The sequence below is a fragment of the Stenella coeruleoalba genome (genome assembly GCF_951394435.1).
Source record: "Stenella coeruleoalba genome assembly, chromosome: X".
NCBI classification, from domain to species: Eukaryota; Metazoa; Chordata; class Mammalia; order Artiodactyla; family Delphinidae; genus Stenella; species Stenella coeruleoalba.
This window is the reverse complement of record NC_137152.1, coordinates 42644419-42788597: the sequence shown is the minus strand read 5'-3', so window position 1 is coordinate 42788597 and position 144179 is coordinate 42644419. Positions and strand designations below refer to the sequence as shown.

The 144179-nt window shown below is 42.0% G+C and overlaps 2 protein-coding genes across 4 annotated transcripts; one reads left to right on the top strand and one right to left on the bottom strand.

The window, feature by feature from the left end:
- Window positions 1-30851: 30851 nt before the first annotated feature.
- On the bottom strand, window positions 30852-39114 carry MAGED2 (MAGE family member D2). Of its 3 annotated transcripts, none has more exons than XM_079910918.1 (13): window positions 39004-39114; window positions 37426-37499; window positions 36549-37040; window positions 35668-35976; window positions 35484-35547; window positions 35145-35224; window positions 34481-34575; window positions 33700-33779; window positions 33564-33606; window positions 33157-33219; window positions 31950-32064; window positions 31171-31577; window positions 30852-30984 (listed from the first exon to the last, which is right to left on the bottom strand). In XM_079910918.1, exons 2-12 carry the CDS (start codon window positions 37468-37470, stop codon window positions 31179-31181), a joined length of 1785 nt encoding a protein of 594 aa, XP_079767044.1. In that variant the 5' UTR covers window positions 37471-37499; window positions 39004-39114; the 3' UTR covers window positions 30852-30984; window positions 31171-31178. The 3 variants fall into 3 exon arrangements, with proteins under 3 accessions (XP_079767044.1, XP_079767045.1, XP_079767046.1); XM_079910919.1 differs by lacking the exon at window positions 39004-39114 and adding an exon at window positions 38373-38456; XM_079910920.1 differs by lacking the exon at window positions 39004-39114 and adding an exon at window positions 37684-37718.
- Window positions 38268-86321, top strand: ITIH6 (inter-alpha-trypsin inhibitor heavy chain family member 6; the record flags this gene model as incomplete). The annotated part of the gene is given in 24 exon segments (XM_079910955.1): window positions 38268-38276; window positions 46143-46205; window positions 47563-47685; window positions 48946-49100; window positions 52101-52191; window positions 52193-52212; window positions 53056-53059; window positions 53063-53117; window positions 53120-53299; window positions 55462-55631; window positions 60362-60478; window positions 66181-66352; window positions 67080-67273; window positions 67275-67799; window positions 67803-68026; window positions 68028-68074; window positions 68077-68139; window positions 68142-69128; window positions 71359-71451; window positions 72779-72814; window positions 83398-83511; window positions 84493-84544; window positions 84546-84864; window positions 86112-86321. Coding segments are annotated over 24 exon segments (4023 nt in total).
- Between the last annotated feature and the right edge of the window lie 57858 nt (window positions 86322-144179).

The window sequence follows — 144179 nt, the reverse complement described above, 5'->3', positions numbered from 1 at the left end:
AGCTTACATTAGATCTGTAGATTTCTTTGGGTAATATGGCCATTTTAACATTAATTAATTCTTCCAATCCAAGAGCATGAGATATCATTCCATTTCTTTGAGTTATATTCAATTTCGTTTATCAATGCTTTATAGTTTTCAGAGTATAGTTCTTTCACTTCATGCTTAAGTTTATGCCCAGATATTTTATTTTTTGACATGATTTTAACAAGATTTTTTAAACTTTCTCTGTCTGATATTTCATTGTTAGTATAAAGAAATCCAACAGATCTCTGTATATTAATCTTGTATCCTGCTACCTTGCTTAATTCATTTGTTAGTTCTAATAGTTTTTGTGTGGAGACATTAGGGTTCTCTATATAGAGTATCTTGTGATCTGCAGATAGTGACAGTTATACATCTTTCCTTCCAATTTGGATATTTTTTTTCTTTTGCTGGTCTGACAGCTGGGGCTAGAACTTAAATACTATGTTGAATAGAAATTGTGAGAGTGGATATCCTTGACTTGTTCCTGAATTTAGTGGGAACGCTTTCACCTTTTCACCATTGAGGATTATGTTGACTGTGGGTTTGTCATAAATGGCTTTTATTATGTTGAGATATGTTCCCTCTATACCCACTTTGGTGAGAGTTTTTATCATGAATGGATATTGAATTCTGTCAAATGCTTTTTTGCATTTATTGAGATGATCATGTGGTTTTTGTCTTTCCTTCTGTTAATATGGTGTATCACATTAATTGGTTTGCATATGTTGAACCATCTTTGTGACCCTGGAATAAACCCAACTTGATCATGGTGTATGGTCCTTTTTATTATTGCTGGATTCATTTTCCTAATATTTTGTTGAGGATTTTTGTTTTGTTTTGTTTTTGTTTTTGCGATACGTGGGCCTCCCACTGCTGTGACCTCTCCCGTTGTGGAGCACAGGCTCCAGACCCGCAGGCTCAATGGCCATGGCTCACAGACCCAGCTGCTCCATGGCATGTGGGATCTTCCCGGACCGGGGCATGAACCTGTGTCCCCTGTATTGGCAGGCAGACTCTCAACCACTGCACCACCAGGGAAGCCCTGTTGAGGATTTTTGCATCTATATTCATCAAAGATATTGGCCTGTAATTTTTTATTTAATTTTATCAGAATATAATTGATTTACTATGTTGTGTTAGTTTCAGGTGTACAGCACAGTGAATCAGTTATACATATACTTATATCCACTCTTTTTTTTTTAGATTCTTTTCCTATATAGGCCATTACAGAGTATTAAGTAGAGTTCCCTGTGCTATACAGCAGGTTTTTATTAGTTCTCTATTTTATATATAGTAGTGTGTATATGTTAATCCCAATCTCCCAATTTATCCCTCCCCCTCCCCATCCCCTGGTAACAATAAGTTTGTTTGCTACATCCGTGACTCTACTTATGTTTTGTACATAAGTTCATTTGTACCCATTGTTTTAGATTCCACATATAAGTGATATCATTTGATATTTGTCTTTCTCTGTCTGACCTACTTCACGTAGTATGACAATCTCTAGGTCCATCCATATTGCTGCAAATGGCATTATTTTGTTCTATTTTATGGCTGAGTAATATTCCATTGTATATGTAATTTTTTTTTTGTAGTTTCTTTGTCTGGCTTTGGTATAAGGGTGATGGTGGTTTCATAGAATTTAGGAGTGTTCCCTCCCTTTCAATGCATTGGAATATTTTGAGAAGGATAGATATAAGTTCTTCCTTGTATGTTTGGTAGAATTCCCCAGTGAAGCCATCCAGTCCTGGATTTTTATTTGCAATAAGTTATTTTATTAGAGATTTTATTTTGCTTTGAGTGATCAGTCTGTTCCAATTATCCGTTTCTTCTTGAATCAGTTTTGGGAGCCTGCCTGTTCCTAGAAACTTGTCCATTTCTTCTAGGTTGTGCAGTTTGTTGGCATATAACTATTCATAGTATTCTTTCTTTTTCTTTTTTTTTTTTTTTTGTATTTCTGTGGTATCAGATGTTATTTCTCCTTTTTCATTTCTTATTTTGTTTATTTGGATCCTCTTTTCTTCTTGGTGATCCAAGCTAGAGGTTTGTCAATTTTGTTTATCCTTTAAAAAATAACATCTCTTGGTTTTATTGATCTTTCTATTGTTTTTATATCTATTTTTATTTATTTCCTCTCTGATCTTTATTGTTTCCTTCCTCCTGCTGACTTTGGATTTTGTGTGTTGTTTTTTCTAAGTCTTTTAGGTGGTAGGTTAGATTGTTTATTTGAAATTTTTCTTTATTCTTGAGGAAGGCCTGTATCACTATGAACTTTCCCCTTAGAACTGCTTTTACCCCATAAATTTTGTAAGGTTGTGTTTTCATTGTCATTTGTCTCAAGGTATTTTCTGATTTCTTCTTTGATTTTATAATTGACCCATTTTTAGTAGCATGTTGTTTAGTCTCCCTGCATTAGTTCTTTTTCCTGTTTTTCTTTCTATTGTTGATTTCTAGTTTCATACTGTTGTGGTCAGAAAAGATGCTTGAAATAATGACAATCCTCTTAAATTTAAAATGGCTGTTCTGTGATCTAGTATGTGGTCTACCTTAGAGAATGTTGTATCAGCACTTGAAAAGACTGTGTTTTCTGTATTGCTGCTGTATCGGGTGCATGTGTGTGTGTATATATATATATATATATATATATATATATATATATATATATATATATATATATATATGCTTCTATCTCCTGTTCCGCTTAATTTCCATTATTCTATCTTCCAGACCACTGAATTGTTCTTCTGTATTATTTAGTTTTTCATTTGTTGCCTTTTGCTCGTTTTTCATCTTGGCAGTAGAGTTGTCTAATTTTGATTGGCTCCTCTTTATAATTTCTAGTTCCTTGTCACAGTGATCTGCATTTCTATCAATAGTCTTTCTTAATTCCTTCAGCATTTTTATTACAGCCTTTTTGAACTCGGGTCTGGTAGACTGGAGAGGTCTATTTCATTGTTCTTTCAGGGGCTTTCTCTTGTTCTTTTAATTGGGAGTGGTTCCTCTGCCTTTTCCTTTTACTTATATTCCTCTGACTCTATGAATTTAGGAGATATATTTACCTACTGTGGTCTTGAAGGGCTGTTTTTATGTAGGAACATCCTTGTGTTGGCTGTAAGTTCAATATTTTGGTGCAAGGGCTGTATTTGATATGGATGCCTGCCATGTCCTTTCTCAGAATGTGTTGTTCATTACTCCCTTGCTAGTGGTGTGATTGGCGTTGTGGTGACCAAAGCCTGCAGTGGATGTTCGGTGGGACCCCCTCTTTGCTCTGTCAGGAGCATGGTTTGCTCCCCAGTTGTTGGAATAGAGGTCCCCAGATCCAGTTCTACACTATGGTGTGAGATAAGTGGGACTGGAGCACTCCCACTGGAAAAGGAGCTGCTGTGTTTTCCTCCCCAGGAGCTGCCCCTCAGGACATAAAATTCTATGACATCACCTGTCACCCAGTGTGTTTGCTCACAAAGTACACTGTTGTTGGCACTGCCCTTGGCCCCTCCTCCACTGTGGGGATGCTGGTAATCAGCTCAGATTTCAGCCTCGCTTCTGCATGTGTGCCTGCAAAGCCTGCTGCTGCTAGCACCCAACACAACTCAGCCATGAGAGCACAGTAATCAGCTCACATTTTCCCAGGTGCTGCACTCACAAAGCCACCAGCATGAATCTGCTGAAGTCACACACCCACCAGAAATCTGCTTAGATTTCAGCCCTGCTTCCACATGTGGACAACCCTCTGGTGCTTGTACAATCCCAGAGCTCTGCTGTATTCCCTGTGAACACACTAAGAATGAGGCTGCTATGGCAGGGCCACACCCCACACATCACAGGCATATTAACGGTGGGACTCCAACAGTGGACCTAGGCTCCATAAAGTGAAACTCATAGAAACAGGGGGTAAAATGGTGATTAATGGGGGCTGGGAGATTAGTAAAATGGGGATACACTGGTCAATGGATACAAGTTTTCAGTTATAAGATTAATAAACTCTGGGTGTCTAATGTACAGCAAGATGACTATAGTTAATAACATTTAATGTATACTGGAAATTTGCTAAGAGAGTAGATCTTTTTTTTAAACTTCTTTATTGGAGTATAATTGCTTTACAATGGTGTGTTAGTTTCTGCTGTATAACAAAGTGAATCTGTTATACATAGACATATGTTCCCATATCTCTTCCCTCTTGCATCTCCCTCCCTCCCACCCTCCCTTTCCCACCCCTCTAGGTGGTCACAAATCACCGAGCTGATCTCCCTGTGCTATGAGGCTGCTTCCCACTAGCTATTTATTTTCCATTTAAACATTCTCACCACACACAAAAAAATATGTGAAGTGATGGATGTGTTAAATAATGATTGTGTTAATCATTTCACAATGTTTGTGTTTATCAACTCATCAAGTTGTGCACTTTACATATATATGATTTTCTTTGTCAATTATACCTCAATAAAGTGGTGGTCAGGGGAATAAAGTCCATTTAAACATGAAAAAGAAAGGATTCTCAGTTGACAGTTCTTTCAGCATCTTAAATATGTTATTCCACTGTCTTCTGGTCTCTGAGGTTTCTGCTGATAAATTGGCTGATGATCTTATTGAAGACTCATAAGTTATGTGTTGCTTCTCACTTGCTACATTCAAAATTCTCTCTTTGTCTTTAGCTTTCAACAGTTGAATTATATTTCTTGGTACGTATTTTTTTATGTTTATCTTCCTTGACATTTTTTGAGTTCTTGGACTTGTAGAGTCATATCTTTCCTTTCATTTGGCAGATTTCTAGCCATTATTTCTTCAAAAAATCTCTTTGTCACCTTCTCGTGTCTCTTTCTGGGACTCCCATAATTCGTATATTGGCCTGCTTTATTGTGTCCCATAAGTCCCTTAGGCTCTCTTCATTGTTTTTCATTCTTTTTTTAATTTCTGCTCCTCAGACCCACTAATTTCAAATGTCCTATCTTCAAGCTCACTGATTTTTCCTTTTGTTTGCTCAAGTCTATTGAACTTCCCTAGTGAATGCTTCTATTCTGTTGTTATAGTTTTCAACTCCAGAATTTTTGTTTCCTTCTTATAATTTCTCTTTGTTGATATTCTTATTTTGATCATATATCATTGTCCTGATTTCCTTTAGTTCTTCTCTTTGTTGTTGTTGTTGTTTTAGCTTTTTGAGCGTATTTAATTCAGTTGTTTTAAAGTCTTTGTCTAATAATTATGAAGCCTTCATGTCTTCGGGGATGGTTTCTGGTGCCATCTTTACTTTTCTCCCTTAGAATGAGCCATGTTTTCCTGTTTCTTTGTGTGCCTTGGAATTTTGTCGTTGTTGTTGAAAATTAGGCATTTGAAAAAGAAACTGCCAACTCTCTCAATCTTTGAAGACTGGCTCTGTGCTGGGGAAGTTCTTCACTAATCAGCTGGGCCCTGGTTCTGAGGCTTCTGATAAGCATGAGGAAAAAGCTTAATATCTCCTTGGGCCTTTTTTGAGCATGTGTCTTGAATCAGCTTCTGTGTAGCTTTTTTAAATTTCTCCACACACTTGGTTGCTTTTAAATATCGTAACTTCTGAAGGAGTCTTTTCTTGAAGACTTTGATGGTCTGGTGTATGTTTCACTTGTCAATGTTCCTGCAGCCTTCCCAAGGTGTCCCCACTGCTTCTCCTGCCTGAGAACAAAGTTGAGCAAAATAGAGAACAGTCCATTAGACAGCCCTCAGCCTAGCTAAATTGTGGCAAATAAAGTCTGCTCTGCTCCTTCTAATTTAAAAGAGGATATTAGGAAGTGGGCTGCTGCTTCCTCCAGACCAGGATATGCCATGCCTGGGAGGGTGTGGCATAAAAGCAAACAAATATATCATGGAACTTTCTATCATTTTGAATGTGGCATTTTCTTGATTGGGCAATCACTTGGGTATTGTAGATCTTTTATTGTTTTCCAGAACTCCTATAAAGACATTTTTTGTTGTTATCTAGGTTTTATTTTTAATGTTTCTATGGAGAACCAGGGCCTGGAGTTTCCCAATCCATCATTTTGTTGATGTTACTCAGGCTTATCTCTATTAAGGAAATTGGATGAATAACTAATAACCTTCCAAATCAGAAAGCATCAGACCCAGAGGAGTTCACTGGTGTATTCTACAAAACATATAAGAAGAAAGTATATTAATTCTCTAAAATATGTCCCAGAAAATAGAAGTATAGGAAATACTTCCTAATTTATTCTATGAAGGCAGCATCACCCTAATACCAAACAAGTCAAAGACATTATAAGAAAGAAAGCTACAGACCAATATATATCATGAACATAGATTAAAAAATCCTCAACAAAATACTAGCAAATAGAATCCAACAATGTATAAAAAGAATTACACACCAAGTGGAATTTATTCTAGGTATGCAAGGCTGCTTCAACTAATGAAATCAATTGATGTGATCCATCATATCAGCTGGCTAAAGAAGTCCTAGCTAATACAATAAGACAAGAAAAGTAAATAAAGGCATACAGAGTTGGATGGAAGATCTAAAATTGGTTTTGTTTGTTTTTGTAGATAGCATTATTGTCTATGTAAAAAAATCCAAATAATGATTATTGCAAGACTGTAGACAAGGTTAATATACAAAACTCAATTGCTTTCCTATGCACCTGCAATGAACAACTGGAATTGAAATTAGAGCAGAATGCCATTTACATTAGCACCAAAAGAATTAAACACTTAGGTGTAAACCTAACAAACTATGTGCAAGATCTATATGTGGAAAACTATATGTGGAAAACTAAAATACTCTGATGAAAGAAATAATAGTGTGAAATTAAGATAAAAATGCAAAATAAGATACAAATTATAATGTGAATGCCTTTTATCAGGTTGAAATCGAGTTTGCCAAGAATTTAAATCCTGAACAGGTATTGACTTTATCAATTCTCTTTGTACATCTACTGAGATGGCCATTTTTTGCTTTATTATGGTAATGCAAAGAATAACAATCATTTCATTTTTAAGATCAAATTTATTGAGGCATCATTTGTATACAAGATAATGCAGCCATTTTACATTTACAGTTTAATGAGTTTGACAATGTATACACCCATGAAACAGCATCTACAATCTAGATATTTCCATCATCCAAAAAAAGTTCCCTCATACTCCAAGGCCTAGGCAACAACTTATCTTCTTTCTGTCAAAAAAAAGATTATTTTGTCATATAAATAGAATTTATAAAAGAATTTACAAAAGGAATTTATAAAAGGATATAATATAAATAGAATTATATATTATATACTCTTTTGAGAGTGGCTTTTTAAACTCATCATAATGTATATGAGATTTCTCCATGATTTTGCATACATAAGTTTATTCTGTTTATTGCTGAGTAGTTTTACATTATATAAAGATACCATTATGTTTATCCATTTGCCCATCAAAAAGTGTTAGGCTCTTTTCCAGATTGGAGGCTATTATGAGTAAAGCTTCTATGAAGATTTCTGTGCAAGTCATTTATGGACATGAGTTTATTTCTCTTGAGTGAATACTTAAGAATGAGATTGTTGAGTCATATGGTAAGTGTATATTTAAACTTATGATTTTTTCCAAATTGTTTGCCAATGTAGCCACAACATTTTGCACTCCCACCAGCAATGCATGAGAGTTTCACTTGTTCTACATCCTCATAAGCACTTGGAATTTTCAGTCTTTTAATTTTATTCATCCAGTGGTTGTGTAGTGGTCTGTTAGTGTGGTTTTAATTCTCATTTACCTGAGAGGTGGTGATATTAAACATCTTTCACATGCTTGTTGCACATTTGTACATCTTCTTTTGTGAAGCATTTGTTCAAATATTTAGCCCAATTTTTAATTTGTTTTTAATTTACATGTGGCAAATTTTATATTTTGGTGTATGTTCTATGGCTTTTAACAAATGCATAGATGCATATTATTACCCTTATGATAAAAAGAAACAAAACAGTTCCATCACCCCCAAAATTCCACCATATTAAACCTTTGTAGTCAAACCCTCCAAACAACTTTAATTCCTAGCAACCTGTTATCTGTTCTCCATCCTATAGTTTTGTTTACCCAAAATGTAATATTGTATGGTTTGGAACCTGGCTTCTTTCACTTAGCATTGCTTATCCTAGTTCTTAATTGGTTTTGTGTGTTCTCATTGTTGACTTTTAAGAGATCTTTATTTATTCTGGATTTTTATATCTAATACACATTGCAAATATATACTCCCAGTCTGTGGTTTGCCTTTTCATTTTATTGATAGTGTCTTTCAAAGGGCAGAAGTTTGTAATATTGACAAAGTCCATTTCATAAAGTTTACCCTTTATGATTCATGCTTTGTTTTTTTTTGTTTTAGGAAGTAAAATGAATATTTATTATCAATGTAAAGTAGAATAAGTGAATTCCAAATTATACATACTATACACAACTATGTAAACAAATAAGAAATACAGAGGAAAGACCTGTAGAAATACATTAAAATATTAATAATAGTTATCTTTGAGTGTAAGACTTTGTCTTTTTTATTTCTGTGTATATTTTGAAGGTCTGAAAAGTTTTAATAATTATTCATTCCACCATAAATAATTTTTACATAAAATAATTTATCCATGCCTTTGTTACCCCCAGGAATGTAGATGTATACCATGTATCTTTTTAAGTATTTTTTAACATCTTTATTGGGGTATAATTGCTTTACAACGGTGTGTTAATTTCTGCTTTATAACAAAGTGAATCAGTTATATACATATGTTCCCATATCTCTTCCCTCTTGCGTCTCCCTCCCTCCCACCCTCCCGATCCCACCCCTCTAGGTGGTCACAAAGCACTGAGCTGATCTCCCTGTGCTATGCGGCTGCTTCCCACTAGCTATCTATTTTATGTTTGGTAGTGTATATATGTCCATACCACTCTCTCACTTTGTCACAGCTTACCCTTCTCCCTCTCCATATCCTCAAGTCCATTCTCTAGTAGGTCTGTGTCTTTATTCATGTCTTACCCCTAGGTTCTTCATGACATTTTTTTCCTTAGATTCCATATATATGTGTTAGCATATGGTATTTGTTTTTCTCTTTCTGACTTACTTCACTCTGTATGACAGACTCTAGGTCCATCCACCTCACTACAAATAACTCAATTTCATTTCTTTTTATGGCTGAGTAATATTCCAGTGTATATATGTGCCACATCTTCTTTATCCATTCATCTGATGATGGACACTTAGGTTCATGCTTTGTTTTTTGCATTGATAAACACTTTAGTTTGTTTCCACATCTTGGCTATTGTGAATAGTGTTGCAATGAACTTGGGAGTGAAGATATCTCTTCAAGATAGTGATATCGGGGCTTCCCTGGTGGCGCAGTGGTTGAGAATCTGCCTGCCAATGCAGGGGACATGGGTTCGAGCCCTGGTCTGGGAAGATCCCACATGCCATGGAGCAACTAGGCCCGTGAGCCACAACTACTGAGCCCGCGCATCTAGAGCCTGTGCCCCGCAACAAGAGAGGCCACAACAGTGACAGGCCCATGCACTGTGATGAAGAGTGGCCCCTGCTTGCCGCAACTAGAGAAAGCCCTTGCACAGAAACGAAGACCCAACACAGCCATAAATAAATAAACAAATTTATTTATTTATTTAAAAACAACCAACCAAAAAAAAAACCCAAACATATATGGCCAAGTTTGTATTAGGACCAGAGATAAAATGTATAAAATGTTTGACATATGGTAGGCTCTCACTAAATAGGAAGTATTAAAAAAAAGCATAAAAAAAGATAGTGATAGTGTTTCCTTCGGATATATACCCAGCAGTGGAAATTCTTAACTTGAGGAATCTCTATACTCTTTTCCATAAAGGTTGCACCATTTTGCAAGAGTTTCAGTTTCTCCACATCTTCACCAACACTTGATTGCTCTCTCTCTCTCTCTCTCTCTCTCCCTTCCTCCATACACACACACACACACACACACACACACACACACACTAGCCATCCTGACAGGTGTGAGGTGATATCTCACTGTGGGTTTGATTTACATTTCCCTGACAATTACTGATGTTGAGAATATTTTTTTTATGAATCTGTTGGTCATTTGATGTCTTCTTTGGAAAAATGTCTATTTAAGTCCTTAGCCCACTTTTAAATCAGGTTGTTAGCTTGCTTTTTATTTTGTCTTGTTTTGTTTGCTGTTGAGTTGTAGGAGTAGCTTGTATATTTTGGATATTAACCCCCTATTAGATATAAGGTTTCCCATTCTGTAGATTGCCTCTTCACTCTGTTGACTGTTTCATTAACTTGCATTCCTGAAATAAATCTCTCTTGGTCATGATGTATTAGCCTTTTCATATGTTGTGAGGTTCAATCTACAAATAGTTTGCTTGCAATTTTTACACATTCATGAAAGTTAATGACATATTTTTCTTATAGTTTCTTTGTCAGGTTTTGATATCAGGGTAAGTCTGGTCTCATAACACAATTTGCAAAATGTTTCATCTTTATTATATTCTCTGACAGAGTTTATGTAACATTGGTAAATATTTCTTTCTTGAATGTTCCAAGAATTTGCCAGTGCATCCACCTACCTCTGAGTTTTCTTGGTAGAAAGGAATTCAATTACAGATTCGATTTATTTAACATATAGAGTTATTCACACTTTTTTGTTTGTTTGTTTGTTTGTTTGCGGTACTCAGGCCTCTCACTGTTGTGGCCTCTCCCATTGCGGAGCACAGGCTCCGGATGCGCAGGCTGCGGACGCACAGGCTCAGCAGCCATGGCTCACGGGCCCAGCCACTCCGTGGCATGTGGGATCCTCCCAGACCGGGACACGAACCCGTGTGCCCTGCATCGGCAGGTGGACTCTCAACCACTGCGCCACCAGGGAAGCCCCACACTTTTGATTTGATCTTGTGTCTATTTTGGTAAGTTGTAATTTTTTAGGAAATTGTATCTTTTTACTGAAGTTATAAGCTTTACAAGCATAAAATTTCTCATAAGTACTTCTTATTACTTCTGTTATTTGAATTGGGTAAAAGTTACTATTTTGGGTCTGCAATTTTATGATTTTGGTAAATACATATAGTCACATAATCTAAAACAAAAGAAAAATACAGAACAATTCCATCACATCAAAAAAACTCTCTCATATTGTCCCTTTGTAGTCAACTCCTCCACCCCTCCTAGGTCCTAACAACAACAGATCTGCTTTTCAATAACACTGTCTTTTCCAGAAGGTCTTATGTATGGAATTACACAGTATGTAGCCTTTGGAATCTGTAGTTTTTCTTTTTTCTCTTACCACAGCACATTGGAGATTCATCCATGTCATTGCATGTATAAGTAGTTTGTTTATTTTGCTGATGAGTAGTATTCTATTGTACGAATGCATCAAAGCTTTTTTTTTTTAATTCACCAATTGAAGGACATTAGAGTTGTATCCAGGTTTCAGCAATCATAAATAAATCTGCTATATTTGTATACAGATTTTCATGTGAACATGAGTTTTCATTTCTCCAGGGTAAATACCTGGCATTCCATTGTATGGGTGCAACACTGTTTATTTAACCATTCACCAAATGTTGAAGGACATTTGAGTTGTTTCCTTTTAATTGGTGAGTATGAATAGAGCCACTAAAACATTTCATTACAAAGTTTATGTGAATTTAAGTTTTGTTTTCTATTGGAAAAAATATAGGCTAGGAATAGGATTTCTAGGTTATATGGTAAGTTTTTTTTTCTAAATTTACGTGAAATTCCCAAACCACTCTCCATAGTGGCTGTACTATTTTGCATTCCCACCAGCAATATTTAAGAGTTTCTTTTTGTATACTCACCAGCACTTAGTATTATGAATTTTTGGTTTGCCTTAGTTTGGTTTTGTTTTTTAAGACATTCCAATAGGTGTAGTGTATCTCGTTGTGATTTTAATGTGTATTCTAAAATTTTTTGAAAAATGACATACCCCAGAGTGTGGTCTCTTTTGGAAATTGTTTCATGCACACTTAAAAGGAATGTGTATTCTGCTATGATTTGGGGTAGTGCTTTATAGATGTCCTTTATGTCAAAACTGTTTAATATTGTTGTTCAAATCACCCATATCCTTACATATTTGTTAACTAATTTTCATCAGTTACTAAGAGAAGCATGCTAAAATCTCTACTTATGATTGTGAATTTATGCCTCCTTTTATTTCTATCAATTTTTTGGTGGGGGGAGTTTAACATTTACTGAGGATAAAGTTTACTTTTTTCCTCTTTTTATTTTTTCTAATTTTTTATATATGTCAAGCCTGTGATAATGGGTACATACAAATTTATAAATGTTATATCTTACAATTGAATGGATCCGTTTATCATTACAAAATGTTCTTTTTCTTGATTCAAAGCCTGTTTAATCTGGCATTAATACAAGACACCAGCCATCCTTTTAGTTTCAGCCTGTGTTCTTATATTTAAGGTCTATCTATTGTTTAATAAAACATATAATTGAATTCTATCTTTTTTAGTCTTTTCACTGAAGTGTGAGGTGTATTTAAATTTAATGTAATGAGGACATAGTTCAGTTTGACCCTAATATCTTTTTTAAAAAATTGGTATTGAAATATAGTTGATCTACAACGTTGTGTTAGTTTCAGGTGTACAGCCGGATGATTCAGTTATATATATATATATATATATATATATATATATATATATATATATATATATATATATATATATATATATATATATATAAAATTAATGATTCAGTTATATATATGTATGTATATATATGTATACATAGTCTTTTATATATATATATATATATGTATATAATTTTTCAGATTCTTTTCCCTTATAGGTTATTACAAAATATTTCAAATATCCTGCATTTGAACTCACCTCCTCTCATGATTACTGGTTTAGATATCATATTTCTGTGAGGATGATTTCCTACCTTTACTATATGTTTGCCTTTACTGGTGAGATTTCCTACTTTGTAATTTTCTTCTTTCTAGATGTGGCCTTTTCTTTTTTGCCTAGAGAAGTTCCTTTAGCATTTGTTGTAAAGGTGGTATTGTGGTGCTGAATTCTTTTAGCTTTTGCTTGTCTGTAAAGATTTTGATTTCTCTGTCAAATCTGAACAAGAGTCTTGCTGGATAGAGTATTCTTGGTTGTAGATTTTTCCCTTTCATCACTTTAAATATATCATACCATTCCCTTCTGGCCTACAGAATTTCTGCTGAAAAATCAGCTGATAACCTAATGGGGATTCCCTTGTATGTTATATGTTGCTTTTCCCTTGTTGCTTTTAATATTTTCTCTTCATCTTTAACTTTTTTCAGTTTGAGTAATATGTGTCTCAGCATGTTCCTCCTTGGGTTAATCCTGTATGGGACTCTCTGTGCTTCCTGGACTTGGGTGACTGTTTCATTTCCCATGTTAGGGAATTTTTCAGCTATTATCTCTTCCAATATTTTCACAGGCCCTTTCTGTCTCTCTTCTCCTTCCCGGACCCATATAATGCGAATGTTGGTGCATTTCATGTTGTCTCAGAGGTCTTTTAAACTGTCCTCACTTCTTTTCATTCTTTTTTCTTTATTCTGTTCCACAGCAGTAATTTCCACCACTCTGTCTTCCAGTTCTCTTATCCCCTCTTCTGCCTCATTTATTCTGCTATTGATTACTTCTAGTGTGATTTTTATTTCAGTTATGGTATTCTTCAACTTTGGTTTTCTCTATATTTCCTAACTCTTTGTTAAAAACTTCTCATTCTGTGCATCCATTCTTTTCCTGAGTTCTTGGATCATCTTTATGATCATTACCCTGAATTCTTTCTTGGGTAGATTGCTTATCTCCACTTCATTTAGTTGTTCCTTAGGGATTTTACCTTGTTCCTTTGTCTGGAACATATTCCTCTGCTGTCTCATTTTGTCTAAATTGTATTTGTATTTTTATGTATGTGGAAAGTTAGATATGTTTCTCAACCTTGGAGAAGTGGCCCTCTGTAGGGATGTCCTATGCATCCCAGGAGTACACTTCCCTCTCTTCACCCATGTGCCAGGCACCAGCTGGTGCCAGGGTAGGTCCTGACCTGTTTGAGGACCTGTTTGAGGACTCAGTTCCACTGGCTGAGGAATTGTAGGGTTTTGGTTTTGGTTTTTGGGGTGTTTTGTTTTGTTTTGTTTTGTTTTGCTTCTGTTGTCTGTCTCCTGGTGTGTGAGGCTGATCTAGAGACTTGTACAGGCTTCCTGGTGGGAGGGGCCAGTGCCTGCCCACTGGTGGATGGAGCTGGATCTTGGCCATCTGGTGGGCAGAGCCATCTCAAGGGGCATGTCTAGAGGCAGCTGTGGGCTCAGAAAGTCTTTAGGCAGCCTGTCTGCTGATGGATTGTGTTGTGTTCCTGCCTTGTTGGTTGTTTGACCTGACTCATACCAGCACTGGAGCCTACAGGCTGTTGGGTAGAGCCAGGTCTTGGTGCTAATTACCAAAGCAACATGTCTGTCTCCAACAAGAGTTCAAGTAGATGAACACTCCCTTATATTTCTGCCACTAGCTTTTATGACCCCAGAGAGGGCCACAGCCACCCCTAATTCCCCAGGAAAATCTCTAAGACCAGCAGGTAGGTCTGGCCCAGGTTCCTATGAAGTCACTGATTTTGCCCTGGGTCCCTGTGCACATGAGACCTTGTGTGTGCCCTGCAAGAGTGGAGTCTCTGTCTCCCACAGTCCTGTGGTGCTCCTGCAATCAAACCCCACTGGCCTTCACAGCCAAATGCTCTGGGAGCTCCTCCTCCTGATGCCAGGCACCCAGGCTGGGGAGCCTGACATGGGTCTCAGAATTCTCACTCCTGTGGGAAAATTTCTGCAATATAATTATTCTCCAGTTTGTGGGTGGACCACCCAGGGAGTATGGGATTTGATTATATCATAAGTGTGTCCCTCCTACCATCATGCTGGGTTTCTTCTTTATGTCTTTGGATGTAGAATATCTTTCTTAGTAGGTTCCAGTATTCTTCTTATTGGTTGTTCAGCAATTAGCTGTAATTTTGGTGTTCTTGTAAGAGGAGGTAAGCTCAAGGTCCTTCTACTCCACCATCTTGTCTTCTCCCATAAGCCTAATGTCTTAATACAACTTTTCTATTTGTCCCATCTGTTCTTTGTATCTTTAGTTCTCCTCCCCTGACTTCTTCTGGATTAATTAGTATTTATTGGTCCATTTTATTTCGTTTATTAGATTTTTAGTTATATAATGTTGTATTGTTGTCATGTTTACCCTAAATACTAACCATACATTCTTGCCTTATTATAGTCTACCTTAACTTAGTAGTTTAACCACTTCTCAAAGAATGAAAGAACCATAAAACCATTTAACTCCATTTATTTCCTTTATGCACTTTACTTTAAAAATATTTTTAGTTCTACCTACTATAAATCCCATGGCAAGTAATTAACATTGTTGCAAAAAACAGTCAGTATTCTTTTACATTTACTCATATGTGTATCTTTTCCAAGGGAACTTCAACCCGTTCTACAATTCTGTTTGTCCATCTAGGTTCATTTTACTTTAACTTAAAGAACATCCTCTACTACTTATTGTAGCTTGAGTTTGCTGGCAATAAATTCTATCAGTACTTGTCCAAAAATGTCATAATTTTACCTTAATTTTTGAAGAACATTTTTGCTGGGTACAGAATATAGCTTGGGATTTTTTTTAAATATAATTCCTTTAAAAAAGTCATTGCATTGCCTATGACTTTCCATAGTTTCTTTTCAAAGTTCATTTCTAAGATGTATTGTTATTTCCTAAAGATAATAATTCTTTCTCGATGCTCTTGACATTTTTTCACTTCCATTGGTTTTAAACAGCTTGCTCATGGTGTACCTAGGTCTAGTTTTCTTTCTGTTTTCCCTGACTGGTATTCTCTAAGCTATTAGAATCTATATATTAATTTATTTAATCATTATCACTTTTATGTGGAATCTAAAATGTGGCACAAATGAACATATCTACAAAAGAGAAACAGACTAAGAGACATAGAGAATAGACTTGGTGCAAAGGGGAAGGGGGGTGAGGGAGGGAAGGACTGGGAGTGTGGTATTAGCAAATGTAAACTATTATTTATAAGATGGATAAAGAGCAAGGTCCTACTATATAGCACAGGGAACTATATTTAATATCCTGTAATAATCCATAATGGAAAAGAATATTTTAAAAAAAGAATGTATATATGTGCATAACTGAGTCACTTGCTGTACAGCAGAGATTGGCACAACACTGTAAATCAACTATACTTCAATAAATAAATTTTAAGAAATAAAAATAAAATTTATTTCATCATTTGGCTTTCTGACACATGTTTATAACCCTTTACTGTATTATTTTCATTATCTTGGGTGGCTTTGCCTCAATTAAGATACTTTCTAGTGATCTCTTGAACTCACTAATGCTGATTTCTAAAACTAAAAAAATAACATACCCAAAATTAGGTAATCACTAAATACATTTAACAGTAGACTGGATATGAAGACAGGGTGAGTCAAAAGATACTGTGGTTCAGGGGCTGAAAAATCACTCTGGCCTAGGATATCTAGGCTTAGAGATTTGGAGTTTATGATGTAAAAAAAAAAAAAAAAAAAAAAACCCTAACCTTCCAGAGTTTAATGTCCAATAACTTCATGAGATTTTAAGCACTCAGGTACCCAAGATGCTAAAATTCAGGGGATATTGCATCCCATAGCATTCCTCCAATGAATTATGTGGTTCTTTCAGTAACAAAGGCTATACTGCCACAGGATATAAGAAGTTTATACTTCTAGAACCACAGGGTACTATGGTTTGAAACGCTGCTTCCAGAACTTCATGGATTCAGGCTCTAAAGTCAAAATCTCTTTGGCCTATGGCTCCAGGATTCTGTTTCAAGGGTGCTATGGTAGGTGGGGTACAAGACTGAAGCCTAGATGGACCCAGGGCTCTATGGCTTCTAAGCCCTATAAGGCCAGTGCACTGTATTCTTCTGGCTATATAGTCAAACAAAACAAAACAAAACAAAGCTGTGGCCCCTTGACAGTTCTGAATCTAAAATGACTACAGTTTTAATGTTTTGACTCATGCTTTATGATGCCAGAGTACTCTAGCCCAAAGTCTCTATGACTCTGGGCCTTTATGAGACCTGGAGGTTTGTGGTTGAGGCTCTTGATGGATTCAGGCCCCACAGTCCTATGTTTCAGTGTTCCTATGATTCTGTGGCTCCATGTCTACGTGGCTCCTGATATGTAAGGTACCAAGACTCTAAGGTAAGCCTAGGCCTATAAGGTCCAAAGGTGATGGGATGGCAGGGTGTCTTGTCTCAGGGAACCACTGTACCAGCACTCTCTGCTTTCTGAGCTTTCTAAATCAAGAGCAATGAACGATCCCCAGGGTCCTTGTTACCTGCTTCATTTTGGTACCAAACATGGAGCCGCTCGCGTCAATAACAAACACCACGTTTTTCTTAACAGGTGGAAGGCTTCTGGGTGCAAAGTAATGAACAAAATAGCCATCGCAAATCTGGAGAAAAAGAAGTGGAATCAACAAAAACTGTGAAAGCCAGTCTAAATCAAGTCCCCTCTTATTTTGCTGCATAAAACCCTGCTCTTTTCCTTCCTAGGCCTTATCACTGTTGCTATTAAATAGGCATTTGTGGGATTGTTTGCTCAATGTCCATCTCCTCCACCAGAAGTGTATCTCTGCTGGTCAGGCTGCCAGCCCAGGGCCTGCCCCTGAGCTGTGGAGAAAATGAGACTGGCTTGTGGCCCAAGGCTCCAGGGATCAGGATCTCTGTAATATGTGAGTTCCTGTCTGTGAGAGCTGGGCTTGCATAGTCTTGAGGGCCCCTAGGGACGTTTTGCCTGGGCTCCAGGAACTGAGAGTGTTGTTTTAACCTCCCTCTATAGAGTGAGCCTGGGGCCCGGCTCCATTGCTGCCAGGGGCTGGGAGTTTGCAGGGCCTCCCTCTCCTCCTTAAACCTCCTTTCTGCTGTTGCTGGGCAGAGCAGGGAGGGGAGGAGGGAGCAGAGGCTGAGTGAGCTATTTGTTCAGAGGGGATTGGTTAGACCAGGTGCAGATGCCTTGGGCTATCGGGGATATGATTGGCTGCTGACCCCCTTCCCCCACTCCATCTCTCCTTCTGCAGAGCCTGGGGCCTGGGACAGTTGAGGGAAGGGGAGGGGGAAGCTGGAAGGGCCCCCAGGACCAGTGGCAGCTCAGCCTAAGGAAGTATAGGCTTGCTGAGGGTCTGAGCTGCCCAGGAGCCTGAAGCAAGCTCTGTCCTGGGATAACCAGCTTATTCTCCTCTCAGCCCTTCAGGCATTCTCTGGTCACAAAGCTGGACACACTATCTCCTCCCATCTTGGAGGGCGGGAGGGGGGTGGTGGAGAGCAGGAAGGAGATGGGAGGACATCTTGCTCTTCCCCTCCACCCCAGCCTTTGAATTAATTCACAAGCACAAGCGTAGGCTTTGTCTGCACTTTTTCCTGGCACTCTACAGCAGTTCCCCAAGCCCTGGGTCAACCATCCTGCAACTGCCCAAGCCACAGGCAGAGTCCAGCTGCCCTTCTGTGTTCTTCCCATACCTGGGTAGGTGAGAGCTTCTGGGAAAATCACATTCCTACCTCTCCATGGTCCCAGGCTCACCAGTGACCCCACACCTCACATCCTATTATGTAAACCAGAGGCATGACCCAGGTCACCAACCTCTCACACTCCCTTCAACTGTCATGCCACCCCATTCTCAGGAAATGCCTCCCCTCCCTCTTCATGAAAAAATTAAGGGCACCAGGCCATGTCCCTTGGACTGCCCACCCCACCCTTGTGCAGGGTCCACACACCTATATGCCTCCTCCCTCTACTGAAAGACAAAACAATCCTTCCCTGACCCCATGCATGCCCAGCCTCCAGTACCTCCTCCACCAGCCAGACTCCTACTCTCCAACCCAGCCCATGCACCCGACTGGGTCTTCTTTAGAGTTTAAAAATGTTGGTGTCTTTTCCATCCACTAAGACAACCTCCATTCATCCCAATCCCACCCAAACTTCAAATCAGCTCCTTTCTTCCCGGTAGCATGCCAAGGTAATGAACTCGGCAGCTGCAATGGTCTTCTCACCTCCGGTTTACTCCTCTGCCCACTGCAGCCTGGCTCCCACCCCCACCGCTGATCCATCTCTCACCAAAGGTAGCAACGACCAGTTGGTTGGAAAACTCAGTGGGTGTATTTCAGTTCTCACCAGACTGCACCTCCCTGATATATTTCACAATTGACAATCACTTCTGCTCCTCAGAAGAATCTTTTCCCCTGGGATCCAGAGAGGATGAACACTCCTTATTCTCCTACCAGCTCTCAGGTCCATCGGATTCAGTCTCTTTCTTCAGCTCCATTTCCCCACTGTCCCTTAAACAGTGTTGCCTAATATTTGTCTGTCATGGCGTGCAAAGAGAATGATTACGTTTGTGTAGCACAATGGAGGGAAGTGGTGGGGATTTACAGCCCTGAATAGGCTGATGGCAGCTCCGTGGGGCCAGACACCCCAAGGGCTGTGGAGATCAATAGCTCCTAGACTGGGAAGCTCTACCTTAGCAACTGCCATCCTGGGTCTGCTCTTCTGGCTCTATACATTTGGCCTGGGTCACCTCCCTAGCTCTCTTGGATTCAACCCCTGAATCTCCACTGCTGACCCCACAACTCTTTCCCCAGTCCGATGCTCTTCACTCTTCCCCCTCCACAGCTTCATACACACTCACCATTGGACCTGTTCCCTTGGATGGCTGACGCCTCCAATGTATGCTGCCCAAACAACAAATTCATTACCTTCCTCCCATCTCAGCCTTGCGTGTCTTTGTCATTTAGAGGCACCATCATCCACATGGTCACTCCAGATACAAACCTGAGTGTCACCCCTGAATCCTCCTGTGTCCCTCACTCCTCACATCCAACCAGCCACAAATTCATGCTGGTTTGATCTGCTGGATATGTCTCAGGCCCAACCCGCCTCGCCATCCCAAACTAATGAAGTCCAAATTTAGGGCTCCTTTCCCTCTGGTTTCCCTGCTTCTCCTGGGGCCCCTCCCGTCCATGCATCGTTGCAGCAGCTGCAAGGTCTGGTCTTTCTAAACACAAACCTCATAGCGTCATTCCCTCTCAGGGCTCCCTGGGCATGTTCAACATAAATTTTATGTTCCTTATCAAGCCCCTGCAGCACTCATGGCCTTCAGTCTCACCTCTTAGCATTTCTTGGGCCTCAAATCAAAACTCCAGGAACTCCAATCCACTTGTAGTTCCCTACACACCCCTGGATATTTCCAGCCTCTATTCTTTGTATCATGCAGCCCTCAGTTTACTAGACTGCCTTTGCCTTCTGAGAGCCCCCCTTCCCAACTTGGCACACTTCTTTGAATTCTTTAAGACCCAGGTAAGGCTCCCTGACCTCCTCACCCCTCATGATGGCTTCCATCATACTTATGTTGTCATTGATAAAGCACTTCTCATCTTGTGTCATTCTCGTGTCTCTCTGTTTCACCTGGAGACAGTGAATAAGATCTGTGTGTGATTCACTTCAGGGTTCCTGACATCAGCCAGCAGTGGGCATAACGGATTAGGTGCCCATGGAGTAAATGTGTTGGGCTTTGAAAGGCGGGCATACTCAAGTAAAATGGGAGGTGAATTGAGGGGTTCTTGGTTGGGGGATGCAGGAATCATAGCACACAGTGGATGGGAGTATCAGTCGTACTATTTAATGCCTAGTTCCGTCTGTTCTATCTGTATCTTTACTCCAGGCAATGATGGGAGAGGTAAAGAATGAACAAGCAGACAAATGTCTCAGTTCACACGTGCACGCGCGCGTGTGCACTCACACACACACACACACACACACACACACACACACCAGAACACCGGGTTAAGGCCCTGCTGCCACCTACTGGCATGATACCCTCAGCTCCTATTCTGAGAGGGTGAATTGCTTCTATTCCCCTTACACAACAGGCCTCTGTTATCCCTCTGTGCCTCTGCATATGCGATTCCCCTCTCTCTGCATGCCCTCCCCTTCATCCTATCGGCCCAGGTGGAGGTAAAGTCTATTCAGTTTTCCTATGCTAACTTAAAGGCCAACTCGTTCAGGAAGGCTCTCGTGAAACCCTCCTCAGTGGTATCCATACGTAACCCATTACATATTTATACACAGCCCTTAGAACCTTTTATGACTGCTCTGGCTCTATGTATCGAGTTACCTCAGGATGGGACATTTCCAAAGGGAGATTAGGGACTGTGTCCAACTCATTCCTGACTTCCCAGAGTCACTGAGGGCAGGACTGGGCTAGAGATGTTTCCAGCTTGATGGAGGTGAGTCCACATATGAATGAATGAATGAATAAGTAAGTGCATGAGGAGAGGTGTAACCAAAGCACTATACTAGCCCAGAGCAGAGAGAGGAATTGTAAGTGGGGTGGGGTCATCATGGAGGTGGCACTGAAGCAAGGTTTTCAGGGATGAGGAGGACACTCACCAGTGGAAAAAGGAGGGAGAAGACATTCCCAGGGCGGCAGACAGTATGAGCACATACTCAGGCACAGATGACTGGCAGGTTCAGGTGCTTTGGGACATTGGTGTGTGGTGTGGCGTGGTGTGGGGCAGCTGGAGGATGGTTTGTGTGCTGGAGGCAGTGAGAGGTGTGGTGGGAGAAGCAGGCTGGGACCAGACCTCTCAGGCTGCCATGCAATTGTTGTTGTGAAGCCAAGGGTCCCGGATCAGCCTCTACCCCTCTGGTAGAGCGTGGGACCTCTGCACATTCTTCGTGAGTGTGTGAGCTCAGAATTTAAGGGCTCCCTGTTTAGGCAAATGGCTCAAGTGAGGCAAAAAGAATTTTTAAAACTTAGAGACATCCAGAAAGCCCAAGAGAACATGAGAGTATCAGAGCTGCAGAAAGTGTGAGAGACTAATCGCTGGCCAATGGTTGCCTTTCCGAAAGGTCTGGTTAAGAGTGGGCTATGACTTGCTTCAGTTAGGAATGTATTCACCTGGATCTTGATTCAGTTTATACAGTTCCGGGTGTCCAACCCTTTGGGGGACACATGTGCCTCACCAGGTGTGAAGTCATGTGTCGCTACACACCGTCCTATCCGTGTTCACTAGTCCTCACTGATCCCTAGGGAGAAACAAACGTGCACCTTGTGGAGGCCAGCGCCTTGTTTCCCAGGTCTGTCTGACTCCAGAGCCCACGCTCTTTCCATTCTCCTGGCCCTCTCACCTGCACGTCTCCAACGATGTCCTCCATGACTACATCATACTGGACCACGAAGTCGGCCCTGATGCCTGAACTGGAGAAGGCAGACTGGTCTTGCAGTGTCGCGCAGAAGGTAATTCGGACACTGGTCTCTCCTCTCTCAATCCTGGTGGATGGGGGCGAGTCAGCCTCACCTGCATGGGTGGGGAGGGGTTAGGTGGGATGGAGAGCTCACCAGGCAGAAAGTCAGGTAAAGGGACATCAAAAGAGGCAATATCTGGGGAGGGTGAGAAGTAAGCCCTGCACCACCTGCTGTTCCTTTTGCCTGCAACGCCCCTCCACCTGCCCAAATGCTACATTCCTCTCCCAATCCTACAACCAGCTCCCCCTACTCTGCCTCTTCCACGGGCCCAGCCTGACAGACCCAGCCCCCACTCAGCTCCCAGGCTCTGGCAGCCTGGCCCTCACTCACAACTTCATCCTGGCTCATTTGCCATCCATCCAGGGAGCCCAGTCTCTGGAGGAGTGTCATGTCCCCAGGAGCCTGGATCTCCTCCCGGAGAGACCGTGTCGTGTGTGTTGTGGAGAGAGACAGATACACAGTCAGGGCCTCGGTCTCCTCCCATGCCCCTTACTGCTGTGGGAAACTGCAGCCCAGCAACGTTCTCTTCTAGATAGAATTTCATGTGTTTTCTTCCCCCTCTGGCTTCTTGACTCTCAGAATCACGTGTGTGAATAAGACTTTTAGCGCCTCATGAAATCACAGATGAACTTCTGGTCCCGGATGTTTGCTGAGCTGGCCACAAGATCAACTCCTCTGGAATTTCAGCCCAAGACAAATGTCCATTTAGACATGCCTCTGTGCCTCCTTTTTTCCAGAAAATGGAAACTAGGGAATTCTGCTCCCCACCCCCCTTTCCTGCTACAGCTGTCAGGAAGCTTAGGGGCAAACTGAGCCCCCATACTCTCTGAGGCGTCTGCTTACATACATTCCCTTGGCTTCCTTCCTTTCAGAGGTCTTTGTTCTGTTTTATCCCCACAGGATTGGCTCTCCCCTCCGTTTTAACCTTTAAGGAGAAGGGGGGAGGGAGCTGCCATTTATAGCTTAGGGTTTAAGCGTGCAAGCTCCAAGGACTCAGATGCTGCCTGTGGGCCCCTGGACAAGTTATTCACACTCTCTAAGCCTCAGGCTCCTCATCTGTAGCACGGGAAGGATAATAGCTCCTCTTTCATAGACAGTGTTTGTGCGAATTCAGTGAGATCATTTATGTAAAGCATTTGGAACCATACTTGGATCTTAGTAAGTGCTCGATAATGCTAATGATTACAATTATCATCAGGTCTTCATTACTCTGTACCAGTGATTTGCAGAGAGGAATTTTCTCAAATTCTCACAGTGGTCCTGGGCCATCGATTGCACGTCCCCATCGTACAGACGGGAAAAGTGAAGCAGAGCCAGTGAGTGATTTGCCTGCTGCCCCACCTTTGGAGAAGGTCAAAGCTGGGATTTGAACCCAGGTCTGTGTCTGTCTCTCTCTTGTCTGTATTCCATACTGTCTCTCTGGGTCAGCAGGATCCAAGTAGGTAGGACATCCGAAGCTAAACAGTTTAGCGAGAGTGGCCACATGACATGGGTGATTTCTCTGTGCCTGTCCACTTGTCCCTCAGCGGAGGCGTCTAGGCCGGACCAGTGGTTCTCCAATCTGACTGGACATCAAGTTCACTTGCAAATGGGTTAAAAAGATAGGTTCCTGGGCCCCTCCCCAACCTACTGAAGCAGACTCCAGGAGGGTGGGGTCCAGGAATCTGTATTCTGACAGCTCACATAGCGATTCTGCTGGCCGTAGCCAGTGTGGCCTTCAAACACCTTGAGATGGAAAAACAAACACCTTGAGATGAAGTTTGAAGCAAGCCTGGCAGCCAGGACATCTCTCTGGCATACAGGGCCTGAGATGATGTCCTCTGGGGCAGCCTGCACTTCACACTGTCCTCCCATTGCCCTTCCATTCTCAGTGGTGATTCCAGAGGAAAGCAAGTGTGGGCTCTGAATCCCTTAGTAGAATAAATAGGAGAAGGTTACTGATCAACTCATTCAGTCATTCACTCATTCATATTTACTGATTCATTCATGCATTTGCTCACATTACATTCACCCACTCTTTCCTTACTCACACATTCACTCATTCCCCTTTTCTTTCCCATTTACTCTCTTCATCAGTCAGAATGCCATCAAAAAGCAGATGGCTCGCTGAATCGGTAAACTGAAGATAAATTAGCGAAGATATAAGTCTCCTCGGGCACAAAGTACTCTGGGTGCTCCCCATCTACTATCTAATGTGACGCTCATGAAGACCAGGCTGGGTGAGCTAATGCTGTTCGCATGTTACAGGCAGCAGACATGAAGCCAGAGAGGGCCAGAGACATGCCCCAGGCCACACGGGGACCCTGTGAGGGAGCTGGGGCAGTTTAACCCTCTTCGCCTGTCTCTCAGTCAGGACTCCTTCCACCAGAACACACTGACTGCTGACTCATATTCCGTAATTAGAATGCGTGTACACAATGCCTATATTTGTACATGAAAATGTGTGCCTGTAACTGTACATTTGTGCAGATGTTCCTCACACAACATCTGTGATTAATAACATGCCTATATGCAGAAGAAGGGTGAATCACTTGCTCATCTGGGCTCCCACAAACCCAAGTGGTTCCTTTTGGTGCTGTCACTGTTTCCCTCACTGTTCTTGAGAACAGGCCACCCCAGTACCCAGCACGGGCCATGAACACTGTAGTCACTAGCAGAGGTTTGTGGAATGAGCAAGTAAATGTTTGAGTGAGTTGAGTGAGCGTCTGTGACAGATTGGGATGCTGTGTGGGGCCTGTGACAAGCCCTAAGCAGAGAATCTAAGCACAAGTCTCTAGAGTTTTGGAGCATAAGCCATGCTCTTTGTCAAATAATTACCCTCCTTTTGAGAAACAGCTCCTGGCACCTGATGATTGAGTTAACAAAGTTAAATCACTGGCCCTGGTAGAGCTTGAACACCTAACCATGGGACCCCAAGTGACCATTTAAACTGAGCTGCCCATCCTAGGCTTGGTGCCATCTGATCTGCCAAGCCATAAATTTGGACAGGCAATAACAACACTCCATCACCAAAGAGCAGCGGTATAAACAAAGTCAGTCTGGAGCAGGTCCTGAAAGCAAAAGCGAGTTATAGGAGGCACAAACTCCCATAGTCCCTACTCATGCCACACTGCTTGCTCTCCCTCAGCTCACTTCTAGGCCCTTGTGGTGAGTTTCCAATAACCAGCTCACTGAAGAAGAAAAAACCCAGGAGCATGGTTTGCAGATGATGCTGTATGATAAGTAGGAACTAACTGGAAGTTAACAGCCCCACTTAGATGTGACCCTGATGGGAAGTAAGGAAGGGAAATTCTCCTAGGAGGCAAAACTCGGAGCTGTGCATCTGGTTGATCTCTTAATTCAGAAAGTGACCTGGCCAGGGCACTGATAAATGCCAATTAACAGTCTTGTCAGATTGTCAGACACTGGGAAAGAACAAGATTGGAGAACTGAGCCATAACAACAAGGCAGCAAAATACTTAGAGAGCGCTTATTACATGTAAGGCACAGTCTAATTGCTTTGCCTACGTATATATGAGGAGTAAGTGAACAGATCTCTCGGAATGGGCTGAGTGTGAGAATATTTGTGTCTCATGTGAATGCTTACAAATGGGAGCATGATGACCCAGCCTGTGGAAATCTGTCAACCTCTTTCTCTAGACATTCCAGTGCTTGTTAGATGAGCCAGTGAACAAAATTGCCATTGTAAAAGGGATGGATGTTATGCAGAGATTTGACATGGATTTACCATCACATGGGTTGACTTGGCTACCAACACTGTTGAGTGCCCAATTTCTCAACAGCAGAAACCCCAATATGTCACCATTTCCTGGGGAGACCAACAAATCCTTGGATGACAGAGGGATTACATTGGACCTCTTCCATCAGGGAGTGGGCATCAATTTATCCTTATGGAAATAATCAAATATTCTGGAATGGATTTGCCTTCCCTGGTGCTTTTACCAGTACCACCATCCTTGGATTTTCTAATTACTTTATACACTTTGTACATCATTGAGATATCCCATACAATATTTTTTTTCTGGTCAAGGAACACATTTCACAGTGAAAGAGGTAAGACAAATGGTCTAACGACGATGGGCAATCACCCATAAGCAACCGCCTTTGCAGAAGGGTGGGATGGCCTATGGAAGATTTAGTTCTGGTGACAGTTAGGAAACAACACTTTGTGAGCTCGGGGGGCCATCCTGCAGAATTCAGTGTATTCTGTGAATCAACGACCAATATATGATGATCTTTCTCCCATAAACAGAATACACAGGTCTAGAAACCAAAGGGTGGAAATGGGAATGGCACCTCTCATCACTTTACTTAGTGAAACAATTGCAAAACTTTGATTCACAGGAAGTTGAGACTTCCACCTGGCCATTTGGAGTTCCTCATGACATTGAACCAACAGGCAAAAAAAAGGGTGTTTACTATGTGGCTGGGATGAGTGGTCCCAACTATCAAGGGGAAATAGGGACTCTCTCTGCTACACAATGGGGTAAGGAAGAGCATGTCTGGAACTCAGGAGATTCATTGCATGACCCTAGCACTGCTATGTCTGGTGGCAAAAGGTCAACGCATATTACAGCCAGCCAATACAGGTAGGACCTCCAAGAGCTCAGATTCCACACAGTCATTGTGGAGGCAACCTCTAAGGTCTCAGGAGCATAACGCACAACTTGCAGTTCAGGATTGCTGGACCCACTGGAGCAGGGCTTAATCTACCTTCTATATATGAGTATATGAGTCCCAGGAAATCCCCTTAGTACCTTCATCCACATCATACACAGTGATGATCCAAAGATTATCCAAATGATACAATACCCATACACTCACAGGTCATGGTGGTTCAATGTACAATCTAGTTCATAGCTTGTAGCATATCTAGAATGGGTTGCAAGGTAGGTAGAAAAGAAAAGGACATCACCCAAAAATTCCTAGACTGGAGGCTGGAGATAGTAGGTAATAAGATTTGGGGTGATCTCCTTTTGAAGGGATGAATGGCAATTGTACATGGATTAATAGTATTATGTTGGACCAAAGCATTTTTGAAAGTGTAAGTTTGGAGAAAAATATTGTTATCCATTTTGTTTTCACAAATGGTTGGTCTCTAGTAGATATTTATTGTTTTCTTTTCCTCCCTCCCTCCCTTCCTTTCTTGTCTTCCTCTCATTCTCCCTCCCTCTCTCTCTCTCTTCTTCCCCACACCCCACTCAGCATTCATTCTACCTTGTTTTATTCAGTCCAGGTGAAATGTTGCTGTAGGGTTTCTATTCTCAATGCAGGGGTAAAGGGAAGATAGGATGGTGGGTAATCACCCCACAATGGAGTGAAAATTGGTCCTTCTGGGGGACAAAAATCACAAAAAACTTTCACAAAAATTACAATAGTTTGTGGCCCTCTAAAGCTCAGCCCTACCTGAGGAATCTTACTCTTTAATATTTAATTTCTGTTACTGGGTTTTCTTGGGTTTCACATGAGCAACAATGAGGAAAATACACAAAATGTATGCAAGATCAACACTACAAAACCATGGCAAATAGATGGCTATGACTGGAAGACTTTCAATCTATTGCTCATTCTTGCAGAAGTGACCAGCTTGTGCCTTTTGGCTGCCATTGACTGCCTTTATGTTTGATCCTCAGTGGCTCTGTGTGTTATTTGGGCTTTGAGAATTAAAGAAAAATGGCTTTTATTTAATTCTACAAAAGTTATTCAATCTATCATTAATTATGTCAAGTACTGAAAAGAAAAATGTTGATGATACCTGAATGAATATCCAAGAGCTAGTTAAAAGTTTTCTCATATCAAGCAACACTTAAAAGTTAATTTCACTAAAAATAATTTTTAAGAAATTAATTTAAAACTTCATTTGTTTTACTTCTGCTGAAAAAATGTTTTGAATAGTATTTTAAAATTTTGATTACACTGCTAATATCATCAGTTACATAAATTGCTAATTTACATATGTACTCTGATACCTTACAGTGTAAATAGGTTACATTTAAAGTTGCTCAGCAAATAGTTAAATGTTCATAGCTTTTACAAATTGTTAAACTTTTAAACATTTTATTTAGTCACTATAAACCCTATATTGAATAAAATATCTTCTTATGTATAAAGTGCAAATGTACATAATTTTTAAATAGATATACAGTATATCTGTGATATTCAAATTTCATGGGGGGTAGCAATTAGGACAAAAATGTCTAAATGGGCTTCTTGGGGGGTGATAATAAAAAATAGATAAACTGCTCTAGGAGCTTTTCCCACTCCTAGCCAAATGGAGGATATATGATACATTCTAGAATTATTTGGAATTAATGATATACTGTGGGAATTCTTCCATTGTAGTAGTGGCCTCCAAGCTGACAAAAAACATGAACCAGGGTCTATCCCCATTTCCCCTGGCACTCCCTCTTCCTAGCTCTGGCCACTCCCCAGTTGCCTGGAACTGGACTTGATCTCTTCCTCCCTGCCTCACATGCCTTCAGTCCTTACACTTGGGTAGTGAGAAAAAGTCCATCACTTGCCCTGTCAAAGTCTAAGCCTTGTAGGAAAGGAGAAGAGGTAGGGAGCCCTGCAAACCTAGTGGTCTGCAGAGGGAAGTTAAGTGGGAAGGTCAGAGTTCTTCATGACTATGATTCACCCTTATCTCTATCAAGCACTTTGAACTCAATTTTTATTAGAATCATAGTCCCCAAGTTCCTTGCCACCCCTCACCATCACCCCCCCCACCCATTCCATTTTCAGATGGACATCACCTGGAAGTCTGAGAGGGCCCTGGACGTGGTACCCACCCACTAGAGAGTCCTTCCTAGGTCTAAGCTGCCTCTGGCCTTGTCTACCTCTCCCAGGTACTATCCACCCAGAAGGGACCATGGCCTATGGAATTAATGGAAGAATCTTTGTTTCCAGTGAAGAACAACCTCGGCAGCAAAAGCAGGTCTCAATTCATGACCACAGGCAAGGAACTACCTTGCTCCAGGTGCAGCTTTTTCTTTTTTAGATCCTGTTCCCTAAGCAGCAAACCTTGTTCCTTTACTGCTTACAGAGTCTACAGGAGGGGAAAGGCAGCTGTTACTAGAGCCTCATTGTTTGCAAGACTCTGTCCCAGATAAGGAATCTGGTAATGCGGCAATTAGATGATGAGAGCTTCCTGGAAAGAAAGGTCCAGGGAAATACTCCCCAAAACAGGGCAAAGGTGGATCTCTGATTGCCTGCAGGCCGCATGCCTTAGTGGGCACTAGAGCTGGGAGGACTACACGAAGGGACTTTGGCACTTGCCTCCATCCTCGGTGATTTCACTGTCCAAATGGATAACCCAACCAATACCCCATCTTCCCAGGCCATTGACCCCTCATGTATAGGAACCATCACCTTCTCTCCCGTTTAACCACCTACTCCTTGGACCTTCTCATCACCCAGAGTTATCTCTGCTCTCTTCTTAAATATAATCATCCCATTGTCTGACCATCTGACTAGTGCCCCAGTTTATCCTTCCAGTTCTCTCAACATTCCTTCCCAGACACCTAGAACATGGCACGTAGCAGGCACTTAGTATATTCACTTAATGTTCTGCCTTATTCATAGGCTTCAGAGACTCCTGTCCACAAACCCCTACACTGTCTCCCAGTCTGTCACACAATCTCCTCATCTTCCTCACCAAGCCTGCCTGGGTCCCACGGTCCATCTCTTCCACCATTCTGTGAACCTACTATATGTCAGACACTGTGGATACAGTAACGAAGATTCAGACTCACACACTCACTGCCCTTGGTCTTGTCCTTATTCCACAACCAAACAACAGAATGAAAACCTTGGAATAAACTAACACTCATCTTGATTCCTACAAGATTACTGAGCACCTTGCCACGGGGAAGGGGTCTCCCAAAAACCATGGGCTCCATGCTCTACTGGGGCCTCTCCACTGCCTAACATCCTTCCACAGTCCCCTCTCCAAGTCCCTTCTGTACAGTCCCTTCCCACAGGTCCTCCCCACCCACCTCCTCAGGGACTGGGCTGCACGAGTCAGCCTTCAACATCTCCCTGTCTTTTGGCTCCTGCCTGCTCAAGTCTCTCTCTCTTTTCCCAAGAAAATCCCTACTTGTTCCCGTATCTCCCTTTAGCTACCTCCCTCTCCCTCCTTCTTGTCTCACCCAAATTTCTCAAAAGGAGAGTCTATACTTGATGTTCAATCTCTATTTTTCTTCTCCAGACTTGCCCACCTCAGGGCTCTTCTTCAAAGTGTGTCCTCTATGCCTATAATCCCCATGACTCTTCACACCACTGCAATCCTGCCTGCTCTATAGGCTAGAGATGGGGCCCAACCTATCCTAGAGAAACATGCTAATTTTGCTCTAATTTTACTCTATTTGACAGTGTCACCTAAAGCTAAGCACAGATTGAGGTGGAAACTTTCCCAATTCATTTTAAAATGTGATACCAAAATGTGACAGCCCACCAAAAAAAGCAATAAACTCAGAAATGGCAAATAGATTTAATGTAGAGTGTCAATTTCAATTGATTGATAGTGGCTGCCTAGAGTGCTGTGTTGAGTAGGTTTCTGAGGATGCACCCTGGCTCGAAGAGAAAGACTGCTGGGATTAGGAATATCTGAAAACACAAGTAAAAGAAAATCAAAAAGTCAATTGATATCCACCAAAAAAGAAGGAATAAAATGCCAAAAGTAGTGTTTTCTCACACTCTCCATGTGGTCCTCCAACCTTGGCCTTCCTATAACCACCCAGCTCCTCATCCCATTCCCCCGAGGCCCGGCTTCCCCCAAGTCTAAATAGATACCTGAAATCTCACTTGTAGGAGAAACCACAGGCACCAGAGCTGCCACTGGTGCTGGCACCAGCTCCACCAAGGCCCGCGAAGAGCCCAAACGTGAGAGTGGCTGTCAGGCTGGTGCTAGCACCAAAGCTGCCACTGGCACTGGCACCAGCGCTGGCACCACCACTCTCCTGGGCTTTGGCTTTAGCTTCAGCTCCCGTCTGGATCCGGGCTTTGGCCCAGGGTCCAATATCAGCTTCGTCCCAGTTGCAGGGCCCAGCAGCATTCTCAGAGCCGAGCCCAATGCCCATCCGAGCTCTAATCTCAGCCCTTGCCTTGGCTTCAGCTGCAGCCTCAGCCGCAGCCTTCATATCTGCTTCCACTGCCTCTCGGTACTGAGCTGCCCATTCCTTGGGATCCTTCTTTTGTACCTGAAACAGGAATAACAACCATCTGAAGGATCATAATCTGAACACTGAGCGCCTACAGGATGCAAATTATAGTAATACAATAAATACTACTAGTAATTATACACCTAATATTCCATCCCTGCTCTGACACTTACTATCTCTGCGACCTTGGACATAACACCTGACAACCTCTCTGAGCCTGAGTTTTCTCATCTGCAGTAAGGCAATGACATGTTAGTTTTAAGGATTAAACTATTCAGATAGAGTGTTTGCACATTAATACAGGCTTCAGAATGTTCATGCATGAGCTGCAGGCTGCTCTGCACACAGCCTACCCTAAACAGTGGCACCCCATGCTCTTGATGTGCCAGGCTTGGACAGCTCTCCAATTACCTTGCAGGCAAACTTGAGGACTTTCATCTTGCTGGTCTCATAGTAAGAGCGCAGGCCCCAGAAGAACTCATACTCAGGCGGATTGCTATTAGGGACTCTGGCATAGTCCAGGTACCTTGAAAAGAGAGGTTCAAAGCCTTTATGTCTGTAAGACCACTCGTGGCCCACTCATGCATTTAGGTGGAAAACTCCCCCACTAAATACTGCAGCTTTTCTTCCTATATTCAGCCCTATCCCACTGGTCCTGCCCAGCAGCCACGTGGAGGTGCAGGGGGCACGTGTAGGGCATTTGTTCATAGGAAGGCCACGAGTTTTGTGCCCCTTGTCACAATAACCCAGGTTCCTGTTGGGTGTGTTGTAAACAGAGGAGCCATTTCTTCAGGCCCCCTGCTCTGAGCACACCTCACCATGGGGCTTGTCCATGGCCTGGCTGAACCCTGGGACAGTCCACCCTAGAAAATGACTGTACAGGAAGAAACAGTCAACCAAGAGCAGTGGACTCCATGCATACTCTCGACCATCTGTATGTGAGCCCACAGGTGTGTGCTGGTACACTTGTATGAGTGCACACATGTTCTCCAAGAACCAAGAATAGGGTGGGCCCTGGCCAGAAAAGTCAGGAGGTCTGGGCTTCAAGTCCAAATGAATCCCTTACCAGCCAGAGCCATGCTCAGGCTTCCACTCTCCGAGCCCTAGGCTCCTCAACTGATACAGGGGATGAGATGACAGCAGCTATTCTGCAGGGTAGTTATGAAAATGAAATGAGATGTACTAGTCAAGACCCCAGCACAGTACGTGGCTGCTTAAAGCTACCATTCTATGGCATTTCTTTATGGAGATTAATTTCTATGAAGCCCTAGCTAGCATAGTAAAAAAGAACCAAGGTATTGGGGCCAGGATCTAAATACAACTCTTCCGTTTGCTACCTGTATAATAACCCTGAGCAAATTACTTCACCTCTCTGAGCTTCAGTTTCCTCATGCGTACAATACTGGTGATGACAATCCCTCCCTTGAAGAATTGTTCCAAAGGCATATGTGAGAGTACAAGTAGGTCAGGAAATGTGTGCTTCTGTTCTCTGCCACTACCTCAGGAATAAACTACCACCTGCATACGCACACATATGCACATGCACGTGCACCACAGCTTTATTACTCAGTTCTAAGACAGGCAAAATGCATGGAACACAGGAACACTAGACACTTACTTCTGCTTCACAAACTCATCAGTAATGAGCTTCTTCACATCCCCAAAAAGCGAATGATGTATCCTGACAGCAGAAAATGATAAAATACATACATACATACATAATTACATACATAGATAAATATAATTGGGGCTGTTGCACTTCCCAGATGTGGGCAGAGACATTTCCAACATGGAAAAGAGGCTTCCAACCTAAGATGGAAGCTCCACAGAAGCCCAAGAGTCAGTGAGACAGACAGCAGAGTTCAGGACCATTTCCCCATCCACCCAGGTCAGAACCCTGGACCCTCTACCCAGTCCAGCAACCCTGCCCACTCCACCAGATCACCAGGCTGATGCAATCCTGGGACCATCTTCTCTTGCCAAAGGACAACACAGACAGCAAGCACTGACAGAGCCCAATCATACCCAGGGCGCAGCCCCAACTTGCGCAGCACCTCCCAGATGACAGCTGCAAGGGGAGGCAAAAGGAAACAGGGATAGAAAATGAACATGTGGAATTCCGACCATGACCCCCCATTCAGCTGCCAGCCCAGCCACTCACCCTCGCTGGACCTATTTCCGTTCATGAAGATGATGCTAAGAAGCACCATGAGGAGACCCAGCTTTGGTGAGTCCTTGGTCCTAGGGGAATAATGGGACAGAGAGAAGGTTTACATCCAGGAGCTATCTGCAAAAAACACACCAGCCAGCTCACTAGGCTAGCTTCTCCCAGATTCTTCACATATGAGAGAATTCTGCCCAGTCTATGCTTCAAGCTCTATGTGACCCTGGGCAAGGCACTTAGACTCTCCTATTCATAAAATGGGAAAATCACATTCTCCTCTCCCCAGGTTGCTGAGAGGATAGAATTGTACTTGTACTTGTCAACCCAGTACAACCCGGACACCCAGCCAATGTGAGTCCTTTCTTGCTCTCCCAGACCCCTCAGCTCCAAGAGAATTCTACGCACAGCCCCACTGATGCTCCTGGCCTTCAAACATCATGAGCCACTCATACCAGGAAGCCCTCCTGTGAGAACCATTCTACCAAGGCCAACAGGAAGAGATAAACAATGACAGGTCTGCTTTCCTGGGAAGCTTCGGGAGAAACAAAAAGCCTGACAGTAGGAGTGCCCTGCCCCAGGCTTCTACACCCTACAGTAAATCATAATCAGGTATCACTATTGTGTGCAGGGCTCCAACTACGTGCAGGAGCTGGAATAGGGGTTTTTAGGCTCTGTCTTTCCTGACTTCCTAAGGGGATGTGGGGAGAGGACAGGGATGGAGTAGTACCATGGGCAAAAGCAGAAGCCTCCCTCCCACCCCAGCCCTTTCCCAGCTTACGTTCCCAGTATGCCTGCATCAGTGGGCTCTAAGGTGCTGAGAAGAATGTACAAGTGGTCATTCTTATCAATTTCCTTTAATTGGATCCCAAATACCTGCAGATGTGGAAAACAGCTTGTGAGATCACAGAATTCAGCTTTCTGGGCATCCCACAGCTCCCCCTGTGACTAGGGGGGTGTGCGTGTGTGTGTGAGTGTGTGAGTGTGTGTGTGTGTGTGTGTGTGTGTGTGTGTGTGTGTGAGAGAGAGAGAAACATCAGTGAGATAATGCCCTTAAATCACTTAGCTGAGTGGCCAGCACACGGCAAACAGGCAACAAATGCATTATTTTTAATCAACATCATCTTTGTGATTAGTGGGAATCTAGGCAGCCAGAGAGTTGGGAATGAAAGGGAGAAAGAACATCTGAAATACATTATAGGACATGTCCAGCAGTGGACAGAAGTCAGGACTAAGCTGGGTGGCTTGGGTCCTAGCTGTGATTTTACCACTGACTTACTGTGTGACCTCAAGCTAGTCTATGCCCCTTGCTAGGCCACTGTCTGCCCATCTGCACAGTGATGGGGCTGGATTAGTCTCTGTGGTACCCCCCAGTAAAGACATGTACACCTTTGTTTGATTCAAGGCTACCCCATTGCACCCATCCCCCAGGTCTGCCCCTTCACCTTCTCCAAGGAATAGCCTGCTCGTTCAATGATTTCAGGGTACACATCAGTGTATTCTTTGATGATGTCCTTCAGCATGTCTGCAAGGGGAGAGTGTTGCGAGCACCTGGGCAGAAGTGAGGCCGGGTGGCCCCCATACCCAAACTAAAGACCCTTCACCAACCCTGCTGTGGGTGGCATAAACACGTTCTAAGCTAATGAACAGAGATACTACTACTGCTAAATTAGAACTTTAGGAGGACATAAGTGGGAGCAGGAGAGCAAGAAATGCCCTCAGCACATGGGGGAGAGGGCAATGGAGAACAGAGCTGGGGGAAGGGAGGGTTAGTAGAACTCTACCTGAGCGTTTGATGGGAATCTTCGTCTGGTCTTTAACCAACAGGTACTTCACCAAATCATTGGCCTGGGAGAGGAGGAAAAGATGGAATGATCAAAACATGCTTGCAGAAGACTTGAGAGGATGGCAGAGAAGAGGGCAGGCAAAGCAGTGAATAACGCTGAGTGGAGAGGACAGGTTTCTTACCCTCCCTTGCAAAAGGGCTACATCCCGAGGTGGTGGTGTTTCAGGCTCTTGGGATGACTGGAGCTTGGCAGCTCTGCGGCGAGCCTTCCCCCTACGGGCCTTAGGTGACCTCAGAGAAAGCAAAGCTCTCCGGGCCCAAGCAGCCAACCGAGTCCTTGATGCCCTGCGGGCCCAAAAGGCTATGGGGCCCCTTGAAGCCCTGCGGGCCATTGAGGCCATTAGGGCCTTTGAGATCCTTCGGCCGCCCGTGGTTCCAGAAGCCTGACTCTGATCACTGCTGCCATCCTCTTCCCCATTCAGATGCTTCACCTGCATCAATGGAGAGCAAGCACAACATTGCCAGATGATGCAGATGGTCCTTTTTCCTCATCTTCTCTCTTCCTGAAGTCCCCTCTAATCCCACTCTTGTAGTAACTGCCTGAGTCTTGGATTTGTCTTTCACTGTTTTCCAAGCAGGAGTTTCATCTTCCCACCAGGCCAGGAGCAACACAAGGATGGGGCCTGAGGCTTCTCCTCCTCCTGTGTGCACCACTGGCTCTGCTTATACCATCTGGACATGTCACTCCACCTCTCTGGGACTCAGCTTCCTTCTCTACAAAACTAGATTACTTTCAGGATTTAATGAGATAACCTGTGTGAATGTGCCTAGCTCAAGGCCTGACATATGGTAGCTACTATGTAAATATAAACTGCATTTCATTCAGATTGCAGCTGTTCGTATTCCTGTCTCATGTGCCCACTAGTCTGTGAGCTTTCTGAAAACAGGAATTATATCACATTTCTCTTAGTGTCCCGCCACAGCCTTGATGAGCTGAGGGAACTTTCTAAAGGTTTATAGAACCATGAACCAACTGAGAGAAACAGAAAGGCAAGGGTCTTACCTTTCGGGCTTTCTTGGCCTTGACCTTGGGCCGAGTATCCTGATTCTCCTGAGCCTGTGCAGCTGCACCCTCAGGCTCAGGTTCATCTGCCAGAGCCTGAGAGGCAGCAGCCTCAGTCTCCAGGGTCTTTGTATTGACCTTCGTATCAGCCCCACAGCTGACCTTTTTGGTCTCAGTAGCAGGCATTGTCACAGCCTGAGGGTCAGTATTCTGCATCTTGGTGTCAGCTGCTGGATTCTTCGTTTCAGCTGCCAGAACCTGGGTATCAGTCAGCTTAGTGGTAGCTGAGGCCTGAGTGGCAGATACCTCCTGAGCCTCTGTGGCCTTTGAGACCTCTGTGGTCTTTGAAACTCCTGCAGCATTTGAGACCTTCATGGCCTTTGAGACCTCTGGTGCCTTTGAGGCCTTCGGTGCCTCTGAGACCTCCAAGTTCTGGGTCACTGTCAATAGGGTCTGCATCTTCAAGCCACGGTCCTCTTCTGAAGCTTCAGCCTGCAAGAGGAAGCAGGGAAGCTCACAGACCTTCTCCCCACCCCCAACTAGGCAAATGGCCCCAAAATTCCAGGGCCTCACTTCTCTGACCTACACTAACTCCTACTTGCAGTGTGCTCTGACCACCTCAGCCCAACAAGGCCTCCCTTTCCTCTGAGCAGAAGAGGGGCGGGCCTACCCTCCCTCCCGCCTTCCTTCCTCCCTCCTTCCTTCCTCCCTCCTTCCTTCCCTCCTCCCTCCCTCTACTTGGGGGAGGGAGGCGGCAACGAAGCAGGTAGGTAGATGGAGAAGGGCTGGGATGGGAGGGGAGGTGCCAAGAGATTTGGGGCAGCAACAGGGGCTGGAGAGCAAATGCAGCTAGGGAGAGGGCAGAAGAAGGGCTTACCTGGAAGTGGGTTGGACCCGTACCACTCTCGCTTGTGTCAGACATGTCTCAAGTTGGCCTGGCAAGAGCTGAGCCTGAAGGAGAGAAGGCCTGGGTTAAGAGGCGAGCTCACTTAACGTCCTCTCTCCCGCTCGGCCTGGAGGCTGATACCCACCTTCCCTAGGGTCCCAATCCCAAACCCTCTCCCCACCCCCCAAGGCCCCCGTTCTCAAATTCAGTAATCCAGAGCGCCTAGATCTCAATTCTCTGCAGCCGTACCCTCCCCTACTCCAGGAAGATGTGCCAGCGCGGCAGCTCTGAGGACCCCGCCCCTTTTCCCAGTGCACACCCCCCCAGCCGCAAGTCGACAGTGCGCATGCGCATCCGTTGCAGGGCCCATCTCAGCCCCGCCCGCTTTCCCAGCAGAAGCTTTCTTTGATGTCCACCGTGCACATGCGCATTTGGCAGCTGGCTTGTCTCCAAGCTGGCCTTTCACTACACGCCCCTTTCCAGAGATCCATAGTGCGCATGCGTAAATAGAGGCTCAATCCAGTACTTTTTTCCAACACGCCCCTCTCCAAGTTCGTAGTACCATTCGGTCCCGCCCCCTCCGCAACAAGCCTCTCTCTCAAATTGTCGCAGCGTCTGGGGGTCCAGGCCCCTCCCCTGCTGACATCCAGCCCAAGTCCACTGCACCGTCCGGTCCCGCCCTTTTTCATAATACGCCCCCCTCCAAACAGGAGCCAAGCGCATCTTGGTTCCGCCCCTTCCCTAATACACCCCCCTCCTCAAATCAGTATTGAGCTAGTGATTCCATCTTGGGCCCAGCCAAACAGGGTCCTGTCCCCTCCCTTCCCGGCCGGATGGATCCGGTATGATCCGGTCCTTAGAGCAGGATTTCTCCAGATCCCAGAGGGTGGGGCCGACCCCTCCCGGGCTCGGATCAAGAGCTGGGCCCCCCTGCTCACCTCGTCCTTCTACTACTCCTGAGTGCGTCCACTCCCTCTGAGCCCCTCATAAACTCAGACTGCCCTCCCCCCTCCAGGCCGGAAGTGGTCCCGCCCCTTTCCGCCTCCCTAGGGGGCCTCCGTCCCAGCCAGTCTGCCCTTCCCCCCCGCCCGCTCCTCATTCCTTATCCCCCACTCCGTACCACTCCGTATTCCCTCTGCCTTGTTCCCTGCTCCCTATTTCTCCATCGCCGTTCCTATTTACCCCACAGAATTCCGGATTCCCATTCCTTACATCCTCCTTCATGCTACCATTGCACCCCCTCCCCCAGTATTCCTTAACCCTTCTCTACATCCCCTGTTTTCTTCTCTTAATTTCCACTTCCTCTTAGTATTCCCCTTCCCCCTCATATTCTCCATCCACCACTCAACACGCCCGGTTCCCAGTTTTTCTCCCCCTCTTCCTCAACTAGCCTCTGCTCTCCAGTCCATACAGCCTACTACTCTCTCGGTCGTCTTCGTTGCCTACATCCCACTCCGAGTAACCTCTCCCCTAGCTGCAGTGGTGCAGTAAAAATTGACCACCTGCCTGGCTCTAGGTTCGAGGGGACTGGAACCACTGTCTGGAAACCCCAATCTCAACGTCCCTCACCTTGTCCTCTAGCGAGTCCGGAATTCGTCTGCCCTCTCTCAGTCCCTCTCGAAGTCTCAGCCTTCTGGACTAGAGCTGCAGCCAGCCCAGCCCAGCCCAGCCCAGCCCCTTTCCGCAGCCCCCTGCCACCCCCCTTCTCCTTCCTCGGGGGTGGGGCAATGGGGCCCCGCTCAGGGCTGTCTGACGCCGAAGCCCGTGTTTATGCCACTGTACCAGGCTTGGTCTGAAGCCATTCCAAACCAAAACTACCGCCTCAAAGCGATTCATTCATTGAATATGTATATATATATATATATATATATATATATATATATATATATATATATTGCTTATTGCAAAAGTAACATGTTGTAGTTGTGAAATTTCAAATTATGCAGAAATATGTAACATACCAATGAAAGGCCACCCTTATCTCATGCCCCAGAAATAACCAGTACTAACGTTCTGATATACATTCTTCCAGATTTGTTTCTATTTATATACTAATTATTTGGGTTTTCTCCCCACAAATGGTACACTATACCTACTGTTCTGTGACCAGGGTTTGTTTTATTTTTTCCCAGTTATATATTCTAAACAGCTTTCCATAGTGCACATTTTTCTTAACTGCTCCATAATCTTTTCTCTGTAAATGTCCCATAATGTATTTAACCAGTCCAGGATACATAGACATTTAGATTGTTTTCATTTTTTATTTACTATTACAAGCAGTGCTGACTCCATTTTGATACAAAACTTGTCAACTTTAAAAAGATACACAGAATAACATTTCCACCAGCAATGTCTCTTGCATGTTTATGTGTTGCATATACTACAAATATTTTTCATGTTATTTAGGATAATATTTGCTATACAAAAAGGATTAATTATTATGTAGTGAAATGTATCAGGTTTTCCTTTACCATGACTAGATTCTGCTTCATGCTTAGAGATGCTTTCCGCACTCCTGTTATAATAATCACTGCTTTTATTCCAAGCAGTTTTATGGTTTTATTATTTACATTTAAATGTTTGATCACTCCAACATTTATTTTGTATAAAGATTAATTATTTTCCAAAAATATAGCCTCATCCCTACACCATGTGCAAATTAATCCATCTTTTCCCCCACTAATTTGAAATGGCACCTTTACCACGTAATAAATTCACATAAGTATCAATAATTGGGTCTATTCAAGAGAACAAAATAAGATGTATAAAAAATTGAAAGTAAACAACATTATCATTAATTACAGAGTATATGAATGCAGACCTGGACAACCTGAGAGCATCAATTAATGTTGTTAGAAACCATAATAAAAGTCAACACAGTGGTCAGTTATAGAATTAATATTCAATATGTTTCCTATATCAAAAGTAATTCAAATGGTTATGTCTTCTGCTTTATGAAGTCACCTTTTCCTCTATTAAGCAAATAAAATATGAATCCCTATGTTCTATGGACAATTCAACATACACATGCACACATACACACATACTTCACAGATATTCATGGTGGGCTTCTGTTCGCCTGACTTTTTCTCTAAATTGTTGCTCCCTCCAAGTTTGTGACATCAGCTCACCACTTTCTTACCTCCTAGGTTCTCTCCCCCCATCTACAGGGCTTTATTTCACACTAGACACAGCCCTTCTTTTCTTCCAGTTCTAGTACCCCAAATTCCCATCCCTTTCAAATCATGGCAAGCCTTGAATGCCAAGATAAAGACTTTGGTCTTGATAACACTGAGATAACACTGAGAGATTATTGAAGGGTTCTAGGCTTGGATGCAACATAGATTTGTGTTCTAGAAAGAACACCACTCTAGCTGCCTAACCCATTAGGAGTATGAATTAGATGTCTTCCTGGAAAAAGGGAGGGTAGTCATCCAGGTAAACAATGATTGTGGTTAGGCCTAGAGTGGTAGCAGTGGAGGTCATGAGAAGTGATTGAATTCAGAAGATATTAAAGAAATAAAAAGCAAGGCTTTATGAATAGTTGGATGTAGGGAAAGGGGTGAGGAGGAGGGAAGTGTCAAAGACAACTTTTGGGAATCTAATTTGAGAGATCAAATGTGTAGATGGTAACCCCTTTCACTAACATATGGAATACTAACGGCTCTTCCCTGGGCCTGGGAAGAATAAAAACCTTAGAAGAGACGGGGCCCAGGGAAGAGCCCTGGAGGCCAACAGCAACCTCAGCATAGGTGAAGGAAAAGGAGCCCAGGAGAGAGACAGATAAGTAATGACCAAGGAGACAGAGCGAAAAGCAGGAGAAAGTAATGCCACAAAACCAAAGGAAGAGAATATTTCAAAAGGTAGGAGGAGTCAATAGTGTTGAATACTACCCAGAGGTCAAGAAAAGTCCTGAAAAATGTCTAGGGATTGTAGCAGTCAGGTAGTGGTCTGGTCTCTGGTGACCACGGAGGGGATAGTTTCACACTTGTGGCATAGGTCGATAACTGTTTACTCCAGTATACATTCTCCTCTCCTTCCCTATTAATAGAAAATCTGATTTTTACCTGGACACGTAGCCTCCTGGAATAAAGGCCATGAGGACAAGGGTCACACCCTAAGGATAGTGGAGGAGTAAACTGAGAAGAATCGGGATCTCTAACAATTTCATAGGACCACCATACAAACTTTGGACTGCCTAACTCTGGATTTCTTTTAGGTGAGATAAATACATGTATGTCTGATTGAAGCCACTGTTTGGGAGTCTATGCCATGCAGAAGTTTTATTACTGCAGTGAGTTGAGATGTGAATTGCAGGTGAGGTATTCCTGACAATGAGCATAAACTACTCTTTCAAGAAATGTCTGACTCTGATTTTGAGACTCTCCCAAAATCTAGCCCTGACTAGTTTTCCAGGCTTTTTCTTGCTATTTTTCTGAGTACTGTGTATATTCCAAACAAACACTTCACTATTACCAGATGTGCCCTGCCTTCTCTTAGGAGCCATTGCTCATACGATTTCTTCCCTATGGAACGCCCTCTGTTATATCTACCCTCTGTTACAACCTCCATCATTTTAAATTCCACAACATTTTAAGTCCTGGTTGTGGCCTTTGGGATCCTGGGATAACTTTAAAAGAATATAGAGTCAGATCCTTAGGAGATATTGGACTCAAGGGACTCAGGCAAAATCTCAGTCCATGTCCATCAGAGAGACATTCCCAGAGACTTTCAAAGCCAAACTTCCCCAGTGCCTCTCAATGCCAAACACCTTCATAGCATAATACCATAATCATTCATCTTATGATCTGGGGATCAGAGGACAGGATGAAACCTTAACAGGAGAGAAAAAAATAAATTCACTTACAATCTTCATCATTTGACTAGAGAGATTTCCTCCCACCTTCTCTCTTTGTAAACTCTTGGAATCTTTTGAACTTCAGCATCTGCCCATAAACTCTGATGAACCTAGGTCACTGTGTCCCAGACCGGTTTCCAGCATTCATAAATCAGCAGGAAAATACCTGAAATCATATAGATTCTACATATTAACTAGGAACAAAGATGAAAAGCTGAGTTATCACCAAGCAGCTCTGTTCAGGTGATAAGGAAAGGCAGGCTAAAGACTGCTTACTGCAGAATGTCAGGGGATGAAACTGCCTAGTACCGGGACATCCAAGATTTCAGACACCTAAAGCTTACATGAGAAGCCCAGAATATCCTCACCACCAGTCCTCTCCTAACACATTTCCCTTCCCCCAAACTATATAAAAATCAGTACCTCTGAATGTTGGAAAATTCTGAAGGCTGGGAGTAAGTGGCAAAGATTTCCTTCCAAGGCTACCTATCACTTCTTTAGTCATCTAAGTTGTACAGCACAGCCTAGCAACCAACTTAATATTGGACATCAGACTTTCCTGTTCTTCACGTTTCCTAAGCCTTTCCCATCACTGGAAAAGCTTCCTAACCAACCCTTCTCCTGGACCCCACTCCCTATCGCTGTTGGGTTCTTTCTGTTCCCAATACTCAGAGAAAGCAGCTCCCCTCCTTTCCATTTCCAGGCTCATGTGCCCTCTCCCTTGAGCTGCTGGTGAATTCTTATTGTTTTCTTCTTTTTATGTACAGGGCAATTTAATTCATTTTGTATCACTTTAAGCCCTGAGAGCTATTCTTTCCACAGCCAAAATGACTACATTTTATTAAACCAAAGGCAAATTTCCCATAGACGAGGAAAGCGGCTACCCACTTTTGAACTAACACTCCTTCTCCCCTGCTCTTTGCACATTGAGTCCTTCATCAACACATACCTGTGAGGCAGGTTCGGGCCTCACATGCAGACATTGAGCATCAACTATATATTATGCACCTCTACAGAGGTGGCTCTTTCTCTTGAGGGGCTTACATTTCTACTGTTTGAGCATTAGCCTCCTTTTATGGCGGACAAACTGGGGGTGAGGGAGGTAACTTGCCCATGACAGAGCAACTAATGAATGGCAGAGAGAGGACTTGAACCCAGGCCAGTACGATGCCGAATACCAGAACCTCCACTACTATGCTCAAGTACTGCCAATGTTTTAAGTCCCATAATATCCTTTCCAACCCTCTTCATAAACATATGCAAGGCACATTACAGTGTGATTTTCCTCCGTGGAGGCAAGTCTAATTGGATATCCACATACCCATTCTGATATTGTCATAAAGTGTCATAGGATATATAACTATTTTGTTGTAAGATCAACATGAAGTTTTTAAGATCTTATTTTTATTAAAGTAATGCACATACATGGCAACAAATCAAACAGTAAGACGGAGCACATGATAAAAACCAATGGTCCCCTGCCTTGACTCTCCCCATCTCCATCCCACCCCTTCAAAGCAACCTTTTAACAGTTCTTGGGCTTCCCTGGTGGTGCAGTGGCTGGGAATCTGCCTGCCAGTGCAGGGGACGCAGGTTCGAGCCCTGGTCCGGGAGGATCCCACATGCTGCGGAGTGGCTAGGCCCATGCACCACAACTACTGAGCCCACGTGCCGCAACTACTGAAGCCCGTGCGCCTAGAGCCCGTGCTCCACTATGAGAGAAGCCACCACAATGAGAAGCCCACACACTGCAAAGAAGAGTAGCCCCTGCTCTCCGCAACTGGAGAAGGCCCGTGCACAGCAACGAAGACCCAACGCAGCCAAAAATAAAATAAATAAATTTATAAAAAACAAACAAAAAAAACCCAGTTCTTGCACTTAGTTCTGCTGGTGGCTCCCTTTACAACTCTAGATAACATGTATATACTTTGTCTCTTGGTTTATAAAATTTAGACAATATCCTGTTGACTCTCAAGTATGACAATGAGGGCTTTGTTTCTGTACACTGCCTCACTTTCCCTCCACTCCCCTGCAATGTTTAACGCTGATATTCCTTTGTTGTTCCTAGTTAACTTTGTAACTTGAAAAAATACATATACTCAAACCTCTATTCCTTATTCCATCCATTTTTGACAGGTAATTTTGACTACCCACTTTTTAGGACAAGGATATTAGAGCCACCACCCTCCCTCTGCCCATTGAACGACCCACATTGTCAGTTTGATCTTTCCTTCACATTGTCTAGGTTATTAACATTTACATTCTGTCCTGCAGCCACAACCAGCTCTTCCCTGCTTTGTCTTCATGTTGACTGTAAAACCTGAAAACCAGTCATGATTTACATTATCATGACTATGTAAATATTTTTCAAAACCCAGCCAAATAGTGAGCCAGGAATACAGTTCCTTCTCTACAAGTCCTATGTCACAATCTTTCGGCCTCTCCAAAGAGAATGTTTCTACTATCAAGGTCAAAGGGAGTCCCTCTTATATTCCATCAGCTTCTTATAATCATGTTATGTTTTATTTTGCTTTGTAGTTAGACCATGATTTTTTCGAACAGGTACACACACACACACACACACACACACACACACACACACACACGGATTCTCTAATAGCCTTTCTTTATTCCTTGAATTATTTGCCTTTATTGTATTCATTCTTTCAACAAACATTTATTATCTACAATGTGCCAGGCACTGTTCTAGAAGCTGAGGATACAGCAGTGAAACAGATCCTTGTCCCCATGGAGGTGATATTCTAGTGAGGAAGAAAGAGAAAATGATCAGATAAATAAGTAAAATATATAACAAGTTTAAGTGTTATCAGTGCTATAGAGAAAAATAAATCAGGGTAAAAAGGATAGGGAATGCCAGTGAGAGTGGGAGGTTATTGAAGTTTTAAATAGGTTGGTCAGAGAAAGACTCACTGAAAAGGTAGCATGTGAACAAAGACTTGCATGAAGTGAGAGAGCTAGCCAAGTGGATGCCTGGGGAAAGAACATTCCAAATAGAAAGAACAGTCAGTGCAAAGGCCCTAGAGCAGGACTGTGCCTGGCATTGTTTGTCTCGTGCCTGTCATTTTTGAAGAACATAAAAGTCAGTGTTGCTAGACTAGTGGAGGAAGGCAAGGAGGGAAGTAATAGAAAATGAAGTCAGATAGGTAATGGGGGCCTGATCTTATAGGGCCCTGTAAGCCAAGCCACAGTGGAATCCACAGGAGGGTTTTTAGCAGAGGTGGGAGAGTATCTGACTTGGGTTTTAAAAGGATCCCTCTGGCTGTTGTGAAAATATACTGGTGAAGGGGGCAGGGATGACAAATTAGGAAGCTGAAGACCAGTGAGGAGGCTGTTGTAGTAATTGCTTGGGTTGGATCCACTATTACCTGGGTTCACTGTTCTGGGCACCTGTTCTGGAAATCCTTCTTCAGCTTTGGAAAATTAACTTCTAACAAGTTTTTGACAAATTGTCCTTTATTTTTTCTGTTCTCTCTGGCTAGGACTCCTGTTATTCAGATGTTGAACCTGCTGGATTAATCTTCATCTCTTAAATTTTCTCTCCTACTTTGTGTTTCTTTGTTTTTTGGCCCTGCATCCTGGGAAATTTCCTCAATTTTATTTCCCAGTCCTTCTGTTGATTTTCTTTTAATTTCAGCAACTTATTTTCCATCCCTAAGGAGTCTTTCTTTTCTCTGATTGTTCCTGTTCTGTGGCATTTACATCTTGTTTTTTTCATGTTTTACCTTCTTGAAATTTGCTGAGGATATTATCATTTCTTTTCTGAAATTCTCTTTCCTTTCCAAAATTCCCCAATTTCTCTGGGGTCAGTTGTTCTATTTTCTTATTTTAGTCTTTTGCTTTCATGCTGCAGGTTCCCTTAATTTGCCTGAAGACCCTTGGTTATCCATCCCAGGTAAGGGAAAAGGACTGGTAGCTGATGTGGGTTTCTCTGTTGTTGTATAAGCAGAGCTGTTTTTTTCTAGCTAGGGCTCTCTCCCATGAGGAAATTCTGACAGGAAACCTCGTGTGGACTTGGGGGAGGTTGCAACTGACAGGCCATGGGTCACCAAATACAAGAATGAGGAGGCTTTGTTATGCGGTACCAAATGCCATAGGACAAGTCTGAATGTTCCCTACGCAGTTTGTAAAATGTCGTTAGAGATTTTGCCTGAAGGTAAGTGCTGGGGCTGCATGTGCTCTATGTGGATGGAAAGGGCAGAGGGATAGGGATTCTGACTGATGCTGATGTCCCGTGTGCACACCTTCAAGTAATTTTCTTTCTCAGCTCCAGTTCTCACTCCTGCCCTCCACAGTTCCTGTAGACACAGTCCAGAGCATCTCTGGGTTCCCACAGGCAGACTGACGCCCATCAACTGAGCATCTCCCCACCCCTCCCCCACCTAGGTCTCCAGAGGGACAGGGAGCTTCCCATACTTTCGAGATCAATCAGGCCTCATCCAGCTCTAGTCCTAGCAGCTAATGTTTACTGAATGCTTACCATGTGCCAAGCATTCTGAAAGTACAAGCTTTTTTAATCTTCATAACAACTTTATGAAATAGGTACTATTATTACTCTCTTTTTATAGGTAAGGAAACTGAGGCTGCAGAGCAATTAATTAAATTTCACAATATTACACTCTCAGTAAGTGGCAGAACTGAGACAAACCCAGATGGTCTGAGTCCAGTAGTTCTACTTTGAACCACTATCTTATTTTCTCAGTCCTACCCTAGCCTATCTTGGCCTCTGAATATTCTGCAGATTGTAAGACTCATATCTGTAAGAGTCAATTTTTATGGGACCCTAAGTAAATCCTTCCTGTCTCAAGGCTAAAATCCATGCCAGAAAGGACCAGGATTGGGGCCTTGCTCCACCAACCCCTCTCTCATATCAGCTACCTTTTTAAGATGATCAGTGCTAAGTGACCTTTCTCTGGCCTCAGTTACTGTGCTCCTGTGGATGTTTATAGGAAAGAAAAACCCCACCCTGGGCCAACACAGCAAACAGACAGACCCAGAACTCTAGTATGTTTAGTTTCCATTCACCTTACAGCTGGATGATGGGAAAAAGGGAGGCATGGAACTGGCCCCTCTCCAGGCAAGATGCCAACCCCAGCTCTTGGACAATCTTGGCTTGTGTGGATTCAATGCCACATTCAGAGTCTTCCCCACCCTTCAGGATAGTCCCTCCCTCCCAAGAGAAGGGATACCTGAAGGCTTAAAAGAGCACGAGTTTGGAGATTGGGCTCAGACCTTCTGGATGTGAACAACAGCCCCGGGCCAGAGGTGGCATCTTGTCTAAGTGGAGATGCCTCATCTGTATCAGCTTTTTGCTGACCATTCTCCTGGAACTGACATGCCAGGGACCTTCTGGGACCTCCTCATCAAGCACAAAGGTTAGATCTGGGATGAGGGAACAGAGCCCCAGGATTTGCAAGGAAATTAGCTCCTTGGGGGCAACAGTGGAAGGTTATTTGGTCTGCTTTCTCAGTCCTAGGAAACTAGGGCCAGAGGAAAGAGTTACTATTTTCTGAGCATATGTCAGGTGCTCCACCAGGGATTTTAGAGTTATTATTTCATTTAGTCCTTACAGCATCCCTGTAACCTAAGCTCTACTATTATAGCTAAGTAGATAGCTAAGCTATCTACTGTTATAGAAGAGGAAACTGAGGCTCAGAGATTGACACAGTTAAGAGGTGGCAGAACCAGAATTTGATTCTAGGTCCAGCTGATCCCAAATGCCTTCATTTCCCTCTGCCCCACACTGAGAATGAGCTAGACGTGTGGGTAGATGAAGGGATCATGGCTTCAGGAAAGGTCAGGAAGAAGATCGATATGTTACTTACTGTGCGGCCTCAGGCTCTGGGCCCAGTTAACACATCTGTAAAATATGAACAATAATATTATGTAGCCCATAGAGCCGATGTGAGGATTAAATAAGATCATGGATGCCAAATGCTTATCATGCTTTCAGTGTCTGATTGTACTTATCAGGTGCAATTCTTTTTTTTTTTTCCCCTCTTTTGGCCCCGCCTTGCAACATGGGAGATCTTAGTTCCCCAACCAGATCAAACCTGTGCCCTGTGCAGTGGAAGTGCAGAGTCTTAACCACTGGACATCCAGGGAAGTCCCCAGGTGCAATCCTTTACACTTGAGTTCCTAAAAAGGGAATAGATATAGATATAGTTATAGACACATATATCACAGTGTCTTGCACAGAGTAGAGCTCAATGAATGACAGCCACTCTGTTATATTCTAAAGGCTTGCTACCCGAAGTAAAATTCATAGACCAGCAGCATCAACATCACCTGGGAGTTTGTTACAAAGTCAGAATCTCAGTCCCCACCCCTGACTTGTTAAATCAGAATCTGCATTTTAACAAGATGTCCAGGAAATTCATGTGCACATTAAAGTTGGAGAAGCACTTGTCCAGAGGTCCCTTGATTTGTGATCCTCTGTGAGCCTTTGGGTCTGAGACTTGGTAAAGCTCACTGAAATATTAGGCAGATCCACAAAATGAATGACAGAGGCTGTTTTCCCTCTCTGGGCCTCAGTTTCTCCACTTGTACCTTGAGGCCTGTCCAGGAGTCCTGGGTACTAGTACATGTAGGCCAAGGATAGAGTCTACCTAACCCACCTCCCTGTCTTCCCTCAGCTGTTGATGAAAATCTATTCAATGCATTCTACTGTGGTTTCCCGCTACGCCCACACCTTGGTCACCTCTGTCTTGTTCAGTCCGCATGCCAAGGCTCATGAAGTCATCTTTGACCTGGATCTGCCTCGCCTCACCTTTATCTCCAATTTCACCATGTAAGTCTGCTTCCAAACTCACTGTTTTATTCATTCTTTTGTTCATTCTTTCAGCAGAGCATAGTGATAGAGAGCATGCACTCTTGAGTTTGAATTCTGATTCTGCCAGCTATGGGACTCAGGACAAATCATGTCACTTATCAGAGTCTCATTTTACACATCTGTAAAATGGGGATAAAGTTAGAACCCACCAGGCTTCCCTGGTGGTGTAGTGGTTAAGAATCTGCCTGCCAATGCAGGGGACCACGGGTTTGAGCCTTGGTCTGGGAAGATCCCACATACCACGGAGCAGCTAAGTCCGTGCGCCACAACTGCTAAGCCTGCGCTCTGGAGCCCACGAGCCACAACTACTGAAGCCCGCATGCCACAACTACTGAAGCCCGTGCACCTGGAACCCATGCTCTGCAACAAGGGAGACCACCGCAATGAGGAGCCCGCGCACTGCAATGAAGAGTAGCCCTGCTCGCCGCAACTACAGAAAGCCCGCACCCAGCAACGAAGACACAGTGCAGCCAAAAATAAATAAATAAATAAAATAAAATAAAATAAATTAGAACCCACCTGAAAGGATTAAATGAGCTAATATATGTGAAAATATATGCTAAAATTAGTGGCGGGCAGATAATATTTCCTTGATAATATTTGCTTGATTATTTTTTTAACAAACATTTCCTGATGCTGACTGTGTGACTTACACTGGGCTGGGTATTACGGAAAAAGGAAGATGAATTGCACATGGTCCTGCTCCCAAAGAGTTCACAGTCTAATGGGGGAAATAAAAATGAAAGCAGATAATTTTAATAAAGTATGCTGGGAAGAAAGAGAAGCGTGAATGCGGGATGGTGGGAATGGTGAGGCCTACCAGGAGACAGTGGTCAGTTCCTCAGCCCCATGCAGAGAAAGCCTCACAAAGATGATACCTAAACTGAGGTTCAAAATATGAGCTGTTCATCGGGCAAGGAGGCTGAGGGCAGGGCTGGAGAATCCAGGCAAAAGGAGCACAGGAATAAATGTTTCCCCATTAGGGGAACTGGAAGGACTTCAGTGTCACCAGAGTGTAGGGCACAAGCAGAGGTAGAGAGTGGTCAAAATTGAGACTGGAGAGGTAAGGAATGACTAGGTGGTAGAAGGCTGCCAATGCCAGACCAAGCACCTGGACCTTACTTGATGGTCTCCAAACCATCTTATGTGTTTGCACACCCATCAGGAAAAAATTGATCATGTACTTCCCAAATATATATTATTTATTAATTTATAAAGTCTATAAATACACTACTGAGCAAATATATTAGGTACATTATGAAGCATATGTAAAAATATACATAGACAATGTAAGAGAAAACCCTATAAGTAGAGTGTTAACATTGTTTTCCCACTCCCTCAGTGTGTGTTGGCGTGTACACACTCCAGCACCCCCAGAGTGTGTGTACTCCACTTTAGAAATAACTGTGGCCCATAATGAGGAGATATGGCAAGGTTTTAAGCAAGGAGTGACAATAGTGAGGTGGGGTGGGCTGGAAAGGCCAGCTGGGAAGCAGGGAGCTCAGTAAGGAGCCTGAGGCAATATCCGCATAAGGGCTGCTGAGGGCTGGAACAGCATAGTGGGGGTGGGATTTGAGATACCATGAGGAGGGAGAAACAACCTGGTGCATACATGTGGGGAGTAAGTAAAGATAGAAGGTGCCCACCTGATTTCAGCTTGTCTGACCTGGTAGATGACAGTGCCTTCTTTGAGATGGTAAACGTTGAGAGGAGGAGCAGATAAGGAGAACTTGGTGGGGTCTCATTGGCTCATATAATACCTTAGTGTGAATTAGAAAATGGTCCCAACGGGAAGAGTGACTCAGATTTAGCAGATGAATGAGGCCAGCACGTGCAGAGTTTCGGCCTTTGCACAGACCCCCTCACCAGAGGTGGGCTTTGTGCTATAAACAATCTGTAAGCCTCTGTTAACAGCAGCCCTAGAGCCTGAGCTTTGTCATCAGGAACCTCCTGGCCTTGATGGACAGATGGCACTCCCCCGAAGAGAGGAAAGGTTGGAGGAGGTAGGCAGTGTGTCCCTGGCAAGGGAGTTCATGGGAGAGGTGGTGAGGTAGTCAAAGAAAGCTTCCTGGAAACAGGATTTCCATATGGGTAAGACTGGAAGGAACCAGGATCACTGTGTGTGGGTGACCCAGGAAGATCAAAGGCAAAAAAGACAGCATGGGTTTGGAGTATGGGGGCTCACCAGAGAGGTTGCTGGTCAAATGATACAAGAGCTAAGCAGTCAAACAGAATGTGGATTTTTGCTCTAATAGAAAAAACTCCAAAATAATTTTTTTAATTAAGCAAAGCAGGCTGGAGGAAATGTTTTGGGCAGACTCCATGGAAAGTATGCTTGCTGCAGGTAGCACACATAGAGAGGCCCCAGTCAATCTCAGATGCCTTTGCAGCAATTTGCATTCTGCTTTCACAATTTTTACTGCCTGTGCCACCCACCATATTAGTTACTTAATATAGTTTCTGTAAATAGATACACTTAAGATTACCTAAGTTAGGCTTATCCTAAGTAACAATATCTATGAGCTCATGTGTTCAACGTGCTACTTATATTTTTAATACACATTACAGTAAATATATAACAATTGTAATAAAAATGTTCAGTTGTGTCCCACCTAAAATTATTTTATGTGCCAAAACATGGAATTCATTCAACACTTTGGAAAACATAAAGTCCTAACACCAAGTCAACCATATACCAACTGTGTGGTCTCTATTTCCCCACCTGACAAATGGAGATAATGATAACTGCTTCACCTGCTTTTATCTCCCTGGACTCTGCTCTCTTCTCTTCTTCCTTCTCTCACTCTGGCTTCACAGTTCTATTTTGCTCTTTTTCTCTCCCCATCCCTCATCCTCCTCTTCCATCTTCTTTGTATGTCTCTTTCTGTCTATGTCACTGACCATCTCTTTTTTCCTTTCTCTGTTTCTGTCTGTCCTTCCTCTTTCCTGCTCCATCAGGACCATCAACAATAAAGTCTACATTGCAGAAGTCAAAGAGAAGCACCAGGAAAAGAAAATCTATGAGGAAGCCCATCAGCAAGGAAAAAATAGCTGCTCATGTAGGCATCAGGTAAGGCTCCAACCAGTCTGAAACATGACAAGTTCATCTTAGATGTGTGATCAGGGACTTACACATGTTCTCACTTGGCCTCAATCTCTACCTCTGTAATGTGGGGATAATGATCTCTACTTCATAGGATTACATGAAGATGAGGTGAGTTAATGAATAGCAAAACCTATAAGAGAGTAGGTGTTCAATAAATGGGAGTTTACTTCACTACTTCCACTTTCCTCCTGCCAGCAGGATGTGGCTTATTTAAGAACTGGCATCTTCCGGTAAGGTTATGTTCAAGTGAGATTTCTCTAAATCAAATCCTGTTTCCTAACTGAGTTCCATTCTGATGGCAGAAGTGTATTGTCTTCCTTCAATGTTTCCTCTCAGCCTCCAAAAGAGTTTCATCAAGCACGGAAACTTTAGGTTTGGCTACTGCATACTGAGGAATTAATGGCGTATAAACAAGCTTAGTCTAAAGCATGGGGGAGGGGTGGGCGTGAGGGGTTATTTGAAGGGAAAGAGACATTGTGTGTAAATTGAAACCTCTTTTTATAAAATAAATCATTACTCCCTTATTGTTTTATTGTAGATTCAGATTTTCACTAACATAGTTTCCTTATGGGTAAGCTGCCTGTGATAGAATTTCTTAGGCAGAATATTTAAGAGGATGAATGAGTGAGAGAGATAGTTTAACAAGTGGGTGAGTGAATAACTAACTGTGGTTGAGGGACTTAGCTGAAACAGAAGCCTGGCCAGGTCTGCTGGGGCCAGAGAGGGGGTAGCCAGAACTAGGTCATCTAATAGCTCCCCTCCTCCTCACGACATCCCATCTCTCATCCTCCTCCCTTTCAAGACCAGGGACTGAGAATCAGAGAAGTTTCGCATCTTCACCAGCCTGGCAACAGCCACAAAGGTGACTTTTTTCTCGCCTATGAGGAGCTGCTGCAGCGGCACCAGGGCCAGTACCAGCTGGTGGTGAGCCTGAGACCCCAATTGGTGACAAGGCTGAGTGTAGAGGTCACAGTGTCAGAAAAGACAGGCATTGGCTATCTTCACGTACCACCGCTGAGGACCAGCCGCCTGCACACCAACACCCACACAAGTATGTGAGCAGCACTACAGGTCAACCATAAGACTGGCCTTCCCTAAATGGGAAGCTGCCCCTTTTCCCTCTGCTTCCCTCTAATACCACTTCTGCCCTAGGTTCCTTTCCCATTCAAACAAGGAGAAGAGGGCAGGTTTGGAGTTGAAAATATTTCGGTTACAAACTTGCTCTCATCCTTGCAAGCTGTGTGAAACCAGCAAGTCCCACATTTCCCGCAGTGGTGATTTCCCTCCTGAAATTGTAAAAGGGGAGAAGGAGTTGCTGGGTCAGCTCCATGAAATCATATGTTGACATTGCTAAGGGATTCAGAGCCCACACTTGCTTTCCTCTGGAATCACCACTGAGAATGGAAGGGCAATGGGAGGACAGTGTGAAGTGCAGGCTGCCCCAGAGGACATCATCTCAGGCCCTGTATGCCAGAGAGATGTCCTGGCTGCCAGGCTTGCTTCAAACTTCATCTCAAGGTGTTTGTTTTTCCATCTCAAGGTGTTTGAAGGCCACACTGGCTACGGCCAGCAGAATCGCTATGTGAGCTGTCAGAATACAGATTCCTGGACCCCACCCTCCTGGAGTCTGCTTCAGTAGGTTGGGGAGGGGCCCAGGAACCTATCTTTTTAACCCATTTGCAAGTGAACTTGATGTCCAGTCAGATTGGAGAACCACTGGTCCGGCCTAGACGCCTCCGCTGAGGGACAAGTGGACAGGCACAGAGAAATCACCCATGTCATGTGGCCACTCTCGCTAAACTGTTTAGCTTCGGATGTCCTACCTACTTGGATCCTGCTGACCCAGAGAGACAGTATGGAATACAGACAAGAGAGAGACAGACACAGACCTGGGTTCAAATCCCAGCTTTGACCTTCTCCAAAGGTGGGGCAGCAGGCAAATCACTCACTGGCTCTGCTTCACTTTTCCCGTCTGTACGATGGGGACGTGCAATCGATGGCCCAGGACCACTGTGAGAATTTGAGAAAATTCCTCTCTGCAAATCACTGGTACAGAGTAATGAAGACCTGATGATAATTGTAATCATTAGCATTATCGAGCACTTACTAAGATCCAAGTATGGTTCCAAATGCTTTACATAAATGATCTCACTGAATTCGCACAAACACTGTCTATGAAAGAGGAGCTATTATCCTTCCCGTGCTACAGATGAGGAGCCTGAGGCTTAGAGAGTGTGAATAACTTGTCCAGGGGCCCACAGGCAGCATCTGAGTCCTTGGAGCTTGCACGCTTAAACCCTAAGCTATAAATGGCAGCTCCCTCCCCCCTTCTCCTTAAAGGTTAAAACGGAGGGGAGAGCCAATCCTGTGGGGATAAAACAGAACAAAGACCTCTGAAAGGAAGGAAGCCAAGGGAATGTATGTAAGCAGACGCCTCAGAGAGTATGGGGGCTCAGTTTGCCCCTAAGCTTCCTGACAGCTGTAGCAGGAAAGGGGGGTGGGGAGCAGAATTCCCTAGTTTCCATTTTCTGGAAAAAAGGAGGCACAGAGGCATGTCTAAATGGACATTTGTCTTGGGCTGAAATTCCAGAGGAGTTGATCTTGTGGCCAGCTCAGCAAACATCCGGGACCAGAAGTTCATCTGTGATTTCATGAGGCGCTAAAAGTCTTATTCACACACGTGATTCTGAGAGTCAAGAAGCCAGAGGGGGAAGAAAACACATGAAATTCTATCTAGAAGAGAACGTTGCTGGGCTGCAGTTTCCCACAGCAGTAAGGGGCATGGGAGGAGACCGAGGCCCTGACTGTGTATCTGTCTCTCTCCACAACACACACGACACGGTCTCTCCGGGAGGAGATCCAGGCTCCTGGGGACATGACACTCCTCCAGAGACTGGGCTCCCTGGATGGATGGCAAATGAGCCAGGATGAAGTTGTGAGTGAGGGCCAGGCTGCCAGAGCCTGGGAGCTGAGTGGGGGCTGGGTCTGTCAGGCTGGGCCCGTGGAAGAGGCAGAGTAGGGGGAGCTGGTTGTAGGATTGGGAGAGGAATGTAGCATTTGGGCAGGTGGAGGGGCGTTGCAGGCAAAAGGAACAGCAGGTGGTGCAGGGCTTACTTCTCACCCTCCCCAGATATTGCCTCTTTTGATGTCCCTTTACCTGACTTTCTGCCTGGTGAGCTCTCCATCCCACCTAACCCCTCCCCACCCATGCAGGTGAGGCTGACTCGCCCCCATCCACCAGGATTGAGAGAGGAGAGACCAGTGTCCGAATTACCTTCTGCGCGACACTGCAAGACCAGTCTGCCTTCTCCAGTTCAGGCATCAGGGCCGACTTCGTGGTCCAGTATGATGTAGTCATGGAGGACATCGTTGGAGACGTGCAGGTGAGAGGGCCAGGAGAATGGAAAGAGCGTGGGCTCTGGAGTCAGACAGACCTGGGAAACAAGGCGCTGGCCTCCACAAGGTGCACGTTTGTTTCTCCCTAGGGATCAGTGAGGACTAGTGAACACGGATAGGACGGTGTGTAGCGACACATGACTTCACACCTGGTGAGGCACATGTGTCCCCCAAAGGGTTGGACACCCGGAACTGTATAAACTGAATCAAGATCCAGGTGAATACATTCCTAACTGAAGCAAGTCATAGCCCACTCTTAACCAGACCTTTCGGAAAGGCAACCATTGGCCAGCGATTAGTCTCTCACACTTTCTGCAGCTCTGATACTCTCATGTTCTCTTGGGCTTTCTGGATGTCTCTAAGTTTTAAAAATTCTTTTTGCCTCACTTGAGCCATTTGCCTAAACAGGGAGCCCTTAAATTCTGAGCTCACACACTCACGAAGAATGTGCAGAGGTCCCACGCTCTACCAGAGGGGTAGAGGCTGATCCGGGACCCTTGGCTTCACAACAACAATTGCATGGCAGCCTGAGAGGTCTGGTCCCAGCCTGCTTCTCCCACCACACCTCTCACTGCCTCCAGCACACAAACCATCCTCCAGCTGCCCCACACCACGCCACACCACACACCAATGTCCCAAAGCACCTGAACCTGCCAGTCATCTGTGCCTGAGTATGTGCTCATACTGTCTGCCGCCCTGGGAATGTCTTCTCCCTCCTTTTTCCACTGGTGAGTGTCCTCCTCATCCCTGAAAACCTTGCTTCAGTGCCACCTCCATGATGACCCCACCCCACTTACAATTCCTCTCTCTGCTCTGGGCTAGTATAGTGCTTTGGTTACACCTCTCCTCATGCACTTACTTATTCATTCATTCATTCATATGTGGACTCACCTCCATCAAGCTGGAAACATCTCTAGCCCAGTCCTGCCCTCAGTGACTCTGGGAAGTCAGGAATGAGTTGGACACAGTCCCTAATCTCCCTTTGGAAATGTCCCATCCTGAGGTAACTCGATACATAGAGCCAGAGCAGTCATAAAAGGTTCTAAGGGCTGTGTATAAATATGTAATGGGTTACGTATGGATACCACTGAGGAGGGTTTCACGAGAGCCTTCCTGAACGAGTTGGCCTTTAAGTTAGCATAGGAAAACTGAATAGACTTTACCTCCACCTGGGCCGATAGGATGAAGGGGAGGGCATGCAGAGAGAGGGGAATCGCATATGCAGAGGCACAGAGGGATAACAGAGGCCTGTTGTGTAAGGGGAATAGAAGCAATTCACCCTCTCAGAATAGGAGCTGAGGGTATCATGCCAGTAGGTGGCAGCAGGGCCTTAACCCGGTGTTCTGGTGTGTGTGTGTGTGTGTGTGTGTGTGTGTGTGTGAGTGCACACGCGCGCGTGCACGTGTGAACTGAGACATTTGTCTGCTTGTTCATTCTTTACCTCTCCCATCATTGCCTGGAGTAAAGATACAGATAGAACAGACGGAACTAGGCATTAAATAGTACGACTGATACTCCCATCCACTGTGTGCTATGATTCCTGCATCCCCCAACCAAGAACCCCTCAATTCACCTCCCATTTTACTTGAGTATGCCCGCCTTTCAAAGCCCAACACATTTACTCCATGGGCACCTAATCCGTTATGCCCACTGCTGGCTGATGTCAGGAACCCTGAAGTGAATCACACACAGATCTTATTCACTGTCTCCAGGTGAAACAGAGAGACACGAGAATGACACAAGATGAGAAGTGCTTTATCAATGACAACATAAGTATGATGGAAGCCATCATGAGGGGTGAGGAGGTCAGGGAGCCTTACCTGGGTCTTAAAGAATTCAAAGAAGTGTGCCAAGTTGGGAAGGGGGGCTCTCAGAAGGCAAAGGCAGTCTAGTAAACTGAGGGCTGCATGATACAAAGAATAGAGGCTGGAAATATCCAGGGGTGTGTAGGGAACTACAAGTGGATTGGAGTTCCTGGAGTTTTGATTTGAGGCCCAAGAAATGCTAAGAGGTGAGACTGAAGGCCATGAGTGCTGCAGGGGCTTGATAAGGAACATAAAATTTATGTTGAACATGCCCAGGGAGCCCTGAGAGGGAATGACGCTATGAGGTTTGTGTTTAGAAAGACCAGACCTTGCAGCTGCTGCAACGATGCATGGACGGGAGGGGCCCCAGGAGAAGCAGGGAAACCAGAGGGAAAGGAGCCCTAAATTTGGACTTCATTAGTTTGGGATGGCGAGGCGGGTTGGGCCTGAGACATATCCAGCAGATCAAACCAGCATGAATTTGTGGCTGGTTGGATGTGAGGAGTGAGGGACACAGGAGGATTCAGGGGTGACACTCAGGTTTGTATCTGGAGTGACCATGTGGATGATGGTGCCTCTAAATGACAAAGACACGCAAGGCTGAGATGGGAGGAAGGTAATGAATTTGTTGTTTGGGCAGCATACATTGGAGGCGTCAGCCATCCAAGGGAACAGGTCCAATGGTGAGTGTGTATGAAGCTGTGGAGGGGGAAGAGTGAAGAGCATCGGACTGGGGAAAGAGTTGTGGGGTCAGCAGTGGAGATTCAGGGGTTGAATCCAAGAGAGCTAGGGAGGTGACCCAGGCCAAATGTATAGAGCCAGAAGAGCAGACCCAGGATGGCAGTTGCTAAGGTAGAGCTTCCCAGTCTAGGAGCTATTGATCTCCACAGCCCTTGGGGTGTCTGGCCCCACGGAGCTGCCATCAGCCTATTCAGGGCTGTAAATCCCCACCACTTCCCTCCATTGTGCTACACAAACGTAATCATTCTCTTTGCACGCCATGACAGACAAATATTAGGCAACACTGTTTAAGGGACAGTGGGGAAATGGAGCTGAAGAAAGAGACTGAATCCGATGGACCTGAGAGCTGGTAGGAGAATAAGGAGTGTTCATCCTCTCTGGATCCCAGGGGAAAAGATTCTTCTGAGGAGCAGAAGTGATTGTCAATTGTGAAATATATCAGGGAGGTGCAGTCTGGTGAGAACTGAAATACACCCACTGAGTTTTCCAACCAACTGGTCGTTGCTACCTTTGGTGAGAGATGGATCAGCGGTGGGGGTGGGAGCCAGGCTGCAGTGGGCAGAGGAGTAAACCGGAGGTGAGAAGACCATTGCAGCTGCCGAGTTCATTACCTTGGCATGCTACCGGGAAGAAAGGAGCTGATTTGAAGTTTGGGTGGGATTGGGATGAATGGAGGTTGTCTTAGTGGATGGAAAAGACACCAACATTTTTAAACTCTAAAGAAGACCCAGTCGGGTGCATGGGCTGGGTTGGAGAGTAGGAGTCTGGCTGGTGGAGGAGGTACTGGAGGCTGGGCATGCATGGGGTCAGGGAAGGATTGTTTTGTCTTTCAGTAGAGGGAGGAGGCATATAGGTGTGTGGACCCTGCGCAAGGGTGGGGTGGGCAGTCCAAGGGACATGGCCTGGTGCCCTTAATTTTTTCATGAAGAGGGAGGGGAGGCATTTCCTGAGAATGGGGTGGCATGACAGTTGAAGGGAGTGTGAGAGGTTGGTGACCTGGGTCATGCCTCTGGTTTACATAATAGGATGTGAGGTGTGGGGTCACTGGTGAGCCTGGGACCATGGAGAGGTAGGAATGTGATTTTCCCAGAAGCTCTCACCTACCCAGGTATGGGAAGAACACAGAAGGGCAGCTGGACTCTGCCTGTGGCTTGGGCAGTTGCAGGATGGTTGACCCAGGGCTTGGGGAACTGCTGTAGAGTGCCAGGAAAAAGTGCAGACAAAGCCTACGCTTGTGCTTGTGAATTAATTCAAAGGCTGGGGTGGAGGGGAAGAGCAAGATGTCCTCCCATCTCCTTCCTGCTCTCCACCACCCCCCTCCCGCCCTCCAAGATGGGAGGAGATAGTGTGTCCAGCTTTGTGACCGGAGAATGCCTGAAGGGCTGAGAGGAGAATAAGCTGGTTATCCCAGGACAGAGCTTGCTTCAGGCTCCTGGGCAGCTCAGACCCTCAGCAAGCCTATACTTCCTTAGGCTGAGCTGCCACTGGTCCTGGGGGCCCTTCCAGCTTCCCCCTCCCCTTCCCTCAACTGTCCCAGGCCCCAGGCTCTGCAGAAGGAGAGATGGAGTGGGGGAAGGGGGTCAGCAGCCAATCATATCCCCGATAGCCCAAGGCATCTGCACCTGGTCTAACCAATCCCCTCTGAACAAATAGCTCACTCAGCCTCTGCTCCCTCCTCCCCTCCCTGCTCTGCCCAGCAACAGCAGAAAGGAGGTTTAAGGAGGAGAGGGAGGCCCTGCAAACTCCCAGCCCCTGGCAGCAATGGAGCCGGGCCCCAGGCTCACTCTATAGAGGGAGGTTAAAACAACACTCTCAGTTCCTGGAGCCCAGGCAAAACGTCCCTAGGGGCCCTCAAGACTATGCAAGCCCAGCTCTCACAGACAGGAACTCACATATTACAGAGATCCTGATCCCTGGAGCCTTGGGCCACAAGCCAGTCTCATTTTCTCCACAGCTCAGGGGCAGGCCCTGGGCTGGCAGCCTGACCAGCAGAGATACACTTCTGGTGGAGGAGATGGACATTGAGCAAACAATCCCACAAATGCCTATTTAATAGCAACAGTGATAAGGCCTAGGAAGGAAAAGAGCAGGGTTTTATGCAGCAAAATAAGAGGGGACTTGATTTAGACTGGCTTTCACAGTTTTTGTTGATTCCACTTCTTTTTCTCCAGATTTGCGATGGCTATTTTGTTCATTACTTTGCACCCAGAAGCCTTCCACCTGTTAAGAAAAACGTGGTGTTTGTTATTGACGCGAGCGGCTCCATGTTTGGTACCAAAATGAAGCAGGTAACAAGGACCCTGGGGATCGTTCATTGCTCTTGATTTAGAAAGCTCAGAAAGCAGAGAGTGCTGGTACAGTGGTTCCCTGAGACAAGACACCCTGCCATCCCATCACCTTTGGACCTTATAGGCCTAGGCTTACCTTAGAGTCTTGGTACCTTACATATCAGGAGCCACGTAGACATGGAGCCACAGAATCATAGGAACACTGAAACATAGGACTGTGGGGCCTGAATCCATCAAGAGCCTCAACCACAAACCTCCAGGTCTCATAAAGGCCCAGAGTCATAGAGACTTTGGGCTAGAGTACTCTGGCATCATAAAGCATGAGTCAAAACATTAAAACTGTAGTCATTTTAGATTCAGAACTGTCAAGGGGCCACAGCTTTGTTTTGTTTTGTTTTGTTTGACTATATAGCCAGAAGAATACAATGCACTGGCCTTATAGGGCTTAGAAGCCATAGAGTCCTGGGTCCATCTAGGCTTCAGTCTTGTACCTCACCTACCATAGCACCCTTGAAACAGAATCCTGGAGCCATAGGCCAAAGAGATTTTGACTTCAGAGCCTGAATCCATGAAGTTCTGGAAGCAGCGTTTCAAACCATTGTACTCTAGGGTTCTAGAAATATACAGTTCTAGTGTCTTGGGACAGTGTAACCTTTTTACCTTGACATTTTGAACCACAGAGCCCATCCGACCTAAGGCTAACTGACTTGTGTTTTATGAGAATATAACCAAACTGGGAGAAGGGAAGTATTGAAAACTGTCTCCTCTAGCCTTTAATGTATGGGAAGGGATATACCCAACTCCAAACCTTTTTAGTCTTCCCATTTCATCTAAGGCAGGATAAAAGCTGAAAGAACTTGTGATGAGCATATTCCAGGGGCTAGGTGCCCTAAAAGACTGAGACCTAATCCTAGAACTATAGAATGTTTCTCCTCCCCCCATGCATGACCACCATATCAGCTGGGTTCCTGTGTAAAAGCAGGAGGTTACAGTTGAAAGAACTGGAAGCCTGTACTCTATTTATGAAAGAGTCTCTAGGGAAATCCAAGACAACATAGGAAACAAAAACAAGGACTCTAGAAACAATTTTAGCCTCTGACACCCACAACTGCAGCAACCAACAAACACAACCTAACTCCTAACAAGATAAACATAAAACCTCACACTAAAGGTCTATTTACTTCATTTCCTTTTACCTCATACCTCATGTCCGGTTTTCAACAAAAATATACAAAGAGTGCTAAAAGGAAAAACACAATCTGAAGAAATGAATCAAGCATCAGAACCAAACTGATATGGCAGAGCTTAGAAATTATCAGACCAGGAATTTAAAATAAGTATGACTAATATGCTAATGGTTCTAATGGGAAGAGTGGGCAACATACAAGAACAGATGGCAAATTTAAGCAGAGATGGATATCCTAAGAAAATTAAAAAGAATACTAGAAATATAAAACACTGTAACAGGAATGAAAAATGCCTTTGGTGGGCTCATTAGGAAACTGAACATGGCCAAAGAAAGAATCAATGAACTTGAAGATATGACAATAGAAACTTCCCAAACTGAAAAGCAAAGAGAAAAAAGAATGAAAAATATATATATATGGAATCTAAAAAAAAAAAAATGGTTCTGAAGAACCTAGGGGCAGGACAGGAATAAAGACACAGATGTAGAGAATAGACTTGAGGACACGGGGAGGGGGAAGGGTAAGCTGGGATGAAGTGAGAGAGTGGCATGGACTTATATATACTACCAAATGTAAAATATATAGCTAGTGGGAAGCAGCCGCATAGCACAGGGAGATCAGCTCAGTGCTTTGTGACCACCTAGAGGAGTGGGATAGGGAGGGTGGAAGGGAGACGCAAGAGGGAGGAGATATGGGGATATATGTATAGCTGATTCACTTTGTTGTAGAGCAGAAACTAACACATCATTGTAAAACAATTATACTCCAATGAAGATGTTAAAAAAAAACAAAGACAAAATATCCAAGAACTGTGTACATGTACAAAAGTGTAACATGTGTAATGGGAATACCATAAGGAAAAGAAAGAAAGTAACAGAAGAAATATTTGGAGGAATAACAGATACAAATTTTCCAAAATAAATTACATCCATCAAACCACAGGTCCAGGAAGCTCAGAGAACACTAAGCAGGATAAATACCAAGAAATGTGCATGCACGCATATCCTATTCGACCTGCAGAAAATTAAAGACAAAGAGAAAATCCTGTAAAAGCCCACAGAAAATAATATCTTACTTATAGAGGAACAAGAATAAGAATTACATTGAATTTCTCTTGAGAAACCATGCAAGGAAAAGGAGAGTGTAGTGAAACATTCAAAGTGTTGAAGGAAAAAACCACTCACTTTGAATTCTGTATGCAGCAAAATTGTCCTTCCAAAGTGAAGAATAAAGACTTTATCAGCCAAACAAATATTGAGAGAATTGTCACCAGTAGACCTGTCTTGCACAGCTAAATGTTAAAAGAAGTTCTCCATAGAGAATGAAAACGGGATAGCTCAGATACTTGGATCTACATAAAGAAAGGAAGATTGTTAGAGAAGGAATAAATAAAAGTAAAATAATGTATTTTATTTTTTAACTAATTGATCTAACAGATAACGATTTGTTCAAAATAATAATAGCAACAATGTATTCAGTGAATATAGTTTACTGATAAGTGAAATTAATGACAGCAATGTTATAAAGGACAAGATAGAGGAATTGGACTACTCTGTCACAAGGTATTTGAACTATTCATGAAGCTGTATAGTGTTATTTGAATGTGGACTGTAATTAGTTGTAAAGGCATGTTGCAAACTCCAGGGCAACCACTAAGAAATTTTCTTAACATAATGGATATGCTAAGAGACGAGAGACAATGGGGTCATATAAAACACTCGACTGAAACCAGAGAAGGCAGGAAAAGAGTAAGAGACAAAGAAAAAAAAGGGAAACAAAGAGAAAACAGTTTAAAATATAGCAAATATTAATCTACTTATATCAGTAATCACCTTAATGATGACTTGTCTAAATACACCAATTAAAAGACAGAAGCTTCCATATAATGTTTATGTATAGCTGGTTCACTTTGTTATAGAGCAGAAACTGACACACCATTGTAAAGCAATTATACTCCAATAAAGATGTTAAAAAAAAAAACAGTACGGCCGACTTAAAAATTGCTTCAAAATTTAAAAGACTAGATCTCATGTTAAGTGTTCTTACCATAACAAAATTTTAAAAATTAAAAATAAAAAGACGGAAGCTGTCAGTGTCAAAACAAAACAAAAACAAAAACCAACTATGTTTTCTACAAGAAGCCCATTTTAAATATAAAGACACAGATAGATAAAAGTAATGGGATGCAAAGAACATATACCATGCTAACACTAATCAAAAGAAAGCTGGAACAGCTATATTAATTTCAGACCAAGTACACTTCAGGGCAAGTAAATTGTCAGGGATTAAAAGGTGCATTATATTATGGTAAAAGGGTCGATTCTCCAAGAAGACATAATAATCCTTAATGTGTATGCACCTAACATTAGAGTGTCAAAATACATGAGGCAAAAGTTGATAGAACTGCAAGGATAAATGGACAAATCCACTACTATAGTTGGAGACTTCAACTTCCCTATATCAGAAATGGACATATCCAGCAGGCAGAAAATCCATAAGGACATTGTTGAACTGAACAACACCATCATTTAATTGAATCTAACTGACATCTACACAACGCTTCATCCAACAACAGCACAATACACATTTGCCCCAAGCTCATGTGGAACATTTGCCAAGACAGACTACATTGTGGGCCATAAAACACACCTTAACAAATTTAAAATAATATAAATCATACAAAGTATGTTCTCAGACTAAATGGAATAAAACTACAAATCAGCAACAGAAAGATAGCTGGAAAATCTCAAAGTAATAGGAGATTAAACAACATACTTTTAAAAACGTAATCTGTCCCTGGATAACAGGAGATTCTCAGGGAAGCCATCCTTTATGTGTCAGCCCTCTCAATGGAAGCAGGAATATGGTGCTCAGCTCCTTTTTTCTTTTTAAATATTTATTTATTTATTTGGCTGCTCCAGGTCTTAGTTGCAGCTTGTGGAATCTTCTTTGTGGCATGTGGGATCTTTTCATTTGCAGCATGTGGGATCTTTTTTTCTTTCTTTCTTTTTTTAGTTGCAGCATGCAGGATCTTCGTTGCCACATGAGAACTCTTAGTTGTGGCATGTGGGATCTAGTTCCCCGACCAGGGATTGAACCAGGGCCCCCTACATTGGGAGTGTGAAGTCTTAGCCACTGGACCACCAGGGAAGTCCCCGGTGCTCAGCTCCTGATCCCAGAATGTGTGACTTATCCCCTGAGTTCATCTTATGGCAGGAAATATTCTGATTCCCTTAAAAGCATTCAAGGTATCTTCTATCAGTTTAAGATGTAGAGAAAGGCAAGCCACAAATGTCCTTCCTGTGGTTTCTAGAATCCACACCTCTATAAAAGGTTGAAGGTGTATATTATGCTTAAAATCACTGGATTTACCACCTCCAAAATACAGATTTGAGTCCCTGGTCTATCAATGACTAGCTGTGTGACCTTGAGCTAGCCACTCCACTCTCTGAGCCTTAATGTCATCTCTTGTAAAATGAGGATAATATTAGTACCTTCTTCATTGTGTTGCTGTGAAGATGAAATAAGCTGATGCATCTAAAGTTGCACTGCCAGGAGCATAGCAATTATCCTATAAATGGTACCCTAATACTGGAACCTACATATTGTATTCCCTGAGCGTAGCCCTATACTAAATATTGTCATGGAGAAGGGAGCCAAGAGGAAGTAGCAATCTAAGCCCTGTTCTCAGAGGACTCAAGGTCTGTATGGAGAATGAAAATATTCCACGTAAGATAGTCAGCAAATAGTGTGGGACAGGGAATATCTGGGTGTGAAGGGCATGGATCAGACTAGGCAATCAAGGAAGGGCTGCCCAGAGAAAGAGCAACTGAAGGAACTATGAAGGTATGAATAAGTAAAGGACAAAGTTGTGGAGACGAAATAGAATCTAGGTTATCTGGAGGCTGGTGAGAAGACCAGCCTGGAAGAAACAGAAATTGAGGTAGAAGAACAGATTAGAGAGAACAGAGAACCAAAGCATGCAAAGTCATTGAAAGGTAGCTATAAATACCTGGAGTCGTAAAGCTCTTAAACTTTAGGGCCCTCGAATCATTGAATCCTTGATCATGGGCTCAGAAACCATAGAACTCATGAATCCTAGCTCTCTGAAAGCATAGAACTTGAACCTTCTCGACCACCACTGTCCAGTAGAACTTTTTTGATGATAGAAATGTTCTAAACAGTGTCCAGTACAGTAGCTGCTGGCAACCCTTGAAATGTGGCTACTGCAAATGAAGAAACAGAATTTTAACTTTTTCTTTAATTGTAACTAACTTACATTTACATTTAAATAACTACATGTGGCTAGCAGTTACCATTGGACAGTACAGTTCTAGGCTTTGATCCATTAGAGCCTATAGAGCATTTTGGCCTAAGAATCCTAGACTTAAAGTGCTGGAGTCAGAGAACATTAAAACCATACAACACTTAGTACCTTGTATAGAAAGAGCCTTTCAGTCTTGAACAAGACCTCAAGTCTTGGTCCATCTCCTTCACATCATCTATATCCCACAGATTAAAAAGGCCATGAGTGTGATCCTTGGTAACCTGCCGGTCAGCGACTACTTCAACATCATCTCCATTTCTGACACAGTTAGTGTCTGGAAAGCCAGAGGCTCCATCCAGGCCACCATCCAGAATGTCCCCAGTGCCAAGGACTACCTGGGGCACGTGGAAGCTGCTGGCTGTGTTAGACCTACCCCCCCAAATTGGCAGGCTGTGGTTACATGGGAAATTCTTGAAACCCTCCCTTCATGCACCCATCCACTTCACCTCTCATAATGTCTGAAATATCACTGTTACATTTTACACAAATATGTCCCTTTGTCCTTCTGTGTTTCTTTGCCTAGTGGAAAGAGCATAGCTAAATCTCCATGTATTTTAGGACACATTCCTCTTTGGGGCTGAATTTCCTCCTCTTTAAAGCACATACTCAAAAGAATTTGCTGAAACTTTTGTTTTTTTTTTATCAATAATCTAGATATTTATTTCTAAGTATTTGAGCAAGCTGCTGCCCTGATTTTGGCTTCTGATCAATCCTCTCTCAGACGATTACTGAAGTCTCCCCCACCCACCACCTCCTGACAACTCAGCCCTTTTTCCCCTGTAGCATGGAGGTGGAGATGCTATCCTTGGGGATCTGCCAATCCGACTAGAGAATGAGACAACCCCCCAGGAAACAGTCAGAGCAGTCTGAGACAGGGAGTGATAAAAACCAAGGACATGTGGGCCCCACTGTCAGATCTCAGGGAGCCTGTGTGGGGGTGGGGATTTGGGAAGGATGAGCAGCGGAAACAGTGTGAGCAAAGATAAGGAGATATGACTCTGCCTGGGAGGTTGGTGAGGTACCCAGTGTGTCCAATGCGGGTAGAAGTTACTAGAAAAAATGGTCTCACAGTCTGCTCTCCAATTAGGGACTGACATCAATGCAGCTCTGCTGGCAGCTACTTCAGTGCTGAACCATAGAAACCAGGAGCCTGGGAGGGGCCACAGTGTGGGGAGGATCCCTCTCATTATCTTCCTGACAGATGGGGAGCCCCTGGCTGGAGTGACAACTCCCAGTGTGATCCTCTCCAACATCCGTCAGGCACTGGACAACAGAGTGTCCCAAGGTCAGCTTGGCCTTTGGGGATGATGCTGACTTCCCACTGCTGCGTCGCTTGTCCCTGGAGAACCAAGGAGCAGCCTGGCCCATATGTGAGGACACCAACACAGCCCTACAGCTGGAGGGCCTCTGTGAAGAGATCTCCATGCCTCTACTGGTAGATGTGCATCTGGACTACCTAGGTGGCTTGATTGGGGCCTCACCTTGGGCCTTTTTCCCCAACTACTTTGGTGGTTCGGAGCTGGTGGTGGCAGGCCAAGTGCAACCAGGAGAGCAGGAACTAGACATCTACCTGGCAACCCGTGGCCCCAGGGGTCGGCTTCTCGGGGCCTGCCACAGTGAGGTGGCCACCAACAGCAGCCAGAATGTCTTTGGTTGCCCAGGGGAGCCAGCCCCCAATGTAGCCCACTTCATACGCTGCCTCTGGGCCAACATCACCTCTGGAGAACTGCTGGAGGCACACTTCCAAGCTCACGATGCCAGCACTCACCACCTGCTGGCTTCCAAAGTCCTCAACCTGTCCTTTGAATAAGATTTTGTCACACCTCTGACATCACTGGTCATGGTGCAGCCCAAAGAAGCCACTGAAGTCAGGAAACAGACTTTCACCGCAGATGGACTAGGCACCATCATGCCCTCATCCACCAGCAGTCATGGCCTAAGGGCAAGCACAGCCCAGCCAGCCTTGGTTCCCAAGGTTTCTCCCAAATCAAGGCTTGTGAAACCAAAGTTCTACTTATCCTCAACTACTCCTGCCCAGTTCCAAGGAGTTGGAGCCACTGGGTCAGAGCCCTAGTACCCCATCCACCCTCGCACACCAAAGCCCCAAATTCCAGCACAACAGGATTCTGGCAACTTGGCTCAGCCAACTTTAGGATACCACCTGCTGCCTTTGTGCCCTCAAATTCTGGTGGCCTATTGCTTCTGAAGCCCAACACGCCATTACATCAGAATTCTGGTACCCTATTACCCATGAATTCCAAGACACAAGTCCCACCTCTGAATCCTAGCACCCCAGCCCAGCCCAAAGGTGGCTCTATGAAACATGTTACTCTGCTGCATCCCAAACCTGGTTCTCCATCACAACCTAAATTAGATGCCCCATCACACCCCCAACCTGGGGTACTTACATCACAGTCACCCAAAAGTCTGTCACAGCCCAGGGCTGGAGTCTCCACACATCAGTTTTTCAAATACCCATCACACACCAGAGCAAGTGTTCCTGCTCCTAAGACCCCAAACAACCTGCCGTACCCTAGACCTGGGATCCTCTTACCCAAGACCCCTAAAATCCCATCACCTCTTAAACCTAGTGCCCCACCTCATCAAACTCCCCTAAGCTTATCACTTTCCAAACCTAAGACAACAATCCCCAATAAACCCAAAATCTCATTACCCTCCAGACCTGACAAACTCAGGTCCCCACCTCCTCAGAGCCTTAGCATACTTCTAAGCACTATCTCAAGTCCTACAAGTCCCAGCAGTTCCATGACAATTTCTGTCCTTGGAGAGCCCCTCCCTACTCTCTTTCACCCCACCCTGCCCTCTCTGCTGCCCCCTGGAAGGCTATGGCATCAGCATGACCTGTTGCCAGAGCCCCAGTGCACCAGGAAAATTCTGGGACCATCTGTGTCAGGAGTCCCAACAATGGGCCTACCCAACAGCTCCAGGCCTATGCCAGAAGGCAACCCCCCAAACCTGCCAGTCTTGCTGCCTTCTAGCATCCTCCCTGAGGCGGTCATCCTGCTCCTTATCCCTGAGGAGCTACAGCTGCTGTCTGAGTCAATGGAGGAGTCCAAATTTGTGGAGTCCTTGAACCCACCGGCTTTCTATACCTTCCTCACTCCTGACAAAGATGGTGAGTGCCATAGGCAAGAGGTCAAGCCACAAGGGGGGGGAGCAGTATGAATAGAGGGAACCAGGAGCTAGAAGTATACAAAGCTTGTGCAAATTCTTGTGATTCAAACTGCTTGCTTGCTTACTTTGAGACGTTGAACCAACTACTTAACTTCTCTGGGCCTCAGCACATAGGCACATAATTAGAGGCCCTGGGAGAGAAGGGATGTTAAGACTGGGGAATGCACAGAAATGAACTGGCCAAGCTATGGCTTTGACATTTGCTTTGTTGGACAAGAGAATTGCTCATGCTTCCCAAGCAGAGAAGGGATGTGGGGTTATAAATTGGAGCATCACTAGGCCAGTCAGCTCTGATTGGTTCTTTTGTGCTCTATGAACAGCCCTGCTTAATGAAAGGGATATAAAAATTGGGGAAGATGATGACAGTTGTCTTTAAATTTCCCAAAGACTGTGAAATAATAACAGTTTACATTTTTTAGCTCTTCCTATGTGCAGGTACTGCTCTACATATTGTACTTGTAGTCCTCATTTAATCCTCACCAAAAAACTCTTAATATCTGCATTTTACTCATGGGGAAACTGAAGCACAGAGAAGTGAAATAACTTGTTCCACATCACATAGCTAGTAAGAGATTTGAACCTACATAATCTGGTCCCATGCTGAATGTGATTCACCACTTCACTATTTGCCTTCCTGAGAGGAGTGACATTTCCTGGGGTGACCTTGTAGGACAGGATTAGAACCAGGTGTTGGTGGCAATAAGTCATAGAGATAGAAATTTGGGCATGACATCCTTGACATACCCCTATCCTTCACCACCCTCCCTCCCAATATCCCATCCATCTTCAATTCCTGACACTGTTACCTTTAATATGTTTGTCAAATGCACCCACTTCTCACTACCCCAACTCTCACTATCCTAGGGCAGACTACCATTGTGCCTCACCAACAAAACTGTTCCAGCCTCCTCACTGGTTTTCTTGCTTCCTCTCTTGAGATATTCTCTTGGCCATTCTCCCACAGCAGCCAAAGGGATCATTTATTTTTATATAAATTTATTTTATTTTATTTTATTTTTGGCTGTGTTGGGTCTTCATTGCTGCACGCGGGCTCTCCCTAGCTGCAGCGAGCGGGGGCCACTCCTCGTTGTGGTGCATGGGCTTCTCATTGTGGTGGCCTCTCTTGTTGCGGAGCACGGGTTCTAGGTGTATGGGCTTCAATAGTTGTGGCACGCAGCCTCAGTAGTTGTGGCTTGCAGGCTCTAGAGCACAGGCTCAGTAGTTGTGGCACACAGGCTTAGCTGCTCTGTGGCATGTGGGATCCTCCCGGACCAGGGCTCGAACCCATGACCCCTGCATTGGCAGGCGGATTCCTAACCACTGCGCCACCAGGGAAGCCCAAAACGATCGTTTCAAAACATAGATCACTTCATGTTCCTTCCCTACTTAACTCCTCTCAAGGGTTTCCTATCATACCTAGAATAAAGTCCAAAGTCCTCTTTATGAGCTTCAAGGCCCTGCATGATCTGCCCTCTATCCCATACCTCTCTGACCTCACCTTCTCCCACTCACCCTCTGAACTCAAGCCCCAGTGGCCTCCTGTTCCTCCAATGGGCCTTACCCCCATCCCTGCCTCCACTCAGAGACCTCTTCCAAGCTGTTCCCCCTGCTTGAAAATTGCTCTGACCTGCCTTGCCCTGCTCCCTACCTACCACTCTCATCTCTTCCATTGCCACTCAAACTCCAGCTCATGCCTTAAATCTCAGGTCAAATGTCCTTCTCACCCCTTCCTACTGCCCCAGACTATGTCAAGGATCTGCAACTCCCTCCGTCAATCTGTTCTTTTTTCTTATAGCATTTGTCATCATTGGTAATTATAATTTCATTCATGCCTGCCTTCCCAACCAAAATATGAGCTTCACCAGGTCAGAAATCATGACTGACTTTTTCACCACCATATCCCTGATGCTTGAACAGTGCCTGAATGAATAAATAAATGATCACATGAATGCATGCATAAATGCTATAAGAAAGAATTTTGAACATAACTGAGCTTGAAAGACTAAGGTACTATGGAGAACATAAGGTCTCAGTCTTGGCAATGTGCAGGTCAGATTGGGAAGCCAGTGAAGACTCTCCTGGTCAGAAGGAGAGTCTCCCCTTTGGTGGGCCGAGGACATCTTTGCCCTCAGAGTGTGAAGGATTTCTCTTATTTCTTTTACACTTGGCAGAAAATCCACATTGGGACAGCAATTCTGAGGAGATTCTGGGAGGAGCTGGAGACAGCATGGAATCTCAGGGAAGTTCTGCAGGGCTAGCAAAAATTGAACAAAGAGCTCCCCTGACAAAGATCCCTGAGCTTTCATTTCCATTCAGTTAGAATTTTCACAGGCATTGTGTGATCCCAGAGGAGGGGCAATGTATTAATTTTCCATTGCTGCATAATAAATTACCACAAACTTAGTAGCTTAAAACACTCCCATTAATTATCTCACAGTTCTATGGGCCAGAAGTCTAGGCAAGAGTTAGTTAGGTTCTCTGCTCAGGATTTCATAAGACTAAAATCAGGGTGTCTATCAGACTGAGTTCTCATTGTCTTCCACGTTCGTTCAGGTTGTTGGCAGAATTCAGTTCTTTGTATTAAGACTGAGATCGCTGTGGGATTTTTGGGGGGTTTTTTGTTTTCTTTGGGTTTTTTGTTTTTTTCTGATTGTTGGCTAGCAGTCACTCTCAGCTTCTAGAGGCCCCTGGGGCCACTTTCAGGTCCTAGAGGCTTCCTGCATTCCTTGCCACGTGGCCCCGTCCATCTTCCAAAGACAGCCATGGAGAATCTCCCTCCTGTTAAATCCTTCTCATACTTCAAATCCCTCTGACATCTCTGCCTCTGATCTCCAGACCCAGATTTAAAGGGCTCGTGTGATTAGGTCATGCCCACTTGGATAATCTCCTTGTTTCATCAACTGCACCACATACCATGACCTATTTATGGGAGTGATAACTCACCATATCACACCCTGAGGATTTTACAGGGTGTGTATACTGGGGAATCTTGGGGGGCATCTTAGAATTCTACCTACCACAGACAGAGAGCAAGAGAAAATAACATTTGAGTTGGCCTGGAAGAATAACTAGAAATTGATCCTTAGTAGCTAAAGGAAGGAGAACATTCCAGGTGACAGGAAAAAACAGAAGCAAAGGGTCACTAGCAAGATAAGGCAGGGCACTCATAAGAATAGTCAGTTCAGTTGGGCTGGAGCATGCAGAGGAGCCTGGAGAGCTAGGCAGGGACTAGATATCAGAAAAGACTTAAATGCTGAGCTCAGGATTTTGGGGTTTATTTTGGAGGAGGTGACTGAGAGGCCAGGGGGCCCCAGAGTACCTAGGAATGTAATGGATCAGTCTCTTACCAACACAGTCCCCCTCTTTTTTTTTTTTTTTTTGGCGGTACGTGGGCCTCTCACTGTTGTGGCCTCTCCCATTGCCGAGCACAGACTCCGGACGCGCAGGCTCAGAGGCCATGGCTCACAGGCCTAGCCGCTCCGCGGCATGTGGGATCTTCCTGGACCAGGGCACGAACCCGTGTCCCCTGCATCGGCAGGGGGACTCTCAACCACTGCGCCACCAGGGAATCCCTCCCCCTCTCTTTTGTAGGCACGTTGCCAAGCATCTTCACCTTCTCATCCTCGGGTAAGCCAGCCACCCTCGCTGTCCTGTTTGAGTACAGGACAGCTTGTGCACTAGGACTGGGTCTGGGCTGTCTCTCTGGGGAAATAGACATGGCCTCCTACCTTCTCCTCACTCCTTCCCTCCCCTCCTCTCCCATTCCTTCTGATCTCAAGTGACCTCAGCATGCAGTGACTTGAAGCAGGGTTTTGGTTCCCAGTCAGAGATTGAGGTCAGGTCGTGGCAGTGACAGCACCAAATCCTAGCCACTAGACCAGTGGCCCTGGCCTTTCAGCTTTGCAGAAAAGAATTCCCACAAAGATGGAAAGTAGTGAAACAAGTAAAGTATTTATTAGAAGGAAAAAGAGACAGTACATGTGGATAGACACAGGCGGACTCAGAAAGAGAATAAAGCCCTCATGGTAGTTTAAATCACTTATATGGGGCATTTCTTCTGGGTTTCCTTTGGCCAATCATTTTGATTTGCCTGGTTCAGAGTCCGTATTTGGTATACCTCAGGATCCTCCCAATGTGTGCGCCAAGATGGATTCCACCCAAGAGGGCTATGGGTAGTTGGGTGTCACTCCCCTTTTGACTTCCAAGGACTTTTCTAGTTGGGAAGATCTCCTTGACTTTGAGAATGAGAACTATGTGGTCTCTTATCTTCTATCTGGGCAGGGCCCAGCCTCCTCTCTCAATTGTCCTACTATTCTCATCTTAGAGTATCAGTCCACCGGTACTGAATCTCCAATAGCTTAGCCCTAGGGAGGGCATCTACCTCCTGCCTCAAATACCCCGTGAGAGAAGTAGCCCCCAAGAAATATTTATGGGGAAGATGAAGGACAAAGGTCTATCTTCCATAGCTTCCTCAGGCTGGCAAGGGTCTTGTAGACCCTACCTAACTGGGGTCACAGAACTCTTGCCCTGTCTCATTAAGGGGCCCCAGGGTGATTTCTGTTATTTCAGCAGGATTGGCTGTGGGGAGTGGTTGGAGTCCCTGCACCACCATTGTCCTGTGATGCCCTAGAGAAAACAAACTAAATAATTAGATTAGAGAAGCAGGGGCTAAAGACTAGCAAAAGACTACTATAATCAGAGACTCAAGCAAGGGTAGGAAGTTGGTTATACAAGGTCAGCATATCTTTGTTAATCTCAGGCTTAAAATTTTAGTATATTTCTCTATTTCTAAAATGGAAGTTCTGAACCTGTTGGTTCCAGGTCTCCTTCTTGGACTGAAAGGTCTTGGTTGCAAATTTGCAACAGTATGGAAGACAACAGAGCACTAGGCAAAATATAACATAAATCAGTATGGCTGAAACAAGGAAGGTTATAAGAAAATGGAAACCTCCCATCAGAGAGGTTCTTTTTCTTTGGTTCATGATTTTATTTTTACACAACATTGTAAAGCAACCATACTCCAATAAAAATTAATTTAAAAAAAGAATGCTGGTATAGGAAGGCATGACAGTTCACAATTGCTTAATTCTTAGATATCACTAGAAATTAAAGTTTTTAAGATTAAAGAACTCTAATAAATACATGTAATTATAATTACTAGAACCAATAAAGGAAACAACTGTGTATACCAAAAAATTAATTAATTAAATTTAATTTATCTTTTGAGTGAACTTAATTAGAATCTAATATTAATTCTATTTTTAATTTCTTTTTAAGAATATTATTATACTTTTACTTTTAAAGCCACTTCCTGTTACATTTTTTAAATCCCTTTCTTTTTTTATTAATTTTTATTGGAGTATGATTGCTTTACAATGTTGTGTTAGCCTTCACTACACAACAAAATGAATCAGCCATACACATACAGATATCCCCTCCCGTTTTGGACTTCCCTCCCACTTAGATTATCATAGTGCATTAGAAAGGTTTTAATATCTTGTGGGATCCAGGAAAACAAGCTGGAGAACCAGTCTTCAATTTTCCCCCCCATAATACCGAGGATTGGTGGTTAATTGTCTGCTGAAGCCAGGTGGCTTGTTGTCGAATTTTCTCAATGTTGGCCTCTACCTGGGAAGAGGTGTTAAGGTATGTGCAACAAGAAGTGTTGGCAACTGCACGTACCCCTCCTTGTTCTGCCAACAGATAATCCAGGGCCAGTCAGTTGTCAAGTACCACTTTGGCCAGCGAATCTAGAGACTTCTGTAAATTAGTGAGAGAGTTAGCAGTACTGTTACCTATGGTAGTAAGAGTATAAGACAAGTTTCGAAGGACATGTTGGTGGGCGGCTACTCCCCACCATGGTAACAATGTATACCCAAAGAAATAGGCGTCTGCATCCGGGATGCCACCAGGTAAATCTCGAGTTAATTGTGTGAACAGTTTTAATGAAGTGGCCCAGTGCTTGGATTCGTTTAAGGAGTGGATTAAGAAAGGGGTAATCAAGGTTCCCAGCATACACTGTGTGGGCATGGAGTTATTTTGTAGGCAATTAATGGTGCATGGTTTTTTATCTACCTGGCATACGAAAATGTATCCTGGCAGGGCACGGTAGACTAACTCACCCAAAGTTTTAAAACCTAGCCATCTGGTGGGGGAAGGGTAAACTGGGACGAAGTGAGAGTAGCATTGACATATATAAACTACCAAATGTAAAATAGGTAGCTAGTGGGAAGCAGCTGCATAGCACAGGGAGATCAGCTCGGTGCTTTGTGACCACCTAGAGGGTTGGGATAGGGAGGGTGGGAGGGAGGCTCAAGAGGGAGGGGATATGGGGATATATGTGTACATATAGCTGATTCACTTTGTTATACAGCAGAAATTAACACAAAATTGTAAAGCAATTATACTCCAATAAAGATGTTTTTTTTTTTAAAAAAAAGACCTAGCCATCCAATTCTATTGTTATGGAAAATTTCTGCAGCTACAAAACCAACCCGTTCCATCCACATCCGTCCTACTATCTGCTTCTCCTGTGTGGATCGTTCTTCCTTTGGGTAGCGAGTTAGAGTTTGAGCACAAATAAGTAACTGGAATTCTGGCTTGGGGGGGCATTATAAAATGCTGGGGTGCTTTAATGCCAGTTCTTTGTCCTCCCAGTTTGACTTCATATTCTCCTTCTGTTGCTAAGGGGAGGGTTAGGCAAGAGACATTAGAATTTTCTTCAGTAGGAAAATGAACAATTCTGACTCCGTACATTACCGTTCTGAGCCTTGGGTCTCTGGTAGAAGACCATTTTCCATCAGGAACTTGGCTATAATTCCTTACAAGATGGACAAGAGGGTTGCTCTGGTCCACAATGGACTTAGCTCAGGGTAAACAAATCCAGCATTCCGTCAATAGAGTGGAGGAAGCAAGAGTTTGTGCAATGAGAACCAGAGCTGCTGTCCATCCTGTGGATAAGGGAAATAGGCATAGAAAAGCTAAGGCTTCATAGTAGCACCAGTCAGAGTCATATTTAAATCACCTAGCATGGGCAGAGAAGTTTAGTAAATTCCAAAAGCAAAGGTGAGAGCAAAGAAGACAATAGTTATCTAAATCTACCAGAGCCTATCAATTATTCTGTAAGTGTACCGGAAGGCAAGAAGGAAGATAGTGGCTATGGGTACTTAGCCTAGGGTCTAAGAAGTCTTTTTGTCCTTTTCAAATAAAAGCTTCAGGTCTTGGAGAGGTTCATTCATCCACCTGGAATTTTCAGGCTTTTCTGGGTCCTCCGGATCCTGTGGAGACTCAGAGGAAGGGGTGGATTCACAGGAATGGCTGGAATGTAGGTCTTCAGGTTCTTGTAACATATCAGTGGAAACAGGTTTAATTCTGGACAGATGAACCCAGCTGGTGACCCCCTGGAGTTTAACTGCTATAGGAGTGCTCAGCAGGACTTGGTAAGGACCCCTCCATTTTGTGAGTAGCTGATGACCAGGGAACTCATTTTTCCAGGTCTTTAAAAGTTCCCAATCTCCAGGTTTTACAACAGAGTGACTGGGACTGTCATCTGGAGAGGGCTGTACTCTGTTGCCAGGCTCTTGTATAGCCTCTGCACCGGGCCTAGGTTTATAATGTATTTAAGATGAACCTGGGTTTCTGGGTCAGTTAGCATGTCCAGAGTAAGGAATGTCCTTCTGTATGTCATTTCAAAAGGGCTTAACTTAGTGATTGTTTTAGGGGCTGCTCTGAACCTTAAGAGGGCTATTGGCAGCATGCAATACCACGACTCTGACCTTTCCTGATGGAGTTTGTCTAAGGTTTTCTTTAGAGTATGATTAGCCTGTTCCAGTTTTCCTGAAGACTGTGGTCTCCAGGATGAACGGAGGTTGTATTTAATCCCTAAAGCCTGAAAAAGCTGTTGAGTGATCTTTACTACAAACAAAGGTCCATTGTCACTCTGAAGGTGACGGGGCAACCTGAATCTAGGAATACTTTCCTTTAGGAGAGCCGTAGCCACTTCAGTTGCCTTCTCTGTTCTAGTAGGGAAGGCCTCTCTCCATCCAGTAAAAGTATCTATAAAGACTAGTAAGTATTTGAAACCCTGGAAAGAGAGCATCTGAGTGAAATCTATTTGCCAGTCCTCTCCTGGGTAAGTCCTACATCGCTGGACTGGGTTAACAAGAGGGGGAGACTTGAAGTTGCCTCCTGGATTATGGGTGGCACAAAGGGCACATGCTCAAGTAACTCTTTTAATTGTCTCTGGGAGCCTTTTCCCTGTAAAAAGACGGAAAACAATTATAAACATTGCATCTCTCCCCAGATGGAAAGAATCTTGTAGCCCTATAATAATTTTCCATTGGTCAGAGAGAGGTATGAGCAATTTCTGATCTATGTGCCACGAGCCATCCATTCCCTTAGTTCCTCCTCTGTCTCATGTCCAGTTCTCTTTGGAAGCTGAGTACCTGGGTATAACGTTAGAAGGGGTAAGAGATGGGATTAATGCCATTTCAGTTATGGGCATCAAGACTGCTTTCTTTGTTTCCCGATCTGCCCTGTTGTTTCCTTGGGAAATTTGAGAAGTTCCCTTTTGGTGCCCGTGGCAGTGAATGACTGCTATCTGTTTTGGTTTTTGAACCACTTCTATGAGATGTAAAATCTCAGCCCTATATTTTATAGGGAAATTTCTTGCATTTAGGAGTCCTCTCTCTTTGCAGATAGCTGTGTGGTCATGTAAAACAAGGAAGGCATATTTTGAGTCAGTGTATATATTTACAATCTTTCCTTCCCCTAGGATTAAGGCTTGGGTTAGAGCTATCAGTTCAGCCTTTAGGTGGCAAAGGTTTTGCTTCTGACACTATGCATGCTCACAACAGCATACCCTGCCCTCCTAACTCCATGTTTAATGAAACTACTGCCATCAGTAAACCATTCTTCCTCAGGGTTTTCTGTGGCCTGGTCTGTTAGGTCAGACCTATAGGCATAGACCCAGTCAAGGGTTTTGAGGCAAGAATGTGTTAGCTCTGGGCTTTCCGCGAACATTAGTGTAGTGGCGTTAAAAGTGTGGCAAGTTTTGAGGGTTAGCTCTGGGGAGTCAAGGAGCAAAGGCTGGTACTTAATAAGACGGCCTCCAGTTAGCCAATTGTGACCTTTTGTATCTAGAATCCCTTGCACTTGATGAGGGGTCTGGACTTCCAGTGGCTGTCCAAAGGTGAGCTTGTTGGCTTCTTCCACTAATAAAGCAGTGGCAGCTACTGCCCGGAAGCAGCCAGGCCAACCTCGGGCCATGGAGTCTAGTTGCTTGGAAAAGTAGCCTATGGGCTGAGGAACTTCCCCTAGATTCTGTATAAGGACACCAAAAGCTGTCCCCTGCTTTTCAGTCACATACAAGATGAATGGCTTTTCAAATTGGGGAGACCCAGAGCAGGGGCTCTGGTGAGGACCTGCTTGATATCATTAAAAAGCCTTTTCTTATTCCCCGTTCCAAAGTAATAGTTCTGTATCTGGGCCTTTAGTGTCTTCATATAGGGGCTTAGCCATTAGCCTGAATCCTGGAATCCAAATTCTACAAAATCCTGTCATGCCCAAAAAGGTACAGAGATGTTTCTTTGTCTTTGGTGTGCTTAGGCCTAATATAGCTTGTTTTCTATCTGGAGATAACTGTCTACTTCCAGGGTTTATAATATATCCCAGATATTTAACTTGTTGTTTTGAGATTTGTGCCTTTATCTGAGAGACTCTGTAACCCCAGGCCCCAAGGATATTAAGCACTTCAATGGTATTTTGATCTGAGGCCTCCATGGAGGGACTACATATTAATATATCGTCTACATACTGTATAATAGCCCCTCCTTTCATGTGTATTTCCCTTAGTTCCTTTCCTAGGGCTTGGGTGAAAAAGTGTGGACTGTCCCAAAACCCCTGAGGCAATGCTGTCCAGGTATATTGTTGCATTTGGCCTGAGCCGGGGTTAGTCCACTAGAAGGCAAATAGATATTGTGATGAGGGATGAACTGGGATGCAAAAAAAAGGCATCCTTGAGGTCAAGTACAATAAACCATTTAGTGTCCTCAGGGATTTGGGCTAATATGTTATAAAGATTGGCCATGAGGGGATGTATAGGGACCACTGCATCGTTTACTGCTCTAAGGTCTTGTACCATCCTACATTCCCCATTTGGCTTAACAACTAGCCTAATAGGAGTATTGCACGGAGACTGGCAGGGCACCAAGAGGCCATGCGTTAAGAATTTATCTACAAGAGGTTGTAAACTCTTCTTCACTTCCAACTTTATAGGGTATTGTCTCTTGTTAGGGTAGGCAGCTTCTGGTCTATGACTAATTCTTACAGTTGGGCATTTATGGCCCTTCCAGGGATTCCTTTTTCCCATACTGAAGTGTCCACTGCTTGTAGAATATGGCTGGGAATAGGACCTTGCTCTTCCAGTTGGTCTGTCTTAGTCAGAGTCAAGATAAGGGGCTGCTCGGGGCCTCCTAAATCGAGTATGGCCCTGAGGGAGCTCAGAAGGTCTCTCCTCAGTAATGGAGTGGGACACTCAGGTACAACTAAAAAGGCATGCGAAATCAACCACTGCTCAAATTGGCAAGTGAGAGGCCCAGTAAAGCAATGGGTGCTAAGCTTTTCATCAACACCAGTCACAGTACAACTTTTGGAGGAAAGAGGTCTAGAGTGAAAAATTAAGACAGAGTGAGTGGCTCCCATATCAATTAAAAAATCAACCTTCTTACCTGCCACGTCAAGGACTACCCAGGGCTCCTCGATGGAGATAAGACATCTCATTGGGGGGAGCCACCAGAATCCCCAGCCCACCTCAGTTGTCGAGCATGGCCATCTTGGGAGCGGGAGCCCCCCTTCTTCTTTGGGACTGAGGGCAGTCCCTCTTCCAATGACCTATTTGTTTGCAGGTTGGGCATGGCCTGGGGGGCTCTTTCTGGCAATCTTGGGCCCAGTGGCCAGTTGACTTACATTTGTAGCATTCCCCCTTGTTGGTCTTACCTCCAGATGGAGAGTTGGACTTTCTTGGCCCCCTTGGGTTGTCCTGAGGTTGCAAGGCATGGCTGACAGCAACACCTATCAGTTTTGCATGAGCCCTGGCCTGTCTTTTCTCATGATGGGTTCTCTCTTCCTTCTCAGCTTGGTCTCAATTATTAAATACTCCAAATGCCACATCTAGTAGTTGGGGCATGGGTGTTTGTAGGGCTAATTGTAATCTTTGGAGTTTCCATTTAATATCAGGGGTGGACTGACTAATAAAATGTTGTGTTGTCCCAGCAGGGGCTGACTTTCAGAAGTGGAGGGATCTATGTTGGTATACTTCTTAAAAGTCTCCACAAGCTGCCTATGAAAGAGGGCTGGATTTTCTTCTTCTTCTTGGGTCACTCCTTTAACCTTTTCATAGTTAACTGACTTTTTGATACACTTTCTCATCCCTTCTAATACACATTGGAGCATAGGCTTCCTGGCTTCTGTTCCTGCCTGCAAATTATAATTGCAAGGGCGTTCCTGATTTGGGACTGCATCTCCACCCATAGCATAATGTTCGGGTTGGTGTCTGGCAAGCTGGTTGGCATGTCCCTGGGCTGCTGTCCAGATTCTCTGTTTTTCCTCAGGAGTACAGCAAATAGATAGAATTACTTGGACATCCTTCCAAGTTAAGTCATGAAACCGTTCAACAAACTTACTAGGGTCTTCAGAAAATTGGCCCTGTTTCTGTTTGCATTGGGCTAAGTCAGTTAGAGAGAAGGGCACATGTACTCTGATTGTCCCTTCTCCATTTGCTACTTCCCTAAGAGGGCATAGTTTCCCTGATCCTGGGTGATAGGAAGCTCCACTGCGAGTTACCCAAGAGGGACTAGCCTCTCTTGGGGTAATGGAGGGTCTGGTGGGACATAAGGAGGTGCAGTTTGGGGTCAGTCAGAGGGAGCAAGAGAAGTAGGTGGCTCTGGAGAAGTAGGGATACTGTCAGGAGGAGGAGCTAGGTTTGCCCCTGAGAGATGGGAGAGCTTAGAAGGGGGATCATCTAACATGTCAGGAGAGTTTTCTGGTTCCCCAGGTTTTGAATTATAAGAGGTGGGATTTTGGTAAAGGACCATGAAAGCCTGAATATAGGGAACCTCAGTCCACTTTCCCACCCTGCAGCAATAAAGATCCAATTGCAGAATGGTATTGTAATTTAAAGACCCATTTTCAGGCCATTTTTCTCCATTCCCTAACTTATACAAAGGCCAGGCACTGTTACAGTAGAACTTAAGTTTTTCCTTTCTTAGCCCTTCTATTTAAAAAAAATTTCCAATTCTTAAGGATACACTCCAGAGGTGTCTCTTCTTGCTTGGAGGGGGATCCTCCTATGTTGAGTAACTTGCAAGCAAGAACAAGAGAGAGCTTCTAGAATGGAATCTGGCATGCTGGAAACATTTATCAGGAGGCTTTAACCTGAAGGGGTTCAGGGCATAGCCCAAATTCTCTTCAAACCTGATGAGGTTTCAAGTGTCCTCTACTCTCCCATCGATTTCTGACCAGATGTCTCTGGTCTTCCATGGTAACTTGTGCAAGCCTTCTCCCCCAACATGGCCAGGGGAGGACCTTTGAACCAGTGCAGACCAGTTGCCAGGACTTTCCTTAGGAGGGATCCCTTGTCTATAGAGCTTATGTCCTGTGATAAGTCTTCCTATGCTGGGGTGTATTCCTCATGACTGAGCATCTACAAAGTTTATAATTCAGGCTTCTGGGTAGCGGCCAGCCAGACAGGCTGTCCATAGCAGTGTGTAGGCTGCCAAGACCTGGAGTGAAGGGGGTCCCATAGATGCAAAGAGGAACCCTTGGAGAAATTGGAGTTGGGCGCTATGGAAGATGCCACAGGGTTCAAGGTTCCAGGGCCGGGAGGTGGAGAAATTCTCATAGTAAATTTCTGGGCGTTGAGTGAGGTGAGAGACTAGACAGCAAAAGAACCCAAAATCCTTTGCCCTGTCTGGCAGCTAAGATAGAACTGGGAAGGGTCTGACAATTTTGTCTCACACAGGCAGCACTGGGTTTGTCAGTGGCGGGGATGCAGTTTAGGAATGATGTCCAGGAAATCCTTCCCTAAAAGGGCACAGAGATACGAAGTGAGAAAGAGACCTTGTTGTGCAAGTAATTTCTGAAAGAAAAGCGTAGTGGAGGGTTCCATACAGGACAATGAGAGAGAGAGAGCAAGAGAGAGAAAAAGACACCCCTTGGGTTCCTTCTCAGTTGGAAATCACGTTTCCACCATGTCCCAAAGGATAGCATCAGCTGTCACCCAAGTGTTATTTGAATCTGCACAGCCTGGGGAATCTGCCTGCCACCCTCAATGTTGTTGGGGTAGCCACAACGCTGTGAGCAGAGAGGGGTTATGCCCTGCAGGTCTTGAAAAGAAAGTGAAGTGGAGAGTGAGAAAGAAAATAAGAGCAAAAGTCAGGGACCTCAAGCCGCAGCTGGGTGAAACCCACTGTTTACCTTGAATGCCTGAATTCCCAGGTGTCGGAACCAAATATGATTTCAGGTGCCTCAGCCTGCAACGGTTTGAAGCAGGGTTTCTGTTCCTGGCCAGAGATTGAGGTCAGGTCGTGGTGGTAAGAGCAGCAAATCCTAGCCACTAGACCAGTGGTCAGTGACAAGGCTCTGGCCCTTCAGCTTTGCAGAAAAGAATTCCCACAAAGATGGAAAGTAGTGAAACAAGTAAAGTATTTATTAGGAGGAAAAAGAGTACAGTACGCGTGTATAGACACAGGGATTGACTCAAAAAGAGAGTCACGCCCTCGTGGTAGTTTAAATCACTTATATGGGGCATTTCCTCAAGCTTTCCTTTAGCCAATCATTTTGATTTGCCTGGTTCAGAGTCCGTATTTGGTATATCTCAGGATCCTCCCAATGTGTGCGCCAAGATGGATGCCACCCAAGAGGCCTATGGGTAGTTGAAATCACTTACTATGGGGTGGCGCCCCCTCCCTTTTTGACCTCCAAGGAGCCTTTCTAGTTGGGAAGGTCTCCTTGACTTTGAGAATGAGAAATATATGGTCTCTTATCTTCTATCTGAGCAGGGCCCAGCCTCCTCTCTCAATTGTCCTGCTATGCTCATCTTGGAGTTTCTGTCCTTAGGGAACGAATCTCCAATTGCCTACCCTGGGGCACCCATTTACCTCCTGCCTCACTTCTAGGACCATAACTTCAGAGTTGTGCCTCCTGCCTTGCAGTGGATGGGGACACCCACTTTGTGATCCACAGCCCATGCTCAAAAGAGAGGATCCGCTTCACACTAGATGGGTGCCCAGGGGACCTACTACAGCTCATAGATGACCCAAAGGCAGGTGATAGCCCCAAAGACTCTACCTCATATAACTCCACAGCCAGATATACACATGTCAACACCCCCAGACATTTGTGGGTTAATACAAACACATATCAGTGCACCACACTAACACACAAGGACATACCCAGACACATGGAAACACACACAAATATACTCTAACACCAAGACACTCACAGAGACACATACACACACACTAGGGAATACAGTAAACTCACAAAAATACACATCTAGGCACATATATTTTGACACTTTCCACACCTACACATAGTAACATACAAATAAGCATCCAGACACACAGAGATGAACAACACATGCCCAGATCTACACAATGACACATATATCAACACACTCAGACACACACACATGCGCTGGTAACCTCACTCATCCCAATACACAAGAATTCAACACACATAGGTACACATACTCTGCTACTCTAGACATATAAAACATACCAAAGCACATAAATACCATGACACACAGCCAGATGCATGCACAGTGACACCCCCAGTTATACAATATGTACCAACACACAGCCAGACACACACAACATAAACTATTCACCAAGACTTATAACACCAACATATCCAGAGACACATATACACATACAACCAAAAAAAATACACGCTCTACCATAACACCTTCCCCAAATACGCAGATGCACTGATATGTCCAGAGATACTCATATGAACAGAACTAAACACACACATTTACACACTCAGAGGCAAGCACATACATGCAAATAGCCCCACTGGGGTAAGCATGCACACATATACATACATGCTCATACACTGCACAGCAAGGAGCAGATAGATGGGCTGTGGTAGAAGCACTTTCCTCAGGCGCTAGCTTTCTAACCACAGATCTGCACCACTTCATCTGAACTTCAGGCCCTGAGACTTCACCCCTCCTGTGTTGTGGGTGACTATGTGAATGACCATGTGAAAGCCTGTGCTCCCAGCAAGCATTCTTCTCCCTCCAGGGCTGCATGTACGTGGACAGCTGCTTGGGACATCATCAAGGCCAGGGCACAAGTACCTACTTCCAGACCATCACAGTTACTAAAGACAAATCCCAGGCCTACACTATCACCATCACCCGCAGTTCCATATCCATGCAAGGTGAGGGTACCTTGCTTCTGTCCTGGGATCAGTCAGCCCTACTGAAGAGGTTCCAGCTGGAGCTCCATGCGGCTGCTACAGCCCACCTCATCCTCTGCCTTGGGCCCCACCTTGAATTCCTAGTCCTCCAGCACCACTACCAGAATGCCAGCACCCTGCAACTACCCCACCTGGGGCTCTATGTGATCAGTGGCTCAGGTCTCAGCCCCTTGGCTCGTGGTCTGCTGGAAAAGTGTTACTGAGGCTGATAGTGGTCAGAGGGCACCAGTCCCAAGAGAGACTCTGCCAGGGTGAGAGGCCAATGAGCCCCCAGCACCTTGACCCTCAAACCACAAAGAGGAATCAGAGCCAAGCTGTGCCCTTGGAGAGCTCCTGGTCTAGGAATAAGACAGACCCAGGACTTCCCTGGGGGCACAGTGGTTAAGAATCCGCCTGCCAATGCAGGGGACATGGGTTCGAGCCCTGGTCTGGGAAGATCGCACATGCCACAGAGCAACTAAGCCCGTGTGCCACAACTATGGAGCCTTTGCTCTAGAGCCTGTGAGCCACAACTACTGAGTCCATGTGCCACAACTACTGAAGCCCGTGCGCCTAGAGCCCATGCTGCACAGCAAAGAGAAGCCACCACAATGAGAAGCCCATGCACCACAATGAAGAGTAGCCCCCGCTTGCCACAACTAGAGAAAGCCCACACACAGCAACGAAGACCCTATGCAGCAATTATATATATATATAAAAGACAGACCCAGGCATGGATAGTGATCCCAGGGAGTTATCAGTGCTAGACAGAAAGCAGTCCAGGGAGCTGGAGGAACCCAGGGTGAGGCATCTTGCCCAGCTCTGGAGTTCAAGAAAGATCTCCTATAGTAGACAGACCCACACTGAGTCTGTAAAGCTGAGCAAACATGTAGAGGAAAGGAATGGAGATTGGAGGAGATGGAGCTGGAGTGATCAGACAAGAATGCCAGCATGAGGAATTTGGCTTTTTCCTGAAGGCAATGGGAGTCATGAAAAGGCATAAGCAGGTGAAAGATACAGTCAGATCTGAGTATTACAAAGATCCCTCTGGAGGCTACTGTAAAGGAAGATTGCAGGAAACCAGACTGTAGGTCAGGAGACACTAGCAGAACCTGAGGCAGAGGCACACGCCAAAGAGTTTGGGCAGTGATGGTGGGTTGGACAGATATTTTTACTTCCTCTGAACTTCCTCACTTCTCCAATCTGCCTTGTCATCTCCTTCAAGCCGGACTGAACCCCTCTGCTGCCATCTCATCCACCTTGGCTCTCTACTTTCATACTACTGCCCCATCTGGCTCCTCCACGTTTCACACAATGCTCAGCCTCTTCCCTCCTCCAGGCCTTTGCTGCCCTTCCTCCCTCCCACTTTTCCTTCTAGGTTTCCTGCTTTAGGATCCTCTCAGAGCTGTCAGTAGGACTGAGACCACTGCCTTAACTGGTGTTGCATCTCTCTCCCTCAGGACATTTCCAGCATGCAGACATCCAGCTGGTGGCAGGGCCTATGGCGCCAAGCTTGAGGAGGCACCAGGACCCAGATGTGCTTGTGATCCTAGGCAAGAGGCTGCTGAAGGACTCACCAAGGCTGCCACCCCACTGGGCTTCCTGCTGGCTGGTGAAGCACTCTCATGTACAGCAGCTGCTGGGCCACCCCTACATTGCCTATGTCCTGTGATGGCCCCTGAACCCCAGAGCAGGAGACCTGAGTTTTGGAGACCCAGAGGCCAGGGCATAGGGTGAGCCAGGAACAAAGCTCCGAGGACGTGGAAACACACAGGGACATGCACACTAACACATGCACTAAGTGACACACATACCAGAACACACACACAAAGACATGCAGATCTATGGACCTAGAGGCTTAGGGACTTCTACCTCCTCACAGTCCTTACTGTCTCCAGTCTCTACTCTTTTCAATCCATACTCCACAGCAGCCTTAGAAGTGACTTCCTTAAAACAAAAAACTGAAGCACCAGTCCTGCTCATGACCTCTGGCTCTGATGACATATTTAAAGTTCTTACAGTTCCCCTAGCAAACAATGCTCTCTCCCACCAATGGGCCTTTGCGTGTGCTTTTCCTTCTATGTGGGACTCCCTTCCTTGGCTTCATGCAGGTAAATTTTACATATTCTTCAAGTCTTAGTTGTCACTTCCTCTAGGAGGCCTTCCCTGACCCCTCCCATAGATTGAGTGTGGTCCCCTCCTGTTACCATAGCCCACCCCCACATTCCATTCAAGCTCACCTATCATACTATGTAGTAATCATCTATTTACTTGTCTGGATCCCTTACTGAGACTGTGAGCTCTTTGAGGGCAAGGACCTTTTCTGAATCATCTATGTATCCCTAGGGCCTAGCACATAGTAGGTGCTTAGTAAATATTTGCTGAATGAATGAACCAAAAAGGATCCCATGACACAGCAGTAGACACACACATATAATACTCACAACCAAAGGCACAGAATCACACACAGAAAGACAGCAACGAGGACACAGACATGGATGGGTAAATAGAGATAGAGACATGTGGAAACACAAGGGTCTCAAAATAAAGAGAATAGACATAAGAGCATGTAGACATACAAAGAGGGGGGCAGGAAGCCAGAGTGACAGTATCAGGGACATAAACCCAGAGAAACAGATGCCCACTTGCTGGGCTTCTGTATCCCCATTTTGAGGTGCTGTCCCTGTCACAAACAAAGAGGCAGGGAGACAAAAATGAGGTCACCCAGGGACAGGCACACAACGACTAATGTGAAGACACTGAGACATAACAGCATACAAGTGAAAAGATAAAGATTCACAGAGATCCAGACACAGGAGCAGAGGAGTCAAGACACACAGGACACAGAAGTAACCAGGGGGACATTGGTCAAAACCACAGTCCAAGATATCAAGGACAGAGAGGTAGAAACACATAGACATGATGACATGCAGACATGGGGTGGGGGATGAGAAGAGAACACAAAGATACAAGACCAGAGACCTATAAGGACATAGAAATAGAGATGTTACACAGATCCAGACTTGGTGACAAAGACCCAAGGACACACGCACATGCAGAAACACACTAAGAGTGAGACAGGAGCATAGACTTATATATTTAGAGATCCAGCGACAAAGACATGGGGATGCAGACACCTCAACAGTGACAAACACCACCAAAGAGATAAGTTTCAGACCAGGTAACAGAGATATAAGGACAGACAAAATAGAGGCCCAGGAATAATGGGGACATTGTGACAAAATGACAGGGACACAGGAATTCAGAGACAGAAATCTTAGAACAAGTAGACATGGGGATGTGAACTCACAAACACAATCGTATGAATACAGGCTAGACATAGGGACAAAAACACAGGCACACTTCTGGAAGGATCAAGATAGGAATAAAGAAACCTAGACACAGAGAAACAGATACACAGAACATAAGCAAATGGGCAAAGACACAGAATCAAGATACACCTGGGTTATCCAGAAATAAAGACACACAAAAAGGCAATCAAGGCCACAGATGAATGGATGGGGACAGTGAATCAGACCCAAGGACACATAAATAGTGGGTCAAAAATAAAAAGACATGGATCCAGACACCAGACACAAACAGAGACAGGGACACAGACGTGGTGAGTCAGATCAAAAGCATACCAAGGACAGAGCAAGACGAAAAGAGGAACAGATACAGAGAGACACCCTGACAAACAGACCCATAGAAACAAGAACACAGTCATGGGAATCTAGAGAAAAAGATCAATGGACTAAGAAAGAGAGGCACTGAGGCACAGAGCAACTTAAGACACAGCAACATCAAGACAATAATACAGAAACATTGGCAAAAGCTGGTGAAAATAAATGGAGAAGTAGGATAAATACAAAATCACAGACATGGAGAGCCAAGCCCCAGAGATGCATAGACTCAGAGACTCACCAAACAAGGGCACATAGAAGGAGGCATGTGCAGATTCATTAATATAGACACTAGAACACAGAGGCTCAGAGAGAGACACCCAGACAGGAATATAGAGACTCCAGGACACACTTACACTGGATCACAAAAGTTCAGGGATATGCAAAACTTGGGGATGCACAAAGATAGGAACACACAGATACTGGAACACAGAGGCTCATGGGTGCCCTGACATGGAGATGAACAGACACTAGATCCTAGATCACATGCAAAGACTCAGGAACATGCAGACTCAAGGATGAACAATGACTCGAGGACACAATAAAGACTCAGAAAAGTGAAAAGATTCAGGAACATGTAAAGACTCAGGAACACAAAAAGGGATACACAAATAGGGACACATAAAACCTGGGACACACACACACACTGGGACACAAGGAAACTGGGGTATAGAGACCGAAGCACACAAAAACTGAAACTCAGAGACACACAGGAGCATGCTGAGACTGGAACACACGGACAATAGAATATAGATATTGAGGCACACAGACATAAGGACATATAAAAACATTGAGACACACAGACACTTTACCTCACAAACAGTGGAACAAGCAAACACTGGAATATACATACACTGAGGCACACTGACATTGGAACACACAGGAACTGGGACACATCCTGGGACATACAGTTATTGAGGCACATAGAGACACAGAACCACCATAGAACCACCACAGAACTGGATCAAACAGATGTTGTGACACATAAACACTGGGCTACAGGTACTGAAGTACACAAAAACACTGAAACTAAGAGACATATGCAACATGGAAACAGTCACTGGGGTATACAAACCATGGGACATATAAAAATTGAGGAACACAGATACCAGAACACTCACAGACATCAAGACACACAGACACTAGAACATACAGTTGTTAGGACATAAACAGATATTGGGACACCCAAGCATTAGAGTACAGAGAGGCTGTGATCTACAGATACTGGGAGTTATATATACACTGTGACACACAGTCATTTTGACACACAGACTGTTGCATAGTCAGTAGACAGAAACAGGGACTTATAGACATTGAGGTACATAGACACTGGGATACATAAACATTGAGACACACAGATACTTGGGTGTACAGACACTGGGACACAGCCCCTGAGACACATAGACACTTGGATGTACAGTCACTAGGATGTACAGTCACTAGGATGTACAGTCACTAGGGCACCTAGGCACTGGGAAACAAGGTACACAGACACTGAGACAACCACTGGGACTTACAGACCCTGAGACACACAAACACTGACACATAGAGATGTTGTGGTACACACTGGAACATACAAACATTGGGGTCCTCAGAAACTAGGACATACAGACACCAGAAAACATACAGATACTGGCATATACAGTAGCAAACACTTAAACCTACAGATTCAAGGACACGCAAACACTAGGACATACAGACAGTGTGATATAGTCCCTAAGGCACACAAACACTGAAACTCAGACAGAATACGACATGCTGACATAGGGACACAGTCACTGAAACATGTAGACCCTGGGATATGCAGACTCAAACACACAGAAACTGGGGTACAGACACTAAGGCACACAAAACACTGAAATACATAGACACACTGCAACATGCTTACTCTGGAACACACAGTCACTTTGGAACACACAAACACTGGGACATACAGACATTGACAGACAATAGAACATATAGTCCATTGGGACTTGCATAGACACTAGGACACATAGACACTGAAACTTACAGACATGGGGATACACTGACACTGGGACGTACAGACACTCTTTCCACAGATATTAAAACACAGACACTAGTATGAAAACACTAGGGCACACAGACTGGGATAGAAACTGAGGCACACAGAAACACTGAAACTGAGCTATAAAACCAACATGCTGACACTATGACACACAGACACTGGGGGCACATGGGCACTAATGCACTTATTTACAGAGATAGAGAAATTGGTATACATAGACATTGTGGTACATAGACAGAGACACATAGAACTTGAGACACATAGAAACTTTGATATACAGTGACATGGGGATATATATTCATTGAGACACTCAGACACTGGGAATGTAGATACTGGTGCATAGTCACTAGGATACTCAGACTCTGGGATATACAGGCACTGGAACACATAGATATTGGTGCACACACACAAGGTACACAGACATTGGGACACACCAACACTGGGGCATTCACAGATTCTATGAAGCACAGACACCAGGAAACACAAGCATTGGGATACACAAACACTGAGGCATACAGATATGGGAACACACAGAAAGTAAGGCTCATAAACACTGGGATATACTGCCATCAGGAAATATACAACATTGGAACATACAGTAAATAGGATGCATAGACACTGGAAAGCAGGAGTTAGTACATACTGACAATAAGAACCACTGACTGGGACACAGAAACACAGGCACACTTGGTCAATGGGACACACAAAGACATTGTAACACAGAGACCCTGGGACACAGACACTGGGACCCAGAGACTAGGACAAACAGTCATTGGAACATACCTGGACCCTGCAACTCACAGACCCTAGGAAACACAGACATTGAGATATACAGCCACTGGGACATATTGAAACTGGAAACACAAAGGTTCTGAGATATACACAGATGCTAAGATAACATCACTGTTCAATATAGTCATTGGGACATGTACAGACACTGGGGCACAGAGACACTGGCATTTACACATAAGGGTAAATACCAACAGTGGGGACACGGTGCTGGGATATTCAAACACTGACCCCAAGACGCATAGACACTTGGGCATAGAGAAAAGCTATGACACACAGTCATTAGGACATACAAACACTGGAACACAGAGACACCAGGGCATAAAGACATTAGGACACACAGAAACTAAAACATTTGGACACAATGTCGCTGGGATATACACAAACACTGTAACGGAGAAAAGACAGTCTGTTCAATAAGTAGTACTGGGAAAACTGGACAGCTACATGTAAAAGAATGAGATTAGAATATTTTATCACACCATATATGAAAAATAAACTCAAAATGGATTAAATACCTAAACATAAGACCTGAAACCATAAAACTCTTAGAAGAAAATATAGGCAGAACACCCTTTGACATAAATTGTAACTATATTTTTTTGGATCTGTCTCCTACAGCAAATGAAATTTAAAAATACTAAAGAAATAAGACCCTTATATACAAGGGAACACCCACAAGACTATTAGTTGATTTTTTGGCAGATATTTTGTAGGTCAGAAGGGAGTGACATAATATATTCAAAGGGTTGAAAAGGAAAAATCTGCAACCTAGGATACTCTACCCAGCAATATTTTCATTTAGAATTGAACAATAGATAAAGAAGTTCTCAGACAAGCAAAACCTAAAGAGTTCATCAATATTAAACCCACCCTAAATAAATGTTCAAGGGTCTTCTCTAAGTGGAAAAGAAAAGACTATAACAAGAAGTAAGAATTTATAGGAAAGGAAAAATCCCAATAGTAAAGGCAAGTATATAGTAGGGACTGAGTTTCACCATTTAAATAAGCTACTATGAAGATTAAAAGATTTAAAAAATTGTAAAGCAGTTATAACTACAATAAACAGTTAAGGGATAAACATGAAGATGTAAAATGTGACATCAGAAACAAAAAATGTGGGGGTGGGGGATAAAAAGTGTACATATTTCAGAATGTGTTTGAACTTAAATGACTGCCAGTTTTAGAAAAGTACATATAGTTATAGGTTAACATACGTGAACACCCTGGTAACCACAAGTCAAAAACCTACAATAGATACACAGACACTAAAAAGAAAGGAACGCAAATACTGCTAAAGAAAATCATCAAACCAAAAAGGAAGAAATTAACAGAGAATAACTACAAAAACAACTGAAAAACAAGTAATAAAATGGCAGTGTGTTTCTTTCAATAATCACATTATATATCAGTGGAATAAATGATCCAATCAAAAGACTTAGGGTCAAATACCGTATGCTAACACACATATATGGAATTTAAGAAAAAAAATATCATGAAGAACCTAGGGGTAAGGCAGGAATAAAGACGCAGACCTCCTAGAGAACGGACTTGAGGTTATGGGGAGGGAGAAGGGTGAGCTGTGACAGGGCGAGAGAGAGTCATGGACATATACACACTAACAAACGTAGTAAGGTAGATAGCTAGTGGGAAGCAGCCGCATGGCACAGGGATATTGGCTCGGTGCTTTGTGACAGCCTGGAGGGGTGGGATAGGGAGGGTGGGAGGGAGGGAGACGCAAGAGGGAAGAGATATGGGAATATATGTATATGTATAACTGATTCACTTTGTTATAAAGCAGAAACTAACACACCATTGTAAAGCAATTGTACCCCAATAAAGATGTTAAAAAAAAAAGACCTAGGGTGCTGATTGAATAAAAAACAAGACCTATCTGTATGCTGCCTACAGGAGACTCACTTCAGAGCTAAAGACACACAGACTGAAAGTTAACAGATAGAAAAAGACATTTTATGTAAAAAGAAAAGACAAGAAAGGGAAGGTAACAATACTCATATCAGACAAAATAGAATTTGTAACAAAGTCTAAAACAAAAGAAAAAAGAGGACATTATATAATGATAAAGGGATCAGTACAAGAAGAGGATATTGCACTCATTAACATAAACACACTGAAAACAGGAGCACCTAAATATACAAAGCAAACACTAACAGACATAAAGGGAGAAATTGACAATAATACAATGATAGTAGGCAACTTTAACACCCTAGTTACATCAGTGAACATATCATCTGGAACTGAAAATTAATAAGGCAAAAGTAGTGTTGATTCACAGAAAGATAGACAAGATGAAAAGGCAGAGGGCTATGTACCAGATGAAGGAATAAGATAAAACCCCAGAAAAACAACTAAATGAAGTGGAGATAGGCAACCTTCCAGAAAAAGAATTCAGAATAATGATAGTGAAGATGATCCAGGACCTCGGAAAAAGAATGGAGGCAAAGATCGAGAAGATGCAAGAAATGTTTAACAAACACCTAGAGGAATTAAAGAAAAAACAAACAGAGGCGAACAATAAAATAACTGAAATGGAAACAACACTAGAAGGAATCAAGAGCAGAATAACTGAGGCAGAAGGAAAGATAAGTGACCTGGAAGACAGAATGTGGAATTCACTGCTGTGGAACACAATAAAGAAAAAAGAGTGAAAGAAATGAAGACAGCCTAAGAGACTTCTGGGACAAGATTAAATGCAACAACATTCACATTATAGGGCTCCCAGAAGGAGAAGAGAAAGAGAAAGGACCAGAGAAAATATTTCAAGAGATTATAGTCAAAAACTTCCCTAACATGGGAGAGAAAATAGCCACCCGAGTTCAGGCAGGGCAGCAAGTCCCACACAGAATAAACCAAAGAGAAACACACCAAGACACATAGTAATCAAATTGGCAAAAATTAAAGACAAAGATAAATTATTGAAAGCAGCAAGGGAAAAATGACAAATAACATACAAGGGAACTCCCATAGGTTAACAGCTGATTTCTCAGCAGAAACTCTACAAGCCAGAAGGGACTGGCATGATATACATAAAGTGATGAAAGGGAAGAACCTACAACCAAGATTACTCTACCCGGCAAGGATCTCATTCAGATTTTACGGAGAAATCATAAGCTTTACAGACAAGCAAAAGCTAACAGAATTCAGCACCACCAAACTAGGTGTACAACAAATGCTAAAGGAACTTCTCTAAGTGAGAAACATGAGAGAAGAAAAGGAACAACAAAAACAAATCCAAAACGATTAAGAAAATGGTCATAGGATCATACATATCGATAATTATTTTTTAACATCTTTATTGGAGTATAATTGCTTTACAATGGTGTGTTAGTTTCTGCTTTATAACAAAGTGAATCAGTTATACATATACATATGTTCCGATATCTCTTCCTTCTTGTGTCTCCCTCCCTCCCACCCTCCCTATCCCACCACTCTAGGTGGTCACAAACCACCTAGCTGACCTCCCTGTGCTATGCAGCTGCTTCCCACTAGCTATCTATTTTACGTTTGGTAGTGTATATATGTCCATGCCACTCTCTCACTTTGTCACAGCTTACCCTTCCCCCTCCCCATATCCTCAACTCTATTCTCTAGTAGGTCTGTGTCTTTATTCCCGTCTTACCCCTAGGTTCTTCATGACCTTTTTTTTTTTTCTTAGATTCCATATATATGTGTTAGCATACGGTATTTGTTTTTCTCTTTCTGACTTACTTCACTCTGTATGACAGACTCTAGGTCCATCCACCTCACTATAAATAACTCAATTTCGTTTCCTTTTATGGCTGAGTAATATTCCATTGTATACATGCATGACATCTTCTTTATCCATTCATCTGTTGATGGACACTTAGGTTGTTTCCATGTCCTGGCTATTCTAAAGAGAGCTGCAATGAACATATTGGTACATGACTCCTTTTGAATTATGCTTTACCTTAAACATGAATGGATTAAATGCTCCAACCAAAAGACACAGGCTAGCTGAATGGATACAAAAACAAGACCCATATGTATGATGTCTAAAAGACACCAACTTCAGACCTATGAACACATACAGATTGAAAGTGAGGGGATGGAAAAAGATATTCCATGCAAATGGAAATCTAAAGAAAGCTGGAGTAGCAATATTCATAACAGATAAAATAGACTTTAAAATAAAGAATGTTACAAGAGACAAGGAAAGACACTACATAATGATCAAGAGATCAATCCAAGAAGAAGATATAAAAATTATAAATGTATATATGCCCCCAACATAGGAGCACCTCAATACATAAGGCAACTGCTAACAGCTATAAAAGAGGAAATCGACAGTAACACAATAACAGTGGGGGACTTTAACACCTCACTTACACCAATGGATAGACATCAAAAATGAAAATAAATAAGGAAACAGAAGCTTTAAATGACACAGTAGACCAGATAGACTTAATTGATATTTAAAGGACATTCCATCCAAAAACAGCAAATTACACTTTCTTCTCAAGTGTGCATGGAACATTCTCCACTATAGATCATTACTTGGGTCATAAATCAAGCCTCAGAAAATTTAAGAATATTGAAGTCATACCAAGCATCTTTTCTGACCACAATGCTATGAGATTAGAAATGAATTAAAGGGGAAAAAAACGTAAAAAACACAAACACATGGAGGCTAGACAATACGTTACTAAATTACCAAGAGATCACTGAAGAAATCAAAGAGGAAATCAAAAAATACCTACAGACGAATGACAATGAAAACAGAACAATCCAAAACCTATAGTTCTAAGAGAGAAGTTTATAGCTATACAACCCTACCTCATGAAACAAGAAAAATCTCAAATAAACAATCTACCTTACACCTAAGGGAACTAGAGAAAGAAGAACAAACAAACCCAAAGTTAGCAGAGGGAAAGAAATCATAAAGAGCAGAGCAGAAATAAATGAAATAGAAACAAAGAAAACAATAGCAAAGATCAATAAAACTAAAAGCTGGTTCCTTGAGAAGATAAACAAAATTAATAAACCATTAACAGTCTCATCAAGAAAAAGAGGGAGAGGACTCAAATCAATAAAATTAGAAATGAAAAAGGAGAAGTTAAAACAGACACCACAGAAATAAAAAGCTTCCTAAGAGACTACTACAAGCAACTGTATGCCAATAAAATGGACTACCTGGAAGAAATGGACAAATTCTTAGAAAGATATAACCTTCCAAGACTGAACCAGGAAGAAACAGAAAATATCAACAGCCCAATCACAAGAAATGAAATTGAAACTGTGATTAAACATCTTCCAACAAACAAAAGTCCAGGACCAGATGGCTTCACAGGTGAATCTTATCAAACATTTAGAGAAGAGCTAACACCCATCCTCCTCAAAGTCTTCCAAAAAATTGCAGAATAAGGAACACTCCCAAACTCAATCTATGAGGCCACCATCACCCTGATACTAAAACCAGACAAAGATATTACAAAAAAAGAAAATTACAGACCAATATCACTGATGAATATAGATGCAAAAATCCTCAACAAAATACTAGCAAACAGAATCCAACAACACAGTAAAAGGACCATACACCATGAGCAAGTAGGTTTTATCCCAGGGATGCAAGGAGTCTTCAGTATACGCAAATCAATCAATGTGATACATCATATTAACAAATTGAAGAATAAAATCCATATGATCATCTCAACAGATGCAGAAAAAGCTTTGACAAAATGCAACACACATTTATGATAAAGACTCTCCAGAAAACTGGCATAGAGGAAACCTACCTCAACATAATAAAGGCCATATATGACAAACCCACAGCAAACATCTTTCTCAATGGTGAAAAACTGAAAGCATTTCCTCTAGATCAGGAACAAGACAAGGATGTGCACTCTCACCAGTATTATTCAACATAGTCTTGGAAGTCCTAGCCACGGCAATCAGAGAAGAAAAAGAAATAAAAGGAATCCAAATTGGAAAAGAAGAATTAAAACTCTCACTGTTTGCAGATGACACGATACTATACATAGAGAATCCTAAAAATGTCACCAGAAAACTACTAGAGGTAATCAATGAATTTGGTAAAGTGGCAGGATACAAAATGAATGCACAGAAATCTCTTGCATTTCTGTACACTAATGATGAAAAATCTGAAGGAGAAATTAAGGAAACACTCCTATTTACCATTGCAACACAAAGAATAAAATACCTAGGAATAAACCTACCAAGGAAGACAAAAGACCTGTATGCAGAAAACTATAAGACACTGATGAAAGAAATTAAAGATGATACCAACAGATGGAGAGATATACCATGTTCTTGGATTGAAAGAATCAATATTGTGAAAATGACTATACTACCCAAAACAATGCAATCCCTACCAAATTATCAATGGCATTTTTTAAAGAACTAGAACAAAAAATCTTGAAATATGTATGGAGATAAAAAATACCCCAATTAGCCAAAGCAGTCTTGATGGAAAAAAACTGGGCTGGAGGAATCTGATTCCCTGACTTCAGACTATATTACAAAGCTATAGTAACCAAGACAATATGGTACTGGCACAAAAACAGAAACATAGATCAATGTAACAAGATAGAAAGTCCAGAGATAAACCCACACACCTATGGTCAACTAATCTATGACAAAGGAGGCAAGGATATACATTGGGGAAAAGACTGTCTCTTCAATAACTGGTGCTGGGAAAACTGGACAGCTACATTTAAAAGAATGAAATTAGAACACTCCCTAACACCATATACAGAAATAAACTCAAAATGGATTAGAGACCAAAATGTAAGTCCAGACACTATACAACTCTTAGAGGAAAACATAGGAACAACACTCTTTGACATAAATCAGAGCAAGGTCTTTTTTGGATCCACCTCCTAGAGTAATGGAAATAACAAAAATAAACAAATGGGACCTAATGAAACTTAAAATCTTTTGCACAACAAAGGAAACCATAAACAAGAAGAAAAGACAACCTCCAGAATGGGAGAAAATATTTGTGGACGAATCAACGGACAAAGAATTAATCGCCAAAATATATAAACAGCTCATGCAGCTCAATGTTAAAAAAACAAACAACCCAATTAATAAATGGGCAGAAGACCTAAGTAGACATTTCTCCAAAGAAGACATACAGATGGCCATGAAGCAAATGAAAAGCTGCTCAACATCACTAATTATTAGAGAAATGCAAATCAAAACTACAATGAGGTATCATCTCACACCAGTTAGAATAGGCATCATCAGAAAATCTACAAACAACAAATGAGAGTGTGTGGAGAAAAGGGAACCCTCTTTCACTGTTGGTGGGAATGTAAATTGATACAGCCACTATGGAGAACAGTATGGAGGTTCCTTAAAAATCTTAAAATAGAATTACCATATGATCCAGCAATCCCACTACTGGGCATATACCCAGCGAAAGCCATAATTCAAAAAGACACATGCACCCCAATGTTCATTGCAGCACTATTACAATAGCCAGGTCATGGAAGCAACCTAAATGCCCATAGACAGACGAATGGATAAAGAAGTTGTGGTACATGTATAGAATGGAATATTACTCAGCCATAAAGAGGAATGAAATTGGGTCATTCGTTGAGACATGGATGGAGATTGTCATACAGAGTGATGTAAGTCAGAAAGAGAAAAACAAATATCATATATTAACGCATATATGTGGAACCTAGAAAAATGGTACAGATGAACCAGTTTGCAGGGCAGAAATAGAGACACAGATGTAGAGAACAAATGTTTGGACACCAAGCGGGGAAAGCGGTGGGGTGGTGGTGGTGGTGGTGTGAGGAATTGGGCGATTGAGATTGACATGTATACATTGATGTGTATAAACTTGATGACTAATAAGAACCTGCTGTTTAAAAAAATAAATAAAATAAAATTCAAAAATTAAAATGGCAGACTTAAGCCTTAACACATTATATTACATTTACATTAAATATAAATGATCTAAATATACCAATTAAGACTGAGATTGTCAAAAAGAAAAAGACTGAGGTTGTCAAAGTAAGTTTAAAAAAATAACATGACCCAACTACATTCTGACTACAAGAAATTTACTTCAAACATAATGACTTAGGTATGTTGAAATGAAAAGGATGGAAAAAGATATATCATTCAAATATTAATCAAAAGAGATCAGGAGTGGCTATGTTAATATCTGTGATGGTTAATTTTATACTTCAACTTGGCTGGGCTATGGTGTCCATGTGTATGGTCAAACACCATTCCAGGTGTTTCTGTGAGGGTGTTTTTGGATGAGATTAACATTTATATCAGTAGACTTTAAGTAAATCCGAATGCCTTCCATAATGTGGAGGGACTACCAGTTGAAGGTCTGAATAGAACAAAAGACTGACTTCCCCAGGCAAGACAGTATTCTGCCAGCAGTATAGCCTTTGGATTTTAACTGCAACATCAGTTCTTTTCTGGGTATCCAGCCTGATAGCCTTCAGACTTGACTGCAGGTTTTGGACCTGCCAGCCTACATAATCATATGGGCCAATTCCTTAAAATAAATCTCTCTCTATATATACACATACTATTGGTTCTGTTTCTCTGGAGAACCCTGACTAATACAATATCAGATAAAGTAGATTTCAGATCAAAGAAAATTTACATGCCCAGAGAGGGATATCATATAATGATAAAAGGGTCAATCCACCAAAAAGAGATACCAATCCTAAATGTGTATGCACTAAATAACGGACTGCAATATATGTGAAGTAAAAACTTACAGAACTGAAAAGAGAAACATGCAAATTCATAATTTTATCTGGGGACTTCAATATGCCTTGTTCAACAATAGATAGAACAACCAGACAGAAAATCAACAATAATGTACCGTAACTGAATACTACCATGAAACAACAGAATCTAATCATCATTTATAGACTACTTCATCCAACAACAGAATACACAGTCTTTTTAAGTACCCAAAGACCATATCCTGGGCCATGAAACAAACCTCAACTAATTTAAAAGAATTGAAATCATACAGAATACATTTTATGACTACAATAAAATCATATTAGAAATGAGTAACAGAAAGATAACAGGAAAATCTCCAAAGGCTTGGAAACTAAACAACATACTTCTAAATAATCCATGAGTCTTGGGCTCTTTATAAAGCATTGGCAGAGTTAATAGAAACCAAGAGTGTATGATAAAGGACCCTGGGACTTGTGCCAGGAAGTAGTCATTACACCCACAAACTGGAAAGGAGTATGAACATGACAGAAAAGGCCGCTCTATGAGGAGATGAGACCTTAAGAATAGAAATATTGTAATGGTCAGTACATGCCTCAGGACAAAGAGCCAAAGAAATAAATACCCAGAACTCATTTGTTTTCTACCCTCTAATGTCCTATCCCTTAGTAAGCATTTACATCCCTCTACTCTGTGCCTATCCCTAGAATTCCATCCAAATAACTAGCCTCCAGACTTCTTTGTCACCAATTTTCCTATCATATTCTTTCCTAGTGCCAGGCTATCAGTAAACTCATTCAGCCATTGGACACAAATCAATAAAGTCTAAACTCAGGACATCTCTCCTCCTAACAAAATGAACAAGTAAATGTACCTCCTAAAACTCTGCTCTGTGGCAGGATTTTACTTCACTTCAGCCTCTCATGGATACCCCTGAATTGGACTATAATGCAATAGCCATAGACTTCCACCTGATGCCACCATACTTGCAAGCCCATCTATAAACCAGGAGTGTGCTGTTTCCTCCTCTATTAGCTGGTTATAGTGAACTCCCCATAAAGCCATAAGGTGAGTTCAATAACAGGCATTGAAGCAGTGGGAATCAATATCATCAGAGTGTGATCCAGTTGCTCATACACTCTACTTGTGCCTTTTGATCCTGTTTTGGTCTGTTCTCATACTTACTGTTCAAGTTAACAAAGGAACAGCACAACATATATCCAATATTCTTATTTGGTGGAATAGAACAGTTCATGACAAATATTTTGGGGCACATAATCACTTGCTGTCCTAGATTCAGGAGGTTAGTCTCTACCAAGACCAAATAGCAGGTCAGAAGCTATTTTTCGAATGGAGGATAGTTAGCAGGAAAAAGCATACTTTATTCCAAAACCTTAGGAGCCTGTAATTTTTCTGTGATGTATTCCAACAGCTCTACAATGCATATCTAACTGCACAGATATTTCTGATACCATTTTGTCTAATGGATCATAAGGCTTATGAGGTAAAACAGTTTGCACACTGGCCTGAATCACTGCAGAGCCTTCTTTTGCTCCAGGTCCCACTCAAAAACCTTATGGGCAATCCAGCAAACACAAGAGTGCAACTTGCCTAAATGCAGTATAACATGCCTCCAAAATCAGTGCAACAAGTTGTCTCTCACTTTTTTTTGTTGTCTCTCACTTTTGAAAATATAACTTAACGTACCTCAGACAACTAATCCTCTACAGACTTCATCAGTATGGATAGTTCCTGAATATTTATATTTTATCTCCCAATGATTATCATGCATGTTTCATACTTAGCCATCTAAAAGGCTTCTACCTCCTGCCCACTACTTCCATTTATTATCTAATGTCAATACATATAATGGACCAGTGCAATGTTTTTCAGAAAATCAATATGATGAGGGTTCTTCCAGACCTGACAATGCAGGAGACTTGATATAGGCCTGAACAAAAGAGTGAAAGGACTCTGTTTTCCTTGCTATACAAATGTCAGCTGCTTTTGATTTTTCATCCTGACAGAGATGGGGGAAAGTACTTGCTAGGTAGCCACATACTAATTTCCAGTGACTGTGCCAATTTTCCTAAAAAGACTACACAAGAAATCACAAACATGAATGTCATCACCACCTGATTAAGTGTGTAATACTTGAATAATTTACCAAAACCCATCTGAATTTTCACTACTACAGACATGAAATAAATGGGCATGCATATGGTAAGAATAGTTGAAGAAAAAGGAGAAACAGAACAAGAACAAGAAAAAGAAGAACAAGAACAACAAGGTGGCAAAACATAGACATTTCAATAATTTAAAAGTTGAGTGATTTCATTTCCAGCAGCTCTGGACTAAAAGAAAAGTTAAAGAATGACCTTTGGGCAACAAGAAAATGATGCCACTTAGAAATCTGTATTTACACAAAAGAATGAAGTGCATCAGAAATTGTTACCAAATGGTTAACCATATAAGATAAAAGCATGACAACAATAGGAAAAAAAGCTAGGAGGAGAAAAATGTGAGTATTCTATTGTAAGTTTTTTATACTATACATTAAATAATATAATACACTTTAAGAAAGACTTTAATATATCAAAGATATACATGGTAAATGTTAAAGCAACAGCTATAATAAAAAAAAACAAAGGGTTATAGCTAATAAGTCAATGAATTATATTAATGGAATCATAAAAATACTCCATTAGTCCTAAAGGAGGAAGAAAAAGAGGGAAAAGCGATTATACAAAAGAGCAGACTAAAAGAAAACAAATAGCAAAATAATAGACTCAAACTTAGCTATTTCAGCAACCATTAAAAGTAAACGGTCTAAATATCCACATGCAATCAGACAGAGATTGCCATATTGGATAAAAAGCAAGACCCAACTATATGTTGCATACTAGAAACACACTTTAAATGTAAAGGTAAATAGGTTAAAAGTAAAAAGTGGAAAAGATATAACAAGCTAGAGTGGCTATATTAAGATCAGGTGAAGGTAGATTTCAGGGTGAAGAATATAACCAGGGATTTTTAAAGGTCATTTCATAAAGATAAAGTGATTTGTTAATCAAGAGTACATAATCCTAAAGGTTTACACACCTAATGTCAGAACTTAAAATACATGAAGCAAAAACTGACAGAATTTTAAGGAGAAATAGACAAATCCCCAATGATAGTCAAAGATTTCAATAACTGACTCTCAATAATTGATAACTAGGCAGAAAATCAACAAAGATAAAATAGACTCAAATAGCACTATTGACCAACTTGACCAGATTTACACTTATGGAACCCTCCACTCAACAACAGCAGAATATATATTCATCTCAAGTGCATACAGAACATCTAACAAGATAAACCATATTCTAGGCTATTAAAAAGTCTCAATAAATTCAAAACTATTTAAGTCATACAAAGTATGTTTTCTGACCACAGTGGAATTTAACTGGAAGTCAGTAACAGAAAAGTCCTTAGAAACTCCCCAAATATTTTGAAATGAAGTAACACACTTCTAAGTAATCCAATAATCATAGAAGAAATCAAAATTAAAATTAGAAAATGTTTTGAACTGAAAAAATGAAACTATAATCTATCAGAATTTGCAGGATACAGTTAAAGCAGTACTTGAGGGGAAAGTTATGGTATTAAATACATAGATTAGAAAAGAATAGTCTCAAGTCAATGCCCTCATTTTCCATCTTAAGAAACTAGATAAAGAACACATTAGGGGCTTCCCTGGTTGCACAGTGGTTAACAATCTGCCTGCCAATGCAGGGGACACAGGTTCAAGCCCTGGTCTGGGAAGATCCCACATGCCATGGAGCAACTAAGCCCATGCCCCACAACTACTGAGACTGCACTCTGAGTTCTTCAGAACCATTTTTCTTTTTTTTAGATTCCATATATATGTGTTAACATATAGTATTTGTTTTTCTCTTTCTGACTTACTTTACTCTGTATGACAGACTCTAGGTCCATCCACCTCACTACAAATAACTCAATTTCATTTCCTTTCATGGCTGAGTAATATTCCATTGTATATATGTGCCACATCTTCTTTATTCATTTGTCTGTCAATGGGTATTTACGTTGCTTCCATGACCTGGCTATTGTAAAGAGTGCTGCAATGAACATTGGGGTGTATGTGTCTTTTTGAATTATGGTTTTCTCAGGGTATATGCCCAGCAGTGAGATTGCTGGATCATATGGTAATTCTATTTTTAGTATTTTAAGGAACCTCCATACTGTTCTCCATAGTGGCTGTATCAATTGACATTCCCACAAACAGTGCAAGAAGGTTCCCTTTTCTGCACACCCTTTCCAACATTTGTTGTTCGAAGATTTTCTGATGATACCCATTCTAACTGGTGTGAGGTGATACCTCATTGTAGTTTTGATTTGCATTTCTCTAATAATTAGTGATGTTGAGCAGCTTTTCATGTGCTTCTTGGCCATCTGTATGTCTTCCTTGGAGAAATGTCTATTTAGATCTTCTGCCCATTTTTGCATTGGGTTGTTTCTTTATTATTGAGCTGCATGAGCTGTTTATATATTTTTGAGATTAATCCTTTGTCCGTTGCTTTGTTTGCAAATATTTTCTCCCATTCTGAGGGTTGTGTTTTCTTCTTGTTTATGGTTTCCTTTGCTGTGCAAAAGTTTTGAAGTTTCATTATGTCCCATTTGTTTATTTTTGTTTTTATTTCCATTACTCTAGGAGGTGGATCAAAAAAGATCTTGCTGTGCTTTATGTCAAAGAGTGTTCTTCCTATGTTTTCCTCTAAGAGTTTTAGAGTGTCTGGTCTTACGTTTAGGCCTTGAATCCATTTTGAGTTTATTATTGTGTATGGTGTTAGGGAGTGTTCTAATTTCATTCTTTTACATGTAGCTGTCCAGTTTTCCCAGCAACACCTATTGAAGAGACTGTCTTTTCTCCGTTGTATATCTTTGCCTCCTTTGTCATATATTAGTTGACCATAGGTGTGTGGGTTTACCTCTCAGCTTTCTATCTTGTTCCATGGATCTATGTTTGTGTTTTTGTGCCAGTACAATATTGTCTTGATTACTGTAGCTTTGTAGTATAGTCTGAAGTCAGAGAGTCTGATTCCTCCAGCTCCGACTTTTCCTTCAAGATTGCTTTGGCTATTCATGGTCTTTTGTGTCTCCATACAAATTTTAAGATGATTTGCTCTAGTTCCATAAAAAATGCCATTGGTAATTTGATAGGGATTGCATTGAATCTGTAGATTGCTTTGGGTAGTATAGTCATTTTCAGAATATTGATTCTTCCAATCCAAGAACATGGTATATCTCTCCATCTGTTGGTATCATCTTTAATTTCTTTCAACAGTGTCATAGTTTTCTGCATACAGGTCTTTTGTCTTCCTTGGTAGGTTTATTCCTAGGTATTTTCTTCTTTTTGTTGCAATGGTAAATGGGAGTGTTTCCATAATTTCTCTTTCAGATTTTTCATCATTACTGTATAGGAATGCAAGAGATTTTTGTGCATTAATTTTTTATCCTGCAACTTTACCAAATTCATTTATTAGCTCTAGTAGCTTTCTGTTGGCATTTTTAGGATTCTCTATGTATCGTATCATGTCATCTGCAAACAGTGACAGTTTTACTTCTTCTTTTCCAATTTGTATTCATTTTATTTCTTTCTCTTCTCTGATTGCCATGGTTAGGACTTCCAAAACTATGTTGAATAATAGTGGTGAGAGTGGACATCTTTGGCTCGTTCCTGATCTTAGAGAAAAATGCTTTCAGTTTTTCACCATTGAGAATGGTGTTTGCTGTGGGTTTGTTATATATGGCCTTTATCATGTTGAGGTAGGTTCCCTCTATGCCCACTTTCTGGAGAGTTTTTATCATAAATGGGTGTTGAATTTTGTCAAAAACTTTTTCGGCATCTATTGAGATGATCCTATGGACTTTGTTCTTCAATTTGTTAATATGGTGTATCAAATTGATTGATTTTCATATATTGAAGAATCCTTGCATCCCTGGGATAAATCCCACAGATTGTGGTGTATGATCCTTTTACTGTGTTGTTGGATTCTGTTTGCTAGTATTTTGTTGAGGATTTTTGCATCTATATTCATCGGTGATATTTGTCTGTAATTTTCTTTTATTGTAGTATCTTTGTCTGGTTTTGGTATCAGGGTGATGGTGGCCTCATAGAATGAGTTTGGGAGTATTCCTTCCTCTGCAATTTTTTGAAAGAGTTTGAGAAGGATGGGTGTTAACTCTTCTCTAAATGTTTGATAGGATTCACCTGTGAAGCCATCTGGTCCTGGACTTTTGTTTGTTAGAAGATGTTTAATCACAGTTCAATTTCATTACTTGTGATTGGGCTGTTGATATTTTCTGTTTCTTCCTGGTTCAGTCTTGGAAGGTTATATCTTTCTAAGAATTTGTCCATTTCTTCCAGGTTGTCCATTTTATTGGCATAGATTTGCTTGTAGTAGTCTCTTATGATGCTATGTATTTTTGCGGTGTCTGTTGTAACTTCTTTTTCATTTCTAATTTTACTGATTTGAGTCCTTTCCCTCTTTTTCTTGATGAGTCTGCCTAATGGTTTGCCAATTTTGTTTATCTTGTCAAAGAACGAGCTTTTAGTTTTATTGATCCTTGCTATTGTTTTCTTTGTTTCTATTTCATTTATTTCTGCTCTGATATTTATGATTTCTTTCCTTCTCCCAGCAGAATTTTTTGTGGATAAAAACAAGCTTACCTGAAATGCATTTGGAAAGGCAAAGGAAATAGAATAATTAGAGTAATTTTGAAAATGAAGAAAAAAGTTGAAGGAATCATACTACTTGATTTTAGGACTTATTATACAGCCACAGTAATCTAAACAGTGTGGTATTGACAAAGAAATAGACACATAGACCAATGTAACAGAATCGAGAACCCAGAAATAGACACACACAAGTACAGCCAAGTGATTTTTTACAAAGCTGCAAAGGAAATTCAATGGAGAAAGGATAGTCTTTTCAACAAATATTATTGGAGCTATAAGACATCTACATGCAAAAAAAAAGTGAACCTCAATGTAAACACCACACTTTATATAAAAATTAAGTCAAAATGGGTCATAGATCTAAATGTAAAACCACAAACTTTTAGAATACATAGGAAAAAATTCTATATGACCTTAGGTTTGGCACCAAAAGTATGATCCAAAAAGAGATTTGCGAAATAGATTTGGACTTCAATAAAATTTCTAAATGTTTGTTTTGCAAATGACACTGTTAAGAAAATGAAAAACAAGCCATTTACTATGAAATAGTGTTTGAAGATCACATATCCAACAAAGAGCTTGTAGCCAGAATAAACACAGAACTCTCAAAACAGTAAGAAAACAAACAACTCAATTAAAATGTAAACAAGAGAGGTCAATCGGGGGAATTGGGAAGATGGTGGAAGAGTAAGATGCAGAGATCACCTTCCTCCCCACAGATACACCAGAAATACATCTACACGTGGAACAACTCCTACAGAACACCTACTGAACGCTGGCAAAAGACCTCAGACCTCCCAAAGGCAAGAAACTCCCCCACGTACCTGGGTAGAGCAAAAGAAAAAAGAATAAACAGAGACAAAAGAATAGGGATGGGACCCGCACAGGTGGGAGGGAGCTGTGAAGGAGGAAAGGTTTCCACACACTACTACACCCCTTCACGGGCAGAGACTGTGGGTGGCGGAGTGGGGGAGCTTCGGGGCCACGGAGGATAGCACAGCAACAGGGATGCGGAGGGCAAAGTGGAGATTCCCGCACAGAGGATCAGTGACGACCAGCACTCACCAGCCCGAGAGGCTTGTATGCTCACCCGCTGGGGAGGGCGGGGCTAGGAGCTGAGGCTTGGGCTTTGGTCAGAGCGCAGGGAGAGGACTGGGGTTGGCGGCGTGAACACAGCCTGCAGGGGGTTAGTGAACCACTGCTAGCCGGGAGGGAGTCCAGGAAAAGTCTAGAGCTGCCAAAGAGACAAGAGACTTTTTCTTCCCTCTTTGTTTCCTGGTGCGCGAAGAGAGGGGATAAAGAGCACTGCTTAAAGGAGCTCCAGAGACGGGCGCGAGACGCGGCTAAAATCACGGACCCCAGAGATGGGCATGAGACGCTAAGGCTGCTGCTGCCGCCAACAGGAAGTCTGTGTGTGAGCACAGGGTACTATCCACACCTCCCCTCCCGGGGAGCCTGTGCAGCCCGCCACTGCCAAGGTCCGGGGATCCAGGGACAACTTCCCGGGGAGAACACACAGTGCGCCTCAGGCTGTCGCAAAGTCACGTTGGCCTCTGCCGCCGCAGGCTCGCCCCGCATCCGCACCCCTCCCTGCCCCCGGCCTCAGTGAGCCAGAGCCCCCGAATCTGCTGCTCCTTTAACCCCGTCCTGTCAGAGCAAAGAACAGATGCCCTCTGACAACCTACACGCAGAGGCAGGGCCAAATCAAAATCTGAGTCCCCGGAGCTGTGCAAACAAAGAAGAGAAAGGGAAATCTCTCCCAGCAGCCTCAGGAGCAGCGGATTAAAGCTCCACAATCAACTTGATGTACCCAGCATCTGTGGAATACATGAATAGACAACGAATCATCCCAAATTGAAGAGGTGTACTTTGAGAGCAAGATTTATGATTTTTTCCCATTTTCCTCTTTTTGTGAGTGTGTATGTGTATACTTCTGCATGAGATTTTGTCTGTATAGCTTTGCTTCCACCATTTGTCCTAGGGTTCAATTCATCCATTTTTTTTTTCTTTTTAAATAATTTTTTCTTAATAATTATTTTTTATCTTGATAACTTTATTTTATTTTATCTTTATTTTATCTTCTTTCCTTCCTTCCTTCTTCCTTCCATCTACCTTCCTTCCTTATTTTTTCTCTCTTTCTTTCTTTCTTTCTTTCTAATTTTTCTCCCTTTTATTCTGAACCGTGTGGATGAAAGGCTCTCAGTGCTGCAGCCACGAGTCAGTGCTATGCCTCTGAGGTGGGAGAGCCAACTTCAGGACACTGGTCCACAAGAGACTTCCCAGCTCCACATAATATCAAACAGTGAAAATCTCCCAGGGATCTCCATCTCAACACCAGCACCCAGATTCACACAACGACCAGCAAGCTACAGTGCTGGACACCCTATGCCAAACAACTAGCAAGACAGGAACACAACCCCACCCATTAGCAGAGAGGCTGCCTAAAATCATACTAAGTCCACAGGCACTCCAAAACACACCACCAAACGTGGACCTGCCCACCAGAAAGACAGGATCCGGCCTCATCCACCAGAATACAGGCACTAGTCCCCTCCACCAGGAAGCCTACACAACCCACCGAACCAAATTTAGCCACTTGGGACAGACACCAAAAACAACAGGAACTACGAACCTGTAGCCTGCAGAAAGGAGGCCCCAAACACACTAAGATAAGGAAAATGAGAAGACAGAAAAACACACAGCAGATGAAGGAACAAGATAAAAACCCACCAGACCTAAAAAATGAAGAGGAAATAGGCAGTCTACCTGAAAAAGAATTCAGAATAATGATAGTAAAGAGGATCCAAAATCTTGGAAATAGAATGGACAAAATGGAAGAAATATATAACAAAGACCTAGAAGAACTAAAGATGAACAAGCAATGATGAACAACACAATATATGAAATTAAAAATACTCTAGATGGGATCAATAGCAGAATAACTACGGCAGAAGAATGCATAAGTGACCTGGAAGATAAAATAGTGGAAATAACTACTGCAGAGCAGAATGAAGAAAAATGAAAAGAACTGAGGACAGTCTCAGAGACCTCTGGGACATCATTAAATGCACCAACATTAGAATTATAGGAGTTCCAGAAGAAGAAGACAAAAAGAAAGGGACTCAGAAAATATTTGAAGAGATTATAGTTGAAAACTTCCCTAATATGGGAAAGGAAATAGTTAATCAAGTCCAGGAAGCACAGAGAGTCCCATACAGGATAAATCCAGGAGAAATACGCCAAGACACATATTAATCAAACTGTCAAAAATTAAATACAAAGACAATATATTAAAAGCAGCAAGGGAAAAATAACACAGAAGGGAATCCCCATAAAGTTAACAGCTAATCTTTGAACAGAAACGCTGCAAGCGAGATGGGAGTAGCAGGACATATTTAAAGTGATGAAGGGAAAAACCTGCAACCAAGATTACTCTACCCAGCAAGGATCTCATTCAGATTTCATGGAGAAATTAAAAACTTTACAGACAAGCAAATGCTGAGAGAGTTCAGCACCACCAAACCAGCTTTACAACAAATGCTAAAGGAACTTCTCTAGGCAAGAAACACAAGAGAAGGAAAAGACCTACAATAATGAACCCAAAACAATTCAGAAAATGGGAATAGGAACATACATATCAATAATTACCTTAAATGTAAATGGATTAAATGCTCCCATCAACAGACACAGACTGGCTGAATGGATACAAAAACAAGACCCATATATATGCTGTCTACAGGAGACCCACTAGAGACCTAGAGAAACATACAGACTGAAAGTGAGGGGATGGAAAAAGATATTCCATGCAAATGGAAACCAAAAGAAAGCTGGAGTAGCAATTCTCATATCACACAAAATAGACTTTAAAATAAAGAGTATTAGAAGCGAAAAAGAAGGACACTACATAATGATCAAGGGATCAATCCAAGAAGAAGATATAACAATTGTAAATATTTATGCACCCAACATAGGAACACCTCAATACATAAGGCAAATACTAACAGCCATAAAAGGGGCAATCGACAGTAACACATTCATAGTAGGGGACTTTAACACCCCTCTTTCCCCGATGGACAGATCATCCAAAATGAAAATAAACAAGGAAACACAAGCTTTGAATGACACGTTAAACAAGATGGACTTAATTGATATTTATAGGACATTCCATCCAAAAACAACAGAATACACATTTTTCTCAAGTGCTCATGGAATATTCTTCAGGATAGATCATATCTTGGGTCACAAATCAAGCCATGGTAAATTTAAGAAAATTGAAATTGTATCAAGTATCTTTTCCAACCACAACGCTATGAGACTACATATCAATTACAGGAAAAGACCTGTAAAAAATACAAACACATGGACGCTAAACAATACACTACTTAATAACGAAGTGATCACTGAAGATATCAAAGAGGAAGTAAAAAAAATACCTAGAAACAAATGACAATGGAGACACGACGACCCAAAACCAATGGGATGCAGCAAAAGTAGTTCTAAGAGGGAAGTTTATAGCAATACAATCCTACCTTAAGAAATAGGAAACATCTCAAATAAACAACCTAAACTTGCACCTAAAGCAAGTAGAAGAAGAAGAACAAAAAAACCCCAATGTTAGCAGAAGGAAAGAAATCATAAAGATCAGATCAGAAATAAATGAAAAAGACATGAGGGGAACAATAACAAAGATCAATAAAACTGAAAGCTGTTTCTTTGAGAAGGTAAACAAAATTGATAAACCATCAGACAGACTCAACAAGAAAAAAAGGGAGAAGACTCAAATCAATAGAATTAGAAATGAAAAAGGAGAAGTAACAACTGAAACTGCAGAAATAAAAAAGATCATGAGAGATTACTACAAGTAACTCTATGCCAATAAAATAGACAACCTGGAAGAAATGGACAAATTCTTAGAAATGCACAACCTGCCAAGACTGAATCAGGAAGAAATAGAAAATATGAACAGACCAATCACAAGCACTGAAATTGAAACTGTGATTAAAAATCTTCCAACAAACAAATGCCCAGGACCAGATGGCTTCACAGGCGAATTCTATCAAACATTTAGAGAAGAGCTAACACCTATCCTTCTCAAACTCTTCCAAAATATAGCATAGGGAGGAACCCACCCAAACTCATTCTATGAGGCCACCATCACCCTGATATCAAAACCAGACAAGGATGTCATAAAGAAAGAAAACTACAGGCCAATATCACTGATGAACATAGATGCAAAAATCCTCAACAAAATACTAGCAAACAGAATCCAACAGCACATTAAAAGGATCATACACCATGATCAAGTGGGGTTTATTCCAGGAATGCAAGGATTCTTCAATATACGCAAATCAATCAACGTGATACCATATTAAAATATTGAAGGAGAAAAACCATATGATCATCTCAATAGATGCAGAGAAAGCTTTTGACAAAATTCAACACCCATTTATGATAAAAACCCTGCAGAAAGTAGGCATAGAGGGAACTTTCCTCAACATAATAAAGGCCATATACGACAAGCCCACAGCAAACATCATCCTCAATGGTGAAAAACTGAAAGCATTTCCACTAAGACCAGGAGCAAGATAAGGTTGCCCACTCTCACCACTCTTATTCAACATAGTTTTGGAAGTTTGAGCCACAGCAATCAGAGAAGAAAATGAATCCAAATCGGAAAAGAAGTAAAGCTGTCACTGTTTGCAGATGACATGATACTACACATAGAGAATCCTAAAGATGCTACCAGAAAACTACTAGAGCTAATCAATGAATTTGGTAAAGTAGCAGCATACAAAATTAATGCACAGAAATCTTTGGCATTCCTATACACTAATGATGAAACATCTGAAAGAGAAATCAAGAAAACACTCCCATTTACCGTTGCAACAAAAAGAATAAAATATCTAGGAATAAACCTACCTAAGGAGACAAAAGACCTGTATGCAGAAAATTATAAGACACTGATGAAAGAAATTAAAGATGATACAAATAGATGGAGAGATATACCATGTTCTTGGAATGGAAGAATCAACAATGTGAAAATGACTCTACTACCCAAAGCCATATACAGATTCAATGCAATCCCTATCGAACTACCACTGGCATTTTTCACAGAACTACAACAAAAAATTTCACAATTTGTATGGAGACACAAAAGACCCCAAATAGCCAAAGCAATCTTGCGAATGAAAAATGGAGCTGGAGGAATCAGGCTTCCTAACTTCAGACTATACTACAAAGCTACAGTAATTCAAGACAGTATGGCACAAAAACAGAAATGGTACTGGCACAAAAACAGAAATATAGTTCAATGGAACAGGATAGAAAGCCCAGAGATAAACACATGCACATATGGTCACCTTATCTTTGATAAAGGAGGCAGGAATATACAGTGGAGAAAGGACAGCCTCTTCAATAAGTGGTGCTGGGAAAACTGGACAGGTACATGTAAAAGTATGAGATTAGATCACTCTCTAACACCATACACAAAAATAAGCTCAAAATGGATTAAAGACCTAAATGTAAGGCCAGAAACTATCAAACTCTTAAAGGAAAACATAGAACACTCTAAGACATGAATCACAGCAAGATCCTTTTTGACCCATCTCCTAGAGAAATGGAAATAAAAACAAAAATAAACAAATGGGACCTAATGAAACTTCAAAGCTTTTGCACAGGAAAGGAAACCATAAACAAGACCAAAAGACAACCCTCAGAATGCAAGAAAATATTGGCTTATGAAGCAACTGACAAAGGATTAATCTCCAAATTTACAAGCAGCTCATGCAGCTCAATAACAAAAAAACAAACAACCGAATCCAAAAATGGGCAGAAGACCTAAATAGACATTTCTCCAAAGAAGATATACAGACTGCCAGCAAACACATGAAAGAATGCTCAACATCATTAATCACTAGAGAAATGCAAATCAAAACTACAATGAGATATCATCTCACATCAGTCAGAATGGCCATCATCAAAAAATCTAGAAACAATAAATGCTGGAGAGGGTGTGGAGAAAAGGGAACACTCTTGCACTTCTGGTGGGAATGTGAATTGGTACAGCCACTATGCAGAACAGTATGGAAGTTCCTTTAAAAACTACAAATAGAACTTCCATATGACCCAGCAATCCCACTACTGGGCATATACCCTGAGAAAACCGTAATTCAAAAAGTCATGTACTAAAATGTTCATTGCAGCTCTATTTACAATAGCCCAGAGATGGAAACAACCTAAGTGTCCATCATTGGATGAATGGATAAAGAAGATGTGGCACATATATACAATGGAATATTACTCAGCCATAAAAAGAAACGAAATTGAGCTATTTGTAATGAGGTGGATGGACCTAGAGTCTGTCATACAGAGTGAAGTAAGTCAGAACGAGAAAGGCAAATACCATATGCTAACACATATATATGGAATTTAAGGAAAAATATGTCATGAAGAACCTAGGGGTAAGACAGGAATAGAGACACAGACCTCCTAGAGAATGGACTTGAGGATATGGGGAGGGGGATGGGTAAGCTGTGACAAAGCGAGAGAGTGGCATAGACATATATACACTACCAAACGTAAAATAGATAGCTAGTGGGAAGCAGCCGCATAGCACAGGGAGATCAGCTCGGTGCTTTGCGACCACCTAGAGGGGTGGGATAGGGAGGGTGGGAGGGAGGGAGACGCAAGAAGGAAGAGATATGGGAACATATGCACATGTATAACTGATTCACTTTGTTATAAAGCAGAAACTAACACACCATTGTAAAGCAATTATACCCCAATAAATAATTTTTTTAAAAAAAGCAACATCATCTCCATCAGCAACAAATAAGAACAAAAGAAAAAACCCCTGAGAATGGGAGGGTGGCAGATCTAATTTCCAGAACTGTCAAGTTATATTATTTTAAATGTCCATACTTAAACACACAATTTTGAATCTTTCAAAGAAATAGGAATGTATGGCTCATACACAGGGAAAAAAATGAAGTAAATAGTAACTCTCCCTGAGGACACTTAAACTTGTACTTACTAGACAAAGTCTTTAAATCAGCTTTTATAAGTATGTTCAAAGAACTAAAGGAGACTATGTCTAAAAAGTAAAAGAATGATATCCCACCAAATAGAGACTATCAATAAAGATGATTTATTTTTTAAATAGATATTATAATTTGAGGGACTTCCCCAGTGGCACAGTGGACAAGACTCTGTGCTCCCAGTGCAAGGGGCCTGGGTTCAATCCCCATTCAGGGAAGTAGATCCCACATGCATGCCACAACTAAGGAGCCCACCTGCCACAACTAAGACCCAGTACAACTTAATTAATTAATATTTTTTAAAAAGAAATTATAAGTTGAAAAGTACAATAACCAAATTTAAATTTTCACTAGACAAGAACCAGGCAAGGCAAGATGACTGGCCAGATGAAACCCAGAAGAACTGTCCCATATAAGTGATTCAAACTACCACAAAGGTGTAACTCTTTCTCTGAATTCACCCGTGTCAGTCACGGGTGAACATGTACACTTTTTCCTCCTAATAAACACTTAAATTGTTTCACTAAAAAATAAAATAAAATAAAATAAAATTTCACTCGAAGGCAGATTTCAGCTGGCAGAAGAAAAATGTGAACTTGAAGATAGGTCTATTGATATAATCCAATCTCAATAAAAACAGGGGAAAAAGAGTGAACAAAAATGAACGGAGCCTCAAAGAAATGTGGGACACAGTCAAGGATACCAACATTTTGCCTTCTTACTAGCAATATTCTTACTCAAAGAAGGGAAAAGGGGCAGAAAGAATATTTGAACAAATTATGGCTGGAAAGTTGCAAATTTAGATTTAAAAAAAGTATTACACAATCAAGACGCTCAAAATTCTCATCAGAGTCAAACTGCTGAAAGCAAAAATCTACCAACCAAGATTTTCATGTCCACAAAAACTCTTTTTGAAAAATGAAGAAGAAATTAAGACACTTCAAGACAAAAACAAGAGAATGTGTTGCTAGAATAACTAAACTACAAGAAATACTAAAGGAAGAAGTTGATCAGACTGAAATGAAAGGACACAACTCAAATTCACAAAAAAATATAAAGACCACTGGTAAAATAACTACATAAGTAAATATAAAAACTATATGTAGTTTTTACATTTTATATAGATATATATACATACACTATATAGAGAGTATAATATGAATTCATATATGTACAAAAACATTAAAAGGCAGTATCAATATATATTTAGTGTATACTCTTTTCTTCTCCTACCTGATTTATAAATGACTACTTTGCTCCAACTTCTAGAATGGCTACATAAGTAGCTCCATGGACTTTATACAAATCAAACAACCATAACTAAAAATTACTTCATAAAAACAGCCATTTAAAGTCCCTAGAGGGAACGGTGGTGGTGGTAGTGGCGGCGGCAGCAGCAGTGGCTTTGGGGCCGGTAAGCTTGGCTGCTACAGGTCCCACAGCAGCGCGCTTGAGGGACCCAGGCTGTGGGCGGAGGAGTAGGTGTGGGGCGGCGGTGCTTGGCAATGGTGGGCATCACTGGAGCAGCCATCTTCCAGCAAGCACTGGTTTAATATTTGCTTATTCAGTGATTGCAGCAGCTTTATGGAACACAACTACTGAGAATAACAAGTATCTGAATTATGAATTTAGATGGCAGAGTAGAAGGACGTGCTCTGACTCCCTCTTGTGAGAACATCAGAATCACAACTAGCTGCTGGACAGTTATCGACAGGAAGACACTGGAACTCACCAAAGAAGATACCACACATCCAAAGACAATGGAGATGGTAGGAGGGGAGCAATCACAATAAAATCAAATCCCATAACTGCTGGGTGGCTGATTCACAGACTGGAGAACACTTATACTACAGAAGTCCACCCACTGGAGTGAAAGTTTTGAGCCCCACGTCAGGCTTCCAAACCTGGGAGTCTGGCAATGGGAGGAGGAATTCCTAGAGAATCAGACTTTGAAGGCTGGCAGGATTTGATTGCAGGACTTTGACAGGACTAGGGGAAACAGACACTCCACTCTTGGAGTGCACACACAAAGAAGTGTGCACATTGGGACCCAGGAGAAGGAGCAGTGACCCCAGGGGAGACTAAACCAGACCTACCTGCTAATGTTGGAGAGCCTCTTGCTGAGGTGGGGGGGGGGCTGTGGCTCACAGAGGGGGCAAGGACAATGTCAGCCGAACTTCGGGGAAGTATTCCTCAGTGTGAGCCCGCCCAGAGTCAGTCATTAGCCCCAAAAAAGAGCCCAGGTAGGCTGAAGTGTTGGGTTGCCTCAGTCAAACAACCAACAGGGAGGGAACCCAGCCCCAACCATCAGCAGTCAAGTGGATTAAAGTTTTACTGACCTCTTCCCACTAGAGCAACAGTCAGATCTACCCATCACCAGTCTGTCCCATCAGGAAACTTACACAAGCCTCTTAGATAGCCTCATCCACCAGAGGGCAGAAGTCAGAGGCAACAGGAACAATAATCCTGCAGCCTGTGGATCAAAAACCACATTCACAGAAATATAGACAAGATGAAAAGTCAAAGGGCTATGTACCAGATGAAGGAATAAGATAAAATACCAGAAAATAAAAACTACATGAACTGGAGACAGGCAACCATACAGAAAAAGAATTCAGAATAATGATAGTGAAGATGATTCAGGACCTTGGAAAAAGAATGGAAGCAAAGATCGAGAAGATGCAAGAAATTCTTATCAAACACCTAGCAAAATTAAAGAACAAAAAAACAGATGAACAATACAATAACTGAAATGAAAACTACACTAGAAGGAATCAATAGCAGAATAACTGAGACAGAAGAACGGTTAAGTGACCTGGAAGACAGCATGGTGGAATTCACTGCAGCAGAACAGAATAAAGAAAAAAGAATGAAAAGAAATGAAGACAGACTAAGAGACCGCTGGGACAACATTAAACGCAACAGCATTCGCATTATAGGGGTCCCAGAAGGAGAAGAGAAAGAGAAAGGACCCGAGAAAATATTTGAAGAGATTATAGTCGAAAAGTTCCCTAACATGGGAAAGCAAATAGCCACCCAAGTCCAGGAAGCTCAGCAGGTAACATACAGAATAAATCCAAGGAGATACACACCGAGACACATAGTAATCAAATTGGCAAAAATTAAAGACAAAGAAAAATTATTCAAAGCAGCAAGGGAAAAATGACAAATAACATAAAAGGGAACTCCCATAAGGTTAACACCTGACTTCTCAGCAGAAACACTACAAGTCAGAAGGGAGTGGCTTGATATACTTAAAGTGATGAAAGGGAAGAACCTACAACCAAGATTACTCTACCTGGCAAGGATCTCATTCAGATTCGAAGGACAAATCAAAAGCTTTACAGGCAAGCAAAAGCTAAGAGAATTCAGCACCACCAAACCAGGTGTACAACAAATGCTAAAGGAACTTCTCTAACTGGAAAACAGAAGAGAAGAAAAGGACCTATAAAAACAAACCCAAAACAATTAAGAAAATAGTCATAGGAACATACATATTGATAATTTCTTAAACGTGAATGGATTAAATGCTCCAACCAAAAGACATAGGCTTGCTGAATTGATACAAAAACAAGACCCATATATATGCTGTCTACAAGACACCCATTCAGACCTAGGGATACATACAGATTGAAAGTGAGGGGATGGAAACATACAGACTGAAAGTGAGGGGATGGAAAAAGATTTTCCATGCAAATGGAAATCAAAAGAAAGCTGGAATAGCAATACTCATATCAGATAAAATAGATTTTAAAATAAAGAATGTTACAAAAGACAAGAAAGGACACTATATAATGATCAAGGAGTCAATCCAAGAGAAGATATGACAATTATAAATATATATGCCCCCAACAGAGGAGCATCTCGATACATAAGGCAACTACTTACAGCTATAAAAGAGGAAACCGACAAAACACAATACTAGTGGGACACTTTAACATCTCACTCACACCAATGGACAGGTCATCCAAAATGAAAATAAATAAGGAAACAAAAGCTTTAAATGACACAATAGATCAGATAGATTTAATTGATATTTATAGGACATTCCATCCAGAAACAGCAGATTACACTTTCTTGTCAAGTGTGCACAGAACATTCTCCAGGATATATCATATCTTGGGTCACAAATCAAGCCACAGTAAATTTAAGAAAATTGAAATCATATCAAGCATCTTTTCTGAACACAATGCTATGAGATTAGAAATCAATTACAGGGAAAAAATGTAAAAAACACAAACACATGGAGGCTAAACAATACGTTACTAAAAAACCAAGAGATCACTGAAGAAATCAAATAGGATTTCAAAAAATACCTAGAGAAAAATGACAATGAAAACAAGATGATCCAAATCCTATGGGATGCCGCAAAAGCAGTTCTAACAGGGAAGTTTATAGCTATACAAGCCTACCCCAAGAAACAAGAAAAATCTCAAGTATACTTGAGATTTCTCTAGTTCCTTACACCTAAAGGAACTAGAGAAAGAACAAACAAAATCCAAAGTTAGCACAAGGAAAGACATCATAAAGATCAGAGCAGAAATAAGTGAAATAGAAACAAAGAAAACAATACCAAAGATCAAAAAACCTAAAAGATGGTTCTTTGAGAAGATAAACAAAATTGATAAACCATTAGCCAGATTCCTCAAGAAAAAGAGGGAGAAGACTCAAATCAATAAAATTAGAAATGAAAAAGGAGAAGTTACAAAAGACATGGCAGAAATACAAAACATCTTAAGAGATTACTACAAGCAACTCTATGCCAATAAAATGGACAACCCAGAAGAAACTGACAAATTCTTAGAAAGGTATAACCTTCCAAGACTGAACCAGGAATAAATAGAAAATATGAACAGAAAAATCACAAGTAATGAAATTCAAATTGTGATAAAAATCTTCCAACAAAAGATCTGTATGCAGAAAATTATAAGACACTGATGAAAGAAATTAAAGATGATACAAATAGATGGAGAGATATACCATGTTCTTGGATTGGAAGAATCAACATTGTGAAAATGACTCTACTACCGAAAGCAATCTATAGATTCAATGCAATCCCTATCAAACTACCACTGGCATTTTTCACAGAACTAGAACAAAAAATTTTGCAATTTGTATGGAAACACAAAAGACCCCGAATAGCCAAAGCAATCTTGAGAACAAAAGAAGGAACTGGAGGAATCAGGCTCCCAGACTTCAGACTATACTACAAAGCTACAGTTATCAAAACGGTATGGTACTGGCACAAAAACAGAAAGATAGATCAATGGAACAGGATAGAAAGCCCAGAGATAAACCCACGCACATATGGTCACCTTATCTTTGACAAAGGAGGCAGAAATGTACCGTGGAGAAAGGACAGCCTATTCAATAAGTGGTGCTGGGAAAACTGGACAGCTACATGTAAAAGTATGAAGTTAGATCACTCCCTAACACCATACACAAAAATAAGCTCAAAATGGATTAAAGACCTAAATGTAAGGCCAGAAACTATCAAACTCTTAGAGGAAAACATAGGCAGAACACTCTATGACATAAATCACAGCAAGATTCTTTCTGACCCACCTCCTAGAGTAATGGAAATAAAAACAAGAGTAAACAAATGGGACCTAATGAAACTTAAAAGCTTTTGCGCAGCAAAGGAAACCATAAAGAAGACCAAAAGACAACCCTCAGAATGGGAGAAAATATTTGCAAATGAAGCAACTGACAAAGGATTGATCTCCAAAATTTATAAGCAGCTCATGCAGCTTAATAACAAAAAAACAAACAACCCAAGCCAAAAATGGGCAGAAGACTTAAATAGACATTTCTCCAAAGAAGATATACAGAGTGCCAACAAACACATGAAAGAATGCTCAACATCACTAATCATGAGAGAAATGCAAATCAAAACTACAATGAGATATCATCTCACACCAGTCAGAATGGCTATCATCAAAAAATCTAGAAACAATAAATGCTGGAGAGGGTGTGGAGAAAAGGGAACCCTCTTACACTGTTGGTGGGAATGTAAATTGATACAGCCACTGTGGAGAACAGTATGGAGGTTCCTTAAAAAGCTACAAATAGAACTACCATATGACCCAGCAATCCCACTACTGGGCATATACCCTGAGAAAACCATAATTCAAAAAGAGTCATGTACCAAAATGTTCATTGCAGCTCTATTTACAATAGCCCAGAGATGGAAACAACCTAAGTGTCCATCATCGGATGAATGGATAAAGAAGATGTGGCACATATATACAATGGAATATTACTCAGCCATAAAAAGAGACGAAATTGAGCTATTTGTAATGAGGTGGATAGACCTAGAGTCTGTCATACAGAGTGAAGTAAGTCAGAAAGAGAGAGACAAATACCATATGCTAACACATATATATGGAATTTAAAAAAAAAATGTCATGAAAAACCTAGGGGTGAAACAGGAATAAAGACACAGACTTGCTAGAGAATGGACTTGAGGCTGTGGGGAGGGGGAAGTGTAAACGGTGACAAAGCGATAAAGAGGCATGGACATATATACACTACCAAACGTAAGGTAGATAGCTAGTGGGAAGCAGCCGCATAGCACAGGGAGATCAGCTCGGTGCTTTGTGACCTCCTGGAGGGGTGGGATAGGGAGGGTGGGAGGGAGGGAGACGCAAGCGGGAAGAGATATAGGAATATATGTATATATATAACTGATTCATTTTGTTGTGAAGCTGAAACTAACATACCATTGTAAAGCAATTATACTCCAATAAAGATGTTAAAAAAAAAAAAAAAAAGTCCAGGACCAGATGGCTTCACACGTGAATTCTATCAAAAATTTAGAGAAGAGCTAACACCCATCCTTCTCAAACTCTTCCAAAAAATTGCAGAGGAAGGAACACTCCCAAACTCAATCTATGAGGCCCCCATCACCCTGACACCAAAACCAGACAAAGATACTACAACAACAACAAAATTACAGACCAATATCACTGATGCATATAGATGCAAAAATCCTCAACAAAATACTAGCAAACAGAATCCAACAACACATCAAAAGCATCATACACCGGGCTTCCCTGGTTGTGCAGTGGTTGAGAGTTCACTTGCCGATGCAGTGGATGCAGGTTCGTGCACTGGTGCGGGAAGATCCCACAAGCCGCGGAGCAGCTGGGCCCGTGAGCCATGGCCGCTGAGCCTGCGCGTGCAGAGCCTGTGCTCCACAATGGGAGAGGCCACAACAGTGAGAGGCCAGCATACCGAAAAAAAGAAAAGCATCACACACCATGATCAAGTGGCATTTATCCCAGGGATGCAAGGATTCTTCAATATACACAAATCAATCCATGTTATACACCATATTAACAAATTGAAGAATAAAATCCATATGATCATCTCAATAGATGCAGAAAAATCTTTTCACAATATTCAACACCCATTTATGATAAAAATCTCTCCAGAAAATGGGCATAGAGGGAACCTACCTCAACCTAATAAAGATCATATATGACAAACGCACAGCAAACATCATTCTCAATGGTGAAAAAAGGAAAGTATTTCCTCTAAGATCAGCAACAAGACAAGGATGTCCACTGTCACCACCATTATTCAACATACTTTTGGAAGTCCTAGTCATGGCAATCAGAGAACAAAAAGAAATAAAAGGAATACAAATTGGAAAAGAAGAATTAAAACTGTCACTGTTTGCAGATGACATGATACTATACATAGAGAATCCTAAAAATGCCACCAGAAAACTACTAGAGCTAAACAATGAATTTGGTAAAGTTGCAGGATAAAAAATTAATGCACAGAGATCTCTTGCATTCCTATACACTAATGATGAAACATCTGAAAGAGAAATTAAGGAAACACTCCCATTTACCATTGCAACACAAAGAATACAATACCTAGGAATAAATCTACCTAGGGAGACAAAAAATCTGTATGGGAAAAACTATAAGACACTGATGAAAGAAGTTAAAGATGATACCAACAGATGGAGAGATATACCATGTTCTTGGATTGGAGAATCAATATCAATCAATACTGAAAATGACTATGCTACCCAAAGCAATCTACAGATTCAATGCAATCCCTATCAAATTACCAATGGCAATTTTTACAGAACTAGAAAAAAATCCTAAAATTTGTATGGGGACAAAAGAACCCGAATAGCCAAAGCAGTCTTGAGAGAAAAAAAATGAAGCGGGAGGAATCAGACTCCCTGACCTCAGGTTATACTACAAAGCTACAGTAATCAAGACAATATGGTACTGGCACAAAAAAAGAAATATAGATCAATGGAACAAGATAGAAAGCCCAGAGATAAACCCACACACCTATGGTCAACTGATCTACGAGAAAGGAGACAAGGATATACAATGGATAAAGACAGTTTCTTCAATAACTGGTGCTGGGAAAACTGGACAGCTACATGTAAAAGAATTAAATTAGAACATTCCCTAACACCATACACAAAAATAAACTCAAAATGGATTCAAGACCTAAAAGTAAGACTGGACACTATAAAACTCTTAGAGGCAAACATAGGAAGAACACGCTTTGACAAAAATCAGAGCAAGATCTTTTTTAATCCACCTCTTACAGTAATAGATAAAAAAACAAAAATAAACAAATAGGACCTAGTGAAACTTCAAAGATTTTGCACAGCAAAGGAAACCATAAACAAGAAGAAAACACAACCCTCAGAATGGGAGAAAATATTTGCAAATGAATCAACAAACAAAGGATTAATCTCCAAAATATATAAACAGCTCATGCAGCTCAATATGAAAAAAAACAAACAACCCAATCCAAAAATGGGCAGAAGACCTAAATAGACATTTCTCCAAAGAAGACATACAGATGGCCAAGAAGCACATGAAAAGCTGCTCAACATCACTAATTATTAGAGAAATGCAAATCAAAACTACAATGTGATATCACCTCACACCAGCTAGAATGGGTATCATCAGAAAATCTAAAAATAACAAATGCTGGAGAGGGTGTGGAGAAAAGGGAGCCTTCTTGCACTGCTGGTGGGAATGTATATTGATACAGCCACTATGGAGAACAGTATGGATGTTCCTTAAAAAACTAAAAATAGAATTACCATATGATCCACCAATCCCACTACTCTGCATATACCCAGAGAAAGCCATAATTCAAAAAGACACATCCACCCCAATGTTCATTGCAGCACTATTTACAATAGCCAGGTCATGAAAGCAACCTAAATGCCCATCGATAGATGAATGGTTAAAGAAGTTGTGATACATATATACAATGGAATATTACTCAACCGTAAAACGGAACGAAATTGGGTGATTTGTTGAGACGTGGATGGATCTAGAGACTGTCATACAGAGTGAAGTAAGTCAGAAAGAGAGAAACAAATATAGTATATTAACGCATGTATGTGGAGCCTAGAAAAATGGTACAGATGAACCGGTTTGCAGGACAGAAGTTGAGACACAGATGTAGAGAACAGATATATGGACACCAAGGGAGGAAAGCCTCGGGGGAATGGGGATGGTGGTGTGATGAATTGGATGATTGCAATTGACAAGTATACAGTGATGGGTATAAAATTGATGACTAATAAGAACCTGCTGTATAAAAAAATAAATAAAATGAAATTCAAAGAAAGAAAAACTCCCTGGAGCATTGTTTGGCCTAAGATGACCCAGCAACTGAGCCTACCTAGCTCTTTGGTGGGGCTAATGGAGAACCCTGTGTTGGCTCATGCCAAGGAATACAACCCAGAACTTCTGCTGCCAGTGTTCTTGTCCCCATGGTGAGCCACAGCCACGCCCTGCCTCGGCAGGAGACCATCCAACACTAGCAGCCATGTGGCTAACAGGGCCATGGAGCTCTGGCCGTGTGTCACACCTGTGCCTTTGAGGTGGGAGACACAGGTTCAGTACATTGGTCCACCAGAGACGTCCCAGCTCAATGTAGTATCAAATGGTGAAAGCTCTGCCAGAGATTTCCATCTCAATACTAAGACCCAGCTGCACTCAATGACCAGTAAGCTACAGTGCTGGACACCCTATGCCACACAATTAGCAAGACAGGAACACAACCCCACCCATTAGCAGAGAGGCTGCCTAAAATCATAATAAGGCCACACACACACCAAAACACACCACTGGATGCAGTCCTGCCCACCAGAAAGAGAAGATACAGCCTCATTCAACAGAACACAGACACCAGTCCCCTCCACCAGGAAGCCTCCACAACCCCCTGAAACAACCTTAGCCACTGGGGGCAGACACCAAAAACAACGGGAATTATGAACGTGCAGACTGCAAGAAGGAGACCCCAAACACAGTAAGTTAACCAAAATGAGAAGACAGAAAAACACACAGCAGATGAAGGAGCAAGGTTAAAAACCCACCAGACCAAACAAATAAAGAGGAAATAGGCAGTCTACCTCAAAAAGAATTCATATTAATGATAGTAAAGATGGTCCAAAATCTTGGAAACAGAATGGAGAAAATACAAGAAACATTTAACAAAGACCTAGAAGAACTAAAGAGGAAACAAGCATTGATGAACAATAAAATAAGTGAAATAGAAAATCCTCTAGAAGTAATCAATAGCAGAAAAATACAGGCAGAAGAACGGATACCTTACCTGGAAGATAAAATACTCTAAATTACTACCACAGATCAGAATAAAGAAAAAAGAATGAAAAGAATTTAGGACAGTCTCAGAGACATCTGGGAAAACATTAAATGCACCAACATTAGACTTATAGAGGTCTCAGAAGAAGAAGAGAAAAAGGGACTGATAAAATATTTGAAGAGATTATAGTTGAAAACTTCCCTAATATGGGAAAGAAAATAGTCAATCAAGTCTAGGAATGGCAGAGAGTCCCATACAGGATAAATCCTCAGAGAAATATGCCAAGACACATATTAATCAAACTATCAAAAATTAAATACAAAGAAAAAATATTAAATGCAGCAAGGGAAAAACAACAAATAACATACAGGGGGATCCCCATAAGGTTAACAGCTAATCTTTCAGCAGAAACTCTGCAAGCCAGAAGGGAGTGGCAGGACATATTTAAAGTGATGAAGGAGAAAAACCTACAACCAAGATTATTCTACCCAGCAAGGACCTCATTCATATTTGACAGAGAAATTAAAACCTTTACAGACAAGCATAAGCTAAGAGAATTCAGCACAACAAAACCAGCTTAACAACAAATGCTAAAGGAACTTCTCTAGGATGGACACACAAGAGAAGGAAAAGACTTACAATAACAAGCCCAAAACAATTAAGAAATGGTAATAGGAACATACATATGGATAATTACCTTAAATGTAAAAGGATTAAAATTCCAAGCAAATGATATAGACTGGTTGAATGGACGTAAAAAGAGACCCATATATATGCTGTCTAAAAGAGACCCACTTCTGACCTAGGACACATACAGACTGAAAGTGAGGGGATGCAAAAAGATATTCCATGCAAATGGAAATCAAAAGAAAGCTGGAGTAGCAATTCTCATATCAGACAAAATAGACTCTAAAATAAAGACTATTACAAGAACAAAGAAGGACACTACGTAATAATCAAGAGATCAATCCAAGAAGAAGATATAACAATTGTAAATATTTATGCACCCAACATAGGAGTACCTCAGTACATAAGGCAAATGCTAACAGCCATAAAAGGGGAAATCAATTTAACACAGAGTAGGGGACTTTAACAACCCACTTTCACCAATGGACAGATCATGCAAAATGAAAATAAATAGGAAACCACAAGCTGTAAATGATACATTAAACAAGATGGACTTAATTGATATTTCTAGAACTTTCCATCCAAAAGCAACAGAATACACTTTCTTCTCGAGTGCTCATGGAACATTGTCCAGGAGATATCATACCGTGGGTCACAAGTCAAGCCTTGGTAAATTTAAGAAAATTGAAATCATATCAAGTATCTTTTCCGAATACAACACTATGAGACCAGATATCAATTACCACAAAAAGAAAAACTGTGAAAACTACAAAGACATGGAGGCAAAAAAATAAAACACTAAATAACAAAGAGATCACTGAATAACTCCAAATCAAAAAAATACCTAGAAACAAATAATGTTGAAAACAGGATGACCCAAATTCTATGGGATGCAGCAAAAGCAGTTCAAAGAGGGAAGTACATAGCAACACAATCCTACCTTAAGAAACAAGAAACATCTCAAATAAACAACCTAACCTTACACCTAAAGCAATTAAGCAGAGAAGAACAAAAAAAAAAAAAACCCAAAGTTAGCAGAAAGAAAGAAATCATAAAGATCAGATCAGAAATAAATGAAAAAGAAATGAAGGAAACAAGAGCAAAAATCAATAAAGCTAAAAGTTGGTTCTTTGAGAAGATAAAAAATTGACAAACCATTAGGCAGATTCATCAAGAAAAAGGGAGAAGACTCAAATCAATAGAATTAGAAATGAAAAAGGAGAGTAACAACTGACACTGCAGATATACAAAGGATTAAGAGTGATGGTACAAGCAACTATATGCCAATAAAATGGAAAACCTGGAAGAAATGGACAAATTCTTAGAAAAGCACAACCTTCTCAGATTGAACCAGGAAGAAATAGAAAATAGAAACAGACCAATCACAAGCACTGAAATTGAGACTGTGATTAAAAATCTTCCAACAAACAAAAGCCCAAGACCAGATGGCTTCACAGGCAAATTCTATCAAACATTTAGAGAAGAGCTAACACCTATCCTTCTCAAACTCTTCCAAAATATAGCAGAAGGAAGAACACCCCCAAACTCATTCTACAAGGCCACTATCACCCTGGTACCAAAACCAGACAAGATGACACAAAGAAAGAAAAATACAGGCCAATATCACTGAGGAACAAAGATGCAAAAATCCTCAACAAAATACTAGCAAACAGAATCCAACAGCACATTAAAAGGATCACGCAACATGATCAAGAGGGGCTTATCCCAGGAATGCAAGAATTCTTCAATATACGCAAATCAATCAATGTGATACACCATTTTAACAAACTGAAGAAGGAAAACCATATGATGTCTCAATAGATGCAGAAAAAGCTTTTGAAAAAATTCAACACCCATTTGTGATAAAGACCCTCCAGACAGTAGGCATAGAGGGAACTTACCTCAACATAATTAAGGCCATATATGACAATCCCACAGCTAAGATCGTTCCCAATGGTGAAAAACTGAAACCATTTCCTCTAAGATGAGGAACAACAAAAGGTTGCCCACTCTCACCATTATTATTCAACACAGTTTTGGAAGTTTTAGCCACAGAAATCAGAGAAGAAAAAGAAATAAAAGGAATCCAAATTGGAAAAGAAGTAAAACTGTCACTGTTTGCAGATGACATGATACTATACATAGAGGATCGTAAAGATGCTACCAGGAAACTACTAGGGCTATTCAATGAATTGGATAAAGCAGCAGAATACAAAATTAATGAACAGAAATCTCCATCACTCCTATACACTAATGATGAAAATTCTAAAAGACAAGTTAAGGAAACGCTCCCATTTACCATTGCAACAAAAAGAATAAAATACCTAGGACTAAACCTACCTAAGGAGAAAAAGACCTGTATGCAGAAAACTATAAGACACTGATGAAAGCAATTAAAGATGATTCAAACAGATGGAGAGATATACCATGTTCTTGGATTGGAAGAATCAACATTGTGAAAATGACTCTACTACCCAAAGCAATCTACAGATTCCATGCAATCCCTATCCAACTACCAATCGCATTTTTCACAGAAAGAGAACAAAAAAATTCACAATTTTAATGGACACACAGAAGACCCCAAATAGTCAAAGCAATCTTGAGAAAGGAAAATCAGCTGGATGAATCAGGCTCCCCGACTTAGACTATACTACAAAGCTACAGTAATCAAGACAGTATGGTACTAGCACATAATCAGAAATATAGATAAATGGAATAGGATAGAAAGCCCAGAGAGAAACCCATGCACATATGGTCACCTTATCTTTGATAAAGGAGGCAAGAACATACTGTGGAGAAAAGACAGCCACTTCAATAAGTGGTGCAGGGAAAACTGGACAGCTACATGTACAAGAATGAAGTTAGAACACTCCCTAACACCATACACAAAAAAAAACTCGAAATGGTTTAAAGACCTAAATGTAAGGCCAGACATGCTCTTAGATGAAAACCTAAACAGAACACTCTATGACATAAATCAAAGCAAGGTCTTTTTTGACCCACCTCCTAGAGAAATGGAAATAAAAACAAAAATAAACAAATGGGACCTAATGAAACTTCAAAGCTTTTGCACAACAAAGGAAACCATAAACAAGATGAAAAGAAAACCCTCAGAATGGGAGAAAATATTTGCAAATGAAGCAACTGATAAAGGATTAATCTCCAAAATTTACAAGCAGCTCATGCAGCTCAATAACAAAAAAACAAACAACCCAATCCAAAAATGGGCAGAAGACCTAAATAGACATTTCTCCAAAGAAGATACACAGATTACCAACAAACACATGAAAGAATGCTCAACATCATTAATCATTAGAGAAATGCAAATCAAAACTAAAATGAGTTTATCACCTCACACTGGTCAGAATGGCCATCATCAAAAAATCTACAAACAATAAATGCTGGAGAGGGTGTGGAGTAAAAGGAACCCTCTTGCACTGTTGGTGGGCACATAAATTTATACAGCCACTATCGAGAAGAGTATGGAGGTTCCTTCAAAAACTAAAAATAGAACTACCATATGACCCAGCAATCCCACTACTGGGCATATACCTTTGAGAAAACTATAATTCAAAAAGTCATGGGGAGAGGAAACAAGATTGTGGCATAGAAGGATGTGCTCTCACTCCCTCTTGCGAGAACACCAGAATCAACAGTAGCTGCTGGACAGTCATCGACAGGAAGACAATGGAACTCACCAGAAAAGATACTCCACATCCAAAGACAACTGAGAAGCCACAATGAGATGGTAGGAGGGGCGCAATCACAGTAAATCAAATCTCATAACTGCTGGGTGGGTGACTCACAGACTGGGGAACACATAGACCACAGAAGTCAACCCACTGGAGGGAAGGTTCTGAGCCCCATGTCAGGCTTCCCAACCTGGGGGTCTGGCAACGGGGGGAGGAATTCCTAGAGAAACAGACTTTGAAGCCTAGTGGGAATTGATTGCAGGACTTTGACAGTACTGGGGGAAACAGAGACTCCACACGTGGAGGGCACACACAAAGTAGCGTGTGCATCGGGACGCAGGGGAAGGGACAATGACTACAGGGGAGACTGAAGCAGACCTAGCTGCTAGTGTTGGAGGGTCTCCTGCAGAGGTGGGGGCTTGCTATGGCTCACTGTGGAGACAAAGACACTGGCAGCAAAAATTCTGGGAAGTACTTCTTGGCGTGAGCCCCCCCAGAGTCTCTCATTGGCCCCACCAAAGACCCCAGGTAGGCTGCAGTGTTGGGTTGCCTCAGGCCAAACAACCAACATGGAGGGAACCCAGCCCCATCCATCAACAGTAAAGCAGATTAGTTTTACTGAGATCTGCCCACCAAAACAACAATCAGCTCTACCCACCAGCACTCCCACCCATCAGGAAACTTACACAAGCCCCTTAGATAGCCTCACCCACCAGAGGGCAGACAGCAGAAGCAAGAAGATCTACAATCCTGCAGCCTGTGGGAAAAAAACCACATTCACAGAAAGATAGACAAGATAAAAAGGGAGAGGGCTATGTAGGGAAGGAACAAGATAAAACCCCAGAAAAACAACTAAATGAAGTGGAGATAGGCAATCTTCCAAGAAAAGAATTCAGAATAATGATAGTGAACATGATCCAGGACCTCGGAGAAAGAATGGAGGCAAACATTGAGAAGATGAAAGAAATGTTTACCAAAGACCTAGACGAATTAAAGAACAAACAAACAGAGATGAACAATACAATAACTGAAATGAAAACTACACCAGAAAGAAACAATAGTAGAATAACTGAGGAAGAAGAACGGATAAGTGACCTGAAAGACAGAATGGTGGAATTCACTGCTGCAGAACAGAATAAAGAAAAAAGAAAGAAAAGAAATGAAGACAGCCTAAGAGACCTCTGGGACAACATTAAACGCAACAACATTCGCATTATAGGGGTCCCAGAAGGAGAAGAAAGAAAGGACCTGAGGAAATATTTGAAGAGACTATAGTCGAAAACTTCCCTAACATGGGAAAGGAAATAGCCACCCAAGTCCAGGAAGTGCAGAGAGTCCCATACAGGATAAACCCAAGGAGAAACATAGTAATCAAACTGACAAAAATTAAAGACAAAGAAAAATTATTGAATGCAGCAAGGGAAAAACAACAAATAACATACAAGGGAACTCCCGAAAGGTTAACAGCTGATTTGTCAGCAGAAACTCTACAAGTCAGAAGGGAGTGGCATGATATTGTTAAAGTGATGAAAGGGAAGAAGTACAACCAAGATTACTCTACCTGGCAAGGATCTCATTCAGATTCAAAGGAGAAATCAAAAGCTTTACAGACAAGCAAAAGCTAAGAAAATTCAGCACCACCAAACCAGATCTACAACAAATGCTAAAGCAACTTCTCTAAGTGGGAAACACAAGAGAAGAAAAGGACCTACAAAAACAAACCCAAAACAATTAAGAAAATGGTAATAGGAAGATACATAACGATAATTACCCTAAACGTGAGTGGATTAAATGCTCCAACCAAAAGACACAGGCTTGCTGAATGGATACAAAAACAAGACCCATATATATGCTGTCTACAAGAGACTCACTTCAGACCAAGGTACACATTCAGACCGAAAGTGAGGGGATGGAAAAAGATACTCCATGCAAATGGAAATCAAAGAAACCTGGAGTAGCTCTACTCACATCAGATAAAATAGACTTTAAAATAAAGAATGTTACAAGAGACAAGGAAGGACACTACATAATGATCAAAGGATCAATCCAAGAAGAATATAACAATTATAAATATATGCACACCCAACATAGGAGCACCTCAATACATAAGGCAACTGCTAACAGCTATAAAAGAGGAAATTGACAGTAACACAATAATAGTGGGGTACTTTAACACCTCACTTACTCCAATGGACAGATCATCCAAAATGAAAATACATAAGGAAACAGAAGCTTTAAATGACACAGTAGACCAGATAGACTTAATTGATATTTATAGGACATTCCATCCAAAAACAGCAGATCACACTCTCTTCTCAAGTGTGCACAGAACATTCTCCAGGATAGATCACGTCTTGGGTCACAAATCAAGCCTCAGTAAATTTAAGATATTGAAATCATATCAAGCATCTTTTCTGACGACAAAGTTATGTGATTAGAATGAATTAAAGGGGATTTAATTAATGAATTAAAGGGGAATTAATGAATTAAAGGGGAAAAAATGAAAAAAAACACAAACACATGAAGGATAAAAAATACGTTACTAAATATCCAAATGATCACTGAAGAAATCAAAGAGGAAATCAAAAAATACCTAGAAACAAATGACAATGAAAACACGACGATCCAAAACCTATGGGATGCAGCAACAGCAGTTCTAAGAGGGAAGTTTATAGCTATATAAACCTACCTCAAGAAAAATCTCAAGTGCACAATCTAACCTTACACCTATAAGAACTAGAGAAAGAACAACAAATGAAACCCAAAGTTAGAAGAAGGAAAGAAATCATAAAGATCAGAGCAGAAATAAATGAAATAGAAACAAAGAAAACAATAGCAAAGATCAATAAAACTAAAAGCTGGTTCTTTGAGAAGACACAAAAAATTGATAAACCATTAGCCAGACACATTAAGAAAAAGAGAGAGAGGACTTAAATCAATAAAATTAGAAATGAAAAAGGTGAAGTTAACAACAGACACCACAGAAATACAAAACATCCTAAGAGACTACTACAAGCAACCCTATGCCATCAAAATGGACAACCTGGAAGAAACGGAAAACTTCGTAGAAAGATATAACCTCCCAAGACTGAACCAGGAAGAAATTGAAAATATGAACAGACCAATAACAAGTAATGAAATTGAAACTGTGATTAAACATCTTCCAACAAACAAAAGTCCAGGACCAGGTGGTTTCACAGGTGAATTCTATCAAACATTTAGAGAAGAGCTAACACCCATTCTTCTCAAAGTCTTCCAAAAAATTGAAGATGAAGGAACACTCTCAAACTCATTCTATGAGGCCACCATCACCCTGATACCAAAACCAGACAAAGATACTACAACAAAAGAAAATTATAGACCAATATTACTGATGAATATAGATGCAAAAATCCTCAACAAAACACTAGCAAACAGAATCCAACAACACATTAAAAGGATCATACACCATGATCAAGTGGGATTTATCCCAGGGATGCAAGGATTCTTCAGTATATGCAAATTAATCAATGTGATACACCATATTAACAAATTGAAGAATATAAAACATATGATCATCTCAATAAGTGTAGAAGAGCTTTTGACAAAATTCAACACCCATTTATGTTAAAACCTCTCCAGAAAGTGGACGTAGAGAGAACCTACCTCCATATAATAAAGGCCATATATGACAAACCCACAGCAAACATCATTCTCAATGATGAAAAACTAAAAGCATTTCCTCTAAGATCAGGAACAATGAGACAAGGATGTCCATGCTCACCACTATTATTCAACATAGTGTTGGAAGTCCTAGCCCTGGCAATCAGAGAACAAAAAGAAATAAAAAGATACAAATTGGAAAAGAAGAAGTAAAATTGTCACTGCTTGCAGATGACATGACACTATACGTAGAGAATCCTTAAAATGCCACCAGAAAACTACTAGAGCTAATCAATGAATTTGGTAAAGTTGCAGGATACAAAATTAATACACAGAAATTTCTTGCATTCCTATACACTAATGATGAAAAATCTGAAAGAGAAATTAAGGAAACATTCCCATTTACCACTGCAACAAAAACAATAAAACACCTAGGAATAAACCTACCTAGGGAAAAAAAAAACCTACCTAGGGAGACAAAAGACCTGTATGCAGAAAACTATAAGACACTGATTAAGGAAGTTAAAGATGATATCAACAGATGGAGAGATATACCATGTTCTTGGATTGGAAGAATCAACATTGTGAAAATGACTATACTACCCATAGCAATCTACAGATTCAATGTAATCCTTATCAAATTACCAATGGCAATTTTTACGGAGCTAGAACAAAAAATCTTAAAATTTGTATGGAGACACAAAAGAACCCAAATAGCCAAAGTAGTCTTGAGGGAAAAAATCGGAGCTGGAGGAATCAGACACCCTGACTTCAGACTATACTACAAAGCTACAGTAAACAAGACAATATGGTACCAGCACAAAAACAGAAACATAGATCAATGGAACAAGAGAGAAAGCCCAGAGATAAACCCACACACCTATGGTCAACTGATCTATGAGAAAGGAGGCAAGGATATACAATGGAGAAAAGACAGTCTCTTCAATAAGTGGTGCTGGGAAACTTGGAGAGCTACATGTCAAAGAATGAAATTAGAACACTCCTTAACATCATACACAAAAATAAACTCAAAATAAATTTGAGACCTAAATTTAAGACTGGACATTATGAGACTCTTAGAAGAAAACATAGGAAGAACACTCTGACATAAATCACAGCAAGATCTTTTTTGATCCGCCTCCTAGAGTAATGGAAATAAAAACAAAAATAAACCAATGGGACCTAATGAAACTTCAAAGCTTTTGCACAGCAAAGGAAACCATAAACAAGATGAAAATACAACCTTCAGAATGGGAGAAAATATTTGCAAATGAATCATTGGACAAAGGATTAATCTCAAAAATATATAAACAGCTCATGCAGCTCAATATTAAACAAACAAACAACCCAATCCAAAAATGGGTAGAAGACCTAAATAGACATTTCTCCAAAGAAGACATACAGATGGCCAAGAAGCACATGAAAAGCTGCTCAACATCACGAATTATTAGAGAAATGCAAATCAAAACTACAATGAGGTATCCCCTCACACCAGTTAGAATGGGTATCATCAGAAAATCTACAAATAACAAATGCTAGAGAGGGTGTGGAGAAAAGGGAACCCTCTTGCACTGTTTGTGGGAATGTCAATTGATACACCCACTATGGAGAACAGTATGGAGGTTCCTTAAAAAATTAAAAATAGAATTACTATACATCCCAGCAATCCCACTACTGGGCATATACCCTGCGAAAACCATAATTAACAAAGACACATGCACCCCAATGTTCATTGCAGCACTATTTACACTAGCCAGGTCATGGAAGCAACCTAAATGCCCATCGACAGACAAATGGATAAAGAAGATGTAGTACATATATACGATGGAATATTACGCAGACATAAAAAGGAATGAAATTGAGTCATTTGTTGAGACGTGGATGGATCTAGAGTCTGTCATACAGAGTGAAGTAAGTCAGAAAGAGAAAAGCAAATATCGTATATTAACGCATGTATGTGGAACCTAGAAAAATGGTACAGATGAACCGGTTTGCATGGCAGAAATTGGGACACAGATGTAGAGAATAAACACATGGACACCAAGGGGGAAAGCCGCGGGGGGATGGGGATGGTGGTGTGATGAATTGGATGACTGGAATTGACATGTATACACTGATGTGTATAAAATTGATGACTAATAAGAACCTGCTGTATTAAAAAATAAATAATATAAAATTTAAAACAAAGGCTTCCCTGGTGGTGCAGTGGTTGAGAATCTGCCTGCCAATGCAGGGGACACTGGTTCAATCCCTGGTCTGGGAAGATTCCAAATGCCACGGAGCAACTAGGCCCGTGAGCCACAACTACTAAGCCTGCGCATCTGGAGCTTGTGCTCTGAAACACAAGAGGCCATGACAGTGAGAGGTCCGCGCACCGCGATGAAGAGTGGCCCCCACTTGCCACAACTAGAGAAAGCCCTCACACAGAAAGGAAGACCCAACACAGCCATAAATAAATAAATAAGCTTTCATTTTAAAAAAATGAAAAAAAAAAGTCATGGACCACTATGTTCATTGCAGCTCTATTTACAATACCCCGGACATGGAAGCAACCTTAGTGTCCATCAACAGATGAATGGATAAGGAAGATGTGGCACATACATACAATAGAATATTCCTCAGCCATAAAAAGAAACGAAATTGAGTTATTTGTAGTGAGATGGATGGACCTAGAGTATGTCATACAGAGTGAAGTAAGTCAGAAAGAGAAAAACAAATACCATATGCTAACACACATATATGGAATCTAAAAAAAAAAAGGTTATGAAAAACGTAGAGGCAGGACAGGAATAAAAAGCACAGACGTAGATAATGGACTTGAGGACACGGGGAGGAGGATGGGTAAGCTGGGACAAAGTGAGAGAGTGGCAATGACTTATATATACTACCAAATGTAAAATAGATAGCTAGTGGGAAGCAGCTGCATAGCACAGGGAGATCAGCTCAGTGCTTTGTGACCACCTAGGGGGTGGGATAGGGAAGGTGCGAGGGAAACACACGAAGGAGGAGATATGGGGATATATGTATATGTATAGCTGATTCACTTTGTTATACAGCAGAAATTAACACACCATTGTAAAGCAATTGTGCTCCAATAAAGATGTTATTAAGTAAATAAATAAATAAATAAAGTCCCTGGAACTTATCTTAATGGCATACACCAAATTTGAAAAATAACATTTATTCTTGAAAATCTACCAAATCCCCCACAAGAACAATGAGAGTCTGTAGCACTTCAACCATAACCTGATCCCTCCCTCATCTCCCCAGCTTATCTTGACAGAAGCTCAACTCTAGGGGAATGTGGCCCAAGGAGTGCTTCCTCTCCTCATAGCTCCTAATCAAGGGATGATATCTTACTGGAGGGGAAGTCTGTCAGCATTTCTCAATTGCTTCAACTCTGAGTTATAGAGGCTAAAAATTCTGAGTGAGTTCCTTCCTCCAGCCAGCTCCAAATCATAGGACAAATGTTCTACCCCAGATACAGCACACCAATAATATGGGACTCAAAATGGCCTCACCTCAGCTTTCTCATTTAGTGCAGACCCAACACCAAGAGAGGCAATATAAGAAGGCCAGACGCTACCATCCCAGTCAAGTGCTTGGAACAGTGGCTCAGAGCTTTTGCCCAGAGAAAGAAGCAGTCCCTAAGAACTGACTTTATTTGAAGCCTAAGGACATTCTCATAACAATAGATTTTGGTGATAGGGAATTAAGAGGAGGGTGATGGCTCTCCCGTGAGCCACAAGTTAAATCATAGGTCACCTACATTACCAGAGAGAACAAAATAGAGAGATAAGAAGAGTCCTCCTTGGGGTCAGAACAAACCTCAAGTCTGACCTCAAAAAAACTACTTCTTCCTAAATATAATTGAATCAGACATCAGCAATTTATTCCGCAGGGCATTGTTGCAAAAAATAGAGCAATCAGCCTGAAATTAGTGAAAACTAATAACTGTAATATCAACAGAGGCACACAACATAGAAATCAGGGAAAGATATAGTCAAAAAGAATCCTGCTAAAACCTCTGTCATCCCAAGGTGACTGTGCATGACCAAGGCTATACCCTCTGAGGAGTGACATAAGAGGCATCACACTGTTGAGGAAGAATATTTCACTAAAATAGTCTAGGCACATCACTAAACAAATAAACAAGCAAAAACAAAACAAAATAAAAATAAGCCCAAATAGAGAGGGAAGGGAATCAATATATAGAGTTGCTACAATATATTGCATAATATGACTGGTCTTCAACAAAAGTATGAGACATGCAAAGAAACAGAAAAATGTGACCCATATAAGGAGGGAGGGGAAATAAGCAACAGAAGTGATTTGAGAGGGCCCTGTTGTCAGAGTTAAAAACTTCAAAGCAGTCATTATAAATGTTAAAAGAACTAAAGAAAACCATGCTTAAGGAAATAAAGCATGCTGTGATGACAATGCCTCACAAACGTAGAATATCAATAAATAGACAGAAGTTATTTTTAAAACAATCAAATAGAATTTCAAGAGATTAAAAAGTACAGTAACTGAAATAAAAAATTCACCACAGGGATCAATAATAGGTCTAAACTAACATTTTTAAAAAAGGATCAGTTAGCTGGAAAACAGATTGATAGAGATTATGAAATTTGAAGAACAGAGAGGAAAAAGAATGAAGAAAAATGAACAGAGAAATATAGACATTAAGCACACCACCATATGCATAATGGGAGTACAAGAAGGAGAGAAGAGAGAGAAAGGAGCAGAAAAAAGTTTTACAGGAAACAGTGACTGAAAACTTCCCAAATTTTATGAGATGCATTCATCTATTAATCAAATAAATTCAACAAATCCAAGTAGGATTAACAAAGAAATTCACACCCAGGCATATCATATTAAAAATATTGAAAGACAAAGACTAAAAGAACACTTTAAAGAAGCAAGAAAAAAATAACTCATCACATACAAGGGAACCCGATTACGATTAATAGTTGACGTCTCTTCAGAAAAAAATGTAAGCCCGCAGGCATTAGGATGACATATTTAAAGTACTAAAAGAAAAAACTCTCAACCAAGAACATTATATCCAGAAAAATTAATTTCAAAAATGAATGCAAAATAAAGGCATTCTCAGATAAACAAAAACTGAGATAACTTACTGCTAACAGACCTTCCTTAAAAAAAAATACTAAGAGGAAGTTCTTCACGCTGAAAGTACGTGATCCCAGACAGTCATTCAAATTCACACAAAAAAAGAAAGATTATCAGTAATGGTAATTATGCAATTATAAAAAACAATATAAATTCATATTTCTTCCCCTTTCCCTTCTTAAGCTAATTTTAAAAGAAATTGTATAAAATCATATCTAGATAGATAGATGATAGATAATAAACAGATCATACATGTGTTCATATATACATGTATAGGTATATTTGTATTGTAGGTCCATACATGTAAAAACTAAAATACACTTGACAATAAAATCACAAAAGTGTGGGTGAGAGCAAAGCTGTATTGGCATAAGGAAATAATACCCGAAGGTAACTTAAATCCACAAGAATACATGGTAAATAATGTTAGTGTAGAGGAACAGTCACCAAGGTGGAAGAGTTGGCGACCCCAGCCTCCATACCCTCACAAAGATCAACAACTAGACAGCTATCCATGAACAAAAACAGCTCTGAGAGAGCTCTGGAGTCCACTTAAAAAGTTTCAGCAGCACAGTGGAACAAAATATTTGAGAATAACCACACAAACACGGAAGGAAGAACAGCTTCATTTTGCCTGCATCATCCCATCCCCCAAGCCAGCATTACTCAGTGCCAAGAGAGAACTCCCCAACTAGAAAGATTTTGCCTCACCCTCCCTGGCTAGAAAAGGAGGATGGGTTGGGAGACCAACTTCCCCAGCCTTTTGGGGCACTGCATGAAAGACCTATTTTGGTTCCCCCCTGCCCCCCCGTTCAGAGACAAGCAAAGCTTAGACATATAGTGATGGCTAGGAACAAGGAAGAAAATCAGGGGCTACCAATACCAGCCATGCAGTGGGAATAACCAAATTTCCCAGTGACCTGCTCTGCAGAAGACCCAGCAGATTTCACTGCTGAGGAAACCAATGGCCAACACAGCCTCCACAGACCCCATGTAGATTTCACCATGTTTCATGAAAAAGTATTTGTGTTGACAAATGCCAGCTGCTTGCGTCCCTCCATGCTCCCTTCCTACATGCCCATGCCATAGCCCAGAAACTGCACCAGCAACAATCCCAGGCCCTTTAGCTGCATGAGTGCAAAATGCCAGCCTAGCTCATGCAGTTAACCACCACCACAATATGTGCACTCGGGGCTAGTCCCTATAGCTATGCTTTTGCTCACCATTGGCCTGATGCCCATCACTGGCCTCCATTGCCATGGGCACACCCATTGTAAGATTCTGCAGCCATAGAGGTGCATGCCAAAGCCAAGGCCCCTAGAGATGCTATGGGTGCAGATATGACTGTATCCTGTCACTGGCCTCACCTAAGGATAGCCCCTCTAGCTGTGCACCTGCACATCCCCAGCACAACCCACATCACTGGATTCCATTGCCATGCACAAGTCCCTGGGAAGACTGTGCAGGCACTAGTGTGAACAACAACAACCAGAGTCTCCATAGCTGCTCATGGACCCAGATCTGACCCTATCATTGGTCTGGACCACTGAGCTCAACTGGAGCTAGCCTCTCCAACTGTGTACCTGCATGTCACCTGCCTGACCCGTGTCACCAGTCTCCACTGCCATTCACATGCCTGTGGGGAGACTACGCAACCACAGGAAGGCATGTCCAAGCCAGGACTTCCACGGGTACTTATAGGCTCAGATCCAGCCCTGTCTCCTGTCACTGGCTTACATCACTGGGCTCACCAACAGCTAGCCCCTCCAGACTTAACACTTGCATGCCCCCAGCCTGACACCCAATACCAGCCTCCACTGCCATGTGCCTGTAGTGAGAACCAGCATCCACAGTATTACGTGCTGACAGCCAGGTCCCCTGTGACTGCCAGTGTGCCTACAGTTGGCACTGGCCCTTGTTGATGCCCTAACCCCCTAACCACTATGTGTATTGTTGCAACTAGTGCCTGACACTACACAGGTACCTGCATCTGGCCCCTGCAGCTGAGTATGTACACACCACCAATTCCAGCCACTACCACTGCCTGCTCTGTTCCCTAGATGCTGGACCCGAAGGTGCCACTGAGGAACCCAACAGCCTGTGCAGACACTGTGGACCCCACAGCACTTGCCATGTACCACATGGTTGTTGGTGCTGTGGACCCCAGTAGCCTGAGCTGAAGAGATATCACACACACACTCCCAGACCTGGTGCCACCACACACCCCTGCACTTGGTGATATGCACCACTAGAACCAGGGTCACGGCACTTTCCAGCATACCTCACCCCCAACACACATACAGGTAAAAGTCTTTCCTTACCAAAGTCAGTCCATGAAGTCCATAGAAGCAACTGCTTCTTCAAATGCACAGTCACCTACAAAACACTACAGGGACCATGAAAATCAGAGAAATATGACTCCACCAAAGGAAACAATAAACTTCTAGTAACTGACCCCAAAGAAATGGAGATATAGGTATTTCCCAACAAAGAATTCAAAATAATTATTCTAAACATGCTCAGACACCTACAAGAGAACACAAATGAACAATTTAATGAAATCAGGAAGAACAATACAAGAACAAATTGAGAAGTTCAACAAACAGATACAAATCATAAAAAAAGAACAAAACAAATTTTGTAGCTAAAGAATACAGTGACTGAAGTGAAGAATTCAATAGAGTTTCAACAGCAGACTGGACCAAGCAGAAGAAAGAATCAGTGATCTTGAAGACAAATCATTTGAAATTGTCAGAGGAGCAAAAAAATAAATAAATAAATAAAAGAAAAGTAATGAAGGAAAGCCTTCAGAACTAATGGGATACCACTAAGAGAAATAATCTACACATCACTGTAGTCCCAGAAGGAAAAGAAAAGTAGGAAAGAATAGAAAGCTTATTTAAGGAAATAATGTCAGAGAATTTTGCTGACCTGGGGAGACATTTGGACATCCACATTCATGAAGCTAAGAGTCACCCCAAAATTTCTATCTAAAAGTATTATCTCCAAGACACATTAAAATAAAACTGTCTCAAAGACAAAGAGAGAATTTTAAATCAGCAAAAAACATTTTTTTCTTTCATACAATAGAAAGAGTGGACTTCTAAGCAGAAACCTTGCAGGGTGGGAGAGAATGGGTTGATATATTCAAAGTGATGGGGGAGGACTTCCCTGGTGGTACAATGGTTAAGAATCCACCTGCCAATGCAGGGGACACGGATTCGAGCGCTGGTCTAGGAAGATCCCACATGCCACAGAGCAACTAAGCCTGTGCACCACAACTACTGAGCCTGCGCTCTAGAGCCTGCAAGCTGCAACTATTGAGCCCTCATGCTGCAACTACTGAAGCCCATGTGCCTAGAGCCTGTGCTCTGCAACAAGAGAAGCCACCATAATGAGAAGCCTGCGCACTGCAATGAAGAGTACCCCGCACTCACCGCAACTAGAGAAAACCTGCGCACAGCAACGAAGACCCAGCGCAGCCAAAAATTAATTAATTAATTTTTTAAAAAGTGACAGGAAAAACTGCCAACCAAGAATACTTTACCCAGAAAAGTTGTCCATCAGAAGTAAAAGCAAGATAGGGACTCCCCTGGTGGTCCAGTGGGTAAGACTCCATGCTCCTAATGCAGGGGGCCTGGGTTTTATCCCTGGTCAGGGAACTAGATCCCACATGAATGTCACAACTAAGAGCTTGCATGCCACAACTAAAGATCTCACATGCTGAAACAAAGATTCCACATGCCACAACTTAGACCCAGAACAGCCTAAATAAATAAATAAATAAATATTTTTTTTAAAAAAGTAAAAGCAAGACAAAGACTTTGCAAAACAAACAAAAGCTGAGGGAGTTTATTCCCATTAGACCTGCCTTAAAAGAAATGCTGAAAGGTGTTCTTCAAGATGAAATGAAAGGACACTAACTAGTAACACGAAAATACACAATGCACTGGTAAAGTTAAATATGTAGTCAGATTCAGAATACTCTACTATTGTAATGTGGTGGAGTGTTAAACACTTAACTCTAATGTAAACTTTAAAGAATAAAAGTATTTTTTAAAAGGCTATAGCTACAATAATTAGTTAAGGGAAACAATATAAAAAAAGATGTAAATTGTGACACAAAAACATAAAATAGGGAGGAGGGAGGTAGAAGATAGACATTTTTTATACAATCAAATTTAAGTGATTATCAGCTTAAAATAGACTGTTATATATCCATAAGATGTTTCAAGTAAGCATCAGGGTAACCACATACACACACACACACACACACACACACACATACACACACACACACATGTACAACCCTATGGTAGATACACATAAGATAAAGAAAAGGGAATCAAAGTATACCATGACACAAACCATCAATTCACAAAGGAGGACAGACAACAAGAGGAAAAGAGAAAACAACAACAAAAAAGCAACCAGAAAATAATTAAAAGATGGCAACAGTGCTTATCTAACACTAAATCACTTTAAATGTAAATAGACTAAATTCTCCAATCAAGAGGCAGAGAGTGGATGAATGGATTTTAAAAAAATATCCAACTATACTGTGCCTACAAGAGACTCACTTCAGCTTCAAGGATACACACAAGCTCAAAGTTAAGAAATGGAAAAAGATATTCATGCAAATGGAAACTGAAACAGAGCAGTGGTAGCTGTACTTATAAGGACAAAATAGACTTGAAGTCAGAAACTGTAAGAAGAGACAAAGAAGGTCATTATATAATGATAAAGGGGTAAATTCATCAACAGGATATATCAATTGTAAAAATATATGCACCCAACATTAGAGCACCTGAATGTTAATCAAATACTAACAAATGAGAAGGGAGTAATAAACAACAATACAATAATAGCAAGATACTTCAATACCACACTGTCAGCAATATATAGATCATCCAGACAGAAAATAAGGAAACACTGTATCTGAACTGTACTTTAGACCAAGTAGACCTAACTGATAAATACAGAACATTCAATCCAACAGTAGAAGAATACACATTCTTCTCAAGCACACATGGAATAGTCGCCAGGATAATATATGTAGGTCACAAAACGAGTTTCAGTGATTTTTTAAATAATTTGTAATTATATCAAGTAGCTTTTCTAAACACAATGGTAAGAAACTAGAAATCAATTACAGGAGGAAACAAAATTTTTACAGATATGTGTGGAAATTGAACGACACACTCCTTATAAAAAAAGGATTAAAGATGAAATCAAAGGAAAATTTAAAAATAGCTTGAAACAAATGAAAATGGAACACAATACACCAAAACTTATGGAATGCAGCAAAAGTTGTGCTAAGAGTGAAATCTATAGTGATAAATGTAGACATTAAGAAAAAGGAAAGATCCTCATGCACCTATGGTCAGCTAATCTATGACAAAGGATGCAAGAATATGCAATGGAGAAAACACAGTCTCTTCAACAAGTGGTGCTGGGAAAACTAGACAGTTACATATAAAAGAATGAAATTACAGGGCTTCCCTGGTGGCGCAGTGGCTGAGAGTCCACCTGCCGATGCAGGGGACATGGATTCGTGCCCCGGAATGGGAGGATCCCACATGCCGTGGAGTGGCTGGGCCTGTGAGCCATGGCCGCTGAGCCTTTGCGTCCAGAGCCTGTGCTCTGCAATGGGAGAGGCCACAACAGTGAGAGGCCTGCATACCGCAAAAAAAAAAAAAAAAAGAATGAAATTACAACACTGCCTAACACCATACACAAAAATAAACTCAAAATGGATTAAAGGTACTTCCCTGGTGGCACAGTGGTTAAGACTCCACACTGCCAATGCAGAGAACCTGGGT

What these genes read in the sequence shown, in the direction of transcription:
- MAGED2 (XM_079910918.1), bottom strand. Translation starts at nt 37,470, where the DNA reads ATGTCTGACACAAGCGAGAGTGGTACGGGTCCAACCCACTTCCAG. An exon ending in CGGGTCCAACCCACTTCCAG is followed by an intron (nt 37,041 to 37,425) that starts GTAAGCCCTTCT and finishes TTCCTCTTGCAG; the next exon opens with GCTGAAGCTTCAGAAGAGGA. An exon ending in GATGCAGGCATACTGGGAAC is followed by an intron (nt 33,780 to 34,480) that starts GTAAGCTGGGAA and finishes TTATTCCCCTAG; the next exon opens with GACCAAGGACTCACCAAAGC.